This window comes from Culex pipiens, chromosome 2 (assembly GCF_016801865.2).
Source record: "Culex pipiens pallens isolate TS chromosome 2, TS_CPP_V2, whole genome shotgun sequence".
Classification (NCBI taxonomy): domain Eukaryota; kingdom Metazoa; phylum Arthropoda; class Insecta; order Diptera; family Culicidae; genus Culex; species Culex pipiens.
The window spans coordinates 99890260-100011568 of record NC_068938.1 but is presented as its reverse complement, the minus strand read 5'-3'; the positions used below and the strand labels follow the sequence as shown (position 1 = coordinate 100011568).

The 121309-nt window shown below is 39.8% G+C and overlaps 8 protein-coding genes, 1 long non-coding RNA gene and 2 pseudogenes across 11 annotated transcripts; 5 read left to right on the top strand and 6 right to left on the bottom strand.

Annotated features, from left to right (window-relative positions):
• Positions 1 to 2449: 2449 nt before the first annotated feature.
• Positions 2450 to 21253, top strand: LOC120413111 (outer mitochondrial transmembrane helix translocase). Its single transcript, XM_039573817.2, has 3 exons — positions 2450 to 2864; positions 18700 to 18938; positions 19788 to 21253. Exons 1-3 carry the CDS (start codon positions 2695 to 2697, stop codon positions 20567 to 20569), a joined length of 1191 nt encoding a protein of 396 aa, XP_039429751.1. The 5' UTR covers positions 2450 to 2694; the 3' UTR covers positions 20570 to 21253.
• Positions 11266 to 12839, top strand: LOC120413151 (proteasome subunit beta type-5-like; annotated as a pseudogene).
• Positions 21254 to 25753: 4500 nt separating the features above from the next.
• Positions 25754 to 27596, bottom strand: LOC120413118 (probable aminopeptidase NPEPL1). Its single transcript, XM_039573827.2, has one exon. It carries the CDS (start codon positions 27419 to 27421, stop codon positions 25862 to 25864), a length of 1560 nt encoding a protein of 519 aa, XP_039429761.1. The 5' UTR covers positions 27422 to 27596; the 3' UTR covers positions 25754 to 25861.
• A 4983-nt stretch (positions 27597 to 32579) lies between these two features.
• LOC120413091 (endoplasmic reticulum junction formation protein lunapark-B) lies at positions 32580 to 53772 on the bottom strand. 2 transcript variants are annotated; one of them, XM_039573798.2, is made up of 7 exons: positions 53324 to 53772; positions 53010 to 53135; positions 34660 to 34889; positions 34397 to 34596; positions 33949 to 34338; positions 33668 to 33889; positions 32580 to 33600 (listed from the first exon to the last, which is right to left on the bottom strand). In XM_039573798.2, the coding sequence occupies exons 2-7, from the start codon at positions 53034 to 53036 to the stop codon at positions 33446 to 33448; spliced, it is 1224 nt and encodes a 407-aa protein (XP_039429732.1). In that variant the 5' UTR covers positions 53037 to 53135; positions 53324 to 53772; the 3' UTR covers positions 32580 to 33445. The 2 variants fall into 2 exon arrangements, with proteins under 2 accessions (XP_039429732.1, XP_039429733.1); XM_039573799.2 differs by lacking the exon at positions 53324 to 53772 and adding an exon at positions 53202 to 53314.
• Positions 53773 to 54460: 688 nt separating this feature from the next.
• Positions 54461 to 55632, top strand: LOC120413122 (nuclear pore complex protein Nup50-like; annotated as a pseudogene).
• A 2408-nt stretch (positions 55633 to 58040) lies between these two features.
• On the top strand, positions 58041 to 59149 carry LOC120413129 (serine/threonine-protein phosphatase 6 catalytic subunit). The gene has a single exon (XM_039573834.2). The coding sequence runs from the start codon at positions 58142 to 58144 to the stop codon at positions 59054 to 59056; it is 915 nt and encodes a 304-aa protein (XP_039429768.1). The 5' UTR covers positions 58041 to 58141; the 3' UTR covers positions 59057 to 59149.
• Positions 59150 to 59316: 167 nt separating this feature from the next.
• LOC120413133 (angiotensin-converting enzyme-like) lies at positions 59317 to 94680 on the bottom strand. Of its 2 annotated transcripts, XM_039573837.2 has the most exons (7): positions 94406 to 94680; positions 94018 to 94347; positions 61430 to 61506; positions 61140 to 61359; positions 60594 to 61077; positions 59531 to 60543; positions 59317 to 59476 (listed from the first exon to the last, which is right to left on the bottom strand). In XM_039573837.2, exons 1-7 carry the CDS (start codon positions 94544 to 94546, stop codon positions 59333 to 59335), a joined length of 2409 nt encoding a protein of 802 aa, XP_039429771.1. In that variant the 5' UTR covers positions 94547 to 94680; the 3' UTR covers positions 59317 to 59332. The 2 variants fall into 2 exon arrangements, with proteins under 2 accessions (XP_039429771.1, XP_039429772.1); XM_039573838.2 differs by lacking the exons at positions 94018 to 94347; positions 94406 to 94680 and adding an exon at positions 70205 to 70410.
• LOC120413147 (uncharacterized) lies at positions 63128 to 64833 on the top strand. Its single transcript, XR_005604918.2, has 3 exons — positions 63128 to 63363; positions 63417 to 64368; positions 64442 to 64833. It is a non-coding gene; the product is annotated as an uncharacterized LOC120413147 (long non-coding RNA).
• LOC120413140 (17-beta-hydroxysteroid dehydrogenase 13) lies at positions 73841 to 82378 on the bottom strand. Its single transcript, XM_039573847.2, has 5 exons — positions 81629 to 82378; positions 81226 to 81555; positions 74233 to 74489; positions 74048 to 74161; positions 73841 to 73980 (listed from the first exon to the last, which is right to left on the bottom strand). Exons 1-5 carry the CDS (start codon positions 81824 to 81826, stop codon positions 73905 to 73907), a joined length of 975 nt encoding a protein of 324 aa, XP_039429781.1. The 5' UTR covers positions 81827 to 82378; the 3' UTR covers positions 73841 to 73904.
• Positions 94681 to 97118: 2438 nt separating the features above from the next.
• On the bottom strand, positions 97119 to 98426 carry LOC120413143 (MAPK-interacting and spindle-stabilizing protein-like). Its single transcript, XM_039573851.2, has 3 exons — positions 98267 to 98426; positions 97725 to 98107; positions 97119 to 97655 (listed from the first exon to the last, which is right to left on the bottom strand). The coding sequence occupies exons 1-3, from the start codon at positions 98279 to 98281 to the stop codon at positions 97490 to 97492; spliced, it is 564 nt and encodes a 187-aa protein (XP_039429785.1). The 5' UTR covers positions 98282 to 98426; the 3' UTR covers positions 97119 to 97489.
• Positions 98427 to 112882: 14456 nt separating this feature from the next.
• On the bottom strand, positions 112883 to 115574 carry LOC120413141 (uncharacterized). Its single transcript, XM_039573849.2, has 3 exons — positions 114986 to 115574; positions 114692 to 114840; positions 112883 to 114600 (listed from the first exon to the last, which is right to left on the bottom strand). Exons 1-3 carry the CDS (start codon positions 115466 to 115468, stop codon positions 114384 to 114386), a joined length of 849 nt encoding a protein of 282 aa, XP_039429783.1. The 5' UTR covers positions 115469 to 115574; the 3' UTR covers positions 112883 to 114383.
• Positions 115575 to 121309: the final 5735 nt, after the last annotated feature.

Below are 121309 nucleotides of genomic sequence, written 5' to 3'. Positions count from 1 at the left end.
GGCGTTCTTAATTGCTAGATTCCTACTCGAAACTAGGTGTCCGAAGGTTTGATTGTTGAGGCAATTGCAAACCTCTTTTAACACCCAAGCTTCCATCCACCCCGGGATTCGAACTGACGACCGTTGGATTGCGAGTCCAACTGTCTATCAGCGACTCCACCGAGACAGGACCCAGGGAGACGACTTCTACACCTGGACTGAGCTAACGACCTAACCTCTAAGTTAGACCGAGGCCAACTTTTACTTCCCCGTCCGACTGAAGGCGTGATCAGACAAATCTCGTCTCAAATTTGCCACCGGGATCTTCTGGGATCGAACCCAGGCCGACTGGGTAGGAGGCAACCACGCTTACCCTTACACCACGGGTCTCGGCAAAAAACCTTTCCAACGAGGCCAAAACATCGAAGCTCTGATAACCCTATCAAAAGTTATTTATACACTTTTTGGAGGCCGAATCTCAGATATTTTCTTGGATATTTTGATGATAGCAATATTATATTTATATTTTAATTAAAAGGCTCATCTGTTACGATTTGTAACCAAGGGGAGAGGAGGGGGGTCAAACATCCAAAACGTTGCGTTACGTTATAACAGGACGCTCGCTATAAAATTATAATAGAGCAATCTACCCAAGTAACCACAAGCATTTAATCAAAACTCTAAATTCACTCTTATTAAACATTCTCAATGCTATGACACTTTAAATAGACTTTCCAAATGTTTTGAAACATTTGTAGCTTGAAACATTATTACCTACTGTATAATGACATATAGAACAGCCAATTAAAGTTTCAAAGCATTTAGCACAACAATGTTTTGAAGCATTAATGGTAAGCTTTATATATCACTGTAAAGTAAGCCTTTAATGTTACATCACACTTTGACATTTCTTAAATGTTTCAAAACACTAACTCAACTCTAGTGAGGGCAATAAAAGTTTGGCAGTATTTCGTGGTATTTGTATGTTTATGGTTGGAAAAATCGATCCGCGTCTATAAAAAAAGGTGAGTTTATTACAATAAATTTAACTAGGTTTTGTTTAAAATTATTCTTATTTCTAGCTGCGATGGCAAAAACAAAATCCGTAAAGGAGGAGGTCCAGGTTTTGCTGTGTGCTCGAACCGTAGGTCCGCGAGGGCGAAATCGTTTTTCGAAGTGAAAGACATACATCTATTCCAGCTTAAACAAAACCTTCGTCCACGTCACGGATCTTTCCGGCAAGGAAACTGGATCGCCCGTCACCGGCGGCAAGAAGTGACGAGATCTCGCTCTACGCCGCTTCGTTGGCCGCTCAGGGCGTCGCTGAAAAGTCGCTCAGAATCACCACGGCGCGCACACCGGCGGAAGCTGCATGCCATCGGCGGAAACCGCTCCAAGACCCCAGGACCGGGTGCCTAGTCGGCACTCTGAGCCCTGGCCGCATCGAAGACGTGATGCCGATCCCGTCCGATTTGCCTCGCCGAAGGGAGGTCGCCGCGAGAGAGAGAGTGCTGACATTTTTGTGGTGGCTTTTTTGTGACGCTGTGCGTGTTTCCTTTTACACACTCAGAAATGTAATTAATGAGGAATAAAGGATGAAAAAAAGTAAATATACAAGTGCGTTATATCGTGATTAACCTTTGTAGCTAAGTGAAGAATAAATGCTCCTATTAAACCTGCCAGGTGTTTTTATTTTCCCTGAAAAAAATAAAGTTGTTCTGACTGACTGTATTGAAAAACATAATCTGTTCATACATATTTCAGAACGGACGAGACGGTTGGCGCAGCGCATCAAGGAGAAACATCTCATAAACATCCAATTCAACACGCTGGTTAGAATCTCCAATGTAGAGAAACTCAACAAAAAAAACACAAATAAGCTTTCAAAACCATAATCTCAGTGTGAAAAGCACTCTCCCCAGAAAGAGAGAGAGAGAGCTGCGCAAAGCTTTTTGAATGTTTCTATTTTTAATACTGTCGGTAAAGCAGTATTTTGACATTTTACCACGGTATAACTTTATATCAACTCTACCCGTCGCCACTCAATTTTACCTCCATGCGTATAAAGTGAATATAATGTTTTGAGACTCTATTGGAATACTTTATATGTTGATATAGAGGGGACTTAAAGCTACCTTATACAGTCCCGCGGTTACTTGGGTACGTACGTATATATTGCATGTACGTACACGAAAATAAAGTGAGGTTAAATTTTGTCAGCCAGCAAAATCAAATGGTGCACTAGTGTGCGTACGCGAAACGTCATAAAGCTCTATAATTTTTTTTGAATAGATAAATAAATATTTATTTTTTTCTGCAAATTTCCGCAGAATCTGCACATTCTAGTACTTCACTTCCAACCCAGGGAGTTTTCGACTGATGGGACCAACATTGAAATCCATCAGTTTTGCAACACACCTTTTTGACGTTTCTGCAAAATCGCCATCAGCTCGGAAACTGTCAGTGTCCCTCAGAACAAAAATTTTCTTTCATCATAAGTGCGTCTTGCTTTGACCGAGTGAAATTACTCGTGGTTCGCTTTTTTCGCGTTCGTAAAAACTTTACCACTAGAACGGAAGAAACGTTTTAGACCGCAACACTAGCAGTGAAACCAGCAATTCTTTAGTTTCGTTGTGCGCACCACCAGGAAATCGAGCGTTTTCAACCCGTCGGGACATTCCTCCTCCCGCGTCGAGGAAGCCTCACCTCCTCAAAATGTCCGGTTCATCCAGTATCACCCGCAACGAGGTGGTCCAGTTCGTGCTGCGGATCTCGCTGGTGTCCATCGTGACGTACTACTCGGCGAAATGGCTTATGAAGAACCTGGACCCGACCAACAAGAGCAAAAAGAAGGCCATCGAAAAGGCGGAGGACATCCTACGGAAGTAAGTTCAGAGTCCAAAGTCCTCTCCGTCCCGACAAAAAGTCAACCGAGGGGGAATCTCTTACGAGGGTGAGCTATTAAAAAATTCTGTTCGTCGACTGGTGGCGCCGGGGACTCATGCTGTGGGAAGTGTCTAAAGTTTTTTTGTTGCGTTATGTAACCTGCGCCAGGCAGGCAGCGTTGCAAGAAGTTGCCCTTTTGCTTGGTTGCAGCCTACTTTGGTTTAAGGGGAACGTAAAAGATTTCTTAGATTAAACCCGTGACACACATAATGTTTAAAGGATCAATATCTGGCATGTAATTAGCACGTTAGAACGGAGTTCTTTTTAAGAATTTATAAAATTTTCCTTTCTGATAAAATTCGGAATTTCTTTGGAAATCGATAATTAGGTAACGCTTAAAATAAATTCTATTTCACGATTGGATTTCTCCCAAAAATATTTTTTGATTTGCAACGGTAGAAAACATGTTACAGAATATTTCTGATCTTTTAAATGATCATGCAAATTCAGAGAAAAAAAAACGAGTGAAAAATAAATCCATTCATGACTTGATTATCCGAAGGTTTTATGGAACTTAGAATAAATTACGACAAATTTCTTAAAAAAAAATTTTAAGTTCAAATTCGAGTTTTGCGACCCCATTTTAGTCAAATTCGAATCCAGGTTTTTAAGCGAAGATGGCGTTCGAATGGTGAACATCCGAAATGTCAAAATCGCGCTGAAGCACCAACATTAGAAAACAAATGTAGCTGTCATGCCATGGCACACTTTTTTCGGAATATTGGTACCACTGCGTGATTTTGACATTTCGGATGTTCACCAATCGAACGCCATCTTCGCTTAAAAACCTGGATAGTTGATTGCCTATTAAACAATAAAATGCATTTTATCAATATTTCATCTCCGCCATCTTGGATTTAAAAATTCTGAATCACTTTAGAATAGTATTATAATAACCCCTAAATCCCTTAAGCTTAACAATAAAAAAAAAACTAAAACAATTTTGTGGTTCAATAGGGTCCTAAATCCCAAAAATTTTTATGTACAACGATTGAAAACACGCTTAAAAACCATTTCTGATCACTTTTTGTTATTTTAATGCAAAAAAAAAGTTGACAAGACAACATTTTTTCGATGGATCAACTATGGTCCTCTTGGAAAGAGCTGTCAAGTAGGACCTTTTCTGTCAAAAAGGACCGCGATGTTAATTTTTCAAAATTGATTTAAAAATCCATTTTACTCTCTTTGTAGTCGTACAAAGGAACATTGCTCTCAGAAAAATAAGCTTTACCGCTGTAAACAATAATCTAAGCTTCATTTTAGAACCCAATTATCCTGAATCAAATTTTGCCAAGGCCTTCGTATTAAATAAATGTCAACCCAAGTGTTCTTCTTCTGTTAGACATATTCCGAATTTCAAGCCCAATTGTCAACAATGCAAATATCACATTTTTGCCTTCCTCACCTCACTGAGGCAAGGCTATAAAATCACTCAACAATTGAACTTTTTAAATAAGCCTTCTAGATATACCTTTACGTATACATATCGGCTCAGAATCAAATTCTGAGCAAATGTCTGTGCGTGTGGATGGACGTAGAATTTTTTTTCTCACTCACTTTTCTCGGAACTGGCCCGACCGATTTTGTCCGGATCTATGTTTTTATATTCGCCTTCAGGTCCTTTAAGTCTTTTTTTAATTTCATCCGGTTTGGTGCAGTACTTCAAAAGTTTTGTTAGAAAAACTGTTTTGGTTGATACTAAAAAGGGTCATTATTTACATAATTTGAAAGCTCCGGCGGATAGCTGTCGGAACTTTCCGCTCAGTGCACGCACACAAACACTGCAGTGCTTTCAAATGAATAATAAAAATGTATCATAGATGGCAGCACTCAGATGTATAGTGTCTTTACTAAGTAAGCGTTAGCCAAAGCTTTCAGGAGGAAGGCAGCAACCACCTTCTGGTGGATTAAGTAACGTTTTTTTAATGTATTTTGCAGACTGGTGGCAAGCTTATCAAAAAGTTCATGAATTTTTTTTTTTCTCATAAAATTATTTTTATTAGGTCCTTTTCGGTACTGGGACCTGGTTAGGACCGAGTCGGCTTTTGTAGGGGCAGGGGGGGCAGAATGGACCAGGGGGGCAGAATGGGCCACCCTTGGTTTTGGGCTTTAGAATGGATTTAGACCAATTGTAAGGCAAGGGTCTTATAAAGGACGTCAAATAACTTCACCATACCGAAAACAACGTTTGAATTCATTGTATTCTTCGAGTTATGAGCAAAAGGTAAATTTATTGACAAAACCACGCAAATGTTGTTTATTTCGAGGTTTTTAAATAAGCTTTCTGAAAAGTTGGATTGTTTGAAAAAGTTTGCTCAATGCTTATAACGATACTAGACGTTACTACCAAGGTATACAAACAACAACGGAACCTTAAAATCATTTAGAGGCTTGGTGGTGGAAGTGTTAAATTAAAATCTACTTGGGGGCAGAATGGACCACCCTAATCCTGCATTATAAAAACAATCAAAAGTTATGAAATTTTGATTAAATGGATTATTTCACTCCTGGTAGCTTCACAAATAACGTTTAATGCAACATTAGTTGATTTTTGAGTTGTTTTGATGATTATTTGTAAAAATAGTGTCCTTTTTCAACATATTAACACTATTTTCAAAAATGTTTGTTTTGGTAAGTGACTGTTTTATTAAAGTGGTCTAACTTCATGGAAACTATGTTAGAAAGGTACCTTAAGTCATTTCTTATCTCCCTTCAACGTTGTATTAGACGAAATGGCTTGTTTTCTAAGGTGGCCCATTCTGCCCCGCAGGGTGGCCCATTCTGCCCCGCACCCTGGAAAAGTAGTCGAAAAAACTTTTTTTTAAAGTGGCTCAAAAATAGTTTTAAGCTAAAAAATTTCATCAACCAAGTATACAACATTGAAGGGAACATCCCAAAGCATAAGCCTACTAAACTGCATTCATAAGTTTCCATGTTTTTCTATGGTTTTTGGCGCATTTTACTTAGGCGGGCCATTCTGCCCCCCCTGCCCCTAAAGGACGTTAAATAACATCACCATACCGAAAACGACGTTTGAATTCATTGTATTTTTCGAATTATGAGCAAAATTGTAAATTTATTGAAAAACCACGCAAATGTTGTTTATTTTGAGGTTTTTAAATAAGCTTTCTGAAAAGTTGGATTGCTTGAAAAAGTTAGCTCAATGCTTATAACGTTACTAGATGTTACTACCAAGGTATACAAACAACAACGGAACCTTGAAATCATTTAGAGACTTGGTGGTGGAAGTGTTAAATTAAAATCCACTTGGGGGCAGAATGGACCACCCTTATCCTGCCTTATAAAAACAATCAAAAGTTATGAAATTTGGATTTAATGGATTATTTCACTCCTGGTAGCTTCACAAATCACGTTTAATGCAACATTAGTTGATTTTTTAGTTGTTTTGATGATTATTTGTAAAAATAGTGTCCTTTTTCAACATATTAACACTATTTTCAAAAATGTTTGTTTTGGTAAGTGACTATTTTTATAAAAGTGGTCTAACTTCATGGAAACTATGTTAGAAAGGTACCATAAGTCATTTCTTATCTCCCTTCAACGTTGTATTAGACAAAATGGCTTGTTTTCTAAGGTGGCCCATTCTGCCCCGCAGGGTGGCCCATTCTGCCCCGCACCCTGGAAAAAAAGTCGAAAATACTTTTTTTTTAAAGTGGCTCAAAAACAGTTTTAAGCTAAAAAATTTCATCAACCAAGTATACAACATTGAAGGGAACATCCCAAAGCATAAGCCTACTACACTGAATTCATAAGTTTTCATGTTTTTCTATGGTTTTTTGCGCATTTTACTTAGGCGGGCCATTCTGCCCCCCCTGCCCCTAATTACATTTGACTTAATAATTACAGAGGATCTTGTGTGTAAATGTTAGTGGGAGGGGAGCCGATTACCCGCGGCCTACTCGGGGTTAGTAGGGAAGGGATTGATGTTAGAAGACAAGTCGAGGGAAGGGAAGGGGGATTGTGTAGGGGTCTTGGTTGGCTCTGCTGGCCTTTGCTTTTGTCCTCAGCCGCAACTCGGTGTCCAGCTGCTGGGGCGTTCTTGCTTTGCTTCCGGTGCAAACCAGAAACGACGGCTTTGTGTGAAGGCGAGTTATACTAACTGAAGGAAAACTAACTGAAGGAAAACTAACTGAAGACAAACTAAATGGATATTTTGGAATCTAAGAGGAACTGATAGATCGGATAGAGAACATCAAGGTCTAGTTGAGATAACGCGTCTCGCGTCGGGATTTCTGGTGGTCTTCCTCGGGCCCTGAGGGTATCTTTCAACTTAATTCTGTGAACATGGTGATCTGGACACGCCCATACGAGATGGTCGATGTCCTGATAACCCTGCCCACAGTCGCAAAGGTTCGTATCACTCATGTTGATACGGTAAAGATGAGCCTTGGACGAGTAATGGTTCGACATAAGGCGAGACATCGTTCTGATGAATCCACGCGTCAAGTCCATCCCCTTGAACCAGGCTTTTCTTTGCACCTTAGGTCGTATGGAATACATCCAACGTCCCTTGGTGTCGTCGTCCCATTGTTTTTGCCAATCCAGAAGCGCACGCTGCCTCGGAAAACCGTAGCATTCTTGTAGGCTAATTGGCCTTTCAAAAATGTCTCCACTCTCAGCACCCTTCTTGGCGAGCAAGTCCGCTTTCTCATTACCCGGAATCGAGCAATGAGCGCGGACCCATACCACCGTGATGCTGAAGGACTGAGCCGCCAGGTTGTTTAAAGTCTTGCGTATTTCCGTGAGGAAAAACGTAGACTCCCTGGTCGGCTTCAGAGTCCGGATAGCCTCAACAGAGCTAAAGCTATCGGTGAAGATGAAGTAGTGGTCAGGTGGCATGGTCTCGATGATTCGCAGTGCGCAGTAAACCGCGGCTAACTCTGCGACATAAACCGAACTCGGGTCCTTCAGCTTAAAGAACAGCTGATAAGATTCATGATAAACACCGAAGCCCGTACAGCCGTCGAGCTTGGAGCCATCGGTGAAGAATCTGTTGTTTGGAGGAACATGGTTGTACTTTGATGCGAAGATCGACGGTACAACTCCCCGCAGAAGATGGTTTGGGATACCGCGAGTATCGGCTTTCATGGACGTGTCGAAGCCAATCAGGGTGCTGTTGGTTAACGGAGGCGTGCGCTGTACCGTTGTGCTCGGGCTCCACTCCCACGATGACATAAAGTCATAGTATAGAAGCATGCGCCGAGACTCAACGTGAAGGTTCAGCAACGTTTCAAAGTTGTCAATTACCAGTTTATTCCTGTAATCACACCGGATCAGGAACCGGTAAGACAGTTCGTAGTAACGAGTTCGCAGAGGCAACACTCCCGCCAAGACCTCGAGGGTCATGTTGTGAGTTGAGTGCATGCATCCCAAGACAATGCGAAGACTTCGGTACTGTATCCGCTGGAGAACCAACAAGCGTGATTTCGCAGCTGTTTGGAAGCAGAAATTGCCATATTCCAGCACCGAGAGTATCGTTGTCTTGTACAGTCGAAGCAGGTCAGAAGGATGAGCACCCCACCGGTTGCCAGAGACGCTGCGCAGAAAATTAGTTCTTTGCAGGCACTTTTGCTTCAGGTAGTTAATGTGCTTCCCCCATGTTCCCTTTTGATCAAAGATGGTACCCATGTACATGAAGTGGTCCGACTGCTCGATAGTCTTTCCCGAAAGAGAAAGATTGAGCTGCGGCGGTTCATGCTTCCCCGTAAAAACGACCAGTTCCGTCTTCTCCGGAGAGAATTCAATACCCTTTCCAACTGCCCAATGGGCCAAGTTGTTCAGGGTATCTTGCAAGGGTTCTAGCAGATCGACTTCCTTCTTGGCAGCGATTGAAACCACTGCGTCATCTGCGTACTGTATAAGGGAGCAGTCTCCGGTCAAGCAATCATCGATATCGCTGACGTAGAAGTTATACATGGATGGACTTAGGCGTGAGCCTTGTGCCAAACCCATGTAACTTATCCGGGTGATTGCCAGATCACCTTGCACAAAGTGCATGTGTTTTTCTGACAACAGGTTGATGAGGAAGTTGCACATCGTCGGATTGAGACCGCTCCGCCGCAGCTTTACTCCCAACACATCGATGGAGACTGAATCGAATGCACCCTTGATGTCTAGAAAGACAGAAGCCATTTGCTGTTTCTTACCACGGGCTATGTCGATCCCTGTGGCCAGCAAGGCTAGACAGTCGCTTGTTCCCTTGCATCTCCGGAAGCCATACTGCGTGTCTGACAGCAAGTGCTCTCGTTCCATCCATGGTTCGAGGCGGTCGAGGATCATCTTCTCCAGCAACTTGCGTAGACACGACAGCAAGCTGATTGGACGATACGAGTTGTGTTCGGATGCCGGCTTACCGGGCTTTTGAATGGCAACCACCCGGACCTGTCGCCATTCGTGTGGAATTACGTTCTGCTCCACCAACGTGTTGAACAGTTTCAACAGACGCTGCTTGGCGACGTCCGGAAGATTCTTCAGCAAGCTGAACTTAATCTTGTCCGGACCAGGAGCAGTGTTGTTGCCCGTCAATAGTGCTATGGAGAGCTCTACCATCGAGAAGGGAGGATTAGAATCGCTCCCATCAACAACGTCGAATGATGGTTGTGTCGGCACCGAGTCCGGGCACACCTTCTTGGCGAAATCCAATATCCACTTGTCCGATTTTTCCACACTCTCGTTCGGAACGGAACCTCTACGCATGGCCCTCGCAACGCGCCACAGAGTGCTAAAAGTTCATGAATCTCGCTTTTGACAGTCCATATAGGGTGAACGCTCCATAAACTGGTTGCACTAAATAGGATATACAGGCCATTTATGAGTGAATTTGAAAATAAGTTTATTTAATATTTAGGTTTGTAATTTGAAATTGTTATTTATTGTCTAGTTATTTTTTTTGTTAAGACCGAGCCATGCGGTAACGCTTCCGCCTCGTAAATGGGAGTTCAGAACCCGGTGCGGACCAACATAGCTGGTGATCGTTTTCCTTCTGGATACGATTTCTAAGTAAAGGAAAGGTAGTTTATCGTCACAAGCTGGACATTATCTTCTTGGAATATTGACATTTCACACTAATTTGTGTTAAGAAGTTAACATTAAAAAATGTGAACGATTGACTTCGTCCTCAAAAGGCTGGATAATATTTTATTTTTTCTAGTTATTTATTTTTCGACAAAACATATTCAAAATTATTCATCAAAAACAAAATTTGAAATAATTTTTCACAAAAAAAAACTTTTTTTCAATTGCACATTTGCTGGCTCTTTTACCCTATATTTAGCGTCAGAGGGGTAAAGCGACCAAATAGCGGGGTCCACGGTCCAACCAATGTGAGTATCGCGGCCCATACATACAATTTGACAATCTTGCCATAAGGTATTTTGTTTATCCTATTGCAAATGATAAGAAAATTGTCTTTTTATAGAGGTTTAAATGTGATTAGAAATATTAGTAAAAGCTTATTTGACATACAAATAATAAAACATTGTACAAAACCCAATAAATGTTTTATTAAAATATTTTAAGAAAAATATAACTTTCCAAAAAGACATAGTCACTCGCGAGCACAAATCTAACCAGACGAATAACTGCTCTGATGTATTCCTACCGTTTGTCACCTCAACACCAATCGCTACTGAACACTCTCTCTTTGCTCTTCCTCTCACTCCAATCGGGTAGAACAGCGAATGGTTCAAAGAGACCGATTGCGTTGAGTCGCTCGTAGCTGACTGAAAATAGTTTGCGATATGCTTTGCTTTTATCGCAGGCCAAGGGTGCATGATACTGATGATACTCGTCGGTTGACACACCTAGGCGAGGAACATCCCGGAAGGAGCCCAACTACATCCGTAGTGCTGTTTGGACAAAACAGCATGGCTCTGGTTTCTTGCAAGTGTCCTATTTTCTTACCTCCACGTTGGCTTGGTTTAGTCATCATGATGACAAAGTGTAACCTAGCTGGTGGCCTGTGGAAACGACTCGTAAACCTTTGACCAGCGAGGGTCAGAGTGGAGACGGCTAAAAGAAAGGGACGCGTCAATGTGGGAAAGGGAAGTAATGTGTGATTGTAGACGGTATTGTTTTGATTCGCAGTATGTTGAGTCAACTGCTGTGGATGTACCTGAGCATCGCAGAACGGGGTTTCTCCTCTTTCCATTTCAGATAACAGCTATCTTCTGTTTATTTTGTTTCACTGATTTTCTAAAACGGCCTCTGTTTACTATCCTCCATTTGATTTCGATTTTACTTATTTGATTCTCTTATTTCTCAACGCTTTTCCACTCTATTTTACCAATGGGGTACATGCCACGGCGAAATTTCTCAGAGATGGCGCTGTACGAGTAGTGGTAAGAAATTTAAATTTATATGGGGAAAATCAGTTTTTTTCAAAAATCTCCGAAACCATGCAAGGTAGACGGGTAAAATTTCTCCTGGTAGTAGATAAAAAAAATACCTATCACTACGTCTACTTTTCAAGCCTCAGTTTTGATTTATATTCAAAATAATTAATTTTTCATGATTTCCCCCATACATTTTAAATGCAGTTTACCACTCGCGTGACAGCTGCCGCCATGCTCTTTTCTCTCTTGTTTCTCTCTCGCTCTCTCCAACTTTTTGACAACTTCTGTCAGAGCAAACTGTCAAACGTCGTCGGTCAAATCGTGTGAGCTGTTCAGCAGAAGGAAAATTCTATAGTTTTTGTGATTTTTCGGTGGAAAAATGGTTCTCCCGACGTTTGCGAATACTCCAGCTGCTCGCTGCTGGCTGGCTACCAATCCTTCCAGCGGGACATTTCGCTGGGCCGCCACAACAGTCTGTCGCTGGCGGTTCCACCGTTCCATAAGGTAAGATTTTGTAGCGGAGCGGGGAGGAGGTTATGTTCTTACTGGCTAACATCCGAGTCATTGTCCGGGTATTTTCTCTTCTCTTTGGCAGCCTGCGGAAAATCTGGTCAAACTTCAGGCCGATGGCAAATCCAGCAGCATCAAAATGGACGTTGATCACGGAACGACGACGCTCGGGTTCCGGTTCCAAGGTGAAGTTATTCTGGCGGTCGATTCCCGTGTCAGTTTATCGGTTCGCAGACGGTGAAAAAGATTGTCGAGATTAACGAATACCTGCTGGGAACGTTGGCGGATGGTGCGGCCGATTGTGTGTACTGAGATTGGCTGCTGGCCAAGGAGTGCCGAATCTAAAAGTTGCGCAACAAGGAACGCATTTCGGTGGCCGCGACCAGCAAAATCATGTCCAACATTGTGTACTACTACAAAAGCATGGGTATCAGCATGGGAATGATGTTGGCCGGGTACGACAAGCGCGGTCCTCAGCTGTGTTACATCGATTCCGAGGGAACGCGCACCCCCGGCAAGGTCTTCTAGGTGATCAGTGGTTCGATTTACACGTACGGCGTGCTCGGTTCCGGCGATCGGTCGGACTTGTCGGATGATGACGCGCATGATTTGGGACGGCACGCCATCTACCACGTGACGCACCTGGATGGAGGCGGTGCACAAGTACGGGGCGGACGCGCTGAGGCTGTACCTCATCAATTCACCGGATGTGCGCGCGGAGAATTTGCGGTGAGTTTGATATCTTGAACGTTTCTCTAGAAGTCGTTGCTAATAATGATGTCCCTTTCAGCTTCAAGGAAGTCGGCGTCAAGGACATCATGAAGGACGTGTTCCTGTCGCGTTTCGCTTCCTGTTGCAGAAAATTGATCGGTTCGAGATGGAGGACAAGATTGTATATCGATATGACGCGGGTCGTCACGCAAGCACGCGCCCGCGGATAACGGAAGCTGCGATTAAGAGATCGAGGAGAACAACACGCTGGACCGGACCCAAGAAGAAGGCGTCTGTCTGAGGTGTAGTTGGGACAGACATGGCTCGGACAAATGGCATTCAAAAAAGTTAGTTAGTTTGAAACAAATGGTAATATTGAGTGATGCATTGGAATAAGGGAAGAAGAACAAGTGTAGGCCTAGGTTCTGATCGTCGAGGAGAACTATTTGCATTTATTTTTGAATAAAATAAACAAAAATCAACGAGGGGGGGGGGGGGGGGTCAGGGGGCAGAGCGACGTCCTTGGCCTGCGGTGAAATCAGCATGTTCTTTCGGGGAACAACGTCCACGTTGTCCTGGGCGATCATCTTTTCCTCCCACTTCAGCATGTCTTCGCGGTACTTGGCCACAGCGGCGACCGCTCGTCGTTGGGAGTTTTCTTCTGGGTCTCGCTCAGCTTGCACCACTGCTCCGAGATTTGTTCTGGGATCGATACTCGTCCCGGAGAGATTTTTTGACTTCTGATCCTGGCAGTACAGCAGGAACCCGTTCAACGGTCACTTCAGGTTGCCCAGATCTTAGACGCGAATAGCTTCTCGTGCCATCTGGAGTGTCCTGCGAGGTCTATCGTCGCCGTGTTGTTTTTGTTGAGAATCGCGTCCAGGTCCTTTTCTATGAACACTCGGGTCGTTTTGTTTTACGTCTCCATACTACATCCGGACACTGCTCGGCAAGATCATTCCGTGTGTTGTTCCGGAACTTTTTGTTCTGCTCTTTCTGGGCGTTGGTCGTTATCGTCACCTTAAAAAAGGAAGCCAACTGCGGAAGAATCTCTAACGCGGAAACTGATGCATCACCTGTTGTATACCGTAATGGATCGATACCTATCTAGTGCGGAAACAGAACAACCCAGCACTTCTTGCACCTATTGGAGACTGAAATGACCACACCGCCTGTTATCTGCAGACCAAGGATTAATTACTCAAAATGTAATATAATCTGACCACGATAAAGCGGTCTTTTTGATGACCCCTACCCCGAGAACCACTTGAATAACATTTTATTTCAAAAATGAATTTTACACATAATAAGATAAAGTATAAAAACAAATCGAAATCGAACCATTTGAAACGCGGAACTTGTTACTTCTTCATCGGATTTGTCTTCTTCATCATTTTCGCTTTTATCTTCTCCGAACTATTCTTTAAATTACGGAATCCGGCAACCTTTTGGGGCGTCGTTCTTCATCTTGCCTCGCTTCTTCAGGAGTGATCGAATCTGAAATCGAACGACGACGTCAGAAGACTTGTTCCGGTCCAGCCAATTATGTCCTCGCCGCCGGTCGCAGTGCCCAACGTCGTCGGCTCGCGTTTGCAGCACTTGATTTGCTGGTTCATGTGGCCGCAGCGGCACAGTTTTCATCAGTTGAGACAGGACTAAACAGATTGTGGACGGTCTGGTAGCACACGAGACACTCAATGACGTTCTTTCACCTGCGACGACACGGGTTCGATCTGCTTCTGGTTTTCCTCACCACTATTTCCCACCGGACCATGCTCCCGTTCATTCATTGGACCTTTTTTCCTCCACCATTCTGGAATCTTTATCCTCCGGCGTTTTCCACCACTACTCTGCAGTTGATATGGGCAATGGTTTCGCTGCTGCCGTTGAGACCCGACCTCCTCGTAAAACTGACCCGCCTCCAGTGAACCATATCTGCTGAATGGAGCTCCGGCTGTTGAACAGCTCGAAGCTATTGCTGGAGTCTACTGCCGGACGAAGAACCTTCGCCAGCGTTGGCCATGATGCAGTGGTTGGAACCTCCTGCTTGCGTACGACGGCTATCCGGTGCAGGGCGCGTTGCTGATGTTGGCGAGCAACCCCGCAGAGGGATTCTAAGTAGGACGGTTGTGTGCAGATTCCGGCCGGGCGGTGTTGGACCCTGAAAGGAGGGAATGTTTGTTTCCGGGGTTAATTTAAAGATCATTTTTTAGGTGAAGTGTGGTATTACGACGACGGATCAGTTAGAATACGCCAAACGTTTGCGTTCCTGGTACGTCAACTTGCCCGGTTCCTAACATTCTGCACTTCATAGTCTTCCTTGGCCACTCACACGAAATACTCTTCTGGGTCGGTGACCGAGGAGGCAGACGGTCCCCGGTCGATAGCGGACTGTCCGGTATGTTGTCCTGCAGATCGTACGTGTTCGAACCCCACGTATCGAACGATTCCGAGAAGTAGTATTAAAACATGGTCCCGGCGGAAAGTGGGCCGGGCGTAATCCTCCGGCTGCGGATCCACCGCCGGATAGATGATGTGCGTCGCCTTTTCCTCGTCCGATGTCTTCTAGTTCTGGTGGTTGATCGCGTGATGATGAGGTTCGCCGTTTGCTTGCCCACCTCCGGCCCGATATATACGCTCGGCATCCGCAGCAGCATCTGGATGACGGGGTTCTTGTGCATCGGATTTCGAAACGGTGCACTTGACCGATTTATTCGAACATACCAAAACATAAACAAAAATAAAAACAACTCCTACCGTTGCGCACTGTAAATCAGTTCTAAAAAAAAAAATTACAGAGAAACCGGGATTTTGACTATATTCAAAAATCTTAGGCTAAGGAAATGTAAAAATGTTATTGTATTCACATATTTGTCCATTATCTCTTACTTATTGAAACATAACTGTTCAAAATCAGTGTTTTCAAATAAAATATTAAAAACCAGAGTTACTACTCGATACGGTAACTGTTTACGTCACGGTGGTGCCATCTGTTGGTATAAATTTAGTTCATCTTAACTACCGCCAGGGGGATTTGGCGTTGAACAAGTGCGAACCTGGTGGCAATTCGGCTGCCCGTACCCCATTGATGCTGCTGTAACAAACTGTCTGCTTTCCCTTACTTTGCCAGCGATGTCAATTCTGTTTATCATGTGCCTTTTCTTTATTTATCTATTTGAATAATTTCTCATCTTCCCTGTAAATTGCCCTCAATACAATCTAAGCTTGTTTGTTACCTCTATTTATTAACTATTGTTAATTTCTTTATCTACTTCATAAATTACTATCTTTCTTTTACTATTGATTCTTTACATAGTATATTTCCTTCACTGTCCATTGTTTTGAAACTTCACCTTTTTCTTAAGCAAGTGAGGTTCGAGCCCTTACTCAATTTATGGAATGATTAAAGGATTAACACAAATATTACTATTGTACTTTTGCTAAACTTTTATAACATGCTTAGGATCAAAAATTGTAACAAAACACCGCGACAAAAGAAATAACAACATATAAACACGACTCAATACTAGGAAAGATTTCAGGAGAAAACAATACACAGTAAATAACAATTAGTTTTTGAATTCAAACTAAAAATAAAACAGTTTTTGCTGTAATGAAAGTTGATAGGCACACTATAGATGGTTAGGCGCTTATACTTACATCAAACCCTACGTAATGTACCACCCCCGGCCGAGTTAAAATGCGTAACCGGAAAAGAAGGTGTGCATGCCTGGCACGAACACTCAAAGCGTGTTCTAGCGTGTTGCTCGTACTGACTCAGAGCAAGGGTGAGATGTAGGTGTAAGGGCAGTGTTGTTCGTCGGGAACCTGGTGCATAAGATCGGTCAAGGCCCGTTCTTACACTGAAAATTGCGAATTGCGATATGCTTTGCTTTTATCATTTAAGAAATTGCTTAAAATCAATGATATCAATAAATAATATTTTGCATTTTTGTTGTTTACACAACATCAAAGACACATTTGGCAGCAATTTCTACCATTCCAAATTCTAATTGATGGCAAACTGTTGTAGTACAGGCCAAGTGAGCGCCACGCCAGTATTTTTTAGGCTCTCTTCTCTCTGAGCATATTCGTGTGTGACGCGGGTTGACGGACGGAGTAGGAAAAAAAATTCACGAAGTATTTGTTTCGCTGAGTGAAGCAACTGAGCAAGCCGCTAGCAGCCAGCGTGTCGAGTTCGTTGCGCGCTCCAGTAGGCAAAGATTCGTGCGGTGATGAATCAGTGATTTCTGATCTTTGAACTGAAAATCAGGACCCTTGCTTAACATGTTGAAAAATATTTCCCTTAAATGACAAAATGAACTCGCGATATCTATTTTCCCAAGAAAGACTGGTTTAGCAATTTTTTTGTAAATTGTAGAAAACGTTTGCTCAAAGTGCACAGTTATGACTGATTTTTTTTTTGTTTTTCTCTTTTCAATAAATTTTTGAATGTAAGCTTATGTTTTGGAACATAGCTTTGGAATACTAAAAAAACATATTTTTTTTTAATTCTAGAATTAATCATTTATTGTACATTAGCTGCCATTCTATGCATTGTTGTCCCAAGTCATTTTTGGACGATTCTGACTTTTTGACATTTTTAAGTTAATTTTGAGCATTCATAAACAAATACTAAATATTAATATTTACACCAAAATTAAGCATTTTAAAAAAAGTTGATAATTTTAGTTTACCAAAAATTTTAAAAATGGATCAAACTGTAGTAAGGCATGAACCAATCAATTAAACTTTAGGCTAGTTTCAGTGACTGTTAATATGCAGGAAAAATGTCTTCTAAACCCTTTAAGGCCTGATGGGTCATATAAATCCAAAAATCAAAATTTTCAAGACCTGCCTATAATTTTCGTTTGGTCATACGAATCATCTTCCCATTATCAACTAAAAACATATTTGAAACAAATCAGGCCTGAAAGGGTTAAATACACTTTTCAAACAATTGGGTCCTAAAATTAAGAATAGATTGCTGATATTATTGTTGACAACGAGAAAGCTTATTTTTCTGAGTACAATTACCCTGTGTACGACCGAAAAGGATTTAAAATGGAATTTTAATTCAATTTAAAAAAATAACTTTGCGGCCCTTTTTGACAGAAAAGTTCCTACTTGACAGTTCGTTCCAAGGGGACCAAAGCTGATCCATCGAAATAATGTTGTCTTGTCAATTTATTTTTTTGCATTAAAATGAAATAAATGTGATCAGAAATGGTTTTTAATCGTGTTATTTACCGTTGTACATAAAAATTGACACGGGGCTTTAAGATTGTTTACAATTAATAGTATGATGCGATGATTAATTAAACATCAAGTGCTAAAGGGTTTTGTTGTTGTTATGATTATCAAACAATTTATGCATAAAAAATAATATTTCAATGAATATCAATAATTGCAACACATCCGAGAATACCCGAAAACGTATTACAAAAGTTTAAGCGGTCAGCCTTACTGCGTTGTGATTACCGCAGAGGAGATTCTGAGAACGGTCCACATTTCACAGAATCTACAGGGGAGTAGAGATGCGTGGACATACCGTACCAAACGCTCCGATATTTTCTACTTAATGTAAGGTATGCACTTCGGAAGAAACCGGTCAAGAAAAATTTCAAATGGGCAGCAGCGGTAGCGAAAACAAACCAAAGAGGGTGAAGAAAAGCCCCAAGAAAACGTTCCATCTCTCTTGTTGTGCCGTTCGTAACCCCCATTCTTTTCAAGAGCATACCGGCCCTAAATCATTATGTGAATGGTGGTCATTATGTGTATGCTGAGTGGTGATCAGTGTAATATGTGGTGTACATGCTGGTTATGAAAAGTGCAGTGCAGTAAATTTCGAAAAAACATTCAACTCAATTGTCTATTTCATCACTTATTTACGGAACAGAACACGAAAATTCCGCACGCGCCAAGCTAATTCGTGCTGCGGGCAGAAACAAATTTATCTCCATCAAAAACTAATATTTAATTGACTGATTTCGCTGGTTTAGGTATAAGAATCACAAAACAAATTTGAAAAAATATTCAATAAAAACCATAAAAAATATCCTAAATTTTCGGAATAGCCTTCAACTAGGAAACTACAATTCACTTTGGCAACACTTGCGTTCGATCGCCGATTCACCCTCGTCTCGTACTCTCGCTGCCAACCCTTCTAATCTCTAATTTTATCTCCCGCTCGTTGCAGACTCGGTCCGAACATCAAGCGCCAGGCGGTGACTAACCTGAACGATTACGAGCTGGTGATTGCGTCGCACCTGGTCGTGCCGGAGAACATCAGCGTCAGCTGGGACAGCATCGCCGGGCTCGACCACGTCTGCCAGGAGATCAAAGAGAGCCTGGTGTTTCCGGTGTGCCATCGGGACATGTTCTCCGGTTCGGCGCTGTACCAGGCCCCGAAGGGCGTGCTGCTGTACGGACCACCTGGTAAGGGGGGATTTAAGGGTGTTTTTCGATTGGGTTGAGTTTATTGAGTGATTCGACAGAAACGTACACGCATCCTGGTGGCGAGTAGAAGCACTACGCGACGATGTTCGGAATGACAGCGTGCTTGGAAATATTCAAATTTTAGCAGTTTTTGATTTTTAATTCATTCAAATATGTTTTAACGTCGATGAAAGTTGTTGTAAAGTGTGGCAATCGCATAAACGAATCGAATGATGTATAAATCATAGGGGCTGAGTTAATTTTTCATGATTTTTTCCTTAAATTAACCAAAAAGCTCTTTTGAAAAATTGATAAAATTGATTGATAATGCTCCTTATGTGTGTTTTATTGATAGATCAAATTATTAGAGTCATATTACAGCATAATTACAATAATTTTCTAAGAAAATGGCCAGTTATTCGAATTTTTCCAAAAATTTCCAAAAAATCACCAAAAAGCATTTTTAAGGTCAATATTTTGGTCAAACAGGAAGAAAAGTATTGTTTAAACACTTTTACATTACATTTGATCATTACTTTCTTCTTTTGCAACATTTAACTCAAGTTATTCAAAATATCGATCATCTTTTTAGAAAAATCGCTTAAATAAAATACCAGTCACAATTAATCACTACAAATCACCACGCATTATGCTCGTTAGCGAAATTGCCACACTTTGCAATACCCCACTTTTCTGAAAATGCTTGATTTTTCATTATAAACGCGATTTTTCCCTAAAAACTGCTCAAAATGTATGGGGGCTGTCATTCCGAACACCGCTGGAACAACAGCGAACCTAGCGGAAAAAACGTCGTCGAATTCTTCAATGTTCTGTTTGGTTTTATTTTAGGTTGCGGCAAGACACTGATTGCCAAGGCCACGGCCAAGGAGGCGGGAATGCGTTTCATCAATCTGGACGTGGCCATGCTTACGGACAAGTGGTACGGAGAGTCGCAGAAGCTCGCTTCGGCCGTGTTTTCGCTGGCGGTTAAGATTCAACCGTGCATCATCTTCATCGACGAGATCGATTCGTTCCTGCGGGCGCGTAATTCCTCCGACCACGAGGCCACCGCCATGATGAAGACCCAGTTTATGATGTTGTGGGACGGGTTGAACACCGAGTCGGACTCGACGGTCATCGTGATGGGTGCCACCAACCGGCCCCAGGATCTGGACAAGGCCATCCTGCGTCGCATGCCGGCTCAGTTCCACATCGGACTGCCGAGCGAGGACCAACGGTTGAAGATCTTGCAGTTGATTTTGCGCCAGGAAAAGCTGTCCCGCGATGTCGAGTACGCCCAGTTGGCCCGCATGACAAACGGCTACTCCGGATCGGACCTGCGCGAGATGTGCCGAAACGCGTCCGTCTACCGCATCCGCAAGGTCATGCGAGAGAAGAGCAAGGAAATGGCGGCGGCGGCCGCGGCAGCAGCTGCAGCAAGTACTTCCAACGGGACGGTGGCCAACGGAAACTGCAACGGACGGGTGCCGGCCCCGATCGCGGCGGGTTCGCCCATTTTGGAAGAGACCCCGGCCATCACGATGGACGACCTGGTTGAGTCGCTGCGGAACATGAAACACTCCAAGTACAACTCCGGTCTCGTCAACGACGCTCGCATAGATTTAGACTAAAGTGCGGTGGTGCGCGGGCGTGTGTGTGTATGTTTTAGTGTGCGGATATTTTTCTCGTGATGCGCTTTTCCTAGCTCTTAGAATAACGTGTCGGATCGAAACGCTTATTTTATAGGATTTTTCAAATTATGTTTGTTTTTTTTTTTACCAAGCGAAACAAGTTTGATTGTACCTTTCTAAGATTTTTTCCTATTCCTTTTCGCCCCGACCTTGTTCATTTTGGCACAAGTTTTTAACCAGCTAGCAAATATACAGATGAATCAAAAACTCTACAAACACCAGTTGATATAAAATACATGTAAAATTGTATCTAAAAACCACAGAAATAATGAAGAAAACAGAAAACAAATAGCTTTCACTAGCGGGTAAGGCCGGTAGATTCATCAAGCTGAAAATTTAGAGAAAAGGAGATAAATTAAATTTAGTCTATAGTGACACGCAACAGTCAGATAGTTTGTAGATATTAGGCTACTGTTGGAATGTTCCGTTTAAATAAAAAAGAAACAGAAGGAATTTGCTGGAGTCAACCTCCGGATTCGGTGAAATTGTGGGAATAAAAAAGGAGCGAGGTTTTAATTATAAAAATATATTATATACTACACTTCATATTACTATATAAGACTATATTCCATCTGTGTAGAAATCTGAACTTGAATAAAGATTGTTGAATCGGTACCAAAACTAGGTGGAGCGGTATTTTTGTTTGGTACTAAAATCCTCCCCCCTCCCAAGCTACGCATATTAAAATTTAAATAATAAAAGATTCAAACACCACGTTAACCACCTTTCCCTGAAGTGTTACGTAATATTTGAGTGGACCCACCCCTTTACGCCTTTACTCTTTATACACTGAAAATACGCCACACTTTTTATTCAAGTACCCAAACACATGAATGATCTCGTGAATGATTGAATAAAGCCACATCATAGATCTAATTGCTTTGTGTTTCAACATCAATCCAAATCACTATCAAATGCAAGTGTTTGGGCGATTAACTTTTTGGTATTTTTTGACAAGTTAATGTCATTCGGGTGGCTCAAGCTTTTCAAGTGTTTTGCTCATGAATTTGTCCCACTGTCTTGAACTATTCAAAGTGATGAGGAAAACACTTGAAATTGATCTTAAGACCCACACAAAACAAGCACTATTCAAAGTCAACGTGATTTTCCACTTAAGAGCGAGTCCACGAGCAAAGCATACCCATCTCGCATCGACCTCACCAATCTGCCTGAAATTTTCAGGGGTTGTTTGTACATATAAAACTAGCATCTGGCCAAAATATGAGCACTCTAGGTCAACGGGAAGTGGGGCAAATCGGGACACAAAGTTTGAAGGTTCAAAAACGTCAAAAATCTTAAAAAGGCTATAACTTAGGCAAAATTCAATTTATTTTCAAATTTTAAAATGCATCTGAAAGGGCTTAAAAAATGCAACAAAATGCAGGGAGAAGCATCCCAATTGGTTAAATCTAAAGAGAGTTAACTCAAATAAAAAAGTGTTCCATCCAGATATCAACTCGGTTCGACCTGCAGCCTGTAGGGGATATTAGGACTACCATCTGAGATTGAGAACGCTTTGGGTAAGGCAGTTTAACATATTAAATAGACACTTTTACTTTTAGTGAATTTTATGGTTGTAAATTTTTACTCGGGGGACCCCTTAGATTCCATTTTCTGGTGATAATTTTATCATATTCGTGTTCCTGAGACAATTTCACAATAGAAACATTCATAAAAATGTTTATTTTGATCCATTTTAACCCTTTAAAAAATAATAGTTAAAAAAAAATCTTCGATTCACATTTATTGAAAATCAAGCTCGTTTCCAAGGATACTAGATGACACCAGAAAAAAGCAGTTTTTTAATTTTTTTTTAACTTTTATTTTTTGAAGGGTTAAAATGGATCAAAATAAACATTTTTATGCATGTTTCTATTGTGAAATTGTCTCAGGAACACGAATATGATAAAATTATCACCAGAAAATGGGATCTAAAGGGTCCCCCGAGCAAAAATTTACAACCAAAAAATTCACTAAAAGTAAAAGTGTCTATTTAATATGTTGAACTGCCTTACCCAAAGCGTTCTCAGTAGGCCGTCCCAAAAAAATGAAAAGTTGTCAAATCTTCGGTGCTCACCCCTAGAATGATAGATTAGGATGTCAGGAACAATGTTTTCATACAACAAAAAATTCCCAAAAATGGTTTACAACTCGCGCGCGGAGCTTGAATGAAAAAAGTGCATTTTTCGAGTATTTTTCAGAAATGCGCGTAACAATCGTACTAAAGTCATTCAAATTTGGTCGCCGTGGGCTTCAAGTTATAGTTTAATGTCCCCTGAACAAATTCCTGTATAGACATAGTCCATAAAAGCTTGTGTTTGGGCATGGCTGGGCGTTTTAGGTAGAAAAATTTGTATTTTTTAGCCAAAAAATTTCAAAAATCAATCCCCAAAACGAGCCAAAAAATGTTGCAGCCAAAACTAATTCATTCAGCTTATAGGAAATTTTACGGAGATCATTTTGCTTTTTTTAACATTTAATTTTTGTCCACGCAAAGCCGAGATATTTGCATTTTAGTGAGCAAAAAGCGACGAATTTTCAAAATTCTTGGTAAATAAGCGTTTTTAGCATAAAACAGTGGCTACTATGATAACAAACGAGAAGGCATATATTTTGGATATAATTATTTTGTTTGCTCAAAAACGATATTTGTTAATAACATTTCATGAAAAAAACTAAGATTTTCTCACAATGTGACGTATACGACAAATAATCATAAATCAAAATTAATTTTATTAAAGTTCATATCTCCAAGCAGTGAACGTGATTTTTCTTATGTATGTACATTCGAATGAAACAAATTCATTTATAAAAACACTTATTTAAAAAAAAAAATGTTACCCACAGAGCAGTACTTATAAATATGTCGTTTACGTCACATTGTGAGAAAATCTCATGTTTTTCATGAAATATTATTAACAAATATCGTTTTTGAGCGAGCAAAATAAAAATATCCAAAATATATGCCTTCCCGTTTGTAATCATAGTAGCCAATGTTTCATGCTAAAAACGCTTATATACCAAGAATTTTGAAAATTCGTCATTTTTTGTTCACTAAAATGCAAATATCTCGGCTTTGCGTGGACATAAATTGAATGTTAAAAAAAGCAAAATGATCTCCGTAAAATTTCCTATAAGCTGAATGCATTAGTTCTGGCTGCAAAATTTGTTGGCTCGTTTTGGGGATTGATTTTTGAAATTTTTTGGCTAAAAAATACAAATTTTTCTACCTAAAACGCCCTGCCATGCCCAAACACAAGCTTTTATGGACTATGTCTATACGGGAATTTGTTCAGGGGACATTAAACTATAACTTGAAGCCCACGGCGACCAAATTTGAATGACTTTAGTATGATTGTTACGCGCATTTCTGAAAAATACTCGAAAAATGCACTTTTTTCATTCAAGCTCCGCGCGCGAGTTGTAAACCATTTTTGGGAATTTTTTGTTGTATGAAAACATTGTTCCTGACATCCTAATCTATCATTCTAGGGGTGAGCACCGAAGATTTGACAACTTTTCATTTTTTTGGGACGGCCTAGTTCTCAGTCTCAGATGGTAGTCCCAGATGTCCCCTATAAGCTGCAGGTCGAACCGAGTTGATATCTGGATGGAACACTTTTTTATTTGAGTTTGAAAATTATGCTATTTTTTTACTAAAATGTCAATAACTCCCTTTAGATTTAACCAGTTGGGATGCTTCTCCCTGCATTTTGTTGCATTTTTTAAGCCCTTTCAGATGTATTTTGAATTTTGAAAATAAATTGAATTTTGCTTAAGTTATAGCCATTTTAAGATTTTTGACGTTTTCGAACCTTCAAACTGTGTGTCCCGATTTGCCCCACTTCCCGTTGACCTAGAGTGCTCATATTTTGGCCAGATGCTAGTTTTATATGTACAAACAACCCTTGAAAATTTCAGGAAGATTGGTGAGGTCCAAACGACGTCCCATACAAAGGGGTATGCCCTGTTCGTGGACTCGCTCTTAAATTTAATGTGTTTCACTGATTGATTTAAGCGCGACTTTTATTGATGGGTTGAAGCGAGGCTAGAAGGAGTAGCACAAAAAACTCTCCCGTTTACAACTGGCCGGCCGGCGCAGTGGTAGCGTGCACGACTAGCAAGCGAGAACCTGTATATCGCTTGTACGTACTGTTATTTTTCAACACCATTTAAAATTCAAGTGTTTGGCTGTTGAAATTATTTCATGGCCAATAACCGCAATTTCTCGAGTGTTTTGCGATTGATATTTGAGTGCTCTGTACTGCAGGGTCTGATCATGTGCGAAACACTTCGATGCGCTGTGTGAGTTTTGCTCAGTGTTGAGTGCATCCGTCACAGTTTGATCGCTTCATTGGTGGTTTGTTTGGGACTTGGTTATTTCGCTTGGCAATCAATCAGAAGTTGAAAAACATCCGAGAAGGCGGTAGCATGGGCGCAGCTAAAAAAAAAGTAGCTGCGAAAAGACAGCGTAAATGTAAGTTTATTGTTTATTGTGAACGTTCGACATCCTACCGCTTAACAATACTACAAAAATATTCGACACGGCTTGTCACGGAACTTATGACCACCACCGGGAACGCGGCAGATGTGGCAATAGAGTCGATGAGGCAATTACTTGCAGAAGAGGCTGTGACAAAGTGATCGCCCGTATCCCATAAATCGAGACAAAAGTGGCCGGGCATGAGATGGAGGTCAACAAGCAACCTTGCAATAAGGAATGCTCATCGGCGTCCAGTTGCTGACGTCGGCAGGTGAACCAAAGGCCAGCGAAGCATCTCTGGGATTGCCCTCGTTTTCTGTGTGTTGTTTGTTATTGTTTGACAGGTGCCCGAGCTGTCGCTCGGCTCGGAGTTCGATCAAACTTAGCAAGCGGTAGCACGGGAGCAGCTGTACAAGTCAGCTGCGAAAAAAACGCTGAATGTGTATGTTAATGTGAAATTGTGAACTATCAGTGCAATTAATTAAGAAAAATACATTTTTACGTTTGTAGTGGAAAACAGATGTTTACTTTGACTACTCCGCTCACAGAACCGGTGCCCGGTTCGACATCCTTCCGCGTCTAAGCAGGTACTTAAACGCGTCATATGGTTTCAATATGGGTTCTTCAAAATAATCTCAAGCTTGTCTGGCAGTAATTTATATTTTTATTTTTTCAAAAGATGCATTCAAATCGAAAATGATACTTGAAACACAATTGTGATTATTTCGTAGAAAGTTCAAACGGGATGCTCAATTTACGCGGGCTTTCTTATGCTGCGGTTCTTTGACCGTTCCTCCAGCTGCAGCAGCTTCGGCCACGTGCTTCAACAAATCAGCGCCACTGTGCTCGCCAAACAGTCCCAACAGCAACGCAACACCGTATCCGGTGGCGCGTTCTCCGTTGTGTACCGGCGAGGCCATGTCCACATGCATCCAGGCACCTTCGTAATCGAATCCCAGATGAGCCCCCACGAAGAGTCCGGCGCAGCTGACCTGTGCGTTTCCGCGATCCATAACCGAATTCTTCATGTCCGCAACTGCCGATTTAAACTCGCAAAAGTGCAACTCCGGGCAGTACGGAACCGGTGCAAGCAGGTCCGCTGTTTTACGACCGACGATCAACGCCTTTTGCTCCCACTGCTCGCTGTTGGTCAGAATAGCGCCGTGGTACTTGCCCGTTGCAATGCCTTGCGCGCCGGTGAGCGTTGCCATGTCCAGAATGATGCCAGCTTTAAGGTTGCGATCGGCGTAGCAAACTCCATCCGACAGCACCAACCGACCCTCGGCATCGGTGTTGTTGATCTCCACGGTTTGGCCCGAGTACAGCCGATGAATGTCGTCCGGACGGGTTGCGTTCGGTCCAACGGAGTTCTCCGCCAGACAGAACACGGCGTGCAGATTCTGCTTGAAGCCGCACTTGACCGCAGCGTAGAAGGCGCCCAAAATTGCGGCCGCACCACCGCAGTCACGTTTCATCCCCGGCATGGCAGTCTTACCCTTGATGCTAAGGCCACCGGTGTCGTACACGATTCCCTTGCCGACCCAAGCGACGGTTTCGGTAGCACCTTCCGGTTCGTACGACAGAACTGCCAAAGCCGGAGGATCATCCGATGCCTTTCCCACACCGTAGATCCCTCCAAAGCCTTGCTCCTTGAGCTCTTCTCCACGAATTACCTTCGGCGTCAACTTCAACTCTTTGGCCACCACATCAATTTCCTTCAGGAACCCGGACACGTTCATCTCGCTGCAAGGCGCGTCCACTATCTTGGCTGCCAGTCTTATCCCCTTAGCGGCACTCTCCAGCACCAAAACGTCCTGCTTCGTCACACAGTCATCCCCGGTCAACAGAAATTCCACATCGACGGCAACCGATTCCGCCGAAGTTACGCCATTTTCCGCCTTACTAGTCTTGCGACTGTACAACGGAAAGGCTCTGGCCACGGCACATCCGGAAGCAAACAGGTTCTCCTTGTCGCACACAACCACAATCGATTCGCTGACCCCCGAAGTGTGCGTCTGCACCAACTTGGTCAGTGCGTGACCGCGTGACTCCGAGTTGTGCCGGGACGCCTTGGTCGGCAGAACCGCCAGCTTGGCCAGGTCCAGGTACAGCGAGCAGCTGTCGGTCGGCGCCGGATGCAGCACGGATTTGGCCTGTTCGAAGATTTCCGCGCTCACACGGGGCTCCAGCTTGCAGCGAACCCGCTCGAACGGAAGCTCCTTCAAATGACCCGTCTGGCCAACAATCAGAACCGGGGCCTGGGCCGGGTCACTAGGGACCAGCTCGCGCCGGTAGCTCAGCTTGCTCATCACGAGGTCCGACAGCGGCGGCAGGCAGTTGCGAAGTGCCTTTCGGGATGCTATCTTGACTCGTTGAATGCGGGTATTATCTGGGAGATGATTGATCGAACTAGGTTTTATCTCCGCCCAATGAAAGTGCAGATTTTGAAATGCAACGCCGCCTCGGTTGACGTTCTTCTTCGAATGCACTTTTCAAACAGGTACGTCAAAAAGTGCTCGAATGTTTAAATTTTGAAGTCCTTGCTCGAAGAGCATGCAAGAAAACATCTGTTGAACAAGTTTGCAGCTTTTTGACTTCGTTGGAAACAGAAAATTGCATTCTTCGTCAACTCGCATGCTCCCACTTCAATTTAAGTGTGACTTTGCTCTAAAGGGTAATTTTGGACTCTGATTACCAACCCGATTACGATATTTCGTAACGGTGGGGCGGTACGACTCCTTCCTTTTTTTCAGATTTTTTTAACTATGACACGTACTTTTACAGTGATTTGTAGCTCGAAACCGTGAATAGTTAGAAATGTTATGTCAAGGAGACTTTTGTGTAAAATTAGACGCCCGATTCGACGGCGTACTCGAAAAACAAAAAAAAAATAATACTTTTTTCAAAGTTAAAAATAGAGTTAAATTTAAGGTAAATTTAATGAACTTTTTTTTACGTGGAACCACATTAAGCATAGCATAAGCATAGGTGCCCACCCGCAGTTGCTACTCCGTTATTGACCAGGACCTCCAGAAGTTACATCCACGAGCCGTGGAAGATGAGTGGGTGCTATCTTTCCTCGCTTCGCAACTTCTCAAAGGCCCCTATCATGCTGATCAATAGCGGCGCCGGCCACGACCAGTGGTAGAGTCACAGGGAAGTGGATGGGAATGTGGATTTTTTAGGGAGAAGAGGGGGATCTGGCGTAAAACTACGCTCCATACAAATAGATGAAATTTTGTATGGAAAAAAAGCCACGCAGGTTTATGCACGATCCCTAATCGAAACTTCAGAAAAACAATGTATTGTCTTATTTTGTATTGTCGTGCTAAATTAGTATTTTTCAAATCCAAGATGGCGGCTAAAATGGCGGTGATGAAATATTGAAAAAAATGCATTTTATTATTTATTAGGTAATCAACTATTCAAAAATGACTAGAACTCGAATTTGGTGTTAAAAGTAAGAAAATTTGCTCGTGATTCGATTACCCGAAGTCCCAAAAAATCCAATTTAGGGACAGCAGCATTTTTAAAAAAAATTGCAAAGTCACGTGAAACAAGTCAAATTTCCAAAACCCTAGCCAAAACCTCATTTTATAAATTTCAAGGGCGCTTTTTTAAGATCAAAAATTGGTTGAGAAGAGATATTGAAAAGAGATATAGATTTAAGATCAAAAATTGGTTGAAAAGACGAATTCGAATTTTTAAGGCATTGAAGTGCAATCAGCTCAAAATTTCAAAATATGATCAATCATAAACCAATGTCATCGGGACTGGCAACACCAGCCAGCAACAGTCAACTGTTCGGAGCTCCTCAAACTTTTCGATTTTTTCGCCGTAATTAACCGTGTTTACCCGCGAGTTTGCTGCTCCAGCATGCCAAGGGCCGGCCGTGGCCGTGGCAGTTCGAGTGCGGCCTCGAAAAACCCGCGAAGCTCATCTACCGGCAGAGTGCAGAAAGGTAAACATACCAACGCCGCATCGACCGCCATCGCGCACGGGAGCGTGCCCAGTGACGTCACCGATCCATCGTTTTTACACGTGTCATACCGTCCACGTGAGTCCCCAGTACGGACGAGACAATCGACCCGGGCATCCGGAAGCACTTCCGGCCAGCAGCAGCAGCAGCAGCAGTCCACCAGCACTACGACAACAACCACTTCCAACGTTCCCACCAGCAACGAATTTGAGATGCTGAGTGGAGAAGAAAACAACACCGCCAGTGACAGCAGCAGTACTGGCGACGACGATGATGATGATGAACTTGCGCGCAAGCAAGGAAAGCAGAAAAAGTGTAACTCTCCGAAGGAACGACGTCCACCTCCAATTTTTGTTTTGGATACGTTGGCTGACGATGTTGACGAGTTGCTTGAGGGACTCCAATATTGTCTCAAAATCAGCAAAACTTCTGTGCAAGTGATTACCCACAAGAAGCTGCATTTCGACTTGGTGGTGAAGAAGTTGAAGTTGCGAAACTTCAAATTCTTCACATTTGATCCTGCAGAGAAGGTCCCAGTGAAGATCGTCCTTCAGGGATATCCGGACCGCCCGATCTCCGACCTGGAAGAACACCTGACGGGCGTCAAGGTAAAGCCTCGAGAGATAAAGGTGCTCTCAAAATCGACTACGGTGACAGGTACGTACACCTTGTACCTCCTGTACTTCGATCGCGGGTCCGTCAAAATCCAGGACCTACGGCGGATCAAAGCACTGGACGGCTTCTTTGTGACGTGGCGATTCTATACGAAGAATCCGGCCGACGCAGCTCAATGCCACCGCTGTCAGAAATTCGGACACGGATCCAGAAATTGCAACCTTCCACCCCGGTGCGTAAAGTGCGGTGAGACCCACTTCACCGAAAGGTGCAATCTTCCGCGGAAAGACCAGCTGGGGGAAAACGCCCAGCAGCACAAAGCGCGCGTCAAGTGTGCGAACTGTGGTGGAAACCACACGGCGAATTTCCGTGGCTGTGCCGCGCGGAAAAAGTACCTCGAGGAGCAGGAAAAGAAGAAGAAAGCGCCAGCGTCCCGCCAACCTCCAAAGACATCGAGCTCGAACGCTGCAGCAGCTGGCGGCGGAGCGGTTCCATCGACCAACCCAGCGTTCCCTCCCGGTTGGGGAGGTTCGTACGCTAGAGTAGCCGCTTCTGGGAGTGGTACTTCACCGGGACAAGCAGACGTCACCGGAGATGACCTCTTCACGCTTCCCGAGTTTTTCGCTCTTGCTGGAGAGATGCTCACGCGCTTCCGTGCCTGCCGGAACAAGGCAGAACAATTCCAAGCTCTCAGTGAGCTGATGATGAAGTACATCTACAATGGATAAGCTGCCTTGTGTAGCAAAGTTTTCGACGTCAATGGACAAAACATACTGTGATTTAGTTTTAAGCTTTTCTATTTCTATCCTTTTCCTTAGTAAATCTAGAAGGTTTTTTTTTAATTTTTCCTTCTCTTGCCAAATCCATTGTTAGAATATCCAATTACATCAAAATGAATTATAGTTCAAATCATAGTTGAAAGGAACTCCAAAACTCTATTAGGTTATAAGAATTACGAAATTGTGAATTGATTATTTACTAATAAAAACTAATTGAATTGAATTGAATAAACCAATGTTTCGAAAAATAGGCAATTCGCAAGTCTAGAAGAAGATTTGACTTGAATTTTAGCCTGCAGTGGCCAATTCTTAAATGCTGTAGCTATTTTAAAGAGCTCTTATAATACTCCTGTAATACCGTAAGACGGGGTGACTTTGATAGTAAAGTGATAGATAGTGAAGAGCAGACGTGCATCCGCTCTAACTCCTTTTTTAGAAGAACTTGTTTGGCATTTCGCGTATATGACTCCCAGAATGTTGTGCCAGTAATTAGAGTATACTAATTAAGCTAATCTTCAAAGCTCCCGAAGACCCTGCGAGGCTATTTTATACACGAAGTGAGATATAGGGAGAGCTTATGAGAACAGTCACATGAAAATATACCTGAAGTCGGTTTTTCCAATGAACCAATGTTTTCTACACATTATTTAAGCTAAAAACAAGACGTTTTTAACTGGCGACAAGCACAACATTACTTTAAACGTAAATGCCAACTAGAACAAGCTGAGTGCCGTCAAGAAGAGCTCTTAGTGCCGATGCATGTATGATGAAGAGTACAAATTAAATACGTACGGGTGGTATGGAATCATACTCATTGTGGTTGAGAAGTGTTCAAAGTAGGGTAACAGCATCTAATTCCAGCGTGCCTCTAATGTTGCCATATCAGCACTTTGACGTTCAATTACAGCTCATAAAACGCGTTTTCAACTGAAAGCGAGTGATAAATAGTTCAAAATGAAGTGAGTAAGCAAGTTTCTATAAACAGTTTTACAAAATAAGTTGTTTAAATACAGTAGTTATTCGGTAACTGGGCTGAGAACGTAGCCCAGTCACCGAATGTTGCTCGTTAACTGGGCTGAACAAAAAATAACGAGGGGACTACCGATGCATAATATTTTCCCGATGAATATAAAAATAAAAGTTACTCAAATTTATTGACAATGCTTACTTTTCATATTTCTTTAATTGTAACTTAAAATTAAACAAAAGTTTGAAAAAAGTTTTTTTATTTATTGAATATGATTTTTGCATCCATTAACCATTTTTGCATCCAATCCATTTTGGTTTGTTTTGGTTTTTTGACGTTTGTCTGCTTTTTAACTGGGCTACGGCCCAGTTATCGAGTGCCCAGTTAAAAAGCAGCCCAGTTAAACAACGCCCAGTTACCGAAAAACTACTGTAGTGAAATCAGCAAATTGGATTGAGTTAGGAGCGAGTGCTTAACCTGCCAAACATACGATAATTTCCCCTATGTACCTCAAGAAGCACCTTTCATAAAATGTTGAATATTTAAAAAAGTTACATATTTTAATCTTCTTAAACTGTCATGATTTTCTCAACGAACATGGTTTTGAATCGGAAAGCGGAATGCACTTTCGGATTCTTTGGAAAATTTTCCACTAGGAGAAGGTAAAATAAATTTGCAAATAATACATATTATGTGTTTTTGAAACATAACTCAAAAAATCTCTAGATTTTAGATGTTTTTTTTTTAAAGGTCCTGTAAACATATGAAACACAATAGCTTATAGGAACTTTAAAAAACTCTAAAATGTTAAATACTGAATAATTTTAAAAATCGATTTAATTTTTTTTATATTTTAATGCAAAGATTGTTTCGTGGTACGATTATCTGAAGTTTGTATTGTGCGACCATTCGAATAATCGAAGCTTCGGAAAATGATATTTCAAATATTTTTTTATAATAATTTGATAATTTTTATATTTATAGTTTTGATATAGCAAAAAATCTGAAAAACATGAAATCTGCAAATTTTATGGAGAAATTTTGAGCATGCAGTAAAACAATAATCTCGTATAACAAACAAACGGGAAAATTTGTGATACATATTTTCAATAAAACTAGTTTTTAAGTCAATTCAATAACAATAAATTATATCTATTATCTATATCTTTCGTTATGATTTTAGCAGTTTTTTTCTTCTTATAAAAGACAACGAATTAGACAAAATTTCACACGTAACTCATGCTGCAGTCGATGTGCTCCAATCCTGAAAATTTAAATCGCATCGCAGTGTCCAGCTTAGCTTTAAAATTCAACCACGTCTAAATAAGTTCAAGAAATTGCAAACTGTTGTTACCAGTCCAGTCGAGAAATGCTTTTTTTCATTTTAGTTATCACTTTTTCTTCCGCAGTCAAATAAATGCGCATCGTTTTACGGGAAATGTCTACTGTACATCTGTGTTAGTTTCATCTGCTGTTTTCTTTTTTTTTCTGTATTTTACAATAAGTGAAATCTTCAACAATCGGCCAACGAGACGCACGAAGAAAAGCAGAAGTTTTTTTTCTACAAAAGGTCAGTCTACCCTACTGTTGCGCTATGTACTGGGGCTGTAAAGGGTCAAACAAATCGAAACTAGGTTTAAAAGTATTATTACAAAGAAGATAGAACACGCATAAACTAAAACAAGTTAAACTATTGAAATGAAAGAGTACAAACAGCTAGTTTTTCATTTTCCTTTTCGCACAAATGGGTTCTAAATTGACAATTTCACTCTTCTAGCGTACAAACACACACACACGATGATCGTAACTAAGGTGTCATCGCTTTTTTTTATGGTGGCGCATGCAGAAGAATGATTGCTGTCGGATTTGTTTCGGTTCACTGCTCCGTTGGACTGGACTTTGCTGAAATTAGGCGCATTTCGTAACAAAGCCAAGCAAGGAGGTCAACTCTCTTTCTCTTGGGTTGCGCGCGCGTTTACAAGATCCGATCGGTTCAGTCTGCCTTTCCTGTGGCGGCGGCGGCGGTTTCGCTCGCCGGGACTTCGTTGTCGTCCGTGCAATCTTCGAGCTGCGGGTCCTGCTCCGCTTCTTCGGCATCCTGTGGCAGATCTTCTGCTGGTGGTGCGGTGGCTTCCTCCGGGGTTGAGGCTGGAAGGTTTGAGGGAGAAATGTGTTGAGGCTGGAGTTTGTTTGAGCACGTTAAAGTTGTTCTAACCTGCATCGGCTTCGGCACTGTTGCTGTCCTCGGCGGCGGACGACGGTTCCGAGTCTGCGGCGGAGGAGGTTGACCCGCGCTTCTCCCGCAGCATCTTGTCCAGCTGAGCCTGCTCGAACGGAAGCCGAGGGGCCAGCGGGCGCTGTTTTTTAGACGGGTTGAACGCACCGCAGAAGGCGCACCGGAACGCCGCGTACTCGTACTCCTCCTGGAGGGCCATTCCTGAAGAGTGATAGAGGTGTAAAACAATTGCTCAAAGGGTCTTGAAAGCGTGAACTCACCGTTATGCATCAGACATTCCTTGCAGATCATCGCGAACCGGCTGTTGGCGCCGTCGCCCACCAGATAGTCGACCATCTTTTCGAGCATACCCTTCTGGTTATGGTTGATGATCGGGTACGGTGTCCGCCGGTAGGGCATCGTCTGCTGGGGCATCATGCCCACCGGTCGGTGGATCAGTCCCGACTGCTGCTGCTGCATCTGCTGTTGCATCATCGGAGTTTGCTGCCGCATGTTGAATCCGATCGGCGTCGCGATCATTTGCCGACCCGGTCCCATCGGGGTCATTTGCTGCTGTGGACCAGGTGCCGACTGAGGAACCTGTGGTCGAATCGGACCCGGCCCTTTAGGGGTCATCGGCATCGGCTGCGGTCCTTTCATGGGCGTCATTGCTGGAATCGAGACGCATTAAAAACCTGCTTCTCCAACACAGTTCTTCAAAAAACTTACCGCTCAGCGATTGAGTCTGCGTGCGCTGTGACTTGTCCCCAAACTTGTTCAGTATGTCCACGGCCACCTTGTACGTCTCCTTGTCCATCACTTTCTCGAGGATTTTTTTCTTTTCGGCGCGAAGCGCCTTCAACTCCTCCGTATTGCCGATCACCTTCCGCTCGAAGAACCACGCCAGACCCTTCTTGACCAACGTGATGCTGTAAAAATCAATCGCAATTAGGTATCTCAACAATTCTCGAAAAACCCTAGTTCCAACCCACATCATCGGACAGATGAGCAGCGGCAGCGAGTGGATGATGCGTTCGTTCCATGTCGGCGGCAGGAACACAAAGTAGAACACGAGCGAGGCGAGCACGTACAGCACGATCGACACGACGAGGAAGTTGCCGACGAAGCGCTTCTGGCGCTCCTGCGTCGTGATGGTGTACGTTTCCAGGTCCGCTATCTTCTCCTCCAGGGTCTCCAGCAGCGCGTAGGTGGTTTTCTCTTTCTGTTATTGCAATCAGCAAAAAAAAAAAAATTAAAAAAAAACTAATTAGATGACTGCACCTGCTTAGTCGGTGGTTTGTAGCAGGAAATGAATTAAAAAGTGAACGTGAAAAGAGAAACGAAAACCCCCTCAAACAAATGCATGATGGAGCGCGGCAGTAAAGGCCACTGCAGCAAGATTGCGGATGAGATAATTGCTTATTAGATCATTTGTGTGCAATATACCTCGAGAGGCGTAAACTTTGGTTTAGGCAATTAAGGGTTTGCTTATAATTCTACTGAAAAATACTGATAAAATATTTGTTCTCCAAAAACTTCGCGATTTTCTAGTGGACTGTATTTTTTACATCAAATTTCGGCAGAGAAGAAAAAAAGCGCGTCCTTTCTGTGCGAGCGACAAGTAAAAACTTAAGGTAGCTTTATTTCAAGATGATAATGTAGAGGTGGGAACAAAATAGAAAAAGATTTATACGCTAAATTGAAAACACTAATTTTACGACAAACATCCTCCCCACGTTGAAATGCACGTCCGCATTTCAATCCTCCTCGGTCGTCTCCTGGTCCAGCGGAAGCAAGCAAATCTCCGTCACGCCTCGCTTGCACTCGCCCTTCGCCGTTCGTAGTGTCACCACCCTGGTGACGTCGTCCTTTCCGGGATGCAGCGCGATGATTCGACCAAGTTGCCACTGCATCGGCGGAGCGTTCGGGTCGCTGATCAGCACCAAAGCGCCCGGCTGGATCTTGGTAGTTTTGAACCACTTTTGGCGGTTCTGCAGCTCCGGCAAATACTCTGCAATCCACCTCTTCCAGAACTGCTGCTGCATTGCCTGCACGTGTTGCCAGCGGGACAGCGTCGACTGCTTCAGGTGGAGGTAGGACGGCTCGGGAACCGCGCGCATCTCTCGCCCGATCAAAAAGTGTGCTGGAGTCACTGCGGTCAAATCGTTCGGGTCGTCCGAGCACGGCGTCAAGGGCCGCGAATTCAGCACGGCTTCAATTTGCACCAGCACGGTAGTCAGCTCTTCGAAGGTGAGTTTCTGGTTGCCTACTACTCGCTTAAGATGATGCTTGACCGATTTCACCCCAGCTTCCCAGATCCCACCGAAGTGCGGACTGCGCGGCGGGATGAAGCTCCAGGTGATTCCGTGGCTGCTGCAGAACTCCTCCACTTTTTCGATGTGCTGCTCCTCGGCGAACAACTTGGCCAGTCGCTCGAGTTCGGTCTCCGACCCAACGAAGTTGGTTGCGTTGTCGGAGTGCATCTTGTTCACCAGGCCTCGACGTCCAGTGAACCGCCGCAAGGCGGCGAGGAAGGCATCCGTCGTGAGACTTGAGACCAGTTCCAGGTGTATAGCTCGCGTGCTCATACACACGAAGAGGGACACGTACCCCTTCGTCATCATCGGCCTTCGTGCTGCGGTCAGCGACTTGATCAGGAACGGTCCTGCGAAATCGACACCGGTGTGGAAGAACGCAGGGGCCGGTTGTACTCGGTAGGACGGGAGGTCTCCCATCAGCTGGGCCGTTTTCATCGGGTTGACTCGGAAGCACGTCACGCATCCCCGAATCACCTTCCGGATAGTCGTCTTGACGTTCATCGGCCAAAAGCGTTGGCGTATCAGCGCAAGCAGACCCTTCTGGCCCACGTGGAGGTTCTTCACGTGCTCGTAGCGGATGAACGATTCCGTGACAGGGTGCTTGGCAGGCATCAGGATCTGGTGCCGGCTGTCGTACGGCACGAAAGCTTGTTTGATTCGACCGCCAACTCTCAGAAGGCCGTCGTCAGGATCGATGAACGGGTTCAGTCCTCGCAAACGGTGCGAGTGGTTCTCCTTCAACGCCAGCAGCTCGGTCTGGAACGCCTCTCGTTGCACCAAGCGCAAGATTAGCTTCTGCGCCGCCGCGCGCTCCTCGCTCGTCGGCAGGCCCTTTACCACAACCTTCCTTCTTGAGATGATGTAGTTCGCAAACCGCACCACAATGCTCATGCTGCGCAGCAGTCGACGGAAATCTCCAAGCTTGTCGAAGATCCGCAATCGCTGAATCGGCGCCGCCAGCGCCAGACACTTCGTGGATCGCAATCCCGGGAGGTCCGCGCCGTCGAGAAGGGGGGGTTGCACAACCTCGATTGTGCGATTGTTCATCGACACCGGCCCGTCCTTCCAAATGACCCGCTGGATCAAGTTCTGGGGCATCACGCCTCTCGAAATCAGGTCGGCAGGATTGTCATCCGTCGGAATGTATCCCCACCGGTACTTGCTGGTCAGCTGCTGGATTTTCCTCACTCTGTTGGCCATGAACAATTCCAGGTCTTCGGGCTTCTTCGCGATCCAGCTCAGCACTACTTGTGAATCGCACCAAAAATTCACCGAATCAAAGCAAACATCGACGACGTTTACCAGCTTGTCAACCAGTTCAGCGAGAAGCAGCGCACCCTCAAGTTCACCCTTTGGAGTGCTGATTTCTTTCGGGACGTTCTTGACCTTCTTCGGGAGGAGCTTGGACTTGCTGCAAATCAACCGCATCGTGATCTTGCCGTCCGGGTAGATGTTGCGGGCGTACACGCTTGCGCCATACGCATCGTCCGACGCGTCGGAATACCCGTGGAGTTCCACGCGTTCTGCCCCTTCGTCGTAGACCCACCGGGAGACCCGGAAGTCGTTCAGTGCAGGCAGCTGCTCCCGGAATCGACGCCACTCGTTGGCCACACTTTCCGGAACCGGGTCAAGCCAACCGATGTTCTTCAACGTGCCGACCTTCCGCAAGATCAGCTTCGCAGTTGTCACCACCGGACCAGCCAGGCCAAGTGGATCAAAGAATTTGGCAATTTCGCTGAGCACCTTCTGCCGCGTCAGCGGCTTCGTCTCCTCCTCGGGGGGCAGCACGGTGAAGGTGAACCAGTCCTGCGACGCGTTCCACGCCACACCCAACGTCTTCACGACCGACTTGGCAGCCGCGTCCTTCAGGTCGAACGTTGTACCCCAGAGGCTCTCCGGGACTTCTTCGAGAATTGCTGGATCATTTGCGCACCATTTGTGCGCATCTAAGCCGCCGGTGTTCAGCAGCTTGCGCAAGTCTCGACTCAGCAATCGGGCTTCTTCTACACTCTGCGCTCCGCAGAGTCCGTCGTCCACGTAGAACGATTTCTTCAGTGCCGCCGAGGCCAACGGGAACTCCTTCTCGCCATCCTCCGCAATCTGGTTCAACGCCATCGTCGCGTGGAACGGAGATGACGCCAGGCCGTAAGTCACCGTCTTGAGCTCGAACACCTTCAACAGCTGCGATCGGTCGTCACGCCAAAGTATGCGCTGGTACGGCGTGTCTTCGGGGTGCAGCTCAATCTGGCGGAACATCTTCGGGATGTCCGTGGTGAAGACGTACCGGTAGCAGCGGAAGTTCAGCAGGATCGACAGCAGGTCATTCTGGACCGTGGGGCCAACCTTCAGCGCGTCGTTTATGGACACTCCAGTCGACGTTTTCGCAGAGCCGTCAAACACGACTCTCAACTTCGTTGTAGTACTGCTGGGCCGCAAGACGCAGTGATGCGGCAGGTAGTACGCGGATCCAGGTGGTTCGGACGGTCCGACATCGACTTCCTTCATGTGTCCAAGCTGCTCGTACTCGTGAATAAACTTGGCGTACTCTTGTTTCAGGTCGGGTTGCTGATCAAGCCGCCGCTCGAGGTTCAGGAACCGACGAATCGCCATCTCTCGTGACACGCCCAGGTCACTCTTGCGCTCGTTGAACGGGAGGCGAACAACAATCCTCCCGTCTGGCTTTCGACTGTACGTGCTCCGGAAGTGCTCGAGACACTCTTCAGCCGTCGACGTCACCGGTCGCCGCAGATCTTCAACTCCTTCGATCTCCCAAAACCGGTTCAGCAGCTTGTTCAGCTCTTCGTCTTCGTTCACGGTGCAGAACGTACGTGCGATCACTGGTGTTCCTTCAGACATCACGCCACCGACCACCCAGCCCAGTTCCGTGTCTCTGAGCGATGGGAGGTTCGCCGCCAGCGTGATTCGTTTAGCCTTCACAAGATCCCAGAATATGCCTGCTCCGAGCAGCATGTCAACTCGGCCTCGCTGGTTGAAGTTGGGATCCGCAAGTTCAACATCTGGTGGCAGGTTCCACCCAGCGATGTCGATCGTCTTCACCGGCACGTCGCCAGTGATCTTCGGGGCCACCAGGAGCTCGAGGTCGGCAGCAAAGTTGCCAACGCGGGACTTGACCTTCGCGCGCACCAGGTGACTGATTCTGGTCGTTCCCCCGTTCAATCCGCTGACTCGGTAATCAGCCCGTTCCTTTTTGCTCGCCAACAGGTTGGCGAAGCGCTCGGTCACGAAATGGTTCTGTGAACACGAGTCAATCAGCGCCCTACACAGGTAGGGCACGCTGCCGGCGCCGTAAACCAGCACTACAGCCGTCGAGAGTAGAGTCTGCTTCCTTGGAGCTTCGGATGTGGTGCAGAGTGTCAGACCTTGGCCAGCCTGGGACGATCCCGCCGTGGCCGGTGGAACGGATTGAGTGCGGACTTCTGCGCTGACCGTTGACGCCGTGTTTGCAGCCGGTTCTTGCTTCTTTGGCCCATCGGTGTGAAGCAGGGTATGGTGCCGCTTGCTGCACTTCTGGCACGAGTTCGTCGACGTGCACCCATCGGTGCGGTGCCCCTTCCTCAGACAATTAAAGCACAGGCCATGCTTCCGCAAGTGGCTGTACCTCTCGTTCACACTTTTCTGCTTGAACTGTTCACACTTTATCACTTCATGGTCCTGGTTGCACACTGAACACTTCCCCTCGCTGGCCACCACCAGGGTCTTCGTTTTTGTTACCGACCGTTGCGGTTTCACTTTTTCACTTTCACTGTTCTGCTCCAGCTTGTCCGCGATTCTGCGCTTCTCCTTCAAGAACACGATCGTGGCCTCGTAGGTCGGCAACTCTCCCGCCTTCTGGTTTGCTTCCCATGCTCTGCGCATGTCCTTGTCCATTCTCGAGACCAGCAGGTTAACTACCATCTGCTCCCCCAGTCCGTTGGCCGGAAGGTTCAACTTCTTGAGAGCTTCGATGTTCTTCACGCAGACGTCAATCACTTTCCGAAGCTCGGCGGTGTTGTCGCGGGTGATCTTTGGCATGGCGAAGATGTTCTCAATGTGCCGTTCGATGATCGCCCGTCTGTCCTCATACAACTCCTCAAGAAGAGCCCACGCCGCGTCGTAGTCATTATTATTGACCATCTCCTGGTCAATCACGCCGGCTGCCCTTCCAATCAGCGCGTCCCGGAGGTGGTACAGTTTGATCGATGGTGCCTCGTTTGTGTATCGTGCCATTATGTTCTGGAACATGGACTTAAACGAGTACCATGTCTCAAACGTGCCGTCGAACTTCGGGAGTGGTACACTCAACGGCGGAAGAACCTGCTGCACACCGACGTTGGTAGGAGCTGCCGGAACTAGAGCAGCGACCCCAGGTTTCTCGAGCCTCTCGAGGTATTCGTTGAGATCGATGCACACCTTGTCGTACAAAGTCTCAAAGTTCAGCTCGCTTCTTTCGTGTTGCATTCGTTGGTCAGCGCTCAGAGGCATCGCGTGGATTTGACCCTGGTACTCACCAAACTTCGAGAAGCAGTCTCTCGCGTTGCTTAATTGCTGCTTCAAGAAGTGTCCGTTGCGCAAGTTCGGGTTCGGCGCAGCCACGCTGGTCTTGAGCGCCGTCTGCAACCGCTTCAGCTTGCTCTCCATCGCCTCCCGCTGTCGAACAAGCGCGTTGAGTTGCTCCTCCATTTCTCGAATTTTCTGCTTCCGACGCTGCTCTTCCAGTTGCTTCTTTACCGGGGTCACTTCTTTTTCCGTGTCGTCACCGCTTTCGTGTTCTTCCTCTGGCACTTCTGGTTTCTTCTTGGGCGTATTCTTCTTCTTCTTCTTTTTCCCGCTTTTAGGAGTACGCGGCAGAGTCATGCTTTTCCATGCTCTTTTTTCGCGAGATGGGTGCTACGCCCCAAGCCGGAAGAGTCTTTCTCGCCACGTGGCTCCTACGCCCAACGAACCACTCCGGAAGAGTTCTTTTTCGCACTTTTTTCACGCGCGGACCCCAAGGGTCGGTTTTCGCACTTTTTTCTTCCGGAACCGTCAAACGTTTCTTTTCGGACTGCTCTACAGCCGCCCGTCCGCTGACTTCCGGAATAAAGCACTTTTTCGCGCGTGGGTGCTACGCCCCGCGCCCCACGCTTTCACTCGCAAACACTTCGCTCGCGAACGTTCGATTCGGATTTCCCCGCCGGTCAATCCGTCTTTTTCACTCCCGGACACTACTTCAGTGATCCGGCCTTGAAGGACCAAATGTTCTCCAAAAACTTCGCGATTTTCTAGTGGACTGTATTTTTTACATCAAATTTCGGCAGAGAAGAAAAAAAGCGCGTCCTTTCTGTGCGAGCGACAAGTAAAAACTTAAGGTAGCTTTATTTCAAGATGATAATGTAGAGGTGGGAACAAAATAGAAAAAGATTTATACGCTAAATTGAAAACACTAATTTTACGACAAACAATATTTTTAAAAGTCACATCATTTTTAGCATGTCTGGGTTTATTCAAAAATCTTTTGAATTTTTGATAATTTTCGGGGTAATTTTTGTTTGTTTTTTTTTTCTTCAAATCTTTCATTTTTTGAAAACTAATAATTGCAAAACAACTGAACTAGTGCAAAATGCATTTTAAAACACTTTTTCCATTCAAATGTTGAGACTATGCCTTGTTACCGGGGCCCCGGCGATGGCCTGATATGAGCTACGGAACAACATTGGCAATATGGCGTCGTTTGTTTACAAACATGAGATTGTTTGTGGACGAACCGAAAAATTTACTTTTTTGTAAAAAAAAATCTATAACCATTGTGCAATAACATTAAGTCTTACAAAACAGTCGAAATTTCGTTAAATTCTAGACCAGAATTTGTTTTATTATTATTTTTCAATTTAAACCTCTTTTATCGCGATTCTGATCAAGATTGCTCATCAAATCATCGTGCCTTTAGTGTATCTTTAGTTTTCACATCGATTCGCTGTAGATTCGTGCTTAAATTTTGAAATTTAGCATAAATTAATATAAGTTGCAAAATTTCTAACTTCAGCCATGTGCAACAATTTCCACATCACCCATGCGGGAAACCGATAATGGGGTAATTCATGCGTTCCAAACTGTCAAAATTCCAAAACGTCATTGCCAATCTTCGGTTCGCTGCTTTTGTTCGTGTTTGAAGTTTCGGGCCGAGACTCTGCTTGTTACATTTTTTTTGATTGTTTTGCCCCCTTCCTCGACCCGGCCAGAGCCTGGGGACAAAACCATCTGCCTAAAAACTATAATGAAAAGGAAAATCGATGTCAAATACAGTACTTGTTCGGTAACTGGCCTGAGAACGTAGCCCAGTCATCGAATGCTGCTTGATAACTGGGCTGAACAAAAATTACGAGGGGATCATCGATGCATAATATTTCAATTCAATTCAATTCGGTTTTATTTGTGAATAATCAAGTTACAATGAGTTCATTTAGGTGCACAACAGAGTTTTGGTGTTCCTTTCAGCTGTGTTTTACATCGTAATTCAATCGAAAAATTGTAACTTATAACTATGGAATAGACAAGAAAAGAAAAAGTTTTCAAAAAACTTACAGATCAAAAAACTTACAGACTGCATAATATTTCCCTGATGAAATATAAAAATAAAGCTTACTCAATTTTACTATTCATATTTCTTTAATTGTCTTGAAATTGAATAAAAGATTGATAAAAGCTTTTTTTTTTTAATTCAACATGATTTTTGCATCCACTAACCCCTCGGTCATTTCGGTTTGTTTTGGTTTTTTGACGTTTGTCTGCTTTTTAACTGGGCTTCGCTTTTTAACCAGTTATCGAGCGCCCAGTTAAACAACGCCCAGTTACCGAAGAAGTACTGTACATGCCATCCAGCGTTTCTAAAACGCCGACGGAAACCTACCATGCATAACCAAAGACGTGAACTTTAAGTAGGTATCTCGAATGTATTTTTTTTACACAAAAAACTTTTTTTTTCTGGTGTCTTTCGACAAAAACTAAACTGACATGAACTACGAGATTAAACTCCATTCCGAATATGTCTGTCTGCATAATTCCTTTGATTTTTTGATGTCTTAAATAGCCTTTCATACCCAAATAGATTAAAGTAATGAAAGAATTCCTAAACATTAAGTAAGGCTCTCAAAACGATTTCAGTGAATTTGAAAAAAGGAAGGTATTTCAAAACTGTTGTCTGAAAATAATTTTCAGACGAGTATTCTTGAGATTCCCGACCTTTTTACAGAAAATCTCAAATTCCCTTTTCCTGTTTTTTTTTGCGGATTTTGATGAATTCCTGACTTTCCTGCTTGAGTCCTTTGTCTTTTGCCTTTCTTACTAAAGAAAGGTATAGGTTTTACTTTAAGCACTGACGAACTGACGTGCCACCCCATACATATTTTTGAGAAAATTCTGACCGCAAAATCTCCAGCGAACACCAACTCCATCTACCTTCAGGTTCGCTGAACTAATTCTCACGTGTTTTCGATATTGCGACTATGCTTGAAATTGTAATCTGCGTCGTTTCAATAAAATCTGCGCTCAGAACTTTTTTGGAGTGCGCTATTCAATTCGCTGAAAGCGCGTGCAAGTTTAAGCTGACTTCAACAATACATTGCATGTAAACATTGGCGCGGAGCGAGAGGGAAGAGAGAAAAATCGGTTGACAGATTGTTCGCTAGAAGAAAAAACGCCAAACAAGAAGAAGACAACTGCGGTCAAAAGTGGTTTGCTCGTGGCATGTCAGTTCGTCAGTGCTTTAAGGCTGGACGTCATTTCCAGCTTCGTAAATATGTCGATTCAGCATGAATTTTAATCCGAAAAATCGCTAAAAAATCACACTGCATCGATTTTCGACGCTTCGTCGCCAAGTCGACAAGTTGTCAAGTTGAGCTTCAAACACTGGCGCGAGAATGCTGGCGCATCTATTTTGTGGCTCGACTTATACTCGTTTTGTAGTAGCTTGTCTACCGATGTTTCCTACAACATGTAAGATATCGTAGCTTTTCGGTTTCTTTTGCCCTGTCCGTTTTTGCATAACTGTCCAATGTTTATGCAAAAACTTTTGTGACATAGGACATTCATCCGGCTACAATCAATTTGTTTCCCGTGCGCTCCTAAAATCGCCTAAAAGTAGACTTCATTTTTTCGTGATTTCGTAAGTTTATTTAACAGGGTTCATTGGATTCCAATAGGAGCTTTCTAAGCTTTTCATCGTTTATATCGTTTTCAAAGTTTTCAATGCTGGCGACGCCAATGGCTTTCTACCTAAGGTAATCGCGATTGAGTGTGTAGTGGTGTAGTTGTTAAAATAGCTATCTCTGACTCTGTCACTTTCGTAGAAGCTGAATGGCTAGCTTCCCTGCACCGTCCGGCACACGCGGTTCACTTGTACCTCGGTTTTGCTTGGCTTGGTGCGCTGGAACGATGAACCAAAATATTGCGCGTATTCCCGTAAAAGACACGTGGCATACCAGCCTCGAAACGACGCGCCGCACTTTCGGCAAATCGCGCTGTCAAATCCCATACTGCGCGTTTTGTTTTTGTTGTTCTTCTTCTTCGAATTGCATGGTATTGTTGCCGGGTATGTTTTTTATTGCACCAAAAGTGCAAAACATCGCTGGCAACAGTGTCTGCGGCACATTCTGAAATACGGCGCGGCGTGTACCTTTGAATGAAACGGACAATACCAACACACAAAAGGGCTCGTACCAAAGCTAAAAAACCAAAACCGCGGTGTACGTTGTCACTGGCACATGGGAAGCTTGCTATGATCGCGTTTGTCATAAACGCTTGTTTGATTACAAACTTACAAACATATTGTACGATTGAAAATCTTGACTTTTTTTTGATAAGGTCCTATAAACAAATGTAAACATTGAGTGTATCCCTTTCACACCTTATGTCAAAGTCCATCGGAGTAAGCGGGATACACTCAATGTTTACATTTGTTTATAGGACCTTATCAAAAAAAAGTCAAGAAATATTCTCTTGGTGAAAATTGCGTTTTTTATTTCTTTTGGAAATCATATCATTTATAATACATTGCTTTCGTCATAAAACTTTCTTTTGTGCTGACGTTATAAATAAACAAAGTCGATGTTATGATTTGAAAAAAAGTTCTACCATTGTTATATTCTTTAGTAAGAAAGGCTCTATCTCACCCCAGGTAGGATTAAATCGGGTTTTAGACTATAACAGTATTTTTACATTTCTTCCCACTAATACCTCAATGTTGCCGTAGATACAGGATCGATCAGAAAGCAGATTGAGTAGTCACTTATGTGCTTGTCTTATAGGCTTGTCAGATCTTCAACCTTCTGAACTCGTTGGAAAGGTCTTTTCAATACATTTCTAAAAATGCTAAACTTCATAGTTTTAAATAGCGACTTGTGGGACCCTAAGACGGATCGAATGAGACCAAAACAGACAAAATTTGTTGTGCCAAGCCTCAAGCGGTTTTGTATCAACATCCCACCACACACACAGACATTGAAGGTGGCTTGATTGAAAAGAAAGTACTCGCAAAAATTCAAAAAATAAAAAAGCTAGTTTTTGGTGTGTATACGAGCTTTTCTGTTTCAAAGAAGGGAGCACAAACGTTTAACAGTAGGTCTATTCCCGTACTTGCAGAATTGCAGAATTTCTGCAGCTTCTGCAGAATTCTGCAGCCAGCATAAGTCACTTTTTTGCAGCACGTTCCCGTACTTTTCAGCTCGCTCTCTTCATCTCTCTCTTTTGCAGAAGTTCTGCAAGGAGAGAAGCCGCAAAACTTTTGCCTGGGTAGCGCGTTCCAGTACTTTTTCTGCAATATTGTACACAGTTGAGTGGATTTACTCAAATTGGGTATTGAAGTTTTTTTTTTAAATTATTTCAAAACAATTAAAAAAAATGGATTGACAAAAATTGTAATTGAAAGAAGTTTACCTCTAGAACGGGGACTCATTTTTTATGCAAATCAACATTTTATCTAAAAAATCAAGCATGTACCATTTATTAAACTAGAAATTAATAATGCTTAGGTAGACATTTTATATTAGAAACAACTCAAAACTTTTACATTAGATAAACAATTTAAGAAATGAGAATGGCAGGTACGTTTAACATTCCAACGCCCAAGGCTCCAAAAAAGTTGGAACGGTAACTTCAACTCAAAGGTTCTCGGGCACAACTCAACCAATCAAGATAATTCTTCTTTCCAGTGATTTGTTAGGATGTGCAGATGATTATAGAACTTTGCAGAACTTAATTTGATCAAATCTGTAATTTTTGCGATCAAAAACATCGTTCCAACTTTTTTTTTCGCGTGTAAAAAAAAATCGTCAAAAATTCCGCGGAGGCAGTCGTTTTAAAAAAAGGTGGAACGATGTTTTCGGTCGCAAAAATTACAGATTTGTTCAAATCAAGTTCTGCAAAATTTTAGGATCATCTAGACATTCTTACAAATCACTGAAAACAAGAATCGTCCCGATTGGTTGAGAAATGCCCGAGAACCAGCGAGTTGAAGTTACCGTTCCACCTTTTTTGAAGGCTTGGGCGTCCGTGTAAGTTCGACATGCGTTGGGCGTTCCAGTGTTAAAAAACATAATTAAAAAAAAGAAAAAGGTTTAATATAGAAGGTATGTTTATATAGACCATAAATACATGTTTTAATAGCAAAATGTATGCAAGATAACATAAATAAATTATGATTGGATTTCACATCGAAGAACAACGCAGCGAAATTGACAAATAAAAAAAAAATGAATCACAAACTCTACAATTTTGAAAGGCGTCATCCATAAAGTATGTCACGCTCTAGGGGGGGAGGGGGGGTCTGAGCAAGTGTGACATTGCATGTTATAAGTATAGGAAAAGCGTGACAAAGGGGGGGAGGGGGGGTAAATTTTGGCTGATTTTAGCGTGACGTACTTTATGGATGAAGCCAAACTCATAAATTTAGAAATCTGAAAATTAAGAAATTCGTGATTAATAATATAAAAAAAAAACTATTTTCAAATTGAGGAACTTGAAAAAAATAAATCAGATATTAGAGAAATTTAAAAATGCAAATATTTATTTCAGAAAAAAAAACAATAAATCAGAAATTCAAAGCTTGAAAAATACAAATAATTAAAAATTAAACATTGACAATTTCAAAAAAATCTTAATTTTCAAAATTCGAAATAAAAAAATAAAGGTTTCTAACTTAAAAGTTCCTAAACTTAAAAATTCAAATATTTTTATATTCGAAATAAATGAATCAAAAGTTTGAATATTTCAAAGTTCAGAACACCAAAAATTCAAAAGGTACAGTTTAAAAAAAAAATATAAAAAATAAAGAAACTAAAAAAAACAAAAATAAGTAAAATTTTAAAATTCTGTACATAAAAAAATGAAAACTCAAATAATAAAAAATAGAAACAGTTCGTACTCTATTTTCCGAAGAACTCGCAAAATGTTCAATCTCTAAATCCTCTAAACCTGATTTTCTAACGACTCCAAAAAAATGTACTTTTTGTGATTCAAGGCGCATTTAAGAATTTTAGAATTTATACTTCCTAAAATTTAAGAATTCGACTAAATTACATCACATTTTTTGGTTCAAATAAGAATACAAATTGGTAGCACCGTTAAAGGAAAAATTTATTATTTGGCAATTAAATTTACCTATTATTTAAACACACATATTTAGTCTATTCAAAAAGTTATCATTTTAACACTAAAAATATCGCTATATCATTAATGAACTAAGCTTGAAATCGTTAACACAAAAAAATTCGTTCTCAATAAAACCAGACATAAAAAAAACTAACTAACCAAAAAATCCATCAATTCAAAATATACAAACGTCTCTTCAAAAGACTAATTCAATTTAGTAATAATAAAACAAAAAAAAATATTACAGCTAATAATAAAATGCTTGATTTCACCCAAATTGCAAACTTTATGTAAGCGTGTACTCAACATCCATCACACCAACTTGCAGTCACTTATCAACAAGAAAGAGAAGAGAGAGCTTGCAGAAATAGTACGGGAACGGTTTTGTTGCAACTTCTGTCTCTCTCATTGAAGAATTTATGCCTGGGAAAAAAGTTACTTATGTTGCAGAAAAGTACGGGAACGCTCTGCTGCCGATTTCGTGCAGAATTGCAGAATTCTGCAGTACGGGAATAGACCTAGTATTTGTATACTGTCATCAGGGGTGACATTGGGTCTGGGGGGTGAGATTGGGTCATACAAAAATGCTGAAATTTGTATGACCCAATCTAACCCCCCAGACCCAATGTCACCCCTTATGACGGTACCTAGATGTTGAAATATATGTATTTTTTGACGAGTAACTTCGTCTTAGAGCTTTAAACGCCTTTTTATATATTTTCTTTGCACAAGTTTTATGTTTTGAAGTTTAATCGAACCGATCAAAAACAGCTCGTTTATAATTAATGTATCGCAAATCTTTTGAAAGCTAACCTGGAAAATGAAAATTTAGAAAAAAAATCATTCTAAAATTATTTTGATATATTGAGTTTAAAAAAAACATCGTCATTTGATGTAAAAACTTTGAAAATCCTTTTGATTCTCGGGAGAAAAACGGGAAAAATACGGGAATTTGAATATTGAAATCTGGTGGCCGCTCTGATTGGTCAACCTGAAGCAGCTATTGGGTCACTCCAATCGTTGCTCTGGATTTGCCTTTCGCTTGGCTTCAAGTGAATGGAAATAGAAAATAACTTTCAATTCAATTCGGTTTTATTTGTCAATAATCAAATTACAAATTCGTTTCGTTTTCGTTTCGTTTTCGTTTTACGGAGCAAGGTGGGGGACGCGGCCTCAAGTCAGTCCAAGTCCGGTTTCTTGTGGAAAAAAGGGTAGTGGCCGAACTAGTATTGCATACAAAATGAACACCACCGGAAGATATAGGGGATCGGGAGGGGGAAGGTGAAAGAAAATTAGTGTAGGTGTGAGTAGTAAGAACTTGGATGACTTGAGCAGTTACGGTAATCTAAGTTTAACACTGAATAAAGGAAATCTGAAATTATGATCCAAAGTAAAAAGGCCCGGAGAAATTAAATTATGAGTTAATTAAATAAGAAAATGTAACTAATCGCAGACTAATCATTTACGGAAAACTGACTAACTTGAATCAACAACCTAAACTAAACTGTCTTAAAGTAACTTGAATCTCAAATCCCCGACATTTTAATTGCAAAGCCAAACATTCCTTTACCTTGTTTCAAAACCTGACTTGCCGCTTCCAAAACCAATAAACATAAATGAACAGTTCATACTTTACAAGTTGAATACTCTTCATCAAGAAGACTATTTCGTGCCTTCCATTTCATTAGGGCACAGAAGCTCTGCAAACAAGAGTGTATCCCTATCATACCTAATATAAACTGTCATTTGAGTGAAAGAGATGAACTCCTGTTCACAAAACCCTTGTGTCACTTTGAAATGTTAGGCTCCATTTCGTGCTTTCCATTTCATTAGGGCACAAAACTTTTGTAAACAATAGTGTATCCCTCTCACACCTTATGCAAACTGTCATTTGAGTGAAAGGGATACATTATTGTTTACACAAGTTTTGTGCCCTTTTGAAATGTTAGGCTCCATTTGATCGTCAAAACTCCAGTAAAACTTCGATTCGCAACAATGGTCGATACAACCATAATCCGAGAACCGTTAGTTCAACAGATTAACGAATTTTGTCCGATATCATTTCATTATTGATTGATCGAGACTCTATGGATGTTTTGACAATTCCGAATGGTTAGTATATCACTTAAATTGTAATCAGAGATTCTGATAGCATCACTTAACTCGTTTACACAGAACTGTCGGCCTGGAATTATTAAACAATCTAAAGTTACAAAAAAAACTAGCTATTCTGAGTGCCTTGCAAAAAACTTATTTATTAAAATACCAGATCCTAACCTAACACCCTCATTAAGATAAGAAAAAAATAAATTATTTAATATAATCCCACAATGCCTAGAAGAGACCTCTCTTACTGTTGTGCGTAAGCGTTGCTTTGCTTTATGAATTTCTACCTAAGCTAACGATGTATCAAAGAGATTTAAACCTGTTCCTACCAGATTTTATAAACAAGAATATTGAGATGCAAATAAAAAAAATCAATATCTTGCAATTTTCAATAGTATAAAAGTTGTGATTTCTATCAACACAAGTATATAAATATAAAATAAATGTGTGATATATATCAACATCGGAAACCATCTTTGCAAATAGCCCTGAAACGACGGCAACGTGTGGCTCCATCTCCAGGGGTCAATAATCAAATTACAAATTGTAAATATTATGTAGGGGCAGGGGGGGGGCAGAATGGACCAGGGGGGCAGAATGGGCCACCCTTGGTTTTGGGCTTTAGAATGGATTTAGACCAATTGTAAGGCAAGGGTCTTATAAAGGACGTCAAATAACATCACCATACCGAAAACGACGTTTGAATTCATTGTATTTTTCGAATTATGAGCAAAAATGTAAATTTATTGAAAAACCACGCAAATGTTGTTTATTTCGAAGTTTTTAAATAAGCTTTCTGAAAAGTTGGATTGTTTGAAAAAGTTTGCTCAATGCTTATAACGTTACTAGAGGTTACTACCAAGGTATACAAACAACAACGGAACCTTAAAATCATTTAGAGGCTTGGTGGTGGAAGTGTTAAATTAAAATCCACTTGGGGGCAGAATGGACCACCCTTATCCTACCTTATAAAAACAATCAAAAGTTATGAAATTTGGATTAAATGGATTATTTCACTCCTGGAAGCTTCACAAATCACGTTTAATGCAAAATTAGTTGATTTTTTAGTTGTTTTGATGATTATTTGTAAAAATAGTGTCCTTTTTCAACATATTAACACTATTTTCAAAAATCTTTGTTTTGGTAAGTGACTATTTTTATTAAAGTGGTCTAACTTCATGGAAACTATGTTAGAAAGGTACCTTAAGTCATTTCTTATCTCCCTTCAACGTTGTATTAGACAAAATGGCTTATTTTCTAAGGTGGCCCATTCTGCCCCACAGGGTGGCCCATTCTGCCCCGCACCCTGGAAAAAAGTCGAAAAAAACTTTTTTTTTAAGTGGCTCAAAAACAGTTTTAAGCTAAAAAAAATTCATCAACCAAGTAGGGGCAGGGGGGGCAGAATGGACCAGGGGGGCAGAATGGGCCACCCTTGGTTTTGGGCTTTAGAACGGATTAAGACCAATTGTAAGGCAAGGGTCTTATAGAGGACGTCAAATAACTTCACCATACCGAAAACGACGTTTGAATTCATTGTATTCTTCGAATTATGAGCAAAAATGTAAATTTATTAGAAAAACCACGCAAACGTTGTTTATTTCGAGGTTTTTAAATAAGCTTTTTGAAAAGTTGGATTGTTTAAAAAAGTTTGCTCAATGCTTATAACGTTACTAGATGTTACTACCAAGTTACACAAACAACAACGGAACCTTAAAATCATTTAGAGGCTTGGTGGTGGAAGTGTTAAATTAAAATCCACTTGGGGGCAGAATGGACCACCCTTATCTTGCCTTATAAAAACAATCAAAAGTTATGAAATTAGGATGAAATGGATTATTTCACTCCTGGTAGCTTCACAAATAACGTTTAATGCAACATTAGTTGATTTTTTAGTTGTTTTGATGATTATTTGTAAAAATAGTGTCCTTTTTCAACATATTAACACTATTTTCAAAAATGTTTGTTTTGGTAAGTGACTATTTTTATTAAAGCGGTCTAACTTCATGGAAACTATGCTAGAAAGATACCTTAAGTCATTTCTTATCTCCCTTCAACGTTGTATTAGACGAAATGGCTTGTTTTCTAAGGTGGCCCATTCTGCCCCGCAGGGTGGCCCATTCTGCCCCGCACCCTGGAAAAGTAGTCGAAAAAACTTTTTTTTTAAGGTGGCTCAAAAATAGTTTTAAGCTAAAAAAAATCTTCAACCAAGTATACAACATTGAAGGGAACATCCCAAAGCATAAGCCTACTATACTGAATTCATAAGTTTTCATGTTTTTCTCTGGTTTTTGGCGCATTTTACTTAGGCGGGCCATTCTGCCCCCCCTGCCCCTACCTAACAGTTTTTGTGTTCATTTCAGCCGTGTGTTACGTCATAATTCGGTTTAAAGCAATTGTTACTGTTAATTAATTCATAAACAAGAGTAAGGAATAGTTTTCAAAAAACTTACACAGTGGCTAATGATAGGGGATAGGAATAGAGAAAACTGACAACTAGATCACAGCAAAATTTAATCAATTATAGATGTGCTTAATCATCAGCTCCCCAAAGTTCAGGAATTGCTCCGCCTTATTACGGCAGGTCCGGAACCGCGTCATCATCTCCCCCGCGAGAGCAAAGAACTCCGGAAGGGTAAAGAGATCTTCTCCGGTGACTTCGTGCTGGGCCGCATTGCCGCTACCGGCAGCAACCACAAATAGACAATAATAAACAATTCGTGGTGTATAAAATTGAGATTATGGATTAAAATTTGTGCAGTAATTATTGTAAGGCAGAAGGTATAAGCGTTTGGAATCTTCTCTATTTTTTTCTGATTTTGATTTGAATTCCGGAAGCATTCGAAGGGTCTAATTTAAAATTTAAACTTATATTACTCACTTTAGCTCAGAATTACTCATATTATTGGAATGACTCAGAATTCCTAACTAGAATAACTCGATATTTTGTGATTCATAACCGAGTTTTGCAAAACTTGGTTCGACTTTTCAAATTTTTAACTTTGACCTGAGTTTGTTCTTCTAATGAAAAATCTACCTAATCTCATGTTATTTTGAAATAGGCCTGGCAAATGGTACTATTTAAAAAGCAAAATCTTCTTTCAGAAATAACCTGCTGGAAATGACAAAAATTTAATAAAGATTGATTGAAATCATTTCTTCCCACTTAAAAAGTAACATCAATAACTAAATCAATGCGCCCCACGCTGCCCACAAACACACCCTACCCTCAAGCCTTTAACCTTACGCGATAACAAAATCAAAGCCATAAAGCGACGTGTACTCGCGATTTTACTCACCCGAAACCGTGAAATAATTGCACCCATGGCTCCTGCTTTGGTTTTTCGTCTATCCTTTCTCTATCCAAAAAAAAATCAACTTTTACTTGTCCACCCAAACGCGTAGCGCCGTCGGAAGAGAAAATCCTGAAAAGCAAAAGAAGCAACAATTAAGAAAAACCTACCGGTGGTGGTCAGCAAATCAAACCCAACTTCACTTTAACGGGCACGATTTTTGCCTCAAAAAGTCACTCTAATAATAAATCCCCCATCCATGGACTTCATCCGCCAGGGAATCCAAAAATAAACACGTAAACTTCGTCCGATCCTCTCACCTTTCTCCTCCTGCTCCTTCCACGTAGCTCGTCACCACCTTCTCTTGCGTGACTCTCTGGTCGTCGTCGATTGCGTCGTTTATTATGTGTATTTCGAGAGGGGTCACCCGCCGGGGGTCACTTCCGGTCCAGTGACACCGGTGTTTACACGGTGCAGTTGGACACACAACAAAGCAGGCAGCGGTTCTGTGAGGCCACCTTAAAATCCTTTCATTTTACACAACACTCTTCACTGTTTCTCAGCTGTCGTGGTCGCCGCCGCCACCACCGCCGTGCAGCGCATCTAATTAATTAGCTTATTTCGGAGTGGAAACCTACGCACGCGATTAATAAATTATTTCGCGAATTCGACCACCAATCGCCACAACAAAAGTTTGCCACAAATCCAACAGTTGGACCGAAGTTTTGAAAGGTGAATGAGCGATCGCGGGTTGTTGAGCGTGTGTTTGTGCTTTTGTTGCCAGTTATCAACTGTCAAAGCTGTCAGTGCATTTTGCGGTTGCACAAGCGAACCGGTTCAGAACACAGGTATCGAAAAGACGTTTAATTTTTAAAAACTAGCACCGGATTTTTTTGTGGCAAAATTTCCATACAAATTTTAAAAAATTGTATTGCAGATTACAGCGATTTTCAGACAATCGTGCAAGTTGTGGAAAACTCTATATTAAAGTGCACCCCTCAAACTACAGCAGAAAAAAACTGTCTAAGACACACACCCGAAAACTTTGCTTCAAATCAATGATATATCTATGGTAATAAATAAGTCCAATTCACAAGAAGTACTTCTTGTATTGTGAGAACTACCATGCCATCGTTATCCTCAACGCGGCCTATAAAGTGTTCTCCCAGATCTTCTTCAGCCGTATACCGCCGATTTTGTTGGAAGTTATCATGTCGCGGCATTCGTTCATTGATGGGAGATAGACAACTGACAAAATCTGCACTGTGCGAGGGGTGAGACACATGCCCTAATTAACTAAAAATAATCGTTTAGTTAATTAGAATTTACAGTTGGTTGATTAGGATTATCGCTAATCAATTAGCGTATTCCTACCCTTCAAATTTTATCTTGAGCTGACGGACAAACGTCAACAAATCAAAACAAACCAGAAACATCACTCGTAGTTGGGGCCGTAAAGCAAACGTTTGGGAATTAAATTGGCCAACCTGGTTCTGGAACCGAGAACAGCACCCCTAGGACCCCCAGAGCTGATTGGAGATCGACGTTGGTATCGGCGGGTAACGAAACCAGACACGTTTCACGGCAACTGGAACGAAAAGGAGGCGGCGGGCCGATTTGCCCAGACGTCCGAGGACAAGCTGAAAAAACGCGTCATAAAAACGATGTTGCCGGCACAGATTCCGCGGGCAGCGGTGGATCGTCTTCGGTGTTTGGTGCGTTCAAGGGATTCGCCGGGGTGACGTCGACACCGGCGGTGGATCCTACCGAGGTAGGAGCCAGTCCATTTTCATTTCTCAGTGGAATCGCAAAATCTACGAATGGGACGGCGGCCACAACGTCCGCGCTGGAAACCAGCATCTTTGCCACGACCGACCCGAGCAAGGTCTTTTCCGGGGTTGGAAGCTCGCCGAAGGAGGACACAGCAGGCTCCGCTGGCAAGGACACCGGGGATGAGAGTATGCGGAGAACGCGAAGGCGCTCATTGTGGCCGTGGCCGTTTGGATTTCGGTGAAGGTCAAGGAGAATCCAGTGTGCAAGCTGACGCCGATCTTCAAGGATCACGAAAAGTATCTGGATGCAATCGAGAAAAGTAGCAGCAAGGTGGACACAAAGGAGTCAACGGCCGCAAAGCCGGGATTCACGTTTGGAAGAGTCGCGTCAGCGACGACTACAAACACGGCCGCGGCACCGACTCCATTCAGCTTCGGATTTGGCTCGACAAGTTCCACGCCCAGAACGGACTTCATCTTCGCCAACTAGCCTTCGCCGATGACGACGAGGTGGAGTTCACGCCGGTCAAGGAAAAGGACAGCATCTTCTCCAAGCGGTTCAAACTGTTCGTCAAAGCTGACGGCAACTACTCGGACCGTGACATCGGAACTCTGCACATCAAAAAGGTGGACGGAAAGGTACAGGTCTTGGTGCGGGCCGACACCAGCATCGGCCAGATTCTGCTCAACATCATTCTGAACGAGGCGGTCCGGTGCAGGGGATGGGCAAGAACAACGTCATAATGGTGTGCGTTCCGACGCCGGAGACGAAGCCACCGTCGGTGCTGCTGCCGGTCAAGAACGGCGAGGAGGCCGACGTTTTGTATGGAACGCTGAACAAGTACAAGCCCAAATAAGTGGTCATGGAAAATTGGTTAATGTTTCATTGAATAGGAAATAAATTACTCAATATTTGAAATAAAAAAAAACAGGAAAATGTTCTCCTGTAAAAAGCGTTTTTCAGACGTGGTCATGTCGCTGTGTCATGTGATCCCACGTTCACTTCCACGACGGTCATCACCACCGCAGAACCTAACCTTCACAGAAAAGACCCGGGCGCATGCTCCGGGACACCATCAGCGAGCGGTTAGTTATGATAAACAGTAGTCAATCAGCAAGTAGGTCGCCGAAGATCGAGCGCGACCCAGCGGATGATTAAAGATCTCGAGGCAGTGATGGAACGCCGGATGTAGTGGCCGTCCGAGCATCCAAGGCGAGGGCAAAAAGTCGATTGTCACCGGAACAGAATCGCAGCAGTAGAACTTGGAGACTTGTTTAAGAAGCGGTTGAGTGAGAGTGGCATGACGCCGGACGAACCGACATCGGTGGCTTGGCCAAACAAAAGTTGCAGCAACTGGTTTAAAAACCGGTGAGTAATGGCTTTGACGATCCCCGATGTCGAAAAAGGCGTCCACTTCGGAGCCAGAGTCTTTATTGTCCCGTCAAATGGGCCCTTCTTGGACTGGACGGTAGAACAGAGACACGCGGGAGTTTGGCCGCGGTAGTAGTTGTTGCATCATTCCGCGCTCCTCCTCTTCTCGTTTGGCCAAAATCTTTAAACTTTCGCCGACCGCTTCTTGTCCTTGGTCTCCTTCTTGTGCAGCACCAACTTGGCCGGGTTTAGTAGGCCTTCGTGCCGAAATCCATGCTCCGGCTGTGCCCGGAACAGATTATTTCGATAATTCAATGCCTTTTCTGTGGTTCAGATCGAAGATAGAGACATTTTTAAGCTGTCAAAATGACTTTTCTCAACGACAAGATAACTTGATATGAGATGGGAATGGAATATCAAATCAGCGCTAATCAATTAGCCAGTTGACGAAAATCAGCGCTAATCAATTAGTGTAAAGATGATCGATTAACTGTGTCCTGCCCCTCGGCACTGTGCGACAAATACTCCAAAAGTGTCGCGAGTACCAAGTCCCCACGCACCACTTACTCATTGAATCTAATGGTACGTTCGTTTGAAAAGCTGTGCCAGCTAAAAGAGCACTCAGCTAGCAAGCAGCTAGATTTCAAAAGGAGTTATGTTTGTTTTTCTTAAATAAAATTACGGAAATAATGTTTTATTGAATTTGGATGATCAAGTATCAATAAAAGCAACGTTTTTCATCGTTTGTTATCATTAGAACATCTTATTTTGCTTTTATATTAAAATGGGAATTTAAAATGGATGCTCAACATTCAAATGCGTTTTTCTCAAAACGCATGGTTTGTACATGATGCTTTTTGAAATGTTACCGTCGAAATATGTACTCTCCCTGCAAAGGCTTATGAATTGATCTCAGATGAAAGGTTCTCCAAATCTCTGAATTGCAAATGTCACATCCTGGAACAGAACTGCTAAATTCTAATAAAAACACAAATTGAAAAAAAGCTGTGCCAGCTTTGGTTCAATCGGACGTCATTTCTCGGATTAGTTTTGAAAAAGACGTAAGGGCCATTGGTAAACAGAGCCCTTTTTGCATCGGTATTCGACTTACTTACAAAAAACCAACTTCAAAAATGCTTGAGATTGTTCATCTACACGTCCTTCAACTGCCTAAACTTAGAACAAATGAAATGTTGTTTCAATTTGAAGAAAAGGGAAAATTAGTGCCGGAGGTCATGGTGGCTCTTACGGCTTTTTGAAAACTCACCCGAGATTTGTCAGTGTGCGTGGAACTCGCATGAAACTGAAAAAAATATCGAGTGCGGCACTAAAGTTTCAGTTTCATTATGGCGGCGAAACTCGTGCGAAACTGCGATTTTCTTCAAAGAAACACTCTGACAGCACTCAGTGCGAAACAAGCCCTCACGATGACGATGGATGGGACTCAGTCTAGCTCGACTCAGGACTCGCTACTTCGAATGTCCGCTAAGTCGAATGCTCGTCAATTCAAACGATTTTGAATTAAAAAGCACTCAACCGTCAAAACCAGTTGTCAAACTGATGTTGTCGTTTCAACACCATTGTTCGATAATTTACGAACACGTGGTTTCAAGCTTTTGACAGCAGTCAGTCGTTCCAATTAGCGAATTTGAATTCTCTCATTCGAATGCAAGTTACATTCGAATTAGCGAAGCCACTCTTTACATTGTAGAAAAATGCACAATATTATTAAATGTTGGGGTTTGCGAAAACTTCACTGTGTTGATTTCATTCCAAGTATCACATCTTGGTAGCGGTATTGTCTGTGGTGAAAATTTGATTCTTGTTAACTGAACCGGTTCGCGCGACCAGTAAAACCGGCAACACTGCCCATTTTGACAGATTTGGCTTTGTTCTATTTTTAAAAACAGTTGACAGTCGCCTCCGAATCATCACGCAAATTCGCCAGAACGATTTTTTTACCCATTTGCTAAAGTGATAAGAGACCGATAAAAATGACCATCGAGCTGGACCAGTGGATTGAGATTACCAAGCAGTGTAAATATTTGCCGGAGAATGACCTGAAGAAGCTGTGCGACTTGGTTTGTGATTTGCTGATTGAGGAATCGAACATCCAACCCGTATCAACCCCGGTCACCGTGTGCGGCGATATCCACGGCCAGTTTTACGATTTGGAGGAGCTGTTCCGCACGGGTGGCCATGTACCCGATACCAACTACATCTTCATGGGTGATTTTGTGGATCGAGGTTACTACAGTTTGGAGACGTTTACGCGCTTGCTGACGCTAAAGGCCCGCTATCCGGACAAGATTACGCTGCTGAGGGGCAACCACGAGTCTCGGCAGATCACCAAAGTGTACGGGTTCTACGACGAGTGCTACACCAAGTATGGAAACGTTAACCCGTGGAAGTATTGCTGCCGTGTGTTTGACCTGCTGACCATCGCTGCCTTGATCGACGAGGAGATTCTCTGTGTCCACGGTGGACTCAGTCCGGAGATCAAAACGCTGGACCAAATCCGTTCAATCAACCGTGACCAGGAGATTCCGCACAAGGGCGCGTTCTGTGATTTGGTTTGGTCCGATCCGGAGGACATTGAAACGTGGGCGGAAAGTCCCCGGGGAGCGGGTTGGCTGTTCGGGGTGTCCGTTACGAACGACTTCATGGAGATCAACAAGCTGGAGCTAATTTGCCGCGCACACCAGCTCGTTCACGAGGGCATCAACTATCTGTTTGACCGCAAGTTGGTCACCGTTTGGTCCGCCCCGAACTATTGCTACCGCTGTGGCAACGTGGCGGCGATACTAAAGTTCAACACAGCGGACGATTCCAACGTGGAGATATTCAAGGCGGTCCCGGATAACGAGCGGGTCATGCCGAGTCAGCGAGTCACGCCGTATTTTTTGTAAAGATAGCTTTTCGCGGACAATGTCTATTATTATGAAAATATATTTGTGTATCCGATCAAGCAAATAAAGTTTTGCCTTCTTGTGATTATTTAATTGCTGCTTCAAGGACGTGTTTCTTTTCATTTTAGTTTGAGGATTCTCTAGTGTACTTTGTCATATAAAATTATCACAACCTTGTTTACAAAAAATAATCATAATTAATCTATTTGATTAAAACAACTTTTATTGGAATGTTAAAACCATAATATATACATTATGCAAATTTAGACAATTTTCTCAATAAAATGCGTATATGCAGGTGCACATAAGTATCTGAACCATCCAGCACAATACAGCTCCAGTTTCGGCTGCATTTCTACCGTTTCGTTCAAGGGGTTGATAGAGAGCAACATCTTCCATCCGCGAGCTCCACCCGATGACCTGAAACGGTACGCGTTAGTAAAATCAACTTAAAAATGCGAAATAACAAATTACGGGTTCGTCTCTGTTCTGCAGCTCCAACCATGCTTCGAGCGGTCTGAAAAAGTCCAGCAGCGGTTCCACCGAAAGTCGCGACGTTTTCCCACGCGTCAGAAGCTTAATCAGTTGCGACGAGGTGAGGGAGGCACCTTGCTGCATTACGTCGCTGATGATTCTTCCCGCTTCGCGCGAGCGATAAAAGTTGCACGTGTGCAGTGGGCCAACGTGGTGCGATGCCAGACAAAGTTCAGAATAGATTTGGAACTGCAGAACGGTCGCAACGAAGTATTTGATGTAATCTTGGTCGGAAATAACGTGATATTTTGCGCCAGCATCAAAATGCTCGTATCCTCTGACCAACGGAGGGATAATGCCTTGATAACGGAGTCGCAGTTCCCACCAGCGGGCGTTCATGCCTACGGGTCCCTTTTCGAAGACATACCAGCGCCACTTTTCCAGTGCCAAACTGAAGGCCATAAATGGGAGTTTATCCAGGGCCAGGTTTAGCAGGTATTCGATGTTGATCATGGTGTTTCCGTTGAGCACCGAAACGGGAGTGTTCAGAAGTCCCAATTTCTGCAAATGTGCTGGTCCTCCTACGCAAAGGCTGATTGCGTTGGCCAACGCTTCGTGGAACGCCGGGTTTGGTCCCTCGCGGTACAGAAACGGTTGGCTGGAGTATTGCATGTAGTACTGGACGTGCGTCATTTCATGATGAGCGTTGATGAAATCATCCAACGTTACCTGCGTGCACTGCTTGATGCGAAAGTCTACCTTGTTGCAAAAGTCCCACGCCGAAGCAGCACAATTGCCCGTTACTTCGTTGGACTTTTGAAGCATCGAATTGCGCCAAAACTCCGGAGCCATCGGTGGCAAACCAATCGAGGTGAAAAACTCTTCCGCCGTTTGAAACATCTTCAGTGGCGTGTAACCTTGGCGAACCATTTCACCCGTGATGTCTGGCATCTCGGGAGAACCCGTTCGGATTATGTCCAGGATGTTGCGCCAATTTTGACCCCACATGTTACCTGAAAAGATTGTTATATTGTCGTTGAATCACTCCAGTTGACCAACCTACCTAAAAGATGAGCTGGAATCGGACCGTCCCTTCGGACCACGTTTTCACCGTAATGCCGTACCAAACCCTTCCGTGCGAAGGTAACCAACTGTTTGTACAGAGGTTGAACTTTTGTCCAGAGATCGTTAACCGTAAAGAAGAAGTCACTGTCGTCGTAAACGGACCTCATCTGGTCTCCGGCATCGTTAAAACCGTGCCGTTCCGCCGCTTGGTTGGCCAAATCAATGTACCGCATGAAGGTGTTCTTAACCGGGGGTCCAGATTTTTCCCGCCATGCTGTCCAGTAGTGCTTCAACTCGGGCTCCACCTTGCTCGTTTCCATGATCTGAACCAGATCCGGTTCCAGCTTCAGATCGCAGTACGTTGCATATCCGGTCACATAGTTGGCGCTTTGCGCATTGAGTGCCGTGGCATGCGGCCCATGATATGGACACACCTTCGCATTGTTGTAGTTCTCTTTCATCAGTGAAATCACGTGCGTAATCTGAAAACGAAAATTCAACAACCTAAATCAACAACTTCTTCAACTTTACTAGTTCAACCGACCTCCGCGTACTTATCATCGCCCAGCCCGCACCGCCCCGGCTCCACGATTCGGCCCAGCTGACGGCGGATTCCGGTGTCGACGATGGTCGATGAATCGAACGAAGCTGCCCGGCGCCAGCTCAGACACTCGAATTTGCTGGCCAGATTTTGCTGTTCGCGCATGCGCCGCTTGTTGAACTCGGTCGAGTTGATCGCGTACTTCCACTCGCTGTTGGTGACTCTGTGTAGAAGGGTGGAGGGCGGTTAGGGAAAACTTTTATAATGCTCGACGGGATGTAGACGGGGTTTACCGGTTACACATTTCGGCGGCCTCGCGGTCAAAGTCGCGCAGGAATTGGATGGCCTCGCCAAGGTTGTCATTGGTGGTCTAGAATAAAGGACGAATTTTATCGCAAATGAAGTACCGTAAACTGGGGTTACTTTGATAGCCCGAGGTGACTTTGATAGGTTTTTCAAATGCCCGTCAAATTAATATCCAAACATTTTTGAGAATTTTGAGTATTGTAGCATTAAGGGATAGCTTATTATCGAACATATATGCAAAAATGTGACTGTTACATTGGATGTATCGAAATTAGTGGCCAAATCAAAATTCTATCAATGTCGCCCCGGGCTATCAAAGCCACCCCAGTTTTTGGTAAGTAATCGCAGCCTGTTTTAATAAATTCTGGAGCAACATTTGAAAAGGGCGCATAAGCATTTTGACAGCTGCAACTATTTTGCAATTTCCCAGGCAATAAGCAACTATTTAACAAAACCCATAGTGTTGAATGGTAGCTGTGGAGGTCAGCTAATGTTTCCCATATCGAATTTTGAGAAAAAGTTACCTGAAGCTTGAGAAATAGCAAAATAGTTCAAACTGTCAAAATGCTTATCCGCCCTTTTCTCGTGTTGCTCCAGAATTACTCATAGAAAACATTTTTTAACGGACCCATTTTCAAATAAATAAAAGTCCTGAAACAAAACTAACATTCAGTGGAAACGCATGGTATTTGAACTGGCTGAGTGTCTTAATGATTTATGGGTTGCAATTTTTCAATTTACACGAGAACCATACCTTTAAAATACAAATGCAAAAAACATGAAGTACCTAAAGTAAAAAATGTTAATGTGGTAAAAGTGGTTTCGGTTAGACCAGATTCAGAGCAACAAAATGTGTTCATTCATTCCCAAATTTGAAGCTTTTAAGTGCTCTAAAACGTGCTATCCCTATGCAGACTGTAGTCCCGAATCGCCCCAGTTGACGGTATTTGTCATCACTTTATTTTACAAGATACCGCAGTTTTAGTGAAGAGTGCACTTTGCTTCGAAAACTACAGTTTTCATTTTCAAAACATCGTTTTGCCTTCCTCACCTTACTGAGGAAAGGCTATAAAATCACTCGAAAAATGAACGTTTTAGTTATACCTCCTAGACCTACCTTCATTTGTACATATCGACTCAGAATCACCAGCTGAGCAAATGTCTGTGTGTTTGGCTGTATGTAGACATGTGTACCGAATCAATGTCACTGGAATATCTCGTCACTGGCTGAGCCGATTTTGACCGTATTGGCCTCATTCGATTCGTCTTGGGGTCCCATAAGTCCCTATTGAAATTTATAAGATTCGGTAAAGCACATCAAAAGTTATGCTAAAAACTGCTGCATATAAATTTCACAATTTGCAAAAAAGGGTGGTTTTTGCATGGAAACCTGCCATATTATATATTTTTAGAAAGGTTCTGAAATGACCTTTCTTGTGGATTAAGAATTTTCAAGATCTGACTTACCTATCTAAAATTACAAGCAGTTTAAAAAATGGTCTGAATTTACATAACCTCAAATGGTCGGGTCTGATCGCCATGAAAAAGCCGTGTAGAGGGATGCCATTTTCCTCAAAGGCGGTATCTGTATAATCTTGACAAAAAGTCTGTAGGTAGTCTGTTTTTTTACTCATTACTTATTTTTATTAGGACCTCTTATACCCCGTTCGCACGGGCGAGTTATAGCTGGTTTTAACGAAATGGTTATAAGTTATAACCAAGTTAAAACCAACCCGTTCGCACGGGCGCGAGAGGTTTTAACGGTTTTAACTGTTTTGACAGATCACAGCAATCAGTGAATATTCTGTGCTGTCATTTATTTTCTTTTTTTTTTGTGATGCTCTTTTCTTGACCATCTGTTTCCGGTGAACCCTGAGGGCCAGATTTTTGGCTCTTTTCTCTTCCGGTTATGGGTAGGATGGTGAGTATATTATAATTAAATTTTCAATGTGTTTTAACTGAGTTCCTTTTCAGATTAACAGCCGGCTGAACTGCTGACCGAGGTTCAAAGTTGGTCACCGTTGCAACCAACTGGGACATCCCTTCTCAAGGAATCTCGTTGAAGCTGGACCATTAAGAACTGCGCGCATGAACGTATCGACGAAACGTTCTACCTGACCGTTGGACCGTTGGGATGAAACGGGGCGGTGGTGACGGGGCCGATACCTTTCTAACTGATTTCCGTTATCCGATACCAGGCTCTCTGGCATCCTCAGATGTGCTAACAAGCTTCGAAGGATGGTAATCGTTGCGATGCTTATGATCAAGCGTTTCTGCACAATATCTGGCCACATGGAGTAGGAGTCTACCAGCAGAACCAGCAGAAAGTACTTGCCGTCGTTCTGTCCACCGTAGTCGAGTGGACCTGTTGATTTTGTCCAAGGGATCAGAGGAGCTTGCAACGGTTCCTTGGCAGCAGCGGTACAGTTGGACTCGTTCGCACGTAATCAGCGAAGGCCAGTACGCTGAAAGTGCGGGCCCCAACTTTCATGCCGTCGATTCCAGATTGGCCATGGTGGAGTTGGTCAAGAAATCGCTTGCGCAGGTCAGAAAGAAACACGAGACGGTCGCAGAACAGGATGCACCCTTGCAGAGTCACGAGCGATTCGCTTTGATTGTGGAACCACTCGAGATCGTGATCTGCGCAGGCAGGCAGCGCTTGGACGTACCGGTAGACCTTGTTCAGGACCGGGTCCTTGAGGCTGCAATCTCGCACCGTATTGTAGCTGAATGCAAAACGTCGAACGACTCAAACGCTGCTGATTTGACGGCATCCTCGAGTGTGAAGAGTGCGATCGTCGGGTTTTACGTGGCGGTTGATGAGCCAAGACAGAATGTCGACATACCCAAATTTGCCCGTGGCCATGTACAAATGTTTGTATCACTCCCGGAAGAACGTAACGAGAAAACAAGAAGCTGAAAGAATGTGAGTTCTGGAAGGTCGCCAAACGGCAAATTTAACGACGAGAGATTTTGTTTAAAGGTTGGTCTATTTTCAGCGATTTCCATGATCTTGGCTGCGCGAAAACTTGCTTCTAAAGATGAAAATTAAGACTGAGGTGAAAAAGGTTACCGATGGAGCAAAAGGATGTTGTTGAGAAGCTGACCAAACTTCGAAGTTTCTTTTACGCGTCTATCTCGATGTGTACATACCCTAGTAACATTTTTAAACTTACAGGTTTTATCATGGTTCTGAAAACCCTCATACGTCCTAAATAGGCTTTTATGGCCTACTTAACGGTACACATCAACCATCGCTTTTGCACCCAGATTTCTGTTACAGACATTTTAGTATCTTCAAAAATACGGGAACTATCGATATGATTTTTTATTCATCCCCTAAATTACAGTCTTCAAAGTTATTTACAATAAAGTTTGACCATTTTGACAATCAGATTCTTTCAGGATTGGGTCCGTAAGTTTGACAAATTTGGAATAAGAAGACAACAACTTCTTCGATTGCTGTGCACCCTTAAAACCTAAAATGCTACTAGGGTAGTTCCGCTGAGCACCTGCACCTGCTACTGTACATGTCAAACCAAGGCTCAAGATCGACGCCTTTCTGGAAGGTCACCTGAAGATCCAATCGTTTAAGCTGGAATTGGTCAAGTCCTGCCATTACACTTGCGTAGGCACATCTGTGTCTACAAGTAGATTCGGGGTTGGCCGACCGGGTCGCGTTACGAGAAAGAATATTAAAGGGCGTCGTTGAAGCCGATTAAACATCCCCTCACCCTACTCTCCCCGTCCCACCAATCCCCCTCCCTCCCGTCTGTGTTTCAATTGATAAAGAAAAATGGTTTTTTAAACTACAGACTGCGCGTCTTAGATGCCGACTCACGTGCATCGAGACACATCCGATACGGCCATTTCTTTTAAAGTTTCTTCTTTCCTCCTGGTCCAATGAACCCGGTGTTGATGCGCTTATGGTGTGTCTACCGCTGTGTTGTACGCGTCCACTTTACATCACAGGTACTAACGTGGAGATCCTTTTAACCTTTTGGGTTACACAGCACCAAGAAGTTGAAGTGTTGAGATACTTTTGAAAAACTTTCGTACCCTGTAGATCGGGTCTGTCTGTCTGTGTCGTTGTAGAGCGAAAACTGTACACGTGTCATGAAAGCGATCCATCTACTGACTGGGGACAACCAGCGCACGCGACCACGTGTTTATCATCACCAGCGACGTCGTGATCAACGCTGGGCTGCTAAACGTTTTGATCCTGCCTAACCGACCTGCACACATGTTAAAGTTCTCGAGAATCCTGTCGACGACTCCGCACACCACACAACACCGATTCTCGATCGGCGACGCCGCCTGTTCGGGACCGGGACAGAACGCATCGCACCTGTCGAGCCAGCGCAAGAGGATTGCCGAAAACAAGCTGTAGGTGCACGATACGGTACAGTCCTGTAAAGAATCTCTCGCCTCTCCGCGTGCCTCGAAAGTACGACCTGCATCACCACACGTGGTGGCACTACGTACTCGCACCGAACCTCGCAACACCGAACTCGCCCTGAACGCAGCGCACTGTACACGTGGATCAGTCCGTAGGAAACGACACGCCACAAGTCTCCGAGTCATAGGACGCTACCGTAGGGGCGCACTAACTGTGGTATGCTAGTAGGACATCCGTAGGAGCCAGCGAAAACCCTGAGCAAGTGGAGCCCACCGGCGGCTGTTCAAAACGACCATATCGAGGATTTTCTGACCGTTGTGTGCATCTCACACTGAGCTGGGAACGAGTCATCGATTTGCCGCAACACAGTGGGATTTGCACTCATGGGGAAATTCATCTGTCGGCGGCCATCGAGCCCGCTGAAAACGTCGTCCTCTTGCCGCAAACATTCAGCAGCACACCCGGTGGCGGTGTCCTTTCATCTACAAGTTGCTCACCAGCTGCGACCAGACTGCCAGCACCGAGATCATCTGTTCCTGCCTGCGGAAGAACGGCCGAGAATCACCGAGGAGAAATTAAGGGCAGATAGTCAAACATTCATGATCTCCCCCACCCCACATCTTTGAGGTAGGTGGCCCAGAAGAGGGTAAAGTACAAGAGCAGCAGTTGACCACCCGAAGCAGGTCGAGAGACGACCAACCCGTAGTCACGGATCGATAGAAGAAGTGTCCCGCCCCGGCCGACCGAGTCCCGGAGCTTAGACGCGTGTAGCCGTTGAACGCTTCCAGGAAACCCATTGGGTTTTAGTTGTTGCGATGGAGGACGTGCCGCATGCCGCTTTCGCCGGTTGTCCGGTAGGCTCTCGATTCCGTTCATCGCCATCACGTTAATTAGCATCCTTGGGTGGAGGGAATCTTTTCACGCGTCAATGTGACCTGAAAGATAAGAAGGCGAATGGGAAGTTCTAACAAGAATTCTTATCGCACTCACCTCCAAGAATCGCCAGGTTCTACGGAAAACAATCGCCCAAACCAATGCTCCGGCATTCGAACCAATCATCCGTTGAAGGACTCTTCAGCCAGAGTAGTTTCGCCAACACAAACATATTCATCTTCCGGGGGTTCTTCTGTTTAGTTTCTTGCGGTGATCCGTCCATTCCGTGGAGTTGGGACGGGCTGATTCGCTGAACGCTTTCAGCAAAAATAACTGAAACAGCCGTCGCAAAAAATGTTGTTTTTTTCCTGTCAATATCGGATGTTTTGCAAATATTTCCAAAGGCTACTATGAGTTTTCGAGTACTCGAGTTCCCTTTTCGAGCAGTTTTAACCTGGTTATAACTTTTAAAACCAGTTTTAATCTGACAGCCCGTTGTATGGGCAAAACCAGAGTTATAGCCGGTTTTAAGAGTTATAACCACTTTTGGTCTTATAACCGGTTATAACTCGCCCGTGCGAACGGGGTATTAGGTGCTGCGATCACGTTAGGGGAGATCCATAAACCATGTGGACAGTTTAGGGGGGTTGGAATCACTCTATAAATGAGAGGAAGGCACCAACCATTAAGTAACGTTTTTCAAAATTATTTTGATTGAGCTCCACTATGTTTGGATATGTAATAATAAATTTCCCGATGACTCCGTTTCCATTTCTCGAAACTGATAATTGGGGCCGCAGCGCCGTACCTAGGGGTTCGCGCAGTTGGCGACCGCCAAGGGCGCTAGCCCTTGGGGGACGCCGAATTCGATGATTGTACAAAATTTGCATGTCAGTTATAACATCCTCAAGTATTTAAAACAGACAGGGCTCCAAAATATATAGTAGAACTACACATAACTAGATAATTTGGTTAAAAATATAAACAAAAATGATTTAGGGGCGTCAAAATCAATTGTATGAATATTTCTACTCAAGCGTTTTTGAAAATTTATAATTAATGCTAAATTAATTTTTTCATCAAAGAAGGGGCGCTCAAGTCACAGAAAGTTCAAGGAGTTCTAGAAAAGCTTTTCAAAATTAATAGGTATAGCATTAAAATTGGACCGTCATACCTTCCAGACTAAAAAATTGTCCAACTATATGTTATTTTCACGTTAATTTGGCTGTTAATCGCAATCAGCCAAATTTTGAAAAATATGGTCATATTTTGAACTTCTTTGAAAAAAGAATAAATTTAACATTAAAACATATACTTTCTTTTGAAATTTTGGCATTAATGAGTTTAAAAATGGCTTTTTAAATATTTTGAGCACGATTTCCCTTTTTATAAGCAGCTTCGTGCATTGAAATTTGCCTATGTTTTTTTGAAATACTAGAGTTTTGAAATAGGAAAACTGCTGTAAATTTTCACCAATAAGACCAACATTATTTTTCAAGAAAAAAAAGTTTTTCGGAGCACACAAACTGCTCTGAACATCCTTTTTGTAGTTTTAGCTTAACCGGTGTTGAAAAATTGCTACACTCTCATCTGCCGAAATCAAATCAACTTATCGATTTAGGCTTCAGGCTGTTCAGTGTTATTTCGGCAAAATTTACACATTTACTTTTTAAATCGGTAATGAGAACTACTCAAACTTATATTTTCAAAAAAATAAATTTCAGATAAAAACAAACAAATAATGTTCTGTCAAGGTTTGAAAATATAGCTGTGTACAAAAATAATAATTTTCTAGATTACGGATTTTGATTTAACGAATAAAAAATAAATAAATAAAAGCTGCGGACAAAAACAAAATCAATACAAAAAATAATTAAAAATAAATAAATTATAAAAATAATTGAACAGCATCGAATTGGCGAATCAATAAAATTTGGATATAAATTTCTTATCTTCATATTTGTTTTAACGAAATATAATGTTATTAAAATAAATTTCATCAAGAAATTGCGCTGGATTTTGAATGATTTTTAATTGATTTTGACGAAATTTTGTTCTGCCGCTTCGTGTTGGAAAATTATACTTATTATTTTTTAATGTTGATGAAGGATTTTGTTTTCTTTTTTTCAAATTACGCCGAAATGAAATCCAATGCCAAATCAGCTAAACATTTTATGAATCCGGGAATGTTCTTTGCTTATACAATCAAATTAGTACTAGACTGCCCCTGATCGCATAAATGTCCCATATGCATTTTTATCGATTTCGAGTTAATGATGCAGTTTGGTTCAAAATCGTGTGATCTTTCAAAAGAGCCTATAACATCCAGTACTTTGTTCTAGAAATCAGGAGAAAATCCAGTTTTTTCGCAAAAATTTAACACGTAGCCTTATGTATGGGACAAACTTTAAATGCGTTTTTCTCAGCTTGCTGTTTTTGCATATGGGACATTTATGCGAACATGGGCAGTAGATCAGATCAAATTAGGCAAGCTAAGAACATATCAAATAATCAAATAAAATCATTAAATTCTGTGCATTTATCTGAAAAATAATTTTATAAAAGCAAAACCCTGCTATCATTATCGATTTTATGAAATCTGAGAAAATATTCAGCCAACTTAATTCCTACACTTTGAAAAATTTGAATTGAAAAATATATCATAAAAATTGAAAATTGATGCTTCGCCAAGGGCGCCGAGGACCTAAGGTACGGCTCTATTTGGGCACATTTTTTTAGATTTGCACTTCTACTTGATATACAAAAAAGCAAAAATCCTAAATCTCTGGTATGTAAGAAAAATCGCAATCAATTTTTTGTTAAATTTCCGAATAAAAACAGCGATTTTGAGTGTGTCTATAATTTGAAATACAATTTGAATACTTTTTTAAATGTTGAATGTTCAACGGATACATGAAGCCAATTTATAAAAAAAAAACAAATTTAATATAAAATCTTTTAAATTTTCAAATGATCATTGCCAGCTTAAAATATTGTTTTGAATTGCAGTTATGTATTCTCAGAAAATGTTGAGAATTCAGCCTTAAAGATGTTTTTTGGATAGCATTTACCGGAAAATATCGTACAAACCGGTACAACTATGTTGATTTTTAGTTCACTTATTTCCACCTCCGACGCAAACGAGCCGTGTAGCCAACCAGCTATAGCAGTCATGTGTGTGCCTTCAGAACTCCGTTGTGGCTGGCAGCACGAGGTTCTCCACATGCTCCCTGATCTACATATTTGGTGTGCTCGTCTTCCAGCAAGAACGAAACCGTTTAAGTGGGGTGAAGACAGCCGCGTTTGACTGCACATCGGGGTCGCCCGACGCACTTTGAGCACATTTTTGTCAGGGTTTTTTTTTTTGCATTTTCCTAGTTTATTTTTTATTTTTTAGCTATTGTTTTAACTTTTAAGCGTCACATTGATCTCTTCTTTGTTTCTTGATTCACTATATTTCGAATTTAATTAAATGCCTTTAGAACATTACCTCTGTATATCTAAGGTCACTGATTTGCGAAACAACACCAGAAATTGTCGACCAACAGCATATCAACGTTAGTAACAATTTTGCGCACTTCATTCTGCCAGCATGAATTCCATCATTTTTTTAACAAACATTTAGATAAATCACAATTTTCATCACCGCAACCGAGTTCAAATTTTTAGCGCACGATTCCTCCGAGATCCCAAACTAAACTAACCTTACCTGTGATTGCTCAATAGAAGTTTTCCCCCATGTGCCTTAAGTCGAGAGGCTTTTTCCATATATAAGTGTAAGCAACGGCGATGATCATTATGATTGTTTCCGAAATCACTCATTGTGACGATTTTTCTCGTTCAAGAGTCGCATGCAGGTATATCACTCGAAACACCGTTGTGAATGGAACACGCTAGAACTAAGAACCTCCGTGTGTGTGTTTTTTTCTTCAAAGTATGGATGTTATTTATTTATTCAATGATTTAAGATTCATAAATTTCAAAAAAGTTGCAAAATACTGATTGAATTATTTGAAGCATCAATCAATAACAGCTATTCACATCGAGATTCACATCGTGAAAGAAAAGGTCATGCACGCACCTTTTCAAGAAATACAATACTAATGTTTCTTCGATTTTTCAAATTCGTATGTAAATCTCCTGTAAACGCGGAATCGCGACATCGTTTGTGTTTATCTGTTCATCTTGCGTGAATCTGCGCGATTATTGTGATTAGTATATATGACGTGTAGAAGCTCTAGCATATAAGGTGAGGACACATTTGTCATACTAACCCTAACCTTAAGCCGCCACACCGACTGAAGTTTCTGTGTCATCTGGCACGGTTGACTGCTTAAACCTCTCGTAATTACTTCCCTTTTATTGTCACTTATAATCGCGCTTTGGGAGCTTACTTCCATGTATCCAGCTGAGTTTGGATGTAATCTGCACAGTAGCAGTTTATTATATCTTAAGATAAGGCCGTTATGAATAAGCTTTTCAATTATTTTTTTCAAGTTCGCATTTCGATATTTTTTTAAATATATTGTGTTTACGGATCAATATTATAGCAACGTAAACCGGGGTGACTTTGGTAGATATACTATATTTTCGTAAAATAAAAAATGCGATTCGAATATGGAATGGCTTGGAACCATAGAGTAATGATCAAAGTACATTGAGAAGCAGTTTTCAACAAGTTTCAAATAGTTTCAAAAGTTAGGCAACAAAGATCACGGAGTAGTCATTTATGCAATAAATTGCAAAAAGATTTTTTTTAGCGCGAGTCGTACATTTATCCAACGAGGTTTACTGAGCTGGATACATACGACGAGTGCTGAAAAAAACGAGTTTTGCAACGAGTTGCTTACAACATTTTTTTGCAATTCCGAAAAACTCTTTCAATGGAAACAAACATCCATGTGTTAAGTAAATTCACAGTTCATAACAAAAAAAACGTTACTTAATCCACCCTTAGGTGGTTGGTGCTTTCCTCACATTTAGAGGTTAATGCTATCCAAAATAGACACAAAAGGGCGGATTTTTCAGTGTTCTATCAATTTGACTCATTATTCATGCCATCAGATTGGGTAGTCAGATCTTCATAATTCAGGGCACTTATGTGCTTACAACTTATGATAGGGTTGTCAGATCTTCAATTTTGTGCTCGTTGGAAAGCTCTTTTAATTCTCTATCCAACGACAGGTAGCATAACAGACCCGGACAACGTTTTCATCAAAATATCTGAAATCCGGCATCCAAAAAGTGCATAAATAACACTTAAGTGCTTATAACTTTTGATAGGGTTGTCAGATCTTCGATCTTTTGAGCTCGTTAAAATGTATAACATGGTGGGGTTTCTTTTAAAAACCACCCTTTTTACAATCTTCCGGACTTTTGTTAAAATCGTTTTTTTAGCATATCTTTTGATGTACTTAACTAAACTTTATATTTTCAAAAGTGACTTATGGGACTCCAATACGGATTGAAGGAGACCAAACAGACAAAATCGGTTGAGCCGGTGCCGAGATAATCCAGTGCAATTTTTTGTTGATTAACATCCCACCACACACACATACATTTGCTTAGAATTTGATTCTGAGTCGATATGTATACGTGAAGGTGGGTCAGGTATTCAAATTAAGAATTTAATTTTTCTAGTGATTTTATAACCTTTCCTCATTGAGGTGAGACGGCAAAAGTATTGAAAAATGTTACTTTTCGATACAAGTGCAAAAAAGCTAATTACTTAATCTATTTTCCTTGATTTTCTCAATGGAAATAAGTTTGAATTGGAAAACAACATGCATTTTCGAAATCTTTGTACAATTTTCCACTAAGAACAGATAAATTTAGTTTCTTACTCAAAACTTTTAAGTGTTATGAAACAAAATTTGAAAATTACTTAAAATTTTAGGCTTTTTCACCCGGGCAGACGGTAATAAAAAAATTCATGCCATTTCAATAACAAATACTGTTAAAATAACAGAAAGTGTTATGGAATCTTCTTGAAAAATCCATTTTTGCATAAGAGTTTAATAACAGTTTATGTTATCATAACAAAATTTGTTATTGATCTGATATTGGTTGAAAGCCAAAATAACTTGGGAATAACATTTTTTGTTATGGAAGAATAACTCCAACTGTTATTGTGATGATCGGATTAGTTGTTAAAATAACAAAAAATAAAAACAAAGTTTTGTTCGAAGTATAACTAAAATGTTATTAGTCTGTTATTACAATAACAATTCAATAACAAAAAAAAATCATAACGACGAATAACAAATCTTGTTATAAATAACATAAAATGTTATTGGCCTAGTATAAAAAAGGGGGTGTTTTTGACAGTCACTGTTTTGCATATAAAATTTGGTGAAATTCACCATAAGTAAGGTTACGTTAAATGTTTATTTAAAAAAAATGCAATTAAAATGCTTGTTATCAAAATTTATTTACTTTTAAAAGAATGTACATAAATCTAAGGTTAAGTTATTAAAAATATCCAAGGTTGATCAACATTCATAAGAAATTGAGTGTTCAAAAAAATATTAATTTATATTTGAAGATTTTTTTTAATTCTATAACACTTCAAACTTGCAACTAAGAAACTTATTTTAACTTTTTTTTTGTGTAAAAGATTGTCCAAAGATTTGAATAATGTATTTCATTCTTCGATTCAAACTGATTTTTATTTTGAAAACATGACACTTTGAGAGTATTTAAATAATCATATGAAAACACTTCGTAAAAAAGTAGCTAACTAACTTTTAAAACTTTTAAAAAATTGTTGAAAACTGCTTCTTGGACTTAAACACTTCTTTGCCAAGCTCAGTTAACATTGCGTTGCTGTGAATAATTTTTTTACAGATATTCAAAATAATTAAATCAACGCAGGTAAATTTATTTAAAATTGTTTTCAGTTCATTGCACTCCTATTTCCATTGAAATTTATAAGTTTTTCGAAAATGCAATTTTGCTTCCTGATTTTCAGACATATTTGAAATAAATTACGAAAAGCTTTCGAAAGCTCAGTTCAACTGTGCAATTCAGCCCTGCAATGGACACCAAAATATCAAATTTAAATCTCTGTATTATTGGTAGACTTGCCAAACAAAAAAACATTTAACAAAATTAAGAAAACGTCTCCAACTTTTAAAAGATCATCGATCATCCTTTTATTCAATCTACAAAAAGACAGAAAATCCATTATCTCACTGCGTCGAATTTAACTCATATTCTCTTATAATATAATCTCGTACGAGTTGCTGGACTTTAACTGGAAACAGCCTGAAATTGGTAGAAAAATTGATTATCTAATCGACCCATCTTCTGTTTTTGTAACAGAAACACTTACTGCATAATCTTAACACCGAGATCGAAGAACGGCGGAATTGCAATGGTCACCTCGTTTCGCAAAATTCCCTTGGCAATTACACGGGCCGTGTGTTCGGTGGTTAAAAGCTTGAACCTGAGTCCAGAATAAAAAAAAAGAACAGGTTAGCGAAAAAGTTAACGAACAACGCATGACTCGGCACTTACCGCGGCTTTTTGAGGAACTCGACAATGTCCTTTCGCGTAGCAATGTAGTACGGGCACACGCAGGTCGTCTGGATTTTGTCGCTGAAGCCCTGCAGCCGAAGCTGCTCTGTAACAGCGGCCATGAACCCGTTGACGGCGTACTTGGAGGTCGAGTAGACCACGGCCCACGGGAACGCGTACATTCCGGACATGGAAGAAATGGCCACAATGTGGCCCCACTTGCGGTCCATCATCTTCTCCAGGAACACCTTGGTCGTCTGCGGGTGTGAAACGATCATTAGTGTTCTGTCCGAGTTTGGATGCTGAATAGGATGCTTGAGAGATGCTCTTCAGGTTGATTGATGCTTGAAATTGAGAGTTGAGTGCTGTTGTTGTAAAGAGGCAACAACATGCTTCAAGGGCCGTACACCTAAAACAGTGGTATCAAAGAACACCAATAACGTTTCCAGAAAATGTCTTGCAACTAATGTGAAAAACTCTGTTTTTAGTATTTTAATTACCAGATTTTTTCAAAAAACTTTTAAAATTCAATGTCATTTGAGTAAACAAAATATATTTTTTTAAATTTCATTATTATCACTCAAACGCTCGGGTAGTCATTTGACCCAGAAGGTCTTGACCATATCAATTACTTTTGCAGGATGATGTATTAGGATGATGCCTTGAAGTGTTGCATAATTTCTGGCATTGTTCTGTGAAAAAGTTATTGCTATACTGATCCAAAACCCAATTAGGAGGGTCGAGGTACCCCAACGGAATCCGGAATATCTCCGGTAAAAGTGGACCATATTTTTCCACTATCTGACAGTTCAAAAAATATACAAATGTGGATCTTTTGCAACCGGAAGCATCAAAATTGGTCAATTCTACCAAACGTTATGAGATTTTTAAGAAAAAAAATATAGGGGTCAAATGACAACCCGAGCGTTTGAGTGTTATTAACTAATGCTGTGCACCCTTAAGAGGCAATTTTTGTAGATTTTGCTCGATTTATTCTATAGGTCAACTTTTCACCACCTATTTCAGTGCTGAAAAGTGGAACTTCTCAGCATTGGTATTGAAAGGTATAAATTTTCCATTCTGTTAGTTTTGGTAAAGAAAAGAAGGCCGTTTCGTCGCTCAAGAATGACAGGAAAAGTAAGAAGTTTCAAGACGGAATTGCAAAATAGTAGTTTATGCAACAAGTTGCCAAAGCAAGATTTCTCGAGTTTTTTTTGAAAAGGTCCTATAAGCAAAATTTTTAATTTTTGCATTTTGGGTGTTTTTAGAACCGCCTTGAGTCAGGGGTATTCAAAAACACCCAAAAAGCAAAAAGTGAAATTTTTGTTTATAGGTCCTTTTAAAAAAAAAACTCGAGATTTTTTCAGCACGAGTTGTACATTTATCCAACAAGGTTCACCGAGATGGATAAATACGACGAGTGCTGAAAAAGTCCAGTTTTGCAACGAGTTCCATACAACATTTTTTGAAATTCCAAAAAAACACCCTTTGACTGGAATTATAAGTCAAATGTTCATCTATTTTGTCAATTAACCGTTTAAGGTGAAGCCGGTGATCATTTTTGAAGAAAATTGATCAACACTCTAAAATGCTCTGTATTGAATTCAATTTAACGAATTTCTGCACCAAAATGAATCATCATGTGCCGGTTGTTGCCTTCTTGAAGCCACTGAAATAATTTTTGGTCTTAATCAAATGTGTTTCAAAATTTATATAATTTTGTGGTACAATCATTGACGTCTTAGTTTGCAATCATTGATTTATGACGATTTCCATAACTTTGCAAGGAATGGGAAGTAGAACTTTTCAGCATTTATTTTGAAAAGTGTTACTATTTGATTCTGATACTTTTGATAGAGAAAAGTAGGCCCTTTCGTCGTTCAAGATTGACAGGAAAAGTAAGTAGTTTCACAACGGAATTGCAAAATAGTAGTTTATGCAACAAGTTGCAAAAAGAGGATTTTTTCAGCACGAGTCGTACATTTATCCAACGAGGTTCACCGAGTTGGATAAATACGACGAGTGCTGAAAAAATCAAGTTTTGCAACGAGTTCCATACAACATTTTTTGCAATTTCGAAAAACACCCATTGAGTGAAATTTTAAGTCGAATTTTCATGTATTTTGTTAATAAATCGTTTAAATAAAAAAAATGTTGAAAAGTGTTACTTTTCGAAACAAGTGCTGAAAAATTCAACTTTTCAGCACCCATTTCAGTGCTTAAATTATTTTGAAAAGTGTTGCTATTCGATTCTGTTATTTTTGGTACAGAAAAGTAGGCTATTTCGTCGTTCAAGAATGACAGGAAAAGTAAGTAGTTTCACGACGGAATTGCAAAAATGGATATTTTTAAACCCCCAATATCTTTTTGTAATAGCCTACGGTATTAACTTTTTAAAATGCAACCAGAAGAAAGTCTTTTGGTTTAAAAGTTGTAAAGTTACGAGTAAAAGAAAAAAAAGATTTTTAGAAAATCTTCAAAAGAGATTGTGGTGCCAAAATAGAGGAATGGTTCAACAATCGGCACCAAACTTGGGATTTCTGTTAACTATCGATACATAAACGTTCTTACCAAGTTTGGTCCAAATCAATGAAGGTCGACTCCAGACTTCTAGGGGACCATCCATGAACCACGTGGACACTTTTTCGGGAATCTCAACCCCCCTCCCTCGTGAACAATTGTCAATACAAAAAAAAACCTTTTTGTATGGATCGTGGACAATCGCCTTACCACCCCCCCCCCCTAAAGTGTCCACGTGGTTTATGGATGGTCCCTAGTCGACTTGGAATGACCAGCCTCATGTGTCTATTAACCCCAATTGGTGAATCTTGTTTGATTTTTCAGAAACAAAAATTAAAAATCCCTATTTCGACGCTGTCGTTCTAACTTGTCGCACGTTGCTTTTTGACGTTCCGAGAAAAACGCGTTTTAATGTTTGACATTGCATAAACAAAAACGAGAGCACGCAATTCATTAATGTTATTATCTTATTTGAATTTATTGAATTTTACTAAATTATTCGAATTTCTTAAACTTCTTGAACTTTAAATATTCTTAAAATTCATCAATTTCTCATAAATTTTGCAATCATTTCAATTCCTTGATTTTTCAATATGCTTAAATTTTTTAATGGTTCTTGAGGGGGCAAAAAAAATATGTTAAAAAAAAGTTCAAATGTTTAATGGAATTTTAAGTTAAATGAAATCAATTTGAAATTCATTTCCCTACGTTTAGAATCATTTTTTCATGTTTTGATTCATTCAAAAATCTTTGGAATTTTGTTGAATTTTCAATGTAAATAACCGCAAAAAGCTTTTTATTAACATTTTTTTTCTTCAAATCTTACTAGTTTGAAGACTAATGTTTGCTTATCAACTGTAGGGGAGAGTGGGGAGACTTGATCCCCTTTTTTTGTATCGCACATAACTCTGTCAATTTCTCACGAAACTATAAACTTTTGGCATGAATTGAAAGCTTAAACATTCATCTATGTTTGGCTAATAAGGGTATTTCATCAGATGAACTCTTCGCATCATGCCAAGCGTTTTAAAAAAATATTTTAAACCGGCATTTTAAAAATGTTAGGGGTAACTTGATCCCCTTTCAACATTTTGAAGAAATCTTAAGCAAAATGTTTCTTATTCATCCAAACTTTTAATTTTCTATAAGTTACAGCAATTTCACATAAAACCTATACGTTTGTGTTCAAAATATAACATGTTTAGTATGTAAAATATTTAAAAACTTAAAATATTATTTTTTAGACGAAAATTAAGCATGTTTACAAAAGCTGGAAATTTTGGTTTACAAAACTTTTGAAAAAAGGTTCAAACTGCAGTAAGTTATGTTCAACTATACTAAAGGAAACTATGTATGAAAACCCAGCCCAATTAATTAATCTTGAGGCTGATTCCAGTGACTGTAAAAATGCAGGGATCAAGTCTCCCTAAACGCACTTTTTTAAACAATTGATTGTAAAAATAGTATGACAATAAATTTAGCATCAAATGCGTAAGAGTTTTGGAGTTGATAAGTTTATCAAACAATTCATATATAAAAAATATTTTTTTGAATATTTTTTTAGTGTTTTCTATGCATATCAAAAAAAGAAAAAAAGATCTCTTGGAAGTTTTTTGCAGCTTGTTTTAGAAAAATGTGTGTAACTCAATCTTAACATTTTTAATTTTTTTTCTTTGTTTTCTACAATGAGTTTTAGTTAATTTCGCACAACTTTCTAGAACAAAGCTAATTGTTTTACCCACATGCTGACGAGATACAGGCTTGGGATCAAGTGTCCCCGGGGATCAAGTCTCCCCACTCTCCCCTACGGGTGTATAATGCATTTTCAATTAATATCAGGTAATAAATAGCTTATGGGAAGTGACCAAGCACTTTTCTATCAAAACTTTTGGAATAATTTGTTAAAATAGGAAGAATTTGCAAATTAGACGGAATTCAATTTGAGTCTTTAACCATCCAAACATACAAGAATTTCCCCGATTAACATTCTTCATAGTTTGGAGATAAATTATCTTTTTCCAATCAAAAATGATTCTAGATAATAATAATAAAATAAAATCATATCATATTGTCAATTATTTTTGCATAAACATGCAAATTGGGTAATTCTCCTCCAACTCACACAGCAGTTGCCCCGACCCCTCTTCGATTTGTGTGAAACTTTGTCCTAAGGGGTAACTTTTGTCCCTGATCACGAATCCGAGGTCCGTTTTTTGATATCTCGTGACGGAGGGGCGGTACGACCCCTTTCATTTTTGAACATGCGAAAATAGAGGTGTTTTTCAATAATTTGCAGCCTGAAACGGTGATGAGATAGAATTTTGGTGTCAAAGTAACTTTTATGTAAAATTAGACGCCCGATTTGATGGCGTACTCAGAATTCCGAAAAAACGTATTTTTCATCGAAAAAAAAAACACTGAAAAAGTTTTAAAAACTCTGCCATTTTCCGTTACTCGACTGTAAAAAATGTTGGAACATGTCATTTTAAGGGAAATTTAATGTACTTTTCGAATCTACATTGACCCAGAAGGGTCATTTTTTCATTTAGAACTAAATTTTTCATTTTAAAATTTCGTGTTTTTTTCTAACTTTGCAGGGTTATTTTTTAGAGTTTAATAATGTTCTACAAAGTTTTAAAGTAGACAATTACAAAAATTTTGATGTATAAACATAAGGGATTTGCTTATAAACATCACGAGTTATCGCGATTTTACGAAAAAAAAGTTTTGAAAAAGTTACATTTTGCGTTTCTCTCTGTTTCGTCAAAGAAAAAATGACCCTTCTGGGTCAATGTAGATTCGAAAAGTACATTAAATTTCCCTTAAAATTGAGGACCCCATGGCGCGGTGGTGAGCGGCTTCGGCTTCCGATCCCTCATGTGTGCTAAGGGGCCCGGGTTCGATTCCCGCCCATCTCTTCTGAGTGTTCTGTGTTTGTCCCGTTTAGTTGGTAAAAAAAATACATGTTCCAAATTTTTTTACAGTCGAGTAACGGAAAATGGCAGAGTTTTTAAAACTTTTTTTGTGTTTTTTTCGATGAAAAAATACGTTTTTTCCGAATTCCGGGTACGCCATCAAATCGAGCGTCTAATTTTAAATAAAAGTCCCTTTGACACCAAATTTTTATCTCATCACCGTTTCAGGCTGCAAATTATTGAAAAACACCTCTTTTTTCGCATGTTCAAAAATGGAAGGGGTCGTACCGCCCCTCCGTCACGAGATATAAAAAAACGGACCTCGGATTCGTGTTCAGGACAAAAATTACCCCTTAGGACAAAGTTTCACGCAAATTTAAGAGGGGTCGGGGCAACTGCTGTGTGATTTGGCGGAGAATTACCCACTTGTTATTATGTATTATGGGTATCGCTTATGAGATTGTTAAACGTTAAAACTACACGTCCTTGTACATTTAAATCATGCAGTTTACTTTCGCAATCACAACTCGTGGTACCGGGGTGACTTTGATAGCCGGGGTGACTTTGATAGGTTTGATATTTATCCGCAAAATGAAGAGTACACATTAAATACGTACGGAATGGTTTGGAATCATACTGAACATGGTAGAGAAGTGTTCAAAGTACGTACCTCAAGAAGAACTTTCCAATTACGAAAATGTTGATGAAAGGCATTATTTCAAACTTCTCGAAGTGTCATGATTTCCTCAATGAACCTGATTTTGAATCGGAAAACGGAACGCATTTTCGGATTCTTTGGACAATTTTCCATTAGGAGAAGGTAAAGTGAGTTGGTCAATAATGATTAATATGTGTTTTTCAAACACAATTCTAAAAAATCTTCAAATTTATAGGCAATTTCAGCTGAACAAATTTCATGTAAAATACGAAAACTTGTGATTCATGCTTCGAATTCAGTTTAAAATGCAATATAAATCGATAATTTCATAAACAAAACTAGTTTTAACGAATTTAAGGAAAATATCGACTTTTAAACATAGTTACCTAAAATTTATATGTATTTTGTTAAAAAGCTAATAAACTTAGTTAACTTAATTAAAACATTGTTTTTTTTTTCTTAAAAACTATATCAGCGAACTTAATGATGGTACATTTGACGTAAAAATAAAGTTTGAACACCCTAAATCTGATTTTAACAAGAAAAACTAGTCACTCCGGATTTTAAAATAAGAATTTTTAACGTAACTATTTTTCTAAACACTATTGAAAATTTTTATTTTTCAAAAATAGTGCATGGGCTTTGTGTGGCCTACCCTAGTACATGTTCTAAAAATAATAATCTTGAGAAAAACCTTACCAGTTGGAAAATATTCAAAAAATAGATTGAAATCCTATCAAAGTCACCCCAGTTTACGGTATTAAGATTTTGGTAAATTCGGTCTGAGTGAAAGTAAAGGCCTCCGTATTTTCAATCAAGTGATTGTTGCTACCAGCTAGTTGCTCTTGAATAAATCGAATGCTATTGCCCTGCTTATTGTGATGCTTTTAATATGCTTACCCAAATGTACGACTTGACGTTCACATCGATGAGTCTATTCACATCTTGTTCTGAGCTATCTTGCAAAAACGTGAAATGTATCAGACCGGCATTGTTGACCAGAATATCGACTGGGCCGATGTCCTGGTAGACGATCGTTGCAAGGCTTTTGACCTGCTCAAAGGAAGACACATCCACTCGGTAGCAATAAGCTTTGACACCCTTCTCTCTTAAATCGGCGCAGGTGTTTTCCGCGGACTTAAGATCAACGTCCACAATAACGATGTTACACCCTCGTTTGGCTAGTTGAAGTGCAATTTCTCGGCCCAATCCGTTTGCTCCACCAGTTATCTACAGTTGGGGACAAAAGAGTTTCCACCAAGGTTAACCAAATCACCGTTTTATTGGATTTATCAGAGTTTACCAAAGCCAGCTGGCCGGACACGTTCTTCGACTTTCTGGGGATCAGCAAGTTCAGAAAGGCTTTGAATAAAATTGGCACACTAAAAAAAAGCACTCTCAGAAAATCCAAAATCACGATAAAGATCTGCGTCACAATTTGCACTACCGACGACGATTCCGACTGTTGAGTCGAGAGATCTGACTCTTTCGGGAGGTCCATTTTAACCTTTGTGTGTTAACTGGGCGGATTGAACCGCGCGACTGTCCGCGAGTTTTTCGGCGCTCTGATGAGGCTGCTTTGGGTAAAGTTTTCGCGTTGCTTCGCGAAGGTCGTTAAAACATGGACAACATAACACAAGCTAGGGACCGTTGCGAGGGGTGAGCTTTAAGTAGATTTGTGTTGATTCGACAGTTGTTTATAGATGAATGGGTCACTCTAGGGAACGGTAATGTTGATTATTCGTTGATATCATCCAAAAAGAGCCAAAAAATTGTGGAAGAGAGACAGTGAGACACCTTATGCAAGCTCAGCTTGGGAGAATTTTATAGCGACTCAGTGTTCCTAAAATAATAGATGAGGATCATTACGAGCTTAGTGTTGACACCGGGTAAACATGAATAAAAAATGTTTTGTTAGCTATAGCCGATTTTTGGTTTCAACTGATTGACGTCAATTGATGTTTAACGATACAAAATCATTCGCTCGACCTCGTCAACTAACTGTATGGGATGCGTATTCAAATTTTTATTTACACCAAGTTCAATCTAAACTCAAACTCACTACCGTCAGTGCACGGAGAGACCGGCCAGGGCAAATCTAAGAAAATCTTGGTTAATTTAACTAAAAGTATGGGTTAATTTTTTACACAGCTTTTTTTCAACAATCGATTGTTGATTTTGTTAACCCAAAATTGCTGACCACCAATAACTAAAAGTAACTAAAAAAATAGTTGGAATTGCCATTTTCGTTGGCTAAATGGCCGAAAAAAATTCTAGCAGTCGATTTTTTTCTTGTTTTCAGCTGAAATATTGTGGAATATTCTGTAAAAAACAGGCTGGACCATACTTTTCAACTATTTTTCAACATTTTTTTTCGTTGTATTAACTGAAATATTTTTGCATGCAGCAAATTATTAGTATTTTATAACAAAACATTTCTTAATTAGACATAATTTATGTATGTGTTGATATATATTTTCTTTAATTACACAGTCCAACAAGATTTTGTCTCTGAGACGAGTATATGTGTTCCTAGTAGAATTTTGCCTGCTGAATCCGAATCCGGGTCCAGAATTGCTCCAAATGGTCCCAATTTTGAGATACACCCGTTTGAAATGTTAGTTTAGGTCAAAATTAGCTACTTTGTCGACTATTTTACAAAAGAACTATTGAATAAACAACTGAACCAATACATGTATCTTATAGTTCACGTTTTCCCCTTTCTGAAACACCCCTGGTTTTTAAAATTTGATTGTTTCTACGCATATTTATAGCCATTTTAAAATTATATTTTTAGTTGGTTCTCATTCAAGTTTTTCCAACTTGCATGCAAGTCATATTATGCTGGGATATCAATAATACAAATCAAAAATGCTTTGCAGAACGTTAAATAAGTATGTCTCGATAATCTAATTGATCATATTTCATGTAATTTTGTCTGCTGAATCCATTCCTATCATTAGATTTTTTCAAAAAGGTCAGCTTTTTGAGTAAAAATTGAATTTTCGATGATTTTTTCAAAATAAAGTCTATTTTATGCTAAAGTATGACTTAGAGATAACTAAATGTCGATGTCTCGTCAGTCTAATTGATCATTTTTAATGTATTTTTGTCTGCTGAATCCATTCCCATCATTGGATTTTTTCAAACAGGTCAGCTTTTTGAGTAAAAATTGAATTTTCGATGATTTTTCCAAAATAAAATTTATTTAATGCTAAAGTATGACTTAGAGATAACTAAATGTCGATGTCTCGTCAGTCTAACTGATCATTTATAATCTATTTTTGTCTGCTGAATCCATTTCCATCATTAGATTTTTTCGAAAAGGTCAAGTTTTTGAGTAAAAATAGATTTTTTCAAAATAAAATCTATTTTATGAGCAGTTCTCTTCGAAATCGGCCGATTTCGACCATTTTTATTTGTTGTATTTTTTTATTTGGCTCAAACTTTGTGGGGCCTACCCTATGACCAAGGAAGCTATTTTGTGCCATTGGTTCACCCATACAAGTCTCCATACAATTTTGGCAGCTGTCCATACAAAAATGGTACGTAAAAATTTAAACAGCTGGAACTTTTGAGTGAATTTTCTGATCAATTTGGCGTCTTTGGCAAAGTTGTAGGTATTGTTGAGGACTATTGAGAAAAAAAGGTACACGGAAAAAAATTGCCGAATTCTTTTTAACATTTTTTTACAATTACTCAAATTCCCAAATGTTGAAAAGTTTTAGAGGACAAAAACCCCATTTTTTGAGCCATAGAGAAGTATGTTCAAAAAATCTGCCGCCTTGTTATGAATTTTTGAAAAGGCAGTAATTTTTGGAAAAAAAATGAAATTTCATACAAAACAAAATGGCTCAAAAAATGGGGTTTTTTGTCCTCTAAAACATATAAAAAATCTCGAAAATAAAAAAATACGTATTTTGGTAATTTGAGTTTTTGTGAAAAAAAAGTTAATAAAAAATTCGGCAATTTTTCCGTGTACCTATTTTTTTCTTAATAGTCCTCAAAAATACCTACAACTTTGCCGAAGACGCCAAATTGATCAGAAAATTCACTCAAAAGTTCCAGCTGTTTAAATTTTTACGTACCATTTTTGTATGGACAGCTGCCAAAATTGTATGGAGACTTGTATGGGTGAACCAATGGCACAAAATAGCTTCTTTGGTCATAGGGAAGGCCCCACAAAGTTTGAGTCAAATCAAAAAATACAACAAATAAAAATGGTCGATATCGGCTGATTTTGAAGAGAACTGCTCATAAAATAGATTTTATTTTGAAAAAATCTATTTTTACTCAAAAACTTGACCTTTTCGAAAAAATCTAATGATGGGAATGGATTCAGCAGACAAAAATACATTAAAAATGATCAATTAGACTGACGAGACATCGACATTTAGTTATCTCTAAGTCATACTTTAGCATAAAATAGATTTTATTTTGAAAAAATCATCGAAAATTCAATTTTTACTCAAAAAACTGACTTTTTTGAAAAAATCTAATGATAGGAATGGATTCAGCAGACAAAATTACATGAAATATGATCAATTAGATTATCGAGACATACTTATTTAACGTTCTGCAAAGCATTTTTGATTTGTATTATTGATATCCCAGCATAATATGACTTGCATGCAAGTTGGAAAAACTTGAATAAGAACCAACTAAAAACATAATTTTAAAATGGCTATAAATATGCGTAGAAACAATCAAATTTCAAAAACCAGGGGTGTTTCAGAAAGGGGAAAACGTGAACTATAAGATACATGTATTGGTTCAGTTGTTTATTCAATAGTTCTTTTGTAAAATAGTCGACAAAATAGCTAATTTTGACCTAAACTAACATTTCAAACGGGTGTATCTCAAAATTGGGACCATTTGGAGCAATTCTGGACCCGGATTCGGATTCAGCAGGCAAAATTCTACTAGGAACACATATACTCGTCTCAGAGACAAGAAACATTTGATTTTTTGTTGAACTGTGTTTTTATTTGTTGTATTTTTTGATTTGACTCAAACTTTGTGGGGCCTTCCCTATGACCAAAGAAGCTATTTTGTGCCATTGGTTCACCCATACAAGTCTCCATACAATTTTGGCAGCTGTCCATACAAAAATGGTACGTAAAAATTTAAACAGCTGGAACTTTTGAGTGAATTTTCTGATCAATTTGGCGTCTTCGGCAAAGTTGTAGGTATTTTTGAGGACTATTAAGAAAAAAATAGGTACACGGAAAAATTGCCGAATTTTTTATTAACTTTTTTTTCACAAAAACTCAAATTACCAAAATACGTATTTTTTTATTTTCGAGATTTTTTATATGTTTTAGAGGACAAAAAACCCCATTTTTTGAGCCATTTTGTTTTGTATGAAATTTCATTTTTTTTCCAAAAATTACTGCCTTTTCAAAAATTCATAACAAGGCGGCAGATTTTTTGAACATACTTCTCTATGGCTCAAAAAATGGGGTTTTTGTCCTCTAAAACTTTTCAACATTTGGGAATTTGAGTAATTGTAAAAAAATGTTAAAAAGAATTCGGCAATTTTTTTCCGTGTACCTTTTTTTCTCAATAGTCCTCAACAATACCTACAACTTTGCCAAAGACGCCAAATTGATCAGAAAATTCACTCAAAAGTTCCAGCTGTTTAAATTTTTACGTACCATTTTTGTATGGACAGCTGCCAAAATTGTATGGAGACTTGTATGGGTGAACCAATGGCACAAAATAGCTTCCTTGGTCATAGGGTAGGCCCCACAAAGTTTGAGCCAAATAAAAAAATACAACAAATAAAAATGGTCGAAATCGGCCGATTTCGAAGAGAACTGCTCATAAAATAGATTTTATTTTGAAAAAATCTATTTTTACTCAAAAACTTGACCTTTTCGAAAAAATCTAATGATGGAAATGGATTCAGCAGACAAAAATAGATTATAAATGATCAGTTAGACTGACGAGACATCGACATTTAGTTATCTCTAAGTCATACTTTAGCATTAAATAAATTTTATTTTGGAAAAATCATCGAAAATTCAATTTTTACTCAAAAAACTGACTTTTTTGAAAAAATCTAATGATAGGAATGGATTCAGCAGACAAAATTACATGAAATATGATCAATTAGATTATCGAGACATACTTATTTAACGTTCTGCAAAGCATTTTTGATTTGTATTATTGATATCCCAGCATAATATGACTTGCATGCAAGTTGGAAAAACTTGAATAAGAACCAACTAAAAACATAATTTTAAAATGGCTATAAATATGCGTAGAAACAATCAAATTTCAAAAACCAGGGGTGTTTCAGAAAGGGGAAAACGTGAACTATAAGATACATGTATTGGTTCAGTTGTTTATTCAATAGTTCTTTTGTAAAATAGTCGACAAAATAGCTAATTTTGACCTAAACTAACATTTCAAACGGGTGTATCTCAAAATTGGGACCATTTGGAGCAATTCTGGACCCGGATTCGGATTCAGCAGGCAAAATTCTACTAGGAACACATATACTCGTCTCAGAGACAAGAAACATTTGATTTTTTGTTGAACTGTGTTATCTAACGATACAGGCCGGGCTGAATTTTTAGCTATATTTTTAACTAATGTCTTACTTAAATACAGAAAAATATTCGTACATGTAGTCAATAATTAGCTATTGTTAGCAATATTTTTATTGAATTTGAAGTAAATTTTTTAATAATGCCTCACAAATTAATGTTGGTTGTTTTAATTCAATTCAATTCGGTTTTATTTGTGAATAATCCAAGTTACAATGAGTTCATTTAGGTCTATAACAGAGTTTTGGTGTTCCTTTCAGCTGTGTTTTACATCGTAATTCAATCGAAAAATTATTACTTATAACTATGGAATTGACAAGAGTAAGAAATGGTTGTTTTAATATTCGCATTTATTCTGCCTAAAATTTTAACTTTTTGTACTAATTTTTTTAGCATGAAGTTATTAAATTACTGTTAAAAACCATAAAAACAAAACTTTTTATTAACTGTTATTATAAAACATGTAAGGTTTGATTAAAGTTTGAAAAAATTGCATAAATCTAAAAAAATAATAATAAAACATGTTACAAATTTTGTTAAACATATTTAAAAAAGATGTTTAATTTCTCGTGAATTCCTTAAAAATATAAACCGAGCAAAATTTTCACCAAGTTAAGTTATTATGTTGTATAAAATTAAGTGTTGTATTCACTTACCACCACTGTGCAATCATCCGATAAGTCATCATCATCTACAACGGTCTCAGGTTTAGTTATTTTTCTTGTGGTTGGACACAGAATTTACACCAAAGTTAACCTTTTGCTGCAAACAGACATATAAAATTTATTAGTAATTTAATACAAAATTCTTAATTTTGGCTATAAACTGAAAATAGGATCGTAAATAAATGTAATTATGATGAGGAAAGAAGAATTATCAATAATGCTACTTACCAAGCTTGCATTAAATTTATTCAACATACTCCGATTCCTGAAAACAATATTTAGAGTTTTACTTACCAGTTTATTTAACAGTCTTCTATTAACAGCATTTTTGAAATATTTCTATCTTCTTTTGTATATCTTTTATAAATTTTATATTTTAGACATTTCCCATCATCTAATTTTTATTTTAATATTATGTGTACGCATTTCCATGTATTTTATGGTTGATGATTCTGAAAAAATAATGGTTCATTAAATTTGTATCCATCGTAAGAACGAAGGTTTTTCATTATTCAGTTTTCTAATTAAAATCACAACAGATAAATTGTTATGTAAAAATAAATCCATACTCACTTAGATTAACCAACCTTTTGTTAAATTTGCCCGTGCAAGTATTGTCGTGCAAGAGTTCGCCCGCCTCTTCCTTTCACTGCCCTTCCCTTTCCTTAAAGCATTGTCATGAAGTCCCCTCGCATCAGAGGTCCTCATTGCGAATGTCCTCGTCTTGTTCTTCATAGTTTATCACCTGAAAAGAAATCATCATCAAGCTTACTCACCAATTGCACCTCCACAGTTGCAACAGTGTTCACTTCGATTTGCACTTCAACATTAGCCAAATAGTGTGATTTTCACCTTTCACATTCTCTCACTTCACAATTAACAACACAAACTCAACAAATCGACCGCTCTTGTTCGAATCCTGACTTCAAATGAAAAACGTAAACAAACCCAAGTTCATCTTTTTAATATTCAACCAATTGATATTTACATTTAACCAAAAAAAAATCTTGATTTTTCTAAAACCAAAGCTAACAGTCGAGCACGTTCATTCGAGTTCGGGAAATCTGTTAGCTTTTTGCCTTTAGCATTTTCAACAAACAGGTTACTAAATTATTACTTAATTTTGGTTGATTTAACTGAAAATTGGCCGCAACAAGTACGCTTTTGTTGAAATTTACGAAAGTAAAATCAACAATTTTAATTGTTAAAATTTCTGGGCACAGTCTCTCCGTGTGGAAGTGACTATGGGTAAAAAAACGATACGCCTCTCGTAATTGTTTAATAACAAAAACAATTTAAATAACATCGAAAATCTTTTATCTTAGAATTGTTCTTACTAACATTTTCCCAAAATATGGTGTAATTTGATGGACTCTACCTTAAGTGGCAATCGTTTGAAAATTGACCCAATCTCACCCCTTAGAGGGGGTGACATTGGGTCAAATGAAACTAAAATGATGCCTAAATACAAAGATATGGTAAAAACAAGTCATCCAACAGTGTTTCTTGTTCGAGGGAATCGTATTGGCATGCTAAAATGTTTGAAGTAGAGATTTTCAAACATTTGAGTAGTTTTCGAGCAATTCCAACAAAAATATTAGAAAAATGATTTTTCGAGAGGTCATTTTTGGCCATAAACGTACCTCAACTTTAGACAGCTGCTATAATTACAGGATTTGTTCTAGGAACGAGATTTTTTCAGCAAAGTCATCTTAAGATGTCCCTTACACAACCCTTTTAACATAATTTAGTTTCATCGAGAAGTACCTGAGAAATGATAAAATCCGTAAAAAAATACTTTGACCCAATCTCACCCCCAGACCCAATGTAACCCCCAATGACGGTGCTTAGCGATTGACGATCTAAGCTCCGTCCATCTTATGGTACGTTCGTTTGAAGAGCCGGCGCGGCACTGAGTGCCGCACTCGTCGGTGTCAGTTTTGGTTCAATCGAACGTCATTTGTCAGTGCGCGTGGAACTCGCATGAAACTGAAAAAATATCGAGTGCGGCACTAGAGTTTCAGTTCCAAGATGGCGGCGAAACTCGTGCGGAACTAGCGCGAGTTTCTTCAAAGAAACACTTTGACAGCTCTGAGTGCGGCACTCAGTGTGGCACTAGCCATCAAACGAACGTACCATTAGCCACTGCTGCTGGCTCAAAATGATGTTTTTCTTAATCACTGAGCAAAATATATCCAAAATCTGACAATCCCAACCATTTTAACAGCTAAAAATGCTGTATTTTCAGCTTTTATGAAAAATTGTAAATTGTTGGATTTTGTAAGTGTCCGACGGATTTAAATCTGCCTTTCTCTGTACCAATTTTGTCATTTTTTGCCAAATTTCCTTTTTTTAGCCGATTTTTGTAAGTTGTTGTTATTGTTTCGGTATATAATTTTACTAGATCCACCAAGTTATTTTTCAATGACTCAAACTATACTCAGCCACTAGTACAGCCATCAATAAAACAAGCAAGCACACTGATAACAAAAAAAAATGTTTGGTAAATTTATCAACCACAAAACCCTTAAAAACTTGACGTTAAACTGATTGTCCTACTATTTGAAACCAGCTTTAAACTCAATTGATCTGTTAAGTTTTTGATTGATTTTTTTAGCATACATGAAGATGACTTACTTCTGTTTTAATCATTTTTCAAATGTTTTGTAAACAAAATTTATCAAATTTTACAAACAATTGAAATTTGGTCGAAATACGTACGCATTCCAGAATCAACTATCCGAAGGTTTGTATGGGATTTCGGATAATCGAATCAAGTACAATTTTGTTTTCGTATTTTTTTAAAAGTAAGATAACAGCAAATTGGAATTGTACGACCCCACTTAAGTCAAATTTGAATGATTGATCGAATTAAAAATTACCAACTGCACAAAACAACAATCAAAAATAAGACAACGAAAAGCAACATCTTTCGTGATTCGATTATCCGAAGTGATTTTTTTTAGAGGCCTTCGGATAATCGAGTCTGGACTTCGACTTATTTGAATAAAAAAAAAAAATATATTAGAAAATAAGTCACGTGATTGCAAAAAATCTGAAATAGTCAAAGCATGCTTGAGATGCTATGCTGGTTTTCGCTATTCTAAAGTAGTACGTGTTCGTAAAATGCAGTTCAGAACAGACCGTCGCACTTTGCGCAGTAGCCAGACTGATGCTCTCTAGAACCGCAGAATGTTAAATTATCTTGCCAGACATAATATGTTTGCTATTAAACTTGCTAAATTTTGAACATTTGAACTGCTGTAGCTAAAGACAATCAATAGTTTGGATGAGTAAGAAACATGTTGTTTGGGATTTCTTCAAAATGTTCAAGAGGGATCAAGCTACCCCTAATATTAAAAAAAAACTTATCTTCCAAACATGAATGTTTAAGCTTTCTACTCATGCGAAAAGTTCATAATTTTGTGATATATTGTATATTGTGTGCGCGATATAAAAAAGACACAATTTATAGCCCCCTCACAATACTATAAACTCTTCATTAAGGACTTAAACCCAAAAAATATTACAAGTTGCATTTAAATTTTTCACGAACGGATTAAACATTTAATCAACTGATTATTCCTTGAAACGCATTGCAGAAGGTTTTTCTCATTTTTTTTCGCTTTGTTGTGCCGAGTTTATGATAATGAGAAGCGACAAAAAACTTTATTTGATCAGCTTCAGCCGGCTGTGTAGAGTTTGGTCGTGATCAGTTTTATGGTTGTCTAAATCCAGGTGTTTTCAACAGAGGCAACATTTGTGTAGAGTACGAAAAATAATTTGTCGTTTGTGAAATGTTATTCAAGACTGAATGGATTTGTATTTGCATCGGTAGTTACGATTATCCAAAAACCTCAGACTAAGTGCAAGATTTGAAAAAATAAGCATAAGACAAAAAAAAAGGCAATTCACGTAGAAGCGAAGTAAACAAATTATAATGCATAATGTTTGATTGAAACTTGTTTGCTCACTCCCAATAAAGCAATTTGATTATTTGTGCAAGATGCAAACGCATTTTTGAAGCTATAATTAATCGTTGTTGTGCAGTAGGGTGACAAGAAAAAAAAACGACATCAGGGATACCCAATGATTCGATTCTATAGGCAAAAATCGATTAAGGGTCGCTTTTTATCATTGAAATCGGTGAATAAAAAATTCATACAAAAAAAAACATCTTCTTAAAACTGTTAATAACTCGTCAGGGTTAACTCGGATTGTTTTGCGGTCTTCGACAAAGTTGTTTGTCATAAAATTTTACATAAGTATCTCACACTTGACAATGATCTGACTCATTTAACACTACGTTTTGGGCGGAATTTGTAAATTTTTGCTTACCCCCATACATTTTTTTTTTCGAATTTTCCCGTACAAACTTCTAAAAAGTGACCCTTAACCGATTTTTATAAAAATTGGCACAGTTAATTATTTTTTTTACCTAAAGAATTGAGCCAGAAGGTATCTCTTAACATTTTCTAAAATTTTCATTTTATCTTGTCACCCTAATGTGCAGCCAACATTAGGTTGTTTAAGGGAATACATGTAACACAGTCGCCTTTTTGCGGACGCTCAATATATGAGATTTCTGATCGATTTTGTGTTTTCAAGAATGTTGTACGTCGTTAGAGGATTATTCACTCTATAAAACTTTTTTTTATTTAAATTTTTATTCTACAAATGTGATAATCCGTTTGATGTTTTTCTTTTTCTTTTTTCATTTGTTTTAGGGCATGGGATTGTTGTGCGACAAAATTGTGAATGTTTGAAAATTGGTTACAAAGTTATAATTGTTTGAACAGTCACCTTTTTTCAGCAATATTGAAAATTACAGTTTTAAAGAAAAAAATAAATTTTCTATCGAAAAACAAATACACTCAAACCCCGATGGTTTGACACCAACTGTTGTCAAACGAACGGGGTAACTTTTTAGTTTGACACCCCTTTTACACGGAGTTCACACACACTACCAAACCTTTGTTTTGATAGTTTGCGTAAGAACCGTGTAAAAAGTGGCAGTTCGTCACTGCTGGCCTTTGCTTTTGTCCTCAGCCGCAATCAATTTTTAATTCAATGCGAAAATTAAGCACATGTAACAAATATGTGCGAAATTCATTGAGGTTTGAGGCGCTGTAGAACGTTGAAGTTGATGTAATCAATCAGTTCTTTACAAATATGATTTTTCCGTATCGCTGATAGCTTCCCAGGATTTTCTTGGATCAAATAATGGATGGAACTTGGATGGTTGGATAAATTTCAAACCAATTTCTCACACTTTGTAGTGAAAAAAAAAAAGATTTTATTCCTGAGATATTGAAATAAAAAGTGCAATGTTGTCACTCTACATAAGAAAGTAGTTGCGATCTGACCGTGCTGTCTTGCCACACCATGCAAGTGCGAAAACTGATCAAAGTGAATTCAGATAAAGGATGTTTTGTCACATGCAAATGTCCGACAAATGTTTACATTTTTAATTCTAACTCGGAACTCCGGTAATCAAACTAAACCAAACTTCGGGACAATGCAGAAAACGGTCAGCCAAATAAACGCATTTGTTTACGTATTACTCATTTTTTTGTTATATCAAGGTCAAACATTAAATCGATTTTATTCTCGGAACGAACGACAAGATAACACTAGAACGTCGTTTTGACAATCTTTCGAAAGAATTTACCCATACACTCAACCCCCGGTGGTTGGTCACTTTTTCGTTTGACACTTTTTTAGTTTGTACCCCGTTGGTTGGTCAAAGTCAAACTAAAAAGTGACGAACTGTCACTTTTTACACGGCGCTCACGCACACTACCAAAAAACGTTTGGTAGTGTGTGTGAACACCGTATAAAAGGGGCGTCAAACTAAAAAGTGACCCCGTTCGTTTGACAACAGTTGGTGTCAAACCATCGGGGTTTGAGTGTACAACTTTTAACCCTAACCAATTTGTCTCCGGTTGGAATAGATACTTAATTTTGACCAAGAATTTAAACAAGTAGTGTCACCATAGATTTTTCCGAAAAAAAAAATTCTTTTCATCCTAATGTTATAACTTTTTAGAGTTTTTGGAACCATTATTTTATGACATGTCCTCATTTTGATGTAGACAACAAATTGATCACATAATCCCATGCCGAACTGAGATTCGAATATAAACATAACATTTAAGATCAATGAAATAATAATATTTAGGAGAGCAACCATGAGCTTGATGATTTCATAGCATTTATATCCGAAATTTACAATTTAATTGACAGCAAATACACTTAAATTCAATTTTGTCGATTGGAGCGTGTTCAGAAATCATTAATGAGCAGTTTTCGCTTGGTTGACTTCATGGATTTGAAGGTCGTTGCAAAAAGAGTAACTCTGCCGGTTCAGTGCTTTATATGGTCGATTTTTGCTATTCAGTTTAAGATAGGTCAGGTATTGAATTATTGCTCCTATTTCACCAACAATAATTGTGGGTTTTAATTGTACTTACCCATATGTGTGACTTGACGTTGATATCAATCACTCGATTCGCAATGTCTGTGCTGGTATCTTCCAGGAAGTTGAAGTGCACCAGTCCCGCGTTATTTACCAAGATGTCGACGGGCCCAATAGTTTTTTGCACGTCGAAGGCCATCGCTTCAACTTGCTCGTATGACGAAACATCCACTCGATACGCGTAGGCAGCCACTTGTTTGCGTCTCAACTCGGTGCAAGTTTGTTCGGCGGCCGCCAGATCGATATCCACCACGATCACCGTACATCCCCGGGTGGCAAACTCCAGAGCCAGTGCCCTTCCTAACCCATTGCCTCCGCCGGTGATCTGGAATATTGTGACTCAATCAGCGGACATAATGGGTAAGGCTTTTGAAATTCCATACAAGCACTGTTTGACCGTGGACGTCCTTTAGCTTTCGCGGGAAGAATGTCCGAAATATTGCACCAAAAATCAGAGGTAATGCAAGCAAAACCACTTTAATTAAATCTAGCACTATTAACAACACTTCTTGGATGACATCCATTGCATAGTTTGTAAAAGGAACTTTCAACCAAAAATTTCAACAATATCCGGCGAGATGTGCGAAACTTCCAGACTCCAGCGCTAGACTGCCGAATCGATCAAATATGTAGTCTTGAACACCCTCGTCGGGCCATCCCGTTCGTTTACTGTGACGTCCACTGTTTGTATCACTGGATTACTTCGAAAAGTGCACAAAAAAGTGTTTATCTCATTATGTAGGGTAAGGCGCAGTAAGTTGGTCAAGTTTACGATTTTAACAATGAAATTTTGGGACTCGAATCTTCAGAAAAGGGTTGTTGAGGTTCCATTGTAAAATTCTTTTGTTTGGTTTAAGTCGTCATCGAGTGCAATTACCCGAAGCGTCTAGCCTGTTGATTCAACTCATGCCTTCTTCCGAAGAACCACGCTGGCTGATGCGCATGTAGGTTCACAACCCAGCAAGATTTTTTTTGCTACTGGATTCCTTATATTATGGTGGACGCTAAGCGCTTCGCAAAAAATGGCATCGTCAAATTGATGAACTACGGTGATTAACAAATTATTATTTTGAGGAAACAATTATTTTCAATTTTATATTTTCAGCTGATCAGCATTTGAAATTGCAATATACCTAAATAGCTTTTATTGAATGATTCCCTAAGTATGTGTATGCCGTCATGCACTTTAAAAACTGTAATGTTTAACAGTTACAAAACCATGCGTCTCCGTGCAAGGATTGGGAACCTATGAGTTGTAGAAGCTCCTACTCAATAAATGCTCAGTGAAAAACGAACATTTCGATCAATCATACAAAAAACTGCAAATAATCTCGCCGCAGGGTGCAAACGTGATAAGTCCTGTGAGTTGTTAGCTGGCGTCGCTTCAAATTATGACAAGTTGAGCTGTCATTAGCTTAATTTACACCTGCACCTAACAGTCACTAATTCCAACCCATTTAATTAATTGGCACAGTTGTGTGAAAGTTGGCACGCAGTTTGACACATTGTGGTCCTCCAATCAGCTGGAGTTAAGCTCGATTCAAGCAAGAAAATCAACCATGAATGGTTTGGCCGCCGTTGCGTTGAATCATTACAGTTATTAGCGAGTCGGTGACGTCGCCGCGCCGCAGGTTCGGCCATACGTGGTAATTTCAGCCGAGTCACCGTGGCGCTCAGCAGGATCGGTGACGGACGAGCGCACGGAGAGTTCCTCTCGTTTGAGAGATTTGAGACTCTGATAAACGCCTCGTTGCAAGGTTACTTGCAGTTTTATGTTAAAAAGCATGTCCGATTCATGATTTACCGTGTAAATATCACACATCACGTTGTGTTAACAAGTTTTGTGTACACGTGTTTTAACTCTGATTGGAATTGTCGTTTTCACTCGTAGGTTTTAAACCGTGCACGAAGTCTCATCCCATGTTTCACTTATACGAACGCCCAAGCCTCAAAATTAGTTAGATCAATAACTTTAACTCGCTGTTTCTCGGAGAATGTGTATGGTTGTCTATATTATCGTAGAACTTTGCAGAACTCGGTTTGCTATTTCGACTAAACACACCTCCAACTTTGTCACTGTGTTTAATTGTCGAAGGTATTAGAGAATTGAGTAATGGCCGAGAACTATCGAGTTGAAATTTCAGTTTCAACCAAATTCTTTCATTTTGATTTCATTGATTTTATTTTTCACGCACTTGAGTTAATTGCTCGTGTATTTGAATTCACTGGCTACCCCCTGAATCAAAATGGACACATAACTAGGCTAAATCCTCAAAATGTATGGAGAAAAGCATTTGTTTCAGTTTTTTACCTGTAGTAGACGCAAAAACTATCCAATTCTTACTAATTCTCGGATTTTAGATCTTCATTGGATTTGACTAAACTTACCCGAAGACATCATATTTATAGGATGTTTGCTAAAAAGTTATAAACTTCCGGAAATGAAAACTTTGAAATTTTGAATGCGACCTGCTTGAAAAAAATCGGTTCAGCGAGTTGCTGTTTAAAACTAGTGACATTTTTGGAACATACGTTCAAACACACATACTTACAGACATTTGTTCAGAATCGATTTCGATTCTGAGTCGATACTGGTATACATGAAGGTGGGTCTACGAGCTTTCTGTGAGAAATTCATTTTTAATGCAGGATTGTATGCTCAGTGAGGAAGGCAAAACAGTGCTGAAAAATTTACTATAGCACTCATTTCAGTGTTGAAAATATCAACTTTTCAGGAGATTTTCATGAGTTTTAAGATTTTGTACCAATTTTTGACAGTAGCATAACTAAAGCTGTAGTCATAACTTCAACCAATTAAGCTTGCTATCAGTTTTCCACAGGTTTTGATAAGTTCGGAGAAAAATATTCCATTATAACTCCCCCAGCAGTTGCGTGAGCGTACTTTGAACACACTTTGTAAAGAAACTTGTAAGAATTGCCAAAATACGCTACTGACTGTTGTAAACTTTGGAATATGTAGGAGACTTCAACGATTCACAAGCGACGAACTTCCCAGATTATTTTTCTCAATTTTTGTATCATGGTAATTTCGGATATTTCTGACTACAAAAAAAACCAACTATCACACAACGTTAATTAAGCTAAAATCTCAAATTGCGTTTAATTTTCATCTATAATCTTTGCTTTGCTTGTTCTCTGAGCACAAATAAAAAAAAGGAAACACAAACAAATAAAAAGGAACACTATCTCGTTACACGCATGCACAACATCACAACGGATATCACACAATCATCCTGAAACATTATTTACACATAAAACATGGCAATAGCACAACACGCTGGTGTTAGCAATCGGGAAATGGAAACTGGTGAAGCACAAATACGACAAAAAAAAAGAGGGTGTTAATTGGAAAGAATCGAGATTGGGGTTGAGGTCAGCGGGTTTGCGGTATAGAGAAGATGGGTTTTCACTATTAACAGAGGGTTGGGGGTTGGGGTATCACAGACTTAGTTGCAGTACGGGAAGTTCGGGCAGCTGTGTGGGGACACTCCGGCGGGGTACTGACGCTCGGTGTATCCGGGCAGAGGAGCGACCTGGGGAGCTCCGGCCGGGGCAGAGTTGTCACAGAACGGGTAGTTCGGGCAGGTCTGCGGGTTCACACCAGCTGGGTACCTATGAGAGGGGGTTTATCGATGATGATTAGTTTGATGATTTTTTTTTGAGGTTTTGTGTGTAACTTACTTGTCTCCACCGGTAGCGGGGGCGGCAGCCAGATGGTTGTGGGATGGTCCGGAAACAGCTGGGTAGGAGTTCCAGCTAGGCTGGGCGTTCCAGGCAGGGGCAGCTGGCTGAGGAGCGTTCCACTGGTTCCACGATGGCTGAGGAGCTGGGTTCCAGCTTGGCTGAGGGGCGTTCCACGAAGGCTGGGCAGCGGGCTGGGCGTTCCAGTTGGGGTTCCAGTGGTTGGCAGCATGATTGTTCTGAGGCTGTGGGTTGTGCAGCGCGGCATTGTCACAGTTGGGGTACGACGGGCAGGCAGCCGGATTCACTCCGGCCGGGAATCGAGCCGCTTCCTGGTGCTGCGGGGCAGCAATAGCAACGGTGGCCAAGGCCAGAACAGCGATCTGCAATCCGGGAAAAAACAGCGTATTCATAATTGATTTATTTTTTCAAGTTTCTTCACACAAAATCACAGTTAGCACAAATGGTGTCTCTAAGTTGTTGTTCCATCTTCAAAATTCACAAATTTTCACCACACCTTAAATTTCACTTTTGTTTCTTACCATTTTTGAGAACATTTTCACAGATTTTAGCTTTGCTTTAGCTACAGATTGGACTTTTATGTTACCGTAACGATTTTAGACGCTTAACACAAAACTTCCAATTGAGTACCGAACACTGATCTTTGGAGGAAACGGTTCTTGGCTTTTATAGTAACACCACACCCAGTCGGTGCTCACCGTATTCTAACATGACCCGCGTACTCTCTTTTTTTCCTGGTGGTTCGTGGGTTCGTATGTCCTCGTCGAACACAACGTCGAATGTGTGTGTGTGTGTGTGCACGAATGAGATCGCGAGCAGGATTTCGCGCGCCGTCCGTTTCGCTCCTTGGCCGTCAAAGGCAGGTCACTTCTTCGGAAAAGTGTGGTCGCGGGGGGTCGGAGGAGGTGTGGCGGACAAAAGGAATCCATTCCATGTACCGCCACCGACAACTTGGGAGAGAGGCCGGCCGTGTGGCTTGCGGAAATCGAATCAACTTCGGCATCGGACGACGACGCCGATGAATGAAGCCGAACCAACCGACCCGACCCGTGTGCACAAGGTACAATAACATCGGCAAAAGGCAACAACAAAAAATCCGTGCCGAGGAGAGGAGAAATATAGAGTATTAAGTGTAAACTTGATCGCCTAATATATCTACTAGATCGTGTCTTAGTATAAATCGTAGACTGGTTCGATGCAGCTTAAGGATATTTTTGCAAAATTTTCTCAAAAATCGTAATAGCTCACATTTGTGGAATCAAAAGCGGTTAAGTGGGTTTCTTGAGAATTGTAGTACTGTTTCATTTGGAAATTGAGCAGCCCCAATTTCATGAACAACAATTAAATCCAGCTAAAAAAATACGAATTGAAAAAATAGCTACTCCGTTATTAACGGGTCAGCCGAAATAGCTTTATTCCTAACGACACCTAGTACACCCTAACCAAAAGTCATGATTTGCTAAGTACAATATCAATATCCCACTTTTTCAAAATATTAAAATTAAAAAAAAAATCAAATAACATGCCAGTATTTCAACATTTTGAAGCAAAATGGCGTAGAAGATGTATTATAGCAGTACAATCGATTTGAAATCATTAGTTTGAAAAAATTAAAGTTTTAAGGTCGTAGATGATATCATTTAATCTTGGGGCAATAACTGTCAATGATGGTTCTGAATTCAGTATCCAGAAATATCTAAAAATGAAAATTTAATCACTATATGTATACTATACTATATGTATGTATTATAAAATACTTCTACAAACAACACAACGAAAATCATTTTTTGATTGATACATTCTGAATCAAGATTTGATTGTTTTTCTAAAACAAACATGGCCGCCAAATGGCCGAACCGTGAACGATACCTTCCAGAGCCTTAACGAAAGTTTTTTTTTGCTGAAAAAAACTTTTTTGCTGTATTTTGAATTGAAAATTTACTAAAACTCAAAAAAATTTACACCAACCCAAACAGTTTGAAAATTTTGAAATTTTTTTGAAGGAAAAGAAAATGCCCCCAGATTACTTTAAAATTGCACAATTTCAATTTACTCGTAGCGTGCCTTTCCGATTTTGATTCTATCTTTGACGAGGATCAAATGCTACACGCATTTGATTGTAGAGCTGTACGCGAAGCGTACAAAGCTCTACTGGAAAGAAGAGCTCCCAAATTTGGACATAATTCTTGCAAAAATATGTCAATATTATATTTTTGGGGGGTTTTTTATCGCTATTTTGATTAACATCCCTTTTGCATATCAGAATTAGTATGCAGTTTTGTTGCAAAGCCTTAAACTATGTTTGACCATAATTTGTTTCAACTATAAATTAAAAATATTGTTGTACCTAAAATTATGAAAAACAAGCACATTAAAACAGTTACTGAAAAAATACAATAAAAAAATTGAAAAAATGATATCATAAAATAATAAACATTATAAATGCTAACAAACCTAGTGAGATGGTTTCTAAAATTGGGTTTAGATTGCTGATGATATTATATACATAATTTTTTCACCAAAAAAACATTCAGTGGGTTCATTATAAGAAAGGGGTCGACTTATAGATAATATACTGCCCCTGATCGCATAAATGTCCCATATGCATTTTCACCACTTTTGAGTTATTGATGCAGTTTGGTTCAAAATCGTGTGCTCTTTCAAAAGAGCATATAACATCCAATACTTTGTTCTAGAAATCACGAGGAAATCCATTTTTTTCGCAAGAACTTAACACATAGCCTTATGTATGGGACAAACTTCAAATGCGTTTTTCTCAGATTGCTGTTTTTGCATATGGGACATTTATGCGAACATGGGCAGTATACCTAATTTGAATTTCAAAATTTTAGCATTTTTCTTGCATGTGTTTTTCCAAAAGTATTAAACTCACATTAAACTGCATTCTACATGAGACAAGTAATTCCTTTAATTTGTATGGCCTAATCTTTCCCTTGACCCATTGTTACCGCTGATAACGGTATTTGATTTTTTTTTTTTAATGTGGGGGTCTAGAATTGCCCTAGTAATATTTTTAAACTTATAGGTTTTATGATGGTTCTTAAAACCTTCATATAAACTTTTATGGCCTAATTAAGGTGAAACAGGACGCCAATTTGAAGCAATTCCTGACCCCGACAGTTTGTTTGCTCGTGACCTATTTATCGCCTGCAAAAAACAGAACTTCTGTTACTGTATTTCCTTCAAACTGTTTTTTGCAAACTCGAGTTGTGGTGTGTATGTTTTCGGTACGACATTCCTTATAAAGCTCTCGTTTAACTTAAATTAATTTCTGAACTCTACAGATAAATTGCTATCGTTATATTTATCGTCTGCAACACACAGACGGCAAGTTACAGCATTTTCCTTAAAACTGTGCTTAAAAACTTGAGTCGTGATGTCAAGATGGCGTTGCCTTCCCGTTTCGCCTTAAAACCTAAAGTGTCACTCACAGCAAAAAATCCGATGGTAAAATCACATGCAAAAGCATGCACATCACCTTTATGAGGAATAACATGTAATGTTGTATGAGAAAACGTGTACACAAAAATCATGTAAGAAAAAAATAGATTTTCCATACCCCAAAAATAATGACAATAAGGTGAGAGTCATATCCAGATTACCGATTCTAAAAAGATTTTTTTTTTACTGTGAGATGGTTCAATATGCCTTTTTGGTGATTTTATTTACTTTTAAAACTATTTTGCTTGCTCGTTAAAGCACCCAAAATCGATTGCTTCGAACCAGCCTAAGCCGCCTCGCATCCATCGGTGACGACGACCGACGACGGTCGCACTCTACGGAGTGTGTAAAAGTATAAATAATAACAACAAGTTGCCCTTGATTGCTGCTGGTCCGGAAAAGTATGAGTCTCCTATACCGGTGCGGTCGGTTGGTCGGTCGATATCTTTTCCTTCTTTCGTGGCCAAACCGGGCAGAAGGTCCGTAACGAATGCGCGCGGAACTTGGTCCGACTTGCTGCGCGGCTAGTTTATGTTTTGTCTTAATTTTTGTTCTACCCTTGCGCCAGAGTGAACTTGCGCGCGCGCGAGTCACAACATATGCAGGTACCGCCGAAGCTGTGGAGTTGAGGTATTCGCTGAGCCATGTATACACAAACCCAAGGGTGGGCACCCCCGCGCGCGGACAGTGGACTCGGAGATGGTCGTGGACAGTGCCAGTACCAGTGCGGCTAAGCGAGTCATGCACGAGCTAACTAGTTCTTAGTTCAGAACTTCCTGAAGAAGGACAGTAGGTGGACTGTTGATGTCGTATGGTTTGAGTTGCCTATGGGTTTTATTCTGTTATACTTTTGTGATCGAATAGGTTGGGCTCTTGTGGTGTATGGTTTGAAGTTTTGCGTTGGTGATTTGCGGGATTGCGTCAAATCTGGGGGTTCAGGTCAAGTTGATTGCCAGTTTAACAAAAAGACGGTAGAAGTCTTAATTCGAAAAATTAATATGTGTAAAATGTGACAGTTTTGTGATATATTATAATGCCAAAGGCAGATTTTTCGAAAGAAATGTTTCCCTCGTGTTCAGGAGGCCATTTGAGCAATTTTTGTTCTACAAAAAACTATTCCTTCTCACGTTTAAAGTCTTCATTTATTTAAAGTAGTTTTTTATGCTTTTATGATGTTTTTGTATTTATTTTGATTAATATCACTCGCTTTAAAATCGAAACAAAGTGTGTCTAAACAGAATCTGGGACATAATTAAAATTACGGTAAACTTATGTTGACATAACAAGAAAGAGATATAAGTTAAAAACACGGCCAAAGGTGACCCCATTTAAAAAAAAACCTGTAAATGTCAGACAAGTAAGATCATCAAATGATTATCAAATTAAAAACTCTAATTTTCACATGGTTTTTAAAGATCCAAAATTGGTCAAAAATAGATTTTTGTCGATTTTTTAGAACAAAGCCTGCCGTAAAGTTTGTGAAGGGTCTGAATATCTATAGAAGTCGTCAAAATTGGTTTCGTGTGCATTATAAAAACCGATTTTTATAAGGTTTTTAAAAACATAAAAAATGTGTTGAAAATATTATTTATAGTTTATTAATAGTTAATTAATGCATGCATTTTTTTATACACAGCCACTTTAAAGTTTTTTATTTATTTTAGGTATTTTAATATTTTAGTCTTGTAGTATTGTAGTATTTTAGTATTTTTGTATTTTAGTATTTTTGTATTATTGTATTTTTGTATTTTTGTATTTTTGTATTTTTGTATTTTTGTATTTTTGTATTTTTGTATTTTTGTATTTTTGTATTTTTGTATTTTTGTATTTTTGTATTTTAGTATTTTAGTATTTTAGTATTTTAGTATTTTAGTATTTTAGTATTTTAGTATTTTAGTATTTTAGTATTTTAGTATTTTAGTATTTTAGTATTTTAGTATTTTAGTATTTTAGTATTTTAGTATTTTAGTATTTTAGTATTTTAGTATTTTAGTATTTTAGTATTTTAGTGTTTTACTACCTTCCAGTAGGTGGACTGTTGATGTCGTATGGTTTGAGTTGCCCTTGGGTTTTATTTTAGTATTTTAGCTTTTTTTATTTATTTATTTTTGTATTTTTGATTATGTTCTATACTTCCTCAAACCAATGTTTTGTGTTTACCATTTTACTGATATATCCCCTTGAACAGAAAGCGTTGTACTTTTCAGGCCGTTTTAGATGGAGAAAAAACAGCGTTCACGATTGTTTTCTACAAATTTACTACGCGTTAGACAATAAAGAAGAGCTTCATTCAAAATATTTATTTTGTCTACCCCACACTTGGACGTTTAACATTGAACTTGAAAGTGCAAATTCAATTCAACACAAACAATTGTGTTTATGAATGAATGTATTCTAATTATTAACTAAACATTCTTTATCTCTGAATAAACTTGATTTTGTGCCGACGTTGAAATATTATTCGAGTCTTTTATTGTTTTTGAAAGGGCGAATTAATGGCAAACTAATACATATACATTTTAGAACAATCCAAAATCGTTGGCTGAAGTGCACCGCTCCCTTTCCACTTTGTCCAACCTTTGTTGCGCTGTTTCCGACACCTGTTGCCTACCGTAGAAGGACGCATTTCCCAACAATCGCTCTTGGCCTACTGCATCAATTGATCAATCGAGCGACCTCCCGTTCAATAAGATCTTATCTTTAGCGCTCTCCACTCATTGAACTGTTGCGTTAGAGTGTGATGAACTTCTGCCGCGTTGTTCTACTGCGCCACCACCATTAAAGTTTGCGAAGTTGCCATTAACAACAAAGAGCCTGGCCAAACCGTGAAGGATCGCCCCCGAGAAGAGGGAGCAACCCGCACCCACCGACGAAACACGGTCCATGCAGCAGAACTCCAAGCGTCGTGTAGCCCCAACAGAGGCACCGGCAATAGAGCCCGCGGAGGTATTTGTGACGGGGTCAGCAAGATTTCTGCTTATTGATAAACTCTCTCGAAATCAAGAGCAGGTCGCCATGCAGCAGAAGTTTCATGGTCCGCGTGCACGATCTACGACGGTGGAATTCTGCAGCAATGGTAAGGAAGTGGCCGCACTGGCTGTGAGGCCGGGTGCGCTCAATTACAAAGTCGTGCCACGCAGAAGCTCATTTGCTCGCATGTCACTTAATATTCGCACGTGTTGAGTGCATATCTTGTTGAAAGGAGTCCATTGTTTCGGTGTAAAGTGTCGGAGATAAACTGTGTCACATTGGACGGAACACTAATAATTCCTTGTCACAGATGGGATCATTGTGCATTTTGGTGACAATAAAATAGCAGAAATAAAAAAAAATAAAAGCCACTTCTTTTACCGAGTTCTAATGCAAAACTGAGTATATCAATCTATTTGTCCTTAACCCTGTGAGGAACAGTCTAATGATAGTTTGTAAAAATAATCAAAATCTATATTAAAGCATTTCTATATTAGTTTGGAAAACAAGATAGAGTGTGAACAAAGCAAATTGTTTGGCACGTGGTGGCGAGAAAATGAATTCAATTCAAACCAATCATCTGCCCCTAAGTGATATCGAGCCGGATGAAAAATGCCCAACCATTCACCAACAATTAGCATCGTTTACGTTAGATAATATAACGGCAAAGGAACAAATTGTTGGCACCGTTAATGAAGCTATTACAACTGTTGCTAGCTGCTGGCTACTAGTTGCTCTAAGCACTAGGTCCAGTGCGCACATTCAAGGGGGGTCCATGTGTGGTGTCACACCTGGTGGATGGTGGTGCCAATTTGATGGAATTCCCATTCTATGTATACGACACCTTCGGTTAACAACATTCCATCCAACAACGCCAAATTGGATCCACTGAAGCAAACACAGTTCGTTCCGAAAGTCGGGCATTCATTGATGGATCGCGCAATAAATGCGCATTTTTCCAATACCATGTGCCATTCACTTCACTGGATAACTTCATCGAGGTCGGGCGGAATCTCATCGAACATTACGTTACAAATATCAATTGTTGGTTGACAGAATTATATGAGTTCAATAAGGAGAAACTGATGTCTATATCAATCTAAACGCCCTTCTGCTGTTGATTTTTGATTGATATCCGGGAGTCGGGTATTTTTTCGAATAAACAGTTGATCAGACCCTTTTGTCGAATGTCTGCATCAAAATCGACTGGATTGTGAAGGATATATTTTATAAAACAATTTTTGAGCTGAAAATTACCGATGATTTAAACTTACAAGGAGGCTTCTCTATGACCAGAGAAACCATTTTGCATCATTGGTTTGCCCATACAAGTCTCCATGACACATTCTCCGGGCTGGAACATCGGTGTAATAATTTTATACTTAAATTTGACTGAAAATTAAATGTTGGGATAGGATACTACAAAGTTTAAGGCTTCTAAAACTACCTTGTACAAAATTAAAAAGATTCATAATCACCACATTTGATGCAAGTGAAGCATTCTGAGGCATCAAAATAGGAACAGCAGGTTGAAATCTTACTATTTGTGTAAATCTGTGTCTGTGCTATTCGAAAAAAAAAAAAACTAAAATATCCAAATATTGTGCAGCTGTCCCAATTCGCCTCAGATGACGTAACATACAGTATGTAAAAAAAAGTATTTACTCCCCTTGGGCACTATGCACATTTTGTGATGAAACATGTAAAACATTTAAAGTTTGACAGGAACCTAGTACTGCGTTTTGTTCAGAAACTCATGCCAAACATTTTGCTACAAAAAGCTCATGAAAAGATGATTTCTATAAAAAGTTATATAACAAATACTATTACGAAAATAAAAAAGGTGCAAAAAAAAGTATGTACACCTTTCGAAAAATTAACATAAATAATGTTATTTGTTGACAAATCACCATAAATCCAGTCTCCCAACTCCAAATAGGCATCCTTGACTGATTAAAAAAAGAATTTTGATTGAATATAAAGTTTACTAACTACTTAGTATAAAAGTTTATATAACTCTGGAAATTCTATATAAAACTTATCTAAACTTAATTTTGCAAACTTTTAATTCAACTAAATGTCAATATATTACCATATAATTGCTAAATAAACATTTTAGAGTGGGTATAACACCGTTTTGGGGGTATTTGAATCAATAGAATAGATTTTTCGTTGGAATTTCGTACCAACCCGGAATTACGTCGTAGGAAAATCCGCCTGCATCCGAACCGGTCCACGATTCACAAGTCAACCTATGTGGAATCGGAAAGGGCATACAATTTCCGATCTTTTGATACCCAAACATCTAGGTTTTCTTTAAAACCTACGTTTTTAAATACCTGGGCAAAAAGGAAGTTTGATCCACGAGAACAAAAATTACGAAATTCCATACATTTTTGGCAGGTTGCTCAAACGAAACCATAACAACGTTTTTGCTTAGGTATTTAAAAACGTAGGTTTTAAAGAAAACCTAGATGTTTGGGTATCAAAAGATCGGAAATTTTATGCCCTTTCCGATTCCACATAGGTTGACTTGTGAATCGTGGACCGGTATTGAAAGACGCAACTTTTGGTACCCAGACATGTATAGGTCATCGCTGAAATTTCAAAGTTATCGCAGTTTTAGTGAAAAAAGTTGATTTTTTGCCGATTTCGTCATTTTCCGGGTTTTGCGCGCGGCGCGTCTAAAAACACGGATTTTATTTTCGAAAAATAATATCTCGGAATCCTGTTAATGAACTCCTCCCATTTTTTAGTATGTTACGTAAAAATGTCCGGGGAATCCGATAAAAATATTTCCAGACATAGGCTCTTTGGTCTAGACACCGTCAAAACGGCATTTTAATGTTTCATACGCCCTTTTCATATGTTAGGCTAATTATTTGAAACTTCTTATTATTTTTCTTTGAAAGGCCAACTTATCACCTTTCATTTGCGTATAAGACAATTGAAATCGGTTGAAATGGCGAGGAGTTATGTTTTTTTCGAAAAAAGTGGTTTTTGCGAAAATCGACGAAAATTACCATTTTTTAGACAACCCTAACACGGCGTACGTCACCCTAATGGCCAAACAAAAAAAATACGGGTCTAATTATTTTGGACAGAGAACCCCCAGAAAATTTTTGAGCCCGATCCGAGCACTTTTGTTTTTTCCATGCTGTTTTCGTGGGGAATTGCTGTATAGATAGATTTGAAGTTATATAATAGATTCGATTCAAACTATCAGCAAAAGATAAGTTAAATCATGTTAACGCTTATGAAAATAAAAAATAAAAAACAAATCCCAAGAGAAATTAGTGAAGTTCAAACTTGTACACGACTTCTTCAGCATTTTTGAATATCGTGTGGTAGTTTAGTTTGGACAGCATCCAAAATTGTATGGACGAACTAATGATGCCAAAATGATCTTTTGTAATAATAAAAGTAATCACAAAATTTCAGCCAAATCGATTTTCAGAGGGTTAAGTCATGTCAAATCATCATATTTTATAGAAAGTAAACTTAAGACCTATTTATCAAACAAAGACGCATCAACGGTGACCATATCGTTAAAAATACGGTGATCAAGGTGGCGCCCAACTTCCTACTAGGAAACTCGAGAGATTCCCTATAGATATTCTGGGGCGTGTGCCGTCGAAGCCGGCTAGACGCACGATGCCTGGCTATCTCCAATCAGCGCCCATTATTGGCGACCTGGCCAAACTTGTTCTATTAAAATTACCGGTCTGGGCGCTACCCGTTGACGTCTGGGGCCACCGCCTGCCGCCGCGGTATTCAAGTCTCGCTACCGTGGCGGTAGCTGAGAGATTTTGAACTTGCAAAAATCCTTGCAAAGTGGATTATAATTGTAAAAATTATTAAATTTTAAACTGGGCGTAATTCAGACGAGTTAAAAAATGCAAAAAAAGAACATTTAGCTATAATTTTACCAATAAGCCTCTTTCAAAGCTTCGTCCAGCTATAGGTACGCACCAGTAGAGTCGCGAGACCGATTTGTTATGTGTGGTGTGAAGTGAATGTTGTGTGAACTAAATGCCTGCTAGGTATGGTCGGTTTACACAAAAAACATGACACGAGAAATAATAAAAGTTGAACTTGAAATTTTTCAACACGGTAGCTTTCCGGACTGCCTCTCTTACAGCGCGCAACGGCACTTGACTCAAGTGGTGGCAAAAGTGACCGATACGTTACGGCAGATTTGATAGACTTGTTGCGATTATTGTTCCACTGCCATAAATGTCGCTCATTTTATTTGTTTACATAAATTCCAATTACGGTAGGGGGCAATTATCTTTTTCTTTCAATAATTTCAAGACTATGGTTATTTTTGGACACAAAACATGACTCAAAAAAAAAAATGAGTAATTAATTTTTAAATAAAGTCCAGCTTAAAAACCAGACTGATTCAAATCAGTGATTAACAAGTCATTTATAAACGTGATATTTTTCTAAATATTTTTAATTTTAAATTAGTCGTTCTTGCTTATTCGACAACCTTCTACTTCTCCCATTAGACCGCTTTTTATCAAGACCTGTTACTTAAAACCAACAAACCAAAACTGCATCGGAGGCGTTAATAACCATGGCAAGTGAGCAACAACAAAAAATACTTCACGGAAAATACCAACCACAAGAGTTTGAGTTCAGTGACAACCAGTATCAGCTTCTGAGACGAACCAATGATCGGGAACAGCATTTGAAAGTCCGTTCGGAATTGACTGCAAATTGATTTATCGCGATTCCCAATAACGCCTCGATTTCAGCAAAAGTGGATTGCAAGTGCTTGCATTCAAATGAAACCGCAAAGCGCATTAAGATTATGGAGTTGGACGACGTTTTACGATTCGTCAATAAAACGGCAGTTATTACAGGATTATTTAGTTTTATTAGTCTTAACGTTTGGTCCGAACACCTTATCATTTAAAAAAAACTGATTCGTATTAAAGCTTAGGACAATGTAGAGTAGCGCAAATCTTGCATCATTTTTACCTATTTGATTCTGCACAAAGTTTTGATGGCTGGCTGTCAATTTAAATGTTTTGACCTGAACTACAAAAAAACTGTATCTTCAGAACGAATTTTCGAATCGGAGTGTAATTTATTTCACCTTTCAATATTACAAAATGGAATTGCACAAACAACTGTAATATTTTTTTCAGATTAGGCCGTTGCAAATATTTTTCAAAGTTTATGTCGCCCCCCTTCCCCCCCCCCCCTTCAAAATCGGTCCGAAATATCAGGGGGCAAAAAAAAATATTTTTTCAAAAAGCTTCAAAATTTTAAAGGAAATAGAAGTCTAACCAACTGAAAACAATCTTGCATTTTCCAGCGTTCAAATTCATGTTTAGCATGTCTGGGATCGATCAAAAATATTTTCATTTTTTGTGGAATTCCAATGTACAGCACCGCAAAAAGTTTTTTTTTTCGGCGAAAAAAAATCTCTTTAATACTTTGATATTTTGAAAATTAATGATTGCAAAACAACTCGGCAGGTGTAAAATGCATTTTAAAACACTTTTTTCATTCTGATGTTGAGATTATGGCTTGTAATTTAAATATTTATAGTTTTTTTTATTTTTTCTGCCCCCCCCCCTCCTCGACCCCGACCAAGGTCGAGGGACATAAACTTCAAAAAATATTTGCAACGGCCTTATAAAAAAAATAACTGCATTTCAGCGATGGAATAATCATCATCAAAAGAAAATCATTAGACGTTCATCAAGAGAAAAAATCCGAAGGGAGCATGGCTCTTCTCTCTCGCGCACGAAAGATCGGTAAAAGGAATCTAAAAAAAATATCATCTTGATTATTTGGCGGAACATCTTTTTCACTACTACACTTGCAAGTGTAACGCCACACGTCGAAATATGACATGTCACATTTTGTTGATGGGCAATGTGTGTAGGGGAAGGTGGGGCAAGACGACCATATGAGGCAAGAGGAACAATCGCTCGTACGGCCGTAATTTCTACCACATAACCGCCAAAACGACGTAAACGCCACGGGGCATAAGATTTATTGAAGTTTTTTTCAAAACCTTGGTTTTCTTATGGGTCATTCCATCTGAAGCGGAACAGCATTTGAAAATTACCAACTCCGATTCTGCTCAAATTTGGCAGAGCTGTTGAGACTATCAAAACATGCAAAAATCCCGAATTTCATCCAAATCGGACCACCCCCTCCATTTTTGGACCCTCCCAAAAAATCGACTTTTTGACGATTTTTGACCAAACCTCCTAGTTTCAAACGGCGATTGCTCAGGAACCACAAATCTCAGAAGGTCGGTCTTAGACTCAATTTTGAAGGAAATTGGACGTAGAATCCATTTCCGTGATCAAAATTTAGATAAATATATTTTGTCTACCTGTATTGCGCAATTGAAATTATTAAATGGCCGTATCTCAAAACAGCCCTATTTATTTTTTTAAATTTGACCTCACCATCGTATTCCCCGTCCGATTTTACATAAGAATCACTTATCGACAGAAAGGAATATGTTTCGTTCCAGAGATATCGAATTTTAAAGTTTTTAGTATTTGAGATTACCTAAATTAGCTACACTCGCCGCATATGCTAGAAGCACTCAGTCGTGCTGATCAATAATTACTACCTGGTGTTCTGTAAGATGAATTATTTTTATAATTTTATACGATTTTGAGATAATCAATACCTATCGGGTAATTTTTGATGCACTGTTTTTCCTGATCACAGTGTCATTGAACCATATTAAGTAAAATTTGAACTTTTAATATTTATTTGCAAATGCTACAACGATTTTACAATATATTAAAAAAAAAATATATTTTTTAAATTGTTTTCATATTTCATTTCTTCCCACTTAATCAAATTATTTCCTTTATTTGAAGCGAGAACATATGTAGAGCTGGCTGTAGTAGATGAAATAATTCTCATGGGTTCTAGAACTTTTGCCATGTGCGGTAGCGAAGTAGTGCCATTCAGCAAAAACCCGAAAATCTGCCTTACGGTTTGAAAGATTATTAAACCGATTTTTATATTGTGAGCCAGTTTCATCTGAATAATTGATGATTTTTTCAGTTCTGGTACATTTAATTTCAAAAACAAAACCATATACTTCTGATACATGTGGACAGCAGCTGTATCGTCTTCCAAGATTTCTAAATGGTTGACAAACAAAAAAAAAAGATTATTGTTCGGACGGTGTCTAAATCAACACCACTGAAGTTGATCTTAATCAGATAATAAATCAGATTAATCTTTGTGATTTTCTTACATTTTTCAGTTTTATACTTTCCAGAAATCCTCCTCCTTAATCATGCTTAACGAGAGTTTTATTCATGTTGATTCATAAATTTTAACAGGATAATGTATCGTAAATTTTTTCTAACGTGTTACTTACAAGACCAATTGCAATTTCCTGCTTGCACTGCGGGAATTCCATTCTGCCCTGTATTGCGTGTCGTTCTTGCTCTGTCCTGTGGGCTAGCACACAAGTTCACCGTATACTTTTTTTAATTTAAGATTATACAGCAGTTTCCTACAGTGGTGTACATTCAATTTTTGCCTAATTTGCTAATGATTATTTGGGATGAAATCTTATTTCAATAAATAACCAGGTAGCAGTTATTGATCAGCGCGCCCGAGTGCTTCTAGCAGATGCGGCAAATAAAGCAAATACAGGTAATCTCAAATACTTAAAACTTTAAAATTCGATATCTCTTGAACGAGGCATATTCCTTTCTGTCGATAAGTGATTCTTATGTAAAATCGGTCGAGGAATACGATGGTGAGGTCAAATTTAAAAAATAAATAGGGCTGTTTTGAGATACGGCCATTTAAAGTTTTCAATTGCGCAATACAGGTAGAAAACATATTTTAATCTAAATTTTGATCACGGAAATGGATTCTACGTCCAATTTCCTTCAAAATTGAGTCTAAGACCGACCCTCTAAGATTTGTGGTTCCTGAGTTATCGTCGTTTGAAGATAGGGGTTTCGCTCAAAAATCGCCAAAAAGTCGATTTTTTGGGAGGGTACAAAAATGGAGGGAGTGGTCCGATTTGGATGAAATTCGGGATTTTTGCATGTTTTGATAGTCTCAACAGCTCTGCCAAATTTGAGCAGAATCGGAGATGGTAATTTTCAAATTTGCATTTTTTCTTGCACACTTCAGGTGGAATGACCCTTATAATATTTGGAAAGTAAAAAATAAGGCATAAGGTTCGTTTTAAAGCTCATTTTATCAAAATGCCATTTTTCCTAGATCAGTGGGGTCCCTACCAATGACTTGCACCTATTAAAAATAATGATTTAACTTTTGGTTATTTTTGCTGAGAGCTTTTAAAAAATCTTGTTCAGGTGGGGCATGTTTACCATATGGATTTTTAGTACATGGAAAAAATTACGAATTGCTGCAACAACATATTTTATTGGGAAATAAATACATAAACGTACTTAAAAGCTGATAAACAATTGTTAAAAAAATTGTGCATGCAAAAAAAAGTGAAATTATAAAAATTTCCTTTTTTTCATCTAAGTATTTTTTTTTCGTAAAACGATCAAATGTTCAGTAAAATATTATTATTTAATCTAAAAATGAAAGAAACGTTTCAAATACATCCTAATCTGATGTATCTAAGTGATAGCAGTTCAATTGTAAGAAAATCAACATGTTGTTTCATGCATTGTTCCTCTTGCCCCAACGGGTTGTTCGGTGAAATAAATATTTTTAAGTGGTGCTGACAAAGAAATTCACAAGAAATCATCAGCAGATTGATTTTCTTGGAGAAGTTCGGGAGCGATTTTCTTTTGCGTGATTTGCATCCTCTCTTTTTCGCGGGTGAAGAAAGTTCACAAGCGAGATTGATTTTTTTGCGATTATTCCATCCCTGCTCCATTTTATGACGAAAACAGAAATCAAAAGTAATACAGTTCATACTCGATTTTCCGAAGCCTCGATAATCCGAAGTTTCGACTATCCGAAGTACGATTATCCGAAGGTTTGCATGGGGCTTCGGATAATATGATCATAAACAAATAAAAATCATTTTTTTATTTTCTTACTTGACTTGACAAAAACTTTGATAAAATTTGTAACAGCCAAAGATAGATTTTTCAACAACATATTTGTGTTGTATAATCGTGATCAAAGCACGGATCAGCCATTACTTTTAAATTAACATACAAAAATGTTTACTGAAAAAGCTTGAACCAAACCTTTTTTTTTAAATTATAAAATCATTTTACACGTGGATCAAGGGCCATTTTACATGATCTTTGGTCACCCCTGTTTAACGCTGTCTTGTTTCATATTTAGTTTATTAGAACTAACAATAATTTTCCATTCACATTTTTGTCGTACCGTGTAATTGTTCGATCCTCCCAAAAAAGAACAAAACTGATCTACATTCAAACAAACGATCGTGAAACAACTTTCGCTTTCCGCCAAAGGTCAACATCAATTCCCGGCCGATACAAATTAGTAGCAAGCGTCCACCCACGATCAGAACTTTGGTTCAGGCGCTCAGTTGTGGCGACACACGCCCGCGTCCCTTCTTTGGCAGTAATGACGATTTGGGTTGTTGTCTGGGATTGGCAATTGCTCGACCGTGTGTCAGGCTAGGAATTCGGAATGGCCAAGAAGGAAGTATTGCATGCCAACGCCAGACAACTTAAAACAACATCATTTTTTAACTTTAATCGGATTAAGGGAAGTGTGTTGAGGTGCGGTTCGTGTTGCTGTACAAGGAAGAATCAATCATAAATGTTATCTTCAGAACTCGTTCGAAGACCTCAAGAATACAGCATTGATATTTCGCCCACTTACCGTGCTGATGTAATGCATATTCATTTAAACGTTAATGATTATGGACCTACCACGGGGTACGTCATGCTCAGCCCTCCACTATAGATCAGGTTTAACCCCCTCCAAAGGTGTATCTATTTTTGCTCTAGGTCCAGCATTCAGCATGGTGCGGGTGGTGTATTGACTGACAGGCACCCTGCGCGGACAGCTCTGTGCCAAAGTAATCATATTTTTCGCGCAAAATTAAAGCCCATTCGAGGTAATGCGATTTTTAAGGTTCATTAGGCTAAAGTGGTACAACGGCGTTTAGTTGATCGTTTTGGTGTAGACAGCAACACTCTTTGAGTTGAGATAATGAATTTAATGTTCCACTTCAACAAAGTGTGAATACACTAAGCGGCCTGTCACGTAAACATGACCCAATTAGTTGATCACGTTAAAAATGGCATCTTTTAAGAAGATAATATTCATGGGGTCCACGAAGCACTCCCTGGACAGCGACTCGACGACACGATCATGTATCTGCTTGTCATCGACCTGACACAACTCCAGAATGGACATTACCACCGCTGCGGCAAGGATTAGCCGATTTGACTTGAACTGCACGAACATGTCTTCGGAATTCACACTCGATCTCAAGCTGTCAACAGAACAAAACGTATTCGAATGTGATTAAATTAATGATTCCACCAATTGGACCGCCGTAGGGAGTCCCACACAGGTAGCCTTACCTGCTGTAGATGGCATGTTTTTGAGCATAAACGACCCGCAGCAGCTTGACCCCGACGTCGCCGATGGTATTCTTCCGGGCTATTCCGAGCGTCAAAATGTAGTCCTTTGAGAACCGCTCCACAGCACCCAGCAGGAGGGATTCAGATATCTGACACGAGCAACCACAAAAAAAGTGTACGCAATCAGCAAAACATGGACAATTGGTATTAATTAACGTTGCGGAACAACATAACAATTTATGAACCAACCCTGCCTAGGAGTGTTGAAACAGATATCCTCAACCTGCTACTGACCTTGTAGTTCAACGCTTTGAGCACATCGAATTCCATTTCCCGCAATCGCCCATCGCTCCAAACCAGCTCTGGGTTGATGCGTTCAAGTATTTGCTGCATCAACCGGGGATCCAACAGGGTGCTGGAGTTCAAGTACTTCCCAACCAGATTGAGCACCGTGAGCACGTACAAAGGCGCCTGCTGAAGAAAGTTCTCCTCGGCCGAATCATCATGAGCAGCTAGAACCTTCACCAGCAGTTGTTCCAACGTGTCGATGGCGGAGAACTCAATGCTGTGGGAAAGCTGGAACCGTTCGCACAGACTCGACAGCAACCGCGTGATCGCCGGCATGACCTTGTCCGTTGGGTATGGGTTCAGGATGGCTTGCTCGGTGTCCGCTTGAAATTCTTGCTTCCAGTCGACGGTGAAGTAGGACTCGGTGCTCAGATTTAGCACGGTATCGTCCTGGGATTGGCCAACAGGCTGGGATGATTCGCAGTCCATATCCAGTAAGGCTTGTTATCACGAGAGGTTGAAACGAGGTTATGTCACAAATAAAGCAGCTAGCACGTGTTTGCCAAAGAATAAATGTCAGTTGTTGCGCACACAAGCAAGCCATGGTAGTTTTAGAATAATCCATTAAAAATAATTTAATTTTTCTGCACTCTTTAATTTCAAGAAACTTTAGTGTAATTTCAACAGCGAATATACGATATTCGTTGGGGGTAACAAATGGTAATCCCGAAAATTTCGGGGTTTGTGCTAGTCTCGATTCCTGGAAAATGTCGTCATGATTCAAAGGATTTTTTTTAAATTGATATTTTCCTTATTACGTTGAGTCATTAGGATCAAAAAATATCCCAAAAATGCTTCAAAGCCATCTGAGAATCTAAAAATAACCATTTTTGTAAATAGGTTAAATGGCGAATTTGACATATTTTGTGTTGTTGATCTTGATCTCAAAATTGATCCCAAAAAAAAATAACCAAAATATTTATCAGCTAGTATAAAATACCTGTTTGGGAAAATATTGTTTCCATACAACATTTTTGATAACGCCGGTTCCGTGGTGTAGAGGTAAGCGTGGTTGCCTCTCACCCAGTCGGCCTGGGTTTGATCCCAGACGGTCCCGTTGGCAAATTTTGAGACGAGATTTGTCTGATCACGCCTTCTGTCGGACAGGGAAGTAAATGTTGGCCCCGGTCTAACCAAAGAGGTTAGGTCGTTAGCTCAGTCCAGGTGTAGGAGTCGTCTCCCTGGGTCCTGTCTCGGTGGAGTCGCTGGTAGGCAGTTGGACTCACAATCTAAAGGTCGTCGGTTCGAATCCCGGGGTGGATGGAAGGTAAGGTGTAAAAAGAGGTTTGCAATTGCCTCAACAATCAAGCCTTCGAACACCTAGTTTCGATTAGGAATCTCGCAATCGAGAACGCCAAGGCAATGCTGTAGAGCAAATAATTTGATTTGATTGATTTTGACAACATTTTTGATAAGAAAAGTAAAGTTAAAAATTATGTTTGCCTAAACTTAAAAATTATTGACAAATTCCTTTTGAGATCAATATGAAACTGAAAATAATGTGATCACTAATTTTTAACAACCTTTTGATAATTGTTTTAATCATTTTTTTACAGAAAACACCGCGTTATCCTGTTACATTAACAATTATATATTTTACTTAGATTCACAATAAAAAGAATAAAAAGTGCATTGGAGTAGTTATTTTTTATTCATATTATTACTGCAACATTTGCCATCCACATCATGCGTTGAAATATAAATATTATTTGAAATTGTTTCGGGATCCTGAGAAAATAAGGAATGTAACTTTTAGAGCTTCCAATTTCCCGGGGTTACAAAATTCCCGGGAAACGGGAAATTTTCAAAAAAAATCCCAGATAATTCTGTGAATTCCCGGGAAATTTGAAATTTATCGAAAATTGATCTGATCCTGGTTCAGATTATTATTTTGCAACAAATTTGTATAGAATAGCAATGGTTTAAATATGTGTGAGGGGCAAATAATGCCTTGACTGTCTGTAAAAAATACAATTTCAAGAAAATATATAAATTTTCTAAATTTAGAAGCTGTTTTCTTACAAAATATCAAAAAATAATTTTAAATACTTTTTTTTTGTTAAAAAGTAGGTACTATTTTTTTTAAATCACAGTCTGTGGACAGTGAATCCATGCTCCAAATCATAAAGTTGCTTTTAAATGTGTATCTGTGACCAGTTTGAGAGAATATAATAAAGAATAATATTGAAAGATAAGTTGTTATGAAAAAATAAATAATGCAGATAATATGTTTTTCTTGACAAATATTTTTTCCAGAGCAAGTCTTACTAGTTTAAATAGATAATTGAATTTGCCTAAAAATATCTTTTTCACCTGAAAACCCATTTTTATGCAATCACAACTCAAAGTTTTCTAATATTTGAATCAAGTTTTTGAAAAAATGCATTTTTTGGGCACCTTTTGTATAAAACGAAGTAGTTTTTCAATGATTTTTTCTAATAATACACCCTAGTAACATTTTTAAACTTACAGGTTTTATCATGGTTCTGAAAACCCTCATACGGCCTTAATAGGCTTTTATGGCCTACTTAAAACCTAAAATGTTACTAGGGCAGCCCTCGATTGAAATAATTTTCAGGGCAAAAAAGAAATTTAGTCGTTTCATATTTAAACCTCTTACTAGAACTACTTCTAGTGCACTATAAATTTTCAACTTCAAACTGTAATTTCTCGAACAATCTTCAACAAATTAACCGAATTCTTCTAACACAACCTTCTTTGAGACATTTAATGATAGTTGTTTAATTTTCATCCAATTTGGCAATGGTAAACAAAAGAGTAGAAGAAACTAAATTTTGATCTTAGCGGTAAGGGGTACTTTATTTTTAAATGGTATAAGAACAATTTTCCTTTGAAAACTTACCAACATTATTTATAATAGTTTATTTTAATTCGTTAAAATAGTAGTTTGAAAATTTAAAAAGATCTATTTCCAGTTGTGAATGCTTCAGAAATTAATATCATCTGAAATAAATAGTTTATTACATATTTAACTTATCAGTGAGTTGTCGAGTTCATTCAATTTTGTTATTTAAAAGAATGTGCCAAAAAGTTATGAAAATGTATATTCGTCTTGACTTTTGGGAATGTCTCAATGAGCTAAAAAGGTTGAAGATCTGTTAAAGTTATTAAAACAATTAAAGTAGATTTCTAGAGTTTTTTTTAAGAAAACACAACAGCTTATAGGACCTTTTTAAAAAATACAGTAGATTTATAGAACTTTTGACATAATTTACGTTTTGGTTTTCCCCACAAGCTTCCGTTACATTCCTCGGTCGATTGAATCGATACATGTTATTTATGGCATCCATTATCAGGTGGCATAATAATGTGCCATATATTTCCCCCTAAAAAGACTGATTGTGCTAATTGCGGTAATGGTTATGAATTGCTCATGTCGATCAATTGGTGGCTCCGTGGCTGTGCACCTGAGAACCCGGGTTCTTACCAGTGCTGGCCGTCCGTGTTGGAGGTAAGAGGTGCGGACAGCTACTTTATGAGTAAACGGTTGCAAACTTGATACTCCGGAGAGAAAGAGTTTGCTCAGCAGATACACCAACTAGCTAAATTGTGTACTTACGACACCGTGCCGCTATAGCTGGTTAAGCTAGCAAGTCTAACGGGTGCAGTCATGCTGTCAGTCAACTATGATATCCTTGTTTTGAGCGAAATAAAGTTTTCACTGTAACCATTCACAACAAGGTGCAACATTTGCGAAACAAGCTCGGCCATGTGGATACCAACTGTGTGCCACAGGAGGTAATATTAGCTTTTAAGTGTTTGTTAAGGATTTGATCGAAATGACAGTCGTTCATAACAAGTTGTTGAGAAATGTTGAGAATGGCAGTTGAGTAACTGCAGGCTTCAAATTACGTGTTGATGGGATTTAACAAATTTTCATGAAAGTGGTACCAGTTTAGTTGTCCTGGGGAGGGAAATCAGGTCACGATGTCCAGGGTCCATAAACCTCCCTCTCACATCAGAACATGTCTCAATTGGCCACGAATCGGGATCACTTTGCATACCACAAACATGATCAAGATCCCTTCCCTATATAGACGGTGTCCAGCTCAGTAGTCAGTACAGTGGTTAAGACCCTGACGGCAGGGGGGCGTTCCTCATTGACATTGAACGGCCAGTACGGTGTATGGATCGATGTAATGATTATAGTTTGCTACCCCTATTAACCCGATCGAACGAAATTATTTAATCATAAGTAATACTCCAAGCGCGGCCATACTAAACGCCTCTTGCCATTCTAGTGGCGCATGCGACTTTAGTTGTAGTTGCTAGCACTTTAACACAGTACCCCGAGCAGGGGTAAATAACACGGGAATACCAAATTTTGATATTACTTGGGCAAATAACAGGGACCAAAATGTGCCCTTGGTTGCCCAGTAATAGATGGTAAAATACCATGAAATCATACCATAGTCTTGTATGTGGAAGGGCACAACAATACCAAACCATCACACAAAGAAAAATTACTCTAAATTTAAAAAGATCGTTCGTTGGATTAAAAGTTCGCGTTGGTGAATATTCGTAGAAAGTTCAAACTTTTCAATTTAAAAGTTGGAAAGTTTTTGATACTACTATGCATTTATGGAACAAAATCGTTGTATTGGTAAAAGTATTTTACTTTTAATTGGAAAAGAAACCTTTTATGGCAAGAATACACAACATTTAGCACTACAGGGATAATTTCAGAAAAATGTGCTTGGTTTTTTTACATTTATTTAAAAAAAATTAAACTGTATGTTTAAAAAAACATTTTTTATTGTATTTAACGCTTCTCCACTAGCTTCAGCTCAAGGTAGGCCAATATTCGAGTCCAAGCTGTACCGATTCATACGGTACGCCACCGGTCACTTCCGAATACCCCAGGACGGTTCCGGATGGAGGTTTCGACGCGCGACAGCAGTGTAACACGATGGTCACGTTTCCGGCCTCAATCAGGATAGTCTTGGAGGAGTTGGCCGTTGATTCGGGAAGGGTGGTCGACGTTTTCCGGCTGGAAAGAAAAGTGCCTGAACGGGGAGTTCCCGATCCTGGAACCGCATCCGGAACATGGAGTTGATGAGGCCCTCGGAACGGAATGCGATTTTGAGCACGTAATCCTACTTCGGCAATGACACAGATTTTTTTTGGCTCACTGTCCAGGTTCATTCGGCTGAAGCTGCGCCGTCGCGAGGTGTTTGTGGGCGGGAAGTTGCTAAAAGAGATAGAAAGTAAGTGAAGTTGGTTAGCCACTGCACACATTCTCAATACTCACCGGTGTTGTAAACCGCCGGCACCGAGTGCAACATCTGCGCTGACCACCTCCGATTATGTAGCTTTTCGTCGTTCTCCTCTTCGTCGGATCCTTCTCCTCACCGTGAAAATAAACTTTCTCGTACTTGTCCAAAAACCGGAAGTTAATCTTCTTCAACGCAATCTCGTTGTTCACGCAACGCTTCGGCAGCGCCATCTCCTCGATGATCTCGCCCCAGTCCTCGCGGGAATTGACCTTTAATCACCAATCCCGGGCCACCACCACCGAATACAACCGGTGCGAATCCACATTCCTACCTCTCATCCTACAAAAACAAACAAAATCAATCACAAACCCCCCAAAATACCCAAGCTTCCTTCTTACGCATTCCGGCCGTGGAACAGCTGCAGTTCCTGCAGGAAGCTGGCCTTGTCCTTTTCGAGCACTCAACATCGTCCCGCTCCTGCACCATCCTCCTTCGAAGGCGTTCTGCTGCTGCTGTTTGGCTTACGAAGGTTTCCGCGTCCGAGTCCTGGCTGCTGCCGCGGTCGGCTTTACTTTGCGTCCTAGACACACCAGCACCACCGGACCGACCCACCAAAGTGTTTGTTTACATTTGCGACTTAGGCGTACACGGTTACACGAGAACGTCAAAATGAAAGAAATTTTACAGTCGAATTAAAAGGAAAAACTTTTAATTCAGTGAGCAATGAGATTTTCAAAAACTGTAGCAGTAAAAGTTTTCATTTTCAAAACAAGAAAAAAACTTTTAATGTAGCAAATTTTAACAACTTTTTAATTCGAAAGTAAGTTACTTTTGTCATTACCGTAATATTTTTTTGTGTGATGTTATTCCAAGGGTAAAATAATACCTCAAAATAAAACCATTTCAATACCAAGTTGAGGTCTTCTGGATTTTTGAACATTGCTTGAATACCAAAACTTGGTATTGCCATGGTTTAATTTTTGGGTATTCCCGCGCCCTTGGAAAATCAGATTTTGGTATTCCTGTGGTCTAC

What these genes read in the sequence shown, in the direction of transcription:
- LOC120413111 (XM_039573817.2), top strand. Translation starts at nt 2,695, where the DNA reads ATGTCCGGTTCATCCAGTATCACCCGCAACGAGGTGGTCCAGTTCGTG. An exon ending in GCGGAGGACATCCTACGGAA is followed by an intron (nt 2,865 to 18,699) that starts GTAAGTTCAGAG and finishes CGCTCGTTGCAG; the next exon opens with ACTCGGTCCGAACATCAAGC. An exon ending in GCTGCTGTACGGACCACCTG is followed by an intron (nt 18,939 to 19,787) that starts GTAAGGGGGGAT and finishes GTTTTATTTTAG; the next exon opens with GTTGCGGCAAGACACTGATT.
- LOC120413118 (XM_039573827.2), bottom strand. Translation starts at nt 27,421, where the DNA reads ATGAGCAAGCTGAGCTACCGGCGCGAGCTGGTCCCTAGTGACCCGGCC.
- LOC120413091 (XM_039573798.2), bottom strand. Translation starts at nt 53,036, where the DNA reads ATGGGTGCAATTATTTCACGGTTTCGG. An exon ending in CTGCTCATCTGTCCGATGAT is followed by an intron (nt 34,597 to 34,659) that starts GTGGGTTGGAAC and finishes TGATTTTTACAG; the next exon opens with CATCACGTTGGTCAAGAAGG. An exon ending in GGAATGTCTGATGCATAACG is followed by an intron (nt 33,890 to 33,948) that starts GTGAGTTCACGC and finishes ATCACTCTTCAG; the next exon opens with GAATGGCCCTCCAGGAGGAG.
- LOC120413129 (XM_039573834.2), top strand. Translation starts at nt 58,142, where the DNA reads ATGACCATCGAGCTGGACCAGTGGATTGAGATTACCAAGCAGTGTAAA.
- LOC120413140 (XM_039573847.2), bottom strand. Translation starts at nt 81,826, where the DNA reads ATGGACCTCCCGAAAGAGTCAGATCTCTCGACTCAACAGTCGGAATCG. An exon ending in ACGTCAAGTCGTACATTTGG is followed by an intron (nt 74,490 to 81,225) that starts GTAAGCATATTA and finishes TCACACCCGCAG; the next exon opens with ACGACCAAGGTGTTCCTGGA. An exon ending in GAGTTCCTCAAAAAGCCGCG is followed by an intron (nt 74,162 to 74,232) that starts GTAAGTGCCGAG and finishes TTCTGGACTCAG; the next exon opens with GTTCAAGCTTTTAACCACCG.
- LOC120413133 (XM_039573837.2), bottom strand. Translation starts at nt 94,546, where the DNA reads ATGGATGTCATCCAAGAAGTGTTGTTAATAGTGCTAGATTTAATTAAA. An exon ending in TCCACGGTCAAACAGTGCTT is followed by an intron (nt 94,348 to 94,405) that starts GTATGGAATTTC and finishes ACAATATTCCAG; the next exon opens with ATCACCGGCGGAGGCAATGG. An exon ending in GCCGCCGAAATGTGTAACCG is followed by an intron (nt 61,360 to 61,429) that starts GTAAACCCCGTC and finishes CCTTCTACACAG; the next exon opens with AGTCACCAACAGCGAGTGGA.
- LOC120413143 (XM_039573851.2), bottom strand. An exon ending in CCCGCTACCGGTGGAGACAA is followed by an intron (nt 97,656 to 97,724) that starts GTAAGTTACACA and finishes CCCCTCTCATAG; the next exon opens with GTACCCAGCTGGTGTGAACC.
- LOC120413141 (XM_039573849.2), bottom strand. Translation starts at nt 115,468, where the DNA reads ATGGACTGCGAATCATCCCAGCCTGTTGGCCAATCCCAGGACGATACC. An exon ending in TCAAAGCGTTGAACTACAAG is followed by an intron (nt 114,841 to 114,985) that starts GTCAGTAGCAGG and finishes TGCTCGTGTCAG; the next exon opens with ATATCTGAATCCCTCCTGCT. An exon ending in AAACATGCCATCTACAGCAG is followed by an intron (nt 114,601 to 114,691) that starts GTAAGGCTACCT and finishes TTCTGTTGACAG; the next exon opens with CTTGAGATCGAGTGTGAATT.